Raw genomic sequence first — 135,535 nt, 5'->3', positions numbered from 1 at the left:
TTCAGGACAGAACAGAGCACTGAGGCAGGAGGGGAGTGGTGTCGGTGGAGCTGGGGATGCTGTCCAGACGGGAGGGAGAGGCCGTGTACATCAGATCTGCTGGGGCCAAGGAGGGGGGACAGACGAGATGGCTCCCGGGGGGCAGGCTGGAGAGGTGAAGCCGGAGGAAGGGTGAGGGAGATGTAATGTGCATGCAGAGCCTGCACTGCCCGCAGCCTCTCCTGTCCCTCAGGCCATGTCCTGTGCTGTCCAGGCTCGTCCCCGAGTGCATCTCTCTGACCTCTCAACTCTTACTGGCGTAGGTCACCCTGTTCTAGGCCAGATGCCTTGGGCAGAACTTCTGGGAACTTCCAACCTGAAGATCCGGCTCGCACTTGGGGGAATCAGTGAAGTCTGGGGAGGAGGGCCACACACTCAATGCGCCAGATCAGCAGCTGAGCAGTCAGCTATGGGAGGAAGCAGAGGAGGGCCTTACAACCCAGGGCCTTAAAATCGCAGCCACACGGGCTGGAACTAGGCCACGGAACAGAGATGGGTGCTGGCAAGCCAATGGGAGTGTGAAAGAACCAGCTGGAGACCTTGAGATGTTTTACAGGGCAATTACCAAAAATGAAAATTCAGTAAATGGCCACAATGAAGACGGGATGCACGGGCTGGACCAGCAAGACAGAATGCTCCTGGACTCGGCGAAGGGACTCCAGAACGGAAAAGGGTACAGGGGAAGCTGAGTCAGAGGATTCACTGGAGGCCCGGGAGTCACGGGAGACAGACAAAGCCACACGAAAAAGTTCAAAATGATCAAGGCGTCCTGGCTCTCAACGCATCCTTCACTCCATACCCTGCGGGCCTCTCCACCGGCCCTCGTCCGCTGGGACCCCAGCCTCATCCCCTTAGCCCCTGCCTTGCCTCCCCTCCCCTGTTATATCTCCCCATCGAGGCTGAGACCCATGGCAGCGTCAGGGTGTTTTCCCCGACACGGACCCTCCTTTACGCAGAAGAATCTGATGTTAGCTCCTAGGGCTATGCATTTTTCCCACTTTCTGTGCACCCTGAGAAAGAAGGTGCCTACGAAGAAGGGCTCCTGGTGGCTCACTGGGCTCAAATTGAAAACTAAACCAACAAACAACACCAGAGCCTCGGGGCCATTTCTACACGGCCTCTCCCGCACTGCACTTCAGGCAGCAGCCTGCCCTCAGCTCCCTGCCTGCGCCGGGCCACCTGCTGGCTGAGCATCCCTCGGCAGGGGCTCCTGGAGGCCTGTTTCAACCAATGGGACCATCCCATTGGCTGCGCAGCTGCATCCCCATCAGCTTCTTCATGAGCCAATCAGAGCAGCTCCATTCTGACCAATCAGGACACTGTCTTTTGGACCAAATGACAAAGATTTGGAGCCCTCATGGGCATGAGGAGCCACCAATCAGGAAGCAGGGACAGGGACCTGTGTCCATATAAGCCAGCTCCCCTCTGGCCCAGAGACAGAGCTTTTTTTTTTTTTTTTTTTTTTTTTTTTTTTTTTAGATTTTTAAAAAGTTGATTTTTAATCGATTGGGAATCAAACCAACAACCTTTCAGTGCACTAGATGCCACTCAACCAACTGAGCCACACTGGCCGGAGAGGGAACTTTTAATTTCCACCGAAGCTTGAGTTTCCCCCTGAAACACTGAAAATTTCTCGCCAGAGCAGAGTGGACAGGCACAGAACAGAGCACAGTGCAAAGCAGACCTGCGAGGAGCACAGCAAAGCTGTTTAGCCAGAGAGGGTCCTGGCCCCAAGGCTGCCTCAGGGCCATGCTGTTTTCATAGCCGTGCAAATCGAGCTGTCTTGCGCTGAATAAAGTCGCCTTCTTCATAGCACCCCACACTGGGGATTCTTAACACTGAATTGGCACCAAGGACCGTTGGTAGACAGCTCTAGTCACCCAGGGAGAACTGAAGGCCCAGAGCAGGGAAATGACCACTAAACGTGGGGCCTGGCCAGGCTGTCCACTGCACCCCGGCCCAGCGCAGCATCTCAGAGGGGCTTAAATAGGATTGGGGCAGGGTGCTAAGGAGATCACTACCACCCACCCAGGCCCAGACAAGCCTCTCTTTGTTCAAAAATAAATGAGCAAGCCGAGGGGAAAAGATTCCAGTCTGCAGTGACTGCAGCAGCGCCCACGGCATGGGCGAGAGCCCACATCTGACACGTGCCCACCTCCAAGGACAGGAGTCAGCTGTGGGGTCACCTGCAGTGTTCATAGTAGAACCTAAGAACACGTGACCATTGGGAGCACTAGTTGGGGAGGGGGGAGAAGTCCTATAAGGAGCACGTATTTATATTTTTATAAACATTTATTTGAACCCAAAAGAGGGTGCACCTGGAAGCAAGATCTCAACAGACTGAGGTAAGTGCTTCCATGTTATTTTTATAACGAGGTTTAAAAAAACCCCAAAACTTAATCTAAAACATCACCCAAAAGGAATCCACTCCTCCTGCAGCAGTGAGCAAGGTGAGCGAGGTCTGCCTGGCTTGGAAATGCTGGCTGCACCCCACTGTCCTGGGAGGTCACCTCCTCCCTTTGAAGCTCCTATGGGGCCATGACACCTACCTGCTGATGGGTGAGGATCCTATAAATTCACCCTCTCATTGTTTCAAATGGATTTTACCTTTTGAGCCCTCAGGGGTGGAACCCTCCTGACCTCTGCAGAACTGCCCACGGTTGCTCTTAAGACTGAGATCGTCCCTGTTCCAGTCCTACCTGCAAGATTTCTTCAGCTGAGCCTTCAGGCCAGGGAAGGAGGCAGACCCAAACTTCCGGGGGGGCCCCCCTCCCCCTCCCCACCCCAGCTGAGACATCCCACAGAGGAGCAGTCCTCGTTGTGACCCTCACTGACCACTCCCCACAGCCCAGGACCTTTGCATCATTTCTCACTTAACCCTCACACCCCTGGGCTTCTGTACCATGGAGTTTGTAGATGAGACAGAGGCCCAGAGAGCGATCAGGGGCCCCCTGACCGGCAGGACCAGGGTCCCAGTGATTCCTGCTCAGGTGAGTTCAGAGCCCTTCAGGCTCCCGGGAAGCTGCTCTAGACACCTCCTGGCCCCACTGGGGTGGACGCCCAGCACCCACCATGTCTCAGAGGACATGTGGGCTGGGGGCTGGTCCTTCGGGCTCAGGGCCGTGCTGAGTGGGGGGCTCCGTGGTGAAGCCAGAGCCTGCCTCCTGCCTGTCTTGGCCCTTCACGAGGAGTATCCCAGAGAGAAGGGCTCTCGAGGAGGGACAGCCCTGCCTCCTCCCTGGCATGCAGGCCCAGGACAAGGGACCTGGTCTGTGGCTGCTGGGGGGGTGGGGTGGGACGGGGCCTGCACTGTTCCCTGGGCCTGAAGGTGCCCTGAAATTCAGCCCTGTTAGTGTAACCAAGAATGTCTCCCCCACGTCCACATCAAGGCCTTTTCCCGAACAAAGACTGTCCTTTTACAAATCCCCTGAGCTTCCTAAACTGATGGGGCCCAAAGCCAGTCCTTGCAAGGCCACAGGGCCTCTGGGCTCCCTCCCTTGGTGCCACCCCCCCTCTCTCTGAGTCATGACTGGTCACCAGGCACCTTCTAAGAAACCAAATCCTTCCCTGCTGGTTCAAAATCTAGATCTCTGAGGCCACAGGGCCACCCCAGCCTCAAGGACCTACTTCTGAGCCGAAGCCAGGTGTCTTTTTTTTTCTTTCTCAATCCTTACCTGAGGGTATGCTTATTGATTTGAGAGAGAGGGGAAGGGGGAGAGAGAAAAGCACTGATGTGAGAAACTTCGATGGGTCGCCTCCCACACGAATCGGGCCTGGGGTTCAAACCCACCACCTTCGGGAGTGTGGGCCGAGGCTCAGCCACCCGAGCCACACCGGCCCCGCAGGCGAGTGGTCTTTTCAGTGTGAAAGTGCTGCCTCCGCTCACTCAAAGCCCGACGGTTTCTGCCTCGACCCCGTCGGAGCCCTCGGCTGCTGCACCCTCCGCGCCCCTGCCTGTCGCCAAGCTGCCTGCTGTCCATCCCCTGTACTTGCCGCACTCTCATCTCACCCCTTGGGGACGCAGTGGTCTAAAAATACATCCACAATTTAAAAAGAGTATATGTCTTTATTGATTCCAGAGAGAGAGGGAGAGAGAAACATCAATGATGAGAGAGACTCACTGATCGGCTGCGTTGATTTTTTTTTATGCTCCTCCCTGAGGACGTGGACCTTGGCCCCTTCCCCTGGCGCGTGGGCTGGACTTGGTGACACTTCTGACGGATGGAATGTGGTGGAAGGAGGAGCGCGACGCCCTAGGTGGCTCCTGGCGCACAGTGGGGATCCCCTGCCCGGGGAGGGACCAGCCGGGCCCTGGGGACACGGGCAGCTTCCCGGAGGCCTCCTGAGCCAGCTGCGGGGGAGCCTCCAGCTCGGTCACTTCACCCCTGGCCGGCAGGTCCCCTGCAGCTTCCCACGACCTTGAGCCAGAACCCCCGGGTCACCCCCACACTCCTAACCCCCAGAAACCGAGGATCGGTGTCATTCTAGGGCACTAAGTTTGGGGCCATTTGACCTGCAGCACGTAGCTCACGGGGCTATTCCAGGACCGACCAGCAGGGGCTCAGGGCTCGGAGCCGCCGCCCGGCCCCGCCGCCCGCCCCGGTCCTGGGCACGCTGGCCTCTGGCCCCCGCGCCGGGTGGTCAGGGCGGCTGCAGGGCGCCCCCTCGCCCGCTGTGCCCGCTGCTCCCGGAGCCCGCGCCCAGGCCCGGCGCCCGCCCTTCTGCCTCTGGAGCTGGGGGGAGGCCCGGGCGCCCCAAATGCCAGCGGATACACAGGCCAAAGCCAGGCTGCGGGGGGGGGGGGGCGGGGGACGGCGGTCCCCGTGGGTCCCCGTGGGTCCCCGTGGGCGGCACCGCCCCTCCGCCCCCCCGGGACCTGCAGGGGACACCGGCCTCCAGCCTCTGTGCCCCGAGAGCGCCGGTCCCGAAACACGCGGCTCTGGCCCGGGGGACACCGGGCGGGGGGGTGGGGCCGGGCACCGCGGGGCGCGACCCGGGCTGGGGGCTCCACGTCTGCAGGCGGGGACGGGGGGCGAGTGGGGGCCCAGCACCCGCCGGGTGGAGGCCGGGTCAGGGAGGAGAGGTGGGGTTCAGGGGGCCCCTCCGACAAGGACGTCAGGGGTCGTCCCTGGAAGAGACGGGAGCGGCGACCCGGGCAGGACGAGGGGTGACAGCGAGGCCGGGGAGCCCGCCCGCCCCGGGGACCGGCCCCTGGGCCCCGGAGGGTGCTCGGGCGCTGCCCGCTCAGGTCCGGCGTCGGACCCCGGGCCGGCTCGCTCCCCGGGACCCCAGGGCCCCGGGACCCGGGGACCCCAGCAGCGCGGGCGGCCGCCTCGGACCGCTCACGACCCGCCCTCCCCAGCCGGCCTCCCCTGGCCCCGCCCCCGGGCCCTGACCCCGCCCCCGGGCCGTGGCCCCGCCCCCTTCACCGCCCCCTAGCCCCTCAGGAGGGCCCGCCGCCGCGCGCCGGAAGAAGAGGCGCATTCTGGGAGGCGGCGCTGCATGCTGGGACCTGTGGTCCTCGCGCGACCCGGCCCGGGCGGCCTCTCCGGCCCCTTCAACCCCCACAGCCCGCTCAGCGCCCCGGCCCGACCCACACAGGCCCGAGCACCAGCCGCGCGCCGGCCTCGTCGGCGGCGAACCTCGGTCGGGACGGTTCCGGGCCCCTTCGACCCGGAAGGAGAAGTGCGGCCGGGGCGACGGCGCGGGGTCTCGGGAGCCACGCCCTCGGAGGCTGGGAATCCCGCGCAGGCTCCCTAACGCTCCAGGGCGGCGGGGCCTCGGTGTCACGTGACTCTAAGCGGCGCGCCCGGTTGGCTGCGGCCCGGGCACCCTGCGGTTACCGGGGCGACCGGACGGCGGCGCTCGGCGGCGGCGGCGCAGCGGCTCTGACGCGGCCGAGAGCCCGGCGGCTCTGCGGGGCGGTGGGCAGCCCGGGGCCGGCAGCCGACTCGGCCTCCCTCCGGGCCGCGCTCCCCGTCGGCCGCGCGGGGCGCCGGGCGCGCGCTGCACATGGGAGCCCGGGGCGCCCAGGATGCGGGCGCCGGCCAGGGAGCTCTTCCGGGACGCCGCCTTCCCCGCCGCCGACTCCTCGCTCTTCTCCAGCTTCTCCACGCCGCTCGCGCAGTTCCGCGAGGACATCACGTGGCGGCGGCCGCAGGTGAGCGGGCGGGGTCTCGGGGGTCTCCGCGCCGTGTTTCCCGCGGGGGCGCGAGCGCGGAGGCGGTGGCGCGGCGGCGCGGGGCCCGGGGGTGGGGCCGGGCCCGGGCGCGGTGGTCCGCAGGTGGCCGCCGCGTCCTCGGGAGGGGCTCCCGGGCCCCCCACCCGCGTGGGCGCCGCCTCGGGAGCTCCCTCGGGCTCCGTGGGGAAGGCGCTGAGGCGCGGGCAGGGGTGTCCCGGGCGCCGCCCCCGAGCCTGCTGCTCCCGGCGCCCCCCCGCGGCTCCGCGCGGCCCCCGTGCGCCCCCCGTGCCCCCGAGCCTGCTGCTCACGGCGGGCCCCTCGCGCGCCGGGGCCGGGCCGGGCGTCGCCGCCTCCAGAAGTGGTTCCCCGCCTGCTGGACGCGACTCGGGGCCTCCGGGGCGGCGCGGCCGGGGCCTGTTTGGCCGGGAGGAGGCCGGGAGGGCGGGGGAGCCTGGCGGGCCCACCCGCGGGACGCGGGTGGAGAGGGGTGGCCGTCGGCGCGGGAGGGCTAGAGGTCTCCGCGGAGGGGGACGGAGCCGGCTGAGTCCGAGGACACCCCCGGACGCCGGGCAGGTCCTGAGAAGCCCGAGGGCTGGTTCGCGCGGCCGCCGCTGGCGCCTTGGTGGGTCCCAGTGGCCGATGGGGAGTCGAGAGGGAAGATAAGGGGGGCCGAGCCTGAGCACCGGGTGGGTGGTGGTCCCTTGGAGGTACTGGGGGGAGGGGGTGGAGTCTGGTGGCTTTTCTCTCGCCTTTTAATTGGCGCTGTCGGTAGGCAGCTGGCTGTGAGTTGGGCGCCCAGGACCCAGGGAAGGGGGCTTGACCTGGGAATGGGGGCTGTGCTGGCGCTTACAGGCCAGGCCCGGGAGAGGGTCAGGAAGAGGAGGGTCGGGCCTGAGTCTGAGGGGCCCTCACGGTTCCGGGGGGTCAGCAGGTGCCCGACAGCTAGGCTCGGGAAGCAGCGGCAGCGAGGGGAGGGGACACCCAGGAGCACACGGGCTCTCAGGAGCTAGGAGGGCACCGCTGGGGTCAGGGTCCAGCGCTGTCCAGTGTGGGGAAAGATTTGAGAACGCGGAGGTGACATTGTAAAGGTGGTTTGGGGACGACCCCGGAGGGGCCTGGGGGGAGGAAGCAGGGGTGGCAGCTCTTTCCAGAGGTTGTCAGCGAGGGGAAACCGAGAGGGGAAGTAGTGCTGGGGAGCAGTGTCTCAGAGAGGATGGAGGGTCCCCGGGTGCCCTCCGCTGGCGATTCCGCCTGCATAGGTGCGAGAGGGAGGGGTCGCAGGAGGAATCCAGGCGGGGGCAGGAGAGGGCGCCCGGTGGGTGGCTTCTGATGAAGGGTGAGGCAAGCACGTTTTGAGAAGAGGGAGAATCAGAGGCGTAAGCTAGCCCGGGTGTGGGAAAGAGCCTCTTAGGGACATGCTGGGATTTCTAGCAGTACAGAGGACCCATTGGAGATTCCCCATTGAGTTCAAGGTGAAACCATTTGCCCTGGCCGAGTAGCTCAGTTGGTTCAAGAGTCGTCCCAGAACACCAAGGGGTTTGATGCCCGGTCAGGGCATGTACAAGAATCAACCAGTGAATGCATTAATAAATGGAACAACAAACTGATGTTTCTGCCCTTTACTGTTTCTTGCTAAAACTCAATAAATTTTAAAAAACAAAGTGAAACCATTTTCTAGATGAACATTTAGCTGTTTCAAGAAGGGAATGGTAGCATTCATCCAGAATTGGGGATTAAGGAAGGTGGACAGAGACAGGTACCCCATAATCCAAGCTGGGTGGGGTAATCTGAAGCAAGGAAGGGCTAACGGATCATGTCTGCAAGAAGCCAGCTGCCTCCCCTCCCATGTTAGGCAATGCAGAGGAGCAGAAAAGCTCCTCCCAGCCTGTCACCTAGATTTGTGTTCTCCATTTCAAAGACTGGCCACTAGGCATGATGTAACTCTAGACAATTTTCTTTATTTTAGGAAATTTGTGTCACACCCCGGCTGTTTCCAGATAACCCACAGGAAGGGCAGGTGAAGCAAGGGCTGCTGGGGGACTGCTGGTTCCTGTGTGCCTGCGCTGCCCTGCAGAAGAGCCAGCATCTCCTGCACCAGGTGTCTGTGACAGCGCAGTTTCTCTCTGCGCTCTTCCTGTCTGCTGGGCCCAGGAAGGAAATGAGAGGCCAGGCGCTGAACCCCTGTTCTGTGGGCTGTGCTGCACTGCTCAGCAACAGCAGTGGGAGTGAGAGGTCAGCTGTCAGGCCTCAGGGGCTCTGAGGCACAGCCACAGAGTCCCCCTCTCCCGCAGGGGTGCGTTCCTCCCTGCTCTGCCATCCCAGGATCCCGGTTCTCATGGAATCAGAGACACACATCTGAACTAAAAGGGCCAACCGGATAGGAAAGGGCTCGCCGAGGGCTCCTGTGCCCTGGTTTGGAGTGAGCGTCCCCACTAGTTACTTCCTTAACTGGATATGAATATACATTGGTAAAAAATGGTTAAAACTGTCTCTAATGCTTGGCAGACCCCACAGGCGTAGAAGGCCTGCTCACACTCCCTCCTGGAGCTGATGGCCTTGTGTTTGGCTCCTTGCTAAGTTTCACCAGTTAGCAACATTCATCAACAGTGGTGACCCAATCAGAGCTCCTCCAGGGGCCCCGGCCCATGCCAAGCGCAGCTCATCACTGGCTGTCACTCAGGCCTTGCTGGCTGTGACCCATTTTCACCAATGCGGACACTAGAACCATTGTCACTGTCTTCTAGCTAGTGAGTGGCAGAGCCAGCACCAAACGAGTCATCGAGGTACAAAGCCCCCAACGGCTCGGGTCAGAACACCAGACCCAGCAGTGAACACGAGTCCAGGTGTTGGCAGAGGGCCTGGGCTCCAGGTGCCTGCAGGAGGATCACTGTGCTTATGGCGCCCTGCCATCTGAAGCTCTGCTGAGAATTGGGTCTCGTGCTTGAGAAAGTCACATTTGTTTTGGATTCGTGTCGAGGGCTTAATCAGGGGCATGATGGTTGACATTGAGCTTTGGGAGACACTGGTTCCCTCACTGTGGCCTTAAAATGTTTTATTGAGAAGTCTGGATTTTCTGTCCAGTGGTTGGTTCCACGAGCACTGACCCTAGGCATGGAGTGAAGTCAGATCTTTTGCAGACCACGGGGTCTGTAGGGTGGCACAGCGTGGTCACTCTGGTCAGCACACTTGGAGGGCACTGCGTGATGCTTGTCTCATGGTCTCCTTTTGCCTTTCCCTGTGCATGGTAGGTCTTTCCTCCCGGACAGCCGAGCTGGCTTGATCAGACATACCGTGGCTCCTTCACCTGTCGAGTTTGGCAGTTTGGACGCTGGGTGGAGGTGACCATAGATGACCGTCTGCCTTGTCTTGCAGGGAGACTCTGCTTCTCCCGGTGCCAGAGAGAGGATGTGTTCTGGCTTCCGTTGCTGGAGAAGGTCTATGCCAAGTACGCAAGCTAGGGGCTGGTGGAGCTGGGCCCCGGTGGCTGGGCCACCACCACCTTCGGCTGCCCCCGGGATCATGTTTTCACCCTCCCTGGGCTGCAGCACCCTGTCATTTCCAGGTGCCTGGTTGCAGGTCCTGAGTGGGGCCGACTGCTCCAGAGACAAACTCTGAGGCTTGGCCTGTGGTACCTCCCTTTCCCTGCCCTCATTTCACAGTTGGGCATGAAGGGATACTGTGTTTTCTTCCTTTCTCTCTCCTCAACCCCAGCAAGAAAGATGTGGACAGGTCGCTCCTCCATAGGTTACTGGGGAGGAAGGAAGCTACCTAGGTATCAGCCTGTTTATCGGGGTCTGACTGAGACCAAGATCCTCGTGCAGAGTCTGAATTGAGCCCCTTCCCTCCTAGAATGCATTTACTGTCCTGCTGACAGCGAGCTGATAGGCCCATGTACCAGGAGGGGAGGGAGGCTGCTGCTGACGTAGTGTGAGTGCATCCCTCCCTCCGACGGCCACTGCCCAGCATGTGGGGTTGGAGTCCGTCAGACGGAGGAATGGGTGTCACAGCCTTGGCCTACACCGCCTCACACTTGCACTCACCCTGGCGGCCGGAGAGGTTCTGCACGTGGGCAGAGGTGGCTGGGCTTTGCTGGGATGCTGCATGTCAGCCCATGAAGGCACAATTGCATCTGGCAGCAGTGAGGATGAGTTGCAGAAAAAAGAAGGGATGTGGGGGTCAGAGGATGATTTGAGGTGTCATAGACCATGAGGACAGAAGAGAGGCAGGGTGCTGTGCCCTGTGCTGAAGGCTCACTCCCATGCCTTTCTCCCAGGGTCCATGGATCCTACGAGCATCTGTGGGCAGGGCAGGTGGCAGATGCCCTGGTGGACCTAACCGGCGGCCTAGCGGAAAGGTGGAACCTGAAGGACTTGGCAAGCAGCAGGGGCCAACAGGATGGGCCCGGCAGCCCAGAGCCCAGGACTTGTCGGCAGCTGCTTGCCCTCAAGGAGCGGTGTCTGATCAGCTGCTCGGTGTTCAGCCCCAGAGCAGGTGAGGCTGTGGTCACGCAGGGGGCCTGCACACAGCTTTGGGTCCTATAGGCATTCACTGGGCCCTGTCCAGACTGAGTGGAAGCTGGTGTCCGGCTGTGTGACCTTGTCCTGCTGCCCGCCCTTCTCCAGAGGGTGGGGTCTCTGTTCCCTTGACCAGGACTGTGGGGTCACCACAGTGCGGAGATGGCCTGGGAAGCACATGGTGATACCATCTCTGGCTCGGCTGGCAACCTGCAAACTCAGCACCCAGGTTTCCGGTGTAGTGATGCGCATGCTCGTTGAGGAAAGGTTGTTGAAAAACTCAGACGTAGCTGCTTTTGATTTTTAAGGCACTTTCTCAGTTTTTCATAAACCTGTACTTTTTGCATTTTGTGTTCTGTACCATCTTCTGTGTTGCATAAACTTGGTCAACTTCTTACTACACTAATGAGATGTGCTGTAGCTTCTTTCACCTTTCACTCAGTGTTAGGAGCTTATCTGATTTTACACTGTCGTAAATAAATAACAGTATTTTTATGCGTACAAGTTTGCCGTTTAGGGTTATTTCCACAGTGGAGTTTTTGATCAGAGATTACGAATGTTGAAATAAACAGACCCGTGTTGACAGTTACGCTGCCCTGGTGTGTGTGTGGGGGGGTTGGCACAGGCCTGGGACGGGCTCCTCCCCTGAGGGTGGGGTACACATGGGCTGCTGGAGGTCACCTAGCCCACTGAAGTGGCACGGGGCTGGGGATGGGGGCGGGACACCCAGCATGGCGGCACAGTGCCATCTGGGTAAAGCACATGAGATGGTCCAGGAGCGTCTTCTTTGCGCTGGGTCACCCTCCTCTCCAGGTAGTTGCCGTCTAGTTTGGCTCCTCCTCCTCCTCCTCCTCCTCCTCCTCCTCCGTCCTCTGTCCCTGGTCTCTGGGCAGTTGGAGTCATTTCTCCTCGGCCGCCAGTCCTCCCACTGCCCCTCCATCCCCTGCATCCCACTGGCCTTGCCATGCCATCTCCCCTGTCCCTGGGTTGCACACCGTTGATAACAGTGCTCATAGTAGCACTTTTGAGACAACCTTGCACTAGATGTCCTGCATGGCCCTGTGGTCCAGCCAGTGTCCCTCATTCATCCAGGTGGGAACCAGGGCCCAGAGAAAGGAATGAGCTGCCAGTTCTGGTCCAGCTGAGCCGGGGTCCAGAGCCTTGCTGGGGCTCTGCACTGGCCAAGGCCACTGCTGAGCTAACTGTCCACAGCAGTCAGGGAAGGAGCCCCTGATGGTCTGGCCCCTGGGGGCTGGACAACTCCTCAGGGGAGAAGACAGACCTGTGCATCTGCTGGGTTTGGTGATTCCTGCTGCTGACTGAGCTGCTCCTTGCCCAGGTGCCCGGGAGTTGGGGGAGTTTCACGCCTTCATCGTCTCGGACCTGTGCCAGCTCCAGGGTCAGGCTGGTCAGAGTATCCTGCTACTGCGCATTCAGAACCCCTGGGGCCGGCGGTGCTGGCAGGGGCCCTGGAGAGAGGGGTGAGTGTGGGTGGTGGCACTGCCATCGTAGGGAGGGGCGCCTGGTCCCCTATGCTGTGGCTCATGCTGTGGCTTGTGCCACGGTGGTTTGGGTGGTCAGGACAGGGCTCAGTTGGCTCCCAGCAAGGCTCCCTTGACCCAAGGCTGTGGCAGGGACAGGGCTCTCAGGGCTCCTGTTCCCCTCCAGGTCGCCTTGCGCCATTGCACGGTCAGTACTGTCACTCTGAGATGGGAGACCTTTGCTGACCTGAGCTTCTTTCCAGGGGCGAAGGGTGGAGCCAGGTGGACCCAGTGGATTCATCAGAGCTGCTGTCCCAGCTCCAGGAAGGGGAGTTCTGGGTGGAGGAGGAGGAGTTTCTCCGGGAGTTTGACGAGGTCACCATTGGCTACCCGGTCACCGAAGCTGGCCACCTGCAGAGCCTCTACTCAGGTAACCAGCACATTCCCCAGGCAGCCTTCAGGGGGTGCAGTGTGCCCCCCGAAGGAACTCAGCCTCCTATAGTCAGGCCTGAGCAGGGCCCTTGTCCCCTGCGGTGGCTCCCCGTGGGGGGAGCCTGACACGTGCTGTGCTCTTGCCCTAGAGAAGGTGCTGAGCCACACCCAGGAGCTGCCGGGGGCCTGGGTCCAGGGCCAGTCCGCAGGAGGCTGCCGGAATAACAGTGACTTTCCCAGCAACCCCAAGTTCTGGCTGCGGGTGTCGGAACCGAGTGAGGTATATGTCGCTGTCCTGCAGCGGCCCCGGATGCGCATGGTGGACTGGGCTGGCCGGGCCCGGCCACCGGTGGGGGACAACCGCACTGTGTGGAGCCCGGCGAGCGTCCCTGGCAAGGACTACCCAGCCGTGGGCCTGCATCTTTGGAAGGTAGCTCCATGGGGCCAACTTCCTGCTCAGCGGGGTGCAGGGTCCAGGATGGGAGATCCGTGGAGGTCTGAGTGCTGGTGCTGGCGCACATATGACAAGCCCCACAGGCCACACCTGGCTGTCCTGGGGTCATGTCCCTACTTTGGCTCCCACAGACCCAGCACTAATCTGAGTACAGGACTGAGTTTCCTGCCTGTGGGCCAGAGGAAACCAGAACCAAAGCCGGGGGTGGCGGGACTCTAGGTTGCCGGTGTTTGTGGAGGTCTGAGCCGAGCTGAGACTTCCTGTGGGACCTCGAGAGGTCACTTCACCCTCTGCTCCCTCAGTTTCTTCCCCATCTGGCACCCGATAGAGGCACCTGTCCTCTCCTGGGGACAGGAGCCTGGTGCAGGAACCTGCTGCCTGTTTGCTGCCCACTCACCTGATTTTTAGTCTTGTATGTCCTGCCTCGATCTGAGGGCTCATGACCGTGTTCCCTGTCCCCTTGTGGGCGAGGCTTATTTTTTTCCTCCTGCTAAGTAATTGCTGGCAGGCCTTTTGTTCAGCGACCTCAGGTTGACTTGGCCGTTGGGCACAGACCTTCCTCATCTGCGTGTTCTCCCTGCCCAGGGCCCTGCAGCTCACGTGGGGCAGGCTGAGTGCAAGCCCAGGGCCATGGGCAGTTTCAGTTCCCGGGAGGCTGGGTGCTGAGGAGATGCCGTGATGCCGGGAGTGGGCGTGGCAGGCTCTGTGAGTTCCCACGCAGGCCTCCTCTCCCCAGGTGGAGAAGCGGCGGGTCAGCCTGCCCAGGGTCCTATCTACACCCCCTGTGGCTGGCACCGCGTGCCATGCGTATGACCGTGAGGTCCATCTCCGCTGTGAGCTCACCCCTGGCTACTACCTGGCTGTGCCCAGCACCTTCCTAAAGGACATGCCAGGACAGTTTCTGCTCCGCGTCTTCTCCAGCGGACGAGTCTCCCTCAGGTGAGGGGCAGTGGGCTGGCTTAACGGGCAGGGTCTGGCCATTTCCTTGGGCGCTTGTGTGCTCCTGCTTGACCACTGTGAGCCAGACTGCGCCTCCAGCCACCCTCCTGTGCTCCTCTTTCCCGGCAGTGCCATCAAGACTGCAGCCCAGAGCCCCAACCCCAGGAACACCCTGCTTGCGGGGGAGTGGGAGACCGTGCAGCTGCGGGGCTCCTGGAGGATCGGCCAGACGGCCGGGGGCAGCAGGAATTTCGCCTCCTATCCCAGCAATCCCTGCTTCCCCCTCTTGGTGCCCGAGGGTGCAGGCCCCCGCTGTGTCCGGATCACTCTGCACCAGCACTGCCTGGATGGCGACTGCCACCCCATTGGCTTCCATGTCTTCCAGGCAAGCTCCATGTCCCTAGTCTGGAGGCTGAGCCAGGGTGGGATGGGCGTGATGTGGAGCCCTGGACTCTGGCATTTGGGCACATTGGCCAGTCACATACAAGACTCGTCTCTGGGTTTCATAAAGTCTAGTTCACTGGGGCCACAGGTGGCTCAGGCAGCCCCTTTCCCCTCTCCCTGGCTCAAAACAACTGTCCTGTGGTCAGTTTCCCCAGGACTGTGCCTTCTTCCCAGGAGGGCCAGTGGTGTCCCCGGGAGTGATCAGTCTATACCAGCAGCGCCTAGAGTTTGTAGCCCCGGTCCCCACACATGCCCCCAGCACAGGCTGCTTCTGGGGGCGAGGGTGCCTCTGGGAGCCACGGAGAGGTGGGTGATAAGAGGGCTTGTGGGAAAGAGCAGGAAAGTGGGCAGGGAGCCCACACTGGCCAAGACCGTCCTGGAACTGACAGCCACTCTGCTGCCCGAGTGTCGCTGCCAGGACTTTCAGGTCAGAAAGAAAACAGGCGGGTGGCAAGGAGCTCCCGGGTTCCCGAGGTCCTCTGGGCAGGCATCTCAGCCTGCGGGCTGCAGTGGGCCCAGCTGTGCGGATTGCTCCTGGACCCCAGACAGGTCTAGGGGTAGAGGCAGCTTCCAGGAACTCGGGCTGAGAGTATTGCCCCTGCCTTCTACCTAGAACAATGTGAGTCAAGGGGAGCCCCTCAGAAGGAAGTGCTGCCCTCCAAGTGTTGGGCAGGGGCCGGGGAGCAGACCCCACAGATGGTGAGGAGGGCGTGTGGAAGCCAGGGAAGGGCCAGTGAGTCATAAGTGCCACCCAGAATGCCATCCTTGGCTGGTTGGCTCTGTCTCCCACCATGAGACACCCTTAGCAGACCTGTAGCTGGAGGAAGGGGAGATGTCAGAGGTTGCAGGCCCGGATCCCATGGCCACTGGGGCTCCCCAGCCCACACACAGTTGAGCTCCTGGAGGCCCCACTTCTAGATGGGCGAGGTGAAGTGTCCAGTGTCCCAACATCTGTGGAGGGAAAGGGACCCACGTAGCCTGGAGTACAGATGATCTAGGGGGAGAGTAGGATTTTCTGATTGAGAAGGTTCTGTATACTTGGGGGGTGGACTGAGCTGCTGAGAACCCCCCTTCCCAAGAGCAGAGACACCAGGAGCTTCATAAAAAATGTTAGTGGCCATCAGATGACTCAGGGCCTGAGCAGGGGCTATTTGGGTGGTTCCTGGGTGTGGCCTGACACCTGACAGAGTCTCTTGGCTCAGCGGTGGGGCCTGGGTGAGTGGTGAGCCCAGCTTTGGGGGCTGCTACTGCTCCTCCTTGGAAGGGGTGTGTGTGTGGTGGGGGACCAGGCATGAAGCCCCAGGAGGTCCAAGCAGACTGCAGCTGGGGCTGCTCCAGTTCAGCATGCCCCCAGCTGGGGCTGCTTGGGGCCTGGGAAAGAGACTGAGGACAACGGGCAGTTCTACCCACCCCAAGGACAGGCCTCCCACTCAGTCTGTGCCTCTCCAGGTTCCAGTGGCCGGCGAGGCCCAGGGCGCGCCCTCCCTGCTGCTGCAGAAGCCCCTGCTGAGCTGCGTGCCTCACAGCTACACTCAGGAAGTGAGCCGTGTCTGCCACCTCTCTGCGGGGACCTATAGGATTGTGCCCTCCACCTACCTGCCAGACATGGAGGGGGCCTTCACGGTGACCATCGCCACCAGGATAGACAGGTGGGGCAGTGGGGGCCGTAGTCCTTAGTGCGTTAGTTCCCCCCTCACTGTGTTCTCCCGCCTGCCCCATGTGCCCCAGCTCTTAGCTGTCCTGACTGAGACCAAGGCTGCGGCAGTGCCTGGGACTCCTGTCAGCTGTGGCGGCGTAGATGGGCCTGAGCATGGGGAATCCCAGGGCTGACCCAGGTGATCTCCCACAGGCGCTCCATCCACAGCCAGGAAATGCTGGGGCAGCTCCTCCAGGAGGTACGTGGGGCCTGGGAGGGGTTGCCTGGGACCTGAGGCCTCCATTCCCCCAGCCCCTCCCGGCGGCCTCGCTGTGGACTTGGCTGTCCCCTGAGAGCAGCAGGCAGAGCCTCTGAGTCACAGCCCCTGGCAGTGCCGAGGAAGGAAGCTCCCCGTCTTCCCCACTGTCAGGGGCAGCGAGTGCCCACATCTCGCCATCTCCTGTCACAGGCCTCCTTCATGGCAGTGATGAGGACCTAACTGATGACCCCGTGTGTCAGCTCCGGGGACTGGGGTCCTTGTACTGTGGCCTCGTGCCACCAGCCTGTGCTGCGGCGGCCCATCCTGAGCTGGGTGCTACGTGTGCCTGTGGCTCCAGATGAAGATTCCTCGTCCTGGAGAGAGGCAGCCCCAGTCCGCAGGGAGGGCAAGAAAAGCCCATCGTCCTGGTCCCCGAGCTGCAACAACAGCTCTGCAGGACCCTCCACGTCTCCCCTGCGGGCTCCAGAGAGGCCTTGTAGCTGACAGGAGTGTCGGCACAGTCTGTGCAGCGTTTCTAGGATGTAACTGTGTGTGTGCCCTGCGCGGGAGCCGAACTGGCAGCCTTTTGGTGCACAGGTTGATGCTCAACCAACTGAGCCAAACTGGCCAGGGCTCTAGGATGTAACTTTATAAATAAACATGAGTGCTGAGCAGTTTACGGACGTCTTGTTTCAGGCAGGGGAGACACTGGGAGGGGACCATGGCCTCCGGGAGGTGGTTTCAGGAGGAGGGGGGTTGGGGAGGAAGATTGGGCACTTGGGGCAGGCCCAGGGCAGGTGCAGGAGGGAGTGGCAGGAAGCAGACTGCTGCCTGCCATCTCCCCACTTGGCAGCCTTGCCATTACCTACCAGCCAAGTGGTATTTGTAGGTATGCAAAGTGGAGGGCACCAGAGAACCAAGGCCTGGTGTCCTCTGCCCGGTGGTGCCATATGCAGTTGGTGCTGACACTGTCCTGGCTCCGGCCCTCTGGTTTGCCCTGAAGTCCTCAGTGGCCTGGAAGTTCCTGCTGGGTGTGGGCTGCTCCCAAGTCTTCCAGGGTCTGAGCAGGTCCCCCCCACCCATGGCTGATCTCCTCATGTCCCAGACATCTGGGCCTCGGTCTATATTCTCACACCTGTCACTGGTCTGGAGCCCAGTGTGGGGCAGCTGAGCTGAACCAGGGCTGCAGACCTCGGGGCCCAGCAGACTGGGAGGGCCTCACCCTACTGCCTGATGCAGTTGGGGCTTTATGACACCTGGAGTGAGCAGCCTGCCTGGCCAAGTCGAGTGCCAGCGCTGAACCCAGGGTTGTGTCCAGGGTCAGGCCCATCTGGGGTCCCCAGCAGCTCTGTGGACCTGCTGGTGGGGGACTGGGGGGGGTGAAGACGGCCTCCCTCGTGCACTGTAGCCTCGCAGATGCAGGGGGCAGGTGTGGGATGTGTGCAGGTAAGAACACCTTCCCCACCCTTCCCAGCAGACTTTGCCCGCTCCACCTGTCTGCGGTCCCTTTTCATTTTCACTTCCTGCTGCAGAGGCCCAGTGCCCGTGGCTTCTCCTTGGGAGCCGTGCCGGACCTAGTCCTGGTCCTGGGTTCTCTCTCGCATGTCCTCGCTCGCCCTCCCTCCCCCAGGCCTTGGTCAGCCTGGGGGTTGGCAGAGCTTTTGTGGTGAGTGCTGAGACCCCGGTGCCCTGTGAGCAGGTAGTCAGGGAGGGGCTGGCCAGCAGGGCTTCCTGGGCAGGAGGTGGGATGGAGCCGGTGCCAGCTGGACCGGCCCACCAGGCTGTGTCCAAGCTCTCGGACGCTCAGGGCTCTCTTCTCTCCACTTACAATCATTTCTTGCTTGGTATCCCTTGTCCACTTCATTTGGTTTTACTGGATTCCACCCCCACTGACAGCCTTAAACTGGTTTTGCTGCATTTTGAGATGAGTGAAGAGCTACGCAGCTCCTGGGGACACTGCAGACTTTGGACATGGCTGTGCTCCATCAGGGGAGGGGCTTCTCCGGTTCTGAGGATACTTTGGGGACAGACTGGGCCCCCTAGCCCCTGGAGTGTTCAGCTCTGAGGTCTGGGACCCCATCCCTCCCGAGGTAGCTCAGACAACGTGCCAGGACGTTCTGTCCATTCCTCTCTGGTTCCCTGCAGGTACAGGCTCCGTTTGCACAGATGGTGGGGTCTGGGTCTGGGCTGAGACAGCACAGCCCAGGGTCCCTTGGAGCACAGGCCCTGGAGGTTTCGTTGGGCACGTGGGCCATTTCCTGAACCACCCCCAGCACCCTGCTCCAGGGCCAGGACTCAAGCCCCGCCCATCCTCAGTTGCCTGGGACTCCTGGTGCCTTACAAGTTAACCAGGAGGTGGGGCTGCCTGGCAAGGAGTGAGCACTGGCTTGGGCGGGGCTGGGCTGGACTACTATGTCAGGGGCCAGTCCTAGTACCCTGTGGGCTCCTGGGGCCTGGGCAGGTGTCACGATGGGTATCTCTGTGTGGCACATGGGTGTGTCCCTGTGGTCCAGTTGACATGGGCTCATCCCTCATCCCCCAACCCCACTGAGAAAACCAACTAGCATCTACACATCTCTCTACCCCCCTGCTCCTCACTGTCCATTCTGAAGCCCCTCTGCGAGCATACAGTGGGTGCTGTGGGTGTGGCCAAGATGCCCAGTGCCCCTGCCCTTGGGGACACGTTAGAGGATGGTCTGCACACAGGTCTCCTAGGTAGTCCTGACAAGGAGGTGACCAATGATATGTGGGGTGCTCCTTGACCAGCTCAGGGTCAGCCAGGGGCAGGGCAGAGGTTGGCAGAGGAGCTGGGCAGCCTCAGGGAATGGAAAAAGCTCTCTGTGCCTGAAGGGTGGGATGTGGGGGCTCAGAGAGCATGGCAAGTGCTGAGGCTGGAGGGGTGGGTAAAGAAGGGGCCTTGAGGCCACCTAAGGAGCTTGGGTCTTTCCTCTTGGGCCGTGGGAGCCATTGCAGTTTTAAGCAGGATGTGATGTGAGTGTATTTGACATCTCCCTCTGGCTGAGGTCTTGGGGACGGGTTGGAAGTTGGGGACCAACCAGAAGGCTGTTGAAGACATCCAAGGGGCAGATGGTGGCCTCCTGACTAGGCAGGAGGTGGTGGGTGCCGAGGGAAGAGGCCAGTGTCGAGGTCCCTCCAGGAAGGAGACCCAGCAGAACAAGACGCTTGGGGCGTCATGAGTTTGCACAGATCAGTATGAGTCTCCATGAACGTGGTATACCTACCTCCCCACCGGCCACCTCCACAGAGGCCTCCTCCAGCCTCGCTCAGCAGAGCACGGTTCACTTTCACCTAAAGGACTGTTTTTCTATGCTTATACATGAATCGTATTTTTGGTTTCCTTTTAACAGTTGTTTGTCGCCAGTATATAGAAATACATTTTATTTATTTATTTTTGGTTAATCTTCGCCTGAGGATATTTTTTCATTGATTTTTAGAGAGGGTGGAAGGGAGGGAGAGGGAGGGAGGGAGGGAGGGAGGGAGGGAGGGAGGGAGGGAGGGAGGGAGGGAGGGAGGGAAACCACATTGCTTGGTTGCCTCCTGCCTGCACCCTGACCAGGGCCAGAGATCAAACCTGCAACCCAGGTATATGCCCTTGACCGGGAATCGAACCTGAGACCCTCCTTTGCTCGGGACAACACTCTAACCACTGAGCCACACCAGCCAGGGCTAGAAATACATTTTTTTGGTCTATTAATCTTGTCTCCTATAACCTTGCTAATTCACTTATTGGTTCATAGTTTTGGGGTAAATTCCTTTGGATTTTCTATATACACAGTTATGTCATGTGAAGATAGAAAGATTTATGTCTCTCTTTCCTACCTGGAAGCTTTTTTTCTCACCTCATCTCCTCTGGTTGGGATCCAGGGACATCGAATGGAGGTGGTGGGCACTGTCCTTGTCACTGAGCACATGGGAGCTCCCAGCCTCCCACTGAGTATGGTGCTTCCTGCGGGTTACCTGGGACACCCTCTGTCACCAAGGGCGTTGCCTCTTTCCTAGTTTGCTGAGTTCCCATTGTAAACGAATGTTGAATTTTGTCAAATGGTTTTATTGGCATCGATCGAGAGGATTATATAAATGTCCTTCTTTATTAATGTAGCTAATTCTATTGGTGGGTGTTCTGATGTTAAAACAAACCTTACGCTCCCGGGGAGCTGTGCAGGTGTCACGGGCCTTGGGAGGCTGGCGCTCTGCTTGGGGTCTGGCCAGGTGGTGCTGGCAGATCCGTGCTGGGGCAGATGAGCACGCGGGTGGCTGGGGACAGACGAGGCCGCTGTGGTCAGTGTCACAGGAGAGGTCTGAGGGTGTCTCCCCCACAGATTGTTATCGGCTCTGGTGCTTGCCCATGTGACAGGGAAATGGCTTTGCAGGCACTTCTAATTTGTCCTTGAGTCTGCTGCGGTCTTTCTGTATCTTTAACGAGCCCTTTCCATCTCCTTTTCTGTGAAGTGTCTGCATTTCTGTTGGCTGGCGTCTTGTCCAGTGTCCAGGACAAATATCAAAAGGCCAGCGGTCCTGGGGAGGGATGGGGGGGACATGAGAACACACAGCAGATGTTTCCCCTGGGATGTGGGAGACCTACTGCCTTGGCGTCTCTTGGGTGCTGGGTAAGCTCCCTCTTCTTGGGCCCCCCCCAGACAGACTGGCTCAAACCAGCCAAAGCTGGAGGTTGTTGCCCTTGGGGGAGGGCCCAGGGAACCCCTTGCAAAGGGAGACACCCTCTGGCTCCTGGAGGTTCACAGCTGACTTTCAGGCAGGGGTAGATGTGATCACAGCTGGGCTCTCTGCCTATCGCCTCCAGCCCCAGGGCCTCGCCAGGAGCAGGCTTGGTACCTCTTGTCGGCTGTGGGGAGCCCTGCAGGTTCCTGAGCAGAGGCTGGCCGCCTGGAAGGGGGCATAGGTGGGATGAGTAAGGGCACCTGCAGGCAGGGGCCAGGATCCAGGCAGGAAGGCAGCCTGTCCAGGAGCAGGGCCTGGTGTGGGGTGGCGGCCAGCCTCCCAGGCAGAGCAGCCTCAGGCAGGGAAAGGGGAAAGAGCCTGGGAGCGTAGAGGAGCACCCAGGGGGCAGGAAAGGGGCAAGGGCCGGGAGGAGCCAGGAGCCTGCAGCTGGAGCAGCCTCCAGGGAGGGATCCCAGGGGGCTCACGCAGCTGCGGAGCAGAGCTGGAGAGCAGTCCTGGGGAGCCAGCCCGGAGGAGGGAGCAGCCGCTGTCGGGGTGAGTGAGCCGACTGACCTTGAAGGGAGCCGGCCACGGACGCGCAGATTTCTTTGAATAAGCACTGTAAGTGTACTTTCTCCGCTTTATGACTTTCTTAGTGGGTTGTCTTCTCTCCAGCTTGCCTCACAGTAAGGATTCGGTACATAATGCCTGTGACGTACAGAATACTTTAACTGATGTCATGTTAGCCGTAGGGCTTCTGGTCCACAGGAAGCTACTAGTAGCTAAGTTTTGGGGGGAAACAAAGTTACACATGGATTTTCGACTGGGGAGGGGGGTGGCGCCTCTAACCCCCAAGTTGTTCAAGGGTCAGCTGTACAAAACACAAGTTGTATGAAGAAAACCAGATGGAGAGGGTGCCAGAAATGGGTGGGGAAGAGGTCAGGTGAGGGGAGGGGGGAGGCAGGGGGAGCCCATGGAGAGACCCCCCTTGGGCCTGGGTCTGGGGGATGTGCCTGGGGACAGGTGGAGGAGAGGGATGAGACCAGAGCCCCCCTCGGGCCTCTGGGCAGGGAGCACTGGTCCCAGGGTTGGGGGCCGGGCCGCGCTCCCCACTCTGGGCCTGGGCTCCACCTCTGTGAATGGGCAGGGGTGGGGTCGGAGAGCTCCCCGCATCTGTGCAGGGAGAGGTGCTGCCATGGGAAGCTGAGGAGGTGCAGTCCCTGCCTCGGGGTACAGGGGGCCCAGTGGGGGTCCACAGGAAGGGCTGTTGCCCATGCTGGGCTCAGGATGCAGAGGCCTGACAGGCAGGATGCCCAGGGCGGCCTGGAGGACTTGGGAGGGCATTTGAGTTCGGAGCAGGGTGGTCTGGGAAGGAGGCTTCTGGGGACGAAGCTTGAGGGGCGCCGGCTGGAGGGGGCAGAGGAGAAGCAGGCCGGCAAGAAGCTGGCCTGAGCAGCTATGTCCATGCGTGCTGGTGGTCACCTGTCAGCATGGCTGTGCGTGTGAGGGGTGCCGGTCAGTGAGCAAGCGGTCCTCCTGCTGGGTGGGGCCTTCAGAGATGCTGCTGGGACAGGGCTGGGACAGATGTCTCCACAGTGCTCCTGGCAGGGCTGTTCCAGGGCCAGTGCCCTACCAGTGAGCGTGCAGCTGTCGGGGTGTCGACACAGCAACTGGCTCCCACTTCCCCTCCTGGAAATTCCCCCAGGCAGCTCTGCGCTGGGGCGGAGGCAGTGGGGAGCCCGTCACCCCCACTCTGCTGTTTCAGCCTGCCCACTGCTTCCCCGCCTTAAGGATGGGTATAGTCAGGCAGCCTGAGGGGAGGGGGGACAGCTCAGCCCAGAACCAGAACTGAGGCCGACTGCAGGTCAGTGCCAACCTTGGGACCTCGGGTCTCAGAGCCGGGCCAGGGCAGTGATGGGGGGTCTTGGAGCTAGGCTATGGCTTTGATGGGGGGCTTCAGAGAGGGGAGGGGCCAGGGCTGTGATGAGGGGTCTCGGAGCCAGGCCAGGGCTGTGTTGGGAGCTTGGAACCTCAGGTAAGTGTCCTAATGGAGGAGCTCTGAGGGGGGCAATGGTCTGGAGAGGGGACCCTCCTCCATGAGTGTGGGCTGCCATTCAGAGGGACCCGGGATGTCTCCAGGGCCAAGACTCTTACCTCATTGAAGACTGAAATCTACCTTGTGGGTGTGATCAGCATTTAAAAAGCTCTGATAGAAAATATCTCGGTTCTGTGTTCCCAGTTCAGTGAGCTCTGTTTTGTGAAACCTTTTAAAAGAATGTTATTGGGGTAACATTTTTTGATAACATTATGTAAAGTTGAGGGGTACAGGATTGTAAGCCGACTTCTGTGTGCCTATCGTGTGCTCCCCGCCGGAGTCTGGTCTGTCACCGCACAGCTGACCCGCCCCCTCGGGACCACGTTCTGGTGTCCGAGTCTAGGAATCCGGTTTGTTTGTTTTGCTAGTTTGTTGCTTTTTTGTTTGTTTTGCTAGTTTGTTGCTTTTTTGTTTGTTTTGCTAGTTTGTTGCTTTTTTGTTTGTTTTGCTAGTTTGTTGCTTTTTTGTTTGTTTTGCTAGTTTGTTGCTTTTTTGTTTGTTTTGCTAGTTTGTTGCTTTTTTGTTTGTTTTGCTAGTTTGTTGCTTTTTTTGTTTGTTTTGCTAGTTTGTTGCTTTTGACTTTAAATCATGGCTCTGGTCCTTTTCTGTCTTATTTCACTTAGCGAGGTTCTCTCAGGGGCCGTCCCCATCGTCACGGTGCCGTTCTCACCCCTTCTGTGGCTGAGTCCTGCCCGCTGTACACGAGAACCTCTTCTTTGTCCACTCGTCTTGCAGGGGGCACTTAGGTTGTTCCCCTAGCTTGGCCCCCGTGAATAATGCTGCAATGGACATGGGGTTCAGAGATCTTTACGAGTAAGTGTTTTTCAGTAAACTCTCAGAAGGGGAATTGCCGGCCTGGCTCATGGTCCAAGGGACCGAGGGACCTGGACAGAAAGGACAAGCAGAACCCTTCAAAGAGCGAGGGGTTAGAGGGTGGTCCTAGTCTCAGTGTTTGAGGAGCCCCCACTCTAGATTTCCCCGGGGGCTGCCCCAGTGTGCAGTCCCGCCAGCAGGCACAGGGCTCGCTTTTCTCCGCACCCTTTGCCTAGTTCTGTGAAATGTTTGTTTCGCTCACACAGGCCAGTCCTAGGTCGGGTGTTTCCTACGTGGGGTCCCAGTTCCGGAGGCCTCCGGGGTGCTCAGGCACCACTGTCTGCCCTGATTCCACTCGGCGGGGGGTGTGGGGGGTGGCTGGGGCCAGTGGGGCAGGCAGGGGGGGTGAGGGAGGCTGTCACGTGCTCGGGCTTCCCCAGCGCACCCACAGGCTTCTCTGCAGGGGACTGCAGAGGCATCTCGGTGCAGATGGTGCACATCGCAGAGCAGCTTTTGGCTTCCTGTGTGGGAAGTGGACTGAGGAGGAAGCCAGCCTCCGCTCCCTTTCCCACGGCAGCCTCCCCCAGCAGGAAACGGCAGCTCAGGGCTCTGAGCACCCACCCGTCTCTGCAGTGGGGTCCCGCCACCCCAGTGGAGCCCCGCCACCCCAGGGCAACTGCAGCACAGTGTCTGCCGGAGGGGACGGTCCTGCATGGCTGGGCTGCAGCTGGGAAGCGGGTAGGCAGGAAGGGAGGGTCCCAGCAGCTCGTTCGGACTCTGGGAGAGGGGTGGTCCGCAGGGCCCGGCCAGCTCACGGCCCAAGGGACCGAGGGACCTGGACAGAAAGAATAAGCAGAAACCTTCCAAAGCCAGGAGCGAAGTCGCGGGGTATGTAGGGACGTTACATACGGGAAAAGCGGTCATGCAATTTTAATTGCTGGCAAATGTGCGGTTTTAAAATTCAAGAGAGATGGACGGCATGTGTGGTGGAATATTCTGTCCTGGCTGGAACCTGCTCCTGCCTCTAATGGTCGGTGTCTGGGGGCTCCCAGGGGGCCCAGCCTGAGCTAATGAGCCTAATGGCTCTGCGGATGCTGGGTTCTGGTTATTTCCTTCCTTCCTTGGGGGAGAAAGAGGGGAAAGAACCAGCTTAGCCTGGCCCTGGTCCCTCCCCTGGGTGCACTGAACCCCCACCCAAAGGGCAGGGAGCCCCCAGAGGGGTCACCAGCAGCCACAGCCCTGAGGTTGGCTTAGCTCAGGGTGAATCCAGAATCCGTCTCAGCCTCTGGAGCCATCACCAGAGGTCAGACCCCTGACCAAGTCCTCTGGCCCTGGGGGGCTGGCCCCGGCCCTCCTGAGCTTCGTGGTGGAGCATATTTAGGGGAGAGAGGCCAGCATAGACAGTGGAGGGGGGGCTGTGTGGGAGCTTCTGATGATGATGTCAGGGTGGAAGGCGCCCAGTGCCACCCTGAGGACCATCTGGGCCTGGAGGGGTGGAGCTCCCTTAGGGCTCTGACCACAGGGAAGTCCAGGGGCTCCCTACCCAAGATGGGACCTGGGAGGGGGCCTCAGGGAACAGGACTAGGTGGGTGGGCACTCTGAGGGAGGGAGGGTGGGACGAAGGGGGGACACCACAGTTATAGAGTTTTCTGGGGAGCTGTCCTGAGCCACAACCCCTGCTGTCCTGGAACTCGGCTGCCAGGAGTGGCCAGGTGAGGTACATGCTGACCACCCTGTGAGGTGCAGGTGTGGGTCAAATGTGGGTGCCTCCTGCAGCCAGGTCTGGAAAGCTGGCGGCAGGGGTGGGGGTGCAGAAGGCCGCCCAGCCTTTGTCCTGGGCCTGCCTTGGAGTTCCCTTTACAGGCTCCCTGTCCTGAGGGCTGAATCGGCAGGACTGGAGATGGACAGTGGGCTCCTCCTGCCTTCCTCTCTGCCTAGCAGCAGGCGGGGCCCAGGACAGGAGGGCTCTGGAGAGGGCGAGGGTCTGACTCCAGGCCCAGGCTGGCTCACAGGGTAGGGCTAGGCCTGCCCAGCCCCAAAGGCCTTGGTTTTCCCCACCCTTCCGGTGGGCAGGGGTCTGGCCTGAGAGCCCTCAGGGCTCCTATGGTTTCTGTGACTTCTTTGGGAAGGCCAGCTTTGGGCTCCTGGATGTGGGGTGGGGGCTCACCTCCTGTATCCCTGGCCAGAGGTGGGCGAGGCCTTGCCGCTCCCTGAGCCCCATGCCCCACCTGCCCTCCTCACCCCTGCCCCTCTCCTGCAGCCTCAGGACCATGAACAACACCACCTGCCTCTTCAGCCAGTCCCCCCTGGTCACGCACATCTGCCACGCCTACCTGGGCCTGCTGCTGGTGCTGGGCCTGCTGCTCAACGGCCTGGCGCTCTGGGTGTTCTGCTGCCGCCTGCGCCGGTGGACGGAGACCCACATCTACATGGTCAACCTGGCCGTGGCCGACCTCTGCCTGCTCTGCACCCTGCCCTTCATGCTCACCTCGCTGAACCAGGACAGCCCCACTGACACGGTGCTCTGCCAGCTTTCCCAGGGCATCTACCTGGCCAACAGGTACATGAGCATCAGCCTGGTCATGGCCATCGCCGTGGACCGCTATGTGGCCGTGAGGCACCCGCTGTGTGGCCGCGCGCTCCGCTCCCCGCTGCAGGCTGGGGCCGTGTGTGTGGTACTCTGGGTGCTGGTGGTCAGCTCCCTGGTGCTTCGCTGGGCCCTGAAGGATCAGGAGGGTGGCTTCTGCTTCCAGAACCCCTCCCGGCAGAACCCCCAGACTGTGGTCTTCTCCCTGCTGGGCTTCTACCTGCCACTGGCTGTGCTGGTCTTCTGCTCCCTGCAGGTGGTGACCGCCTTGGGCCAGAGGCCGGCTACCGACGCGGTCCAGGCGGAGGCCACCCGAAAGGCTGCCCGCATGGTCTGGGCAAACCTGGCCGTGTTCGTGGCCTGCTTCCTGCCCTTGCACGTGGTACTGACCTGGCGTCTGGCCACGGGCCTGAAAACCTGTGCCATCCAGGACGCCCTCTCTGTCACTAGCCGGGTCTCAGATGCCAACTGCTGCCTGGATGCCATCTGCTACTACTACATGACCAAGGAGTTCCAGGACGCATCCGCACTGGCCACGACCCCTACTGCCAAGGCCCATAGGAGCCAGGACACCCTGTGCGTGACTCTGGCCTAGGAGACGACACGGGTGTGGGGACCAGGTCCCCGCTCTCTGGGAGGTGCTCCTGCTGGGGGTAGGGGGCTGTGACCAGAAGTGAAGGGACCCAGGATGGGCCCTGAGCTCACCATGGGTGTGGACACTTTCCAAGAAGCCTGCTGGACAGGTATGACCCAGGTGCAGAGCCTTGGGAAGGTAACAACCCCACCCCTGGGATGAAGACAGACAGGGGCAAGGGCAAGAGGACTGAACGAGGCCATCCCCAGGGACCCTGGGATGGGGCCGAACACCTGCTGTGTCCAAGGCCTGGTGCCCCTGGGCACTGGGCAGGGAGGGCAGGTACCTGCTGGGTTCTGTGCCTCTCTGGGCAGGAGTAAAGCTGCCCCCAGGGCTGGCCCTGATGGGACTGTGTGTGCTGCCCAAGGTTGCCTGGGGGAGGCAGGAGGGCGGGGCATCTCTGGGTGAGTCTCTAGGGCCCTCTTATCTGGTTCCCATCCATCTCAAGTCCCCTGGGTGTATGCAGCCTGGTGTCCTCCTGCTGGTGCAGGCCAGGACCTCTGAGCCCCTTGTTGGGGCTGAACAGATGCGATGGGTGGGGGAGAGTAAGACCATGAGGAGGTGGCCGGGGTCTGTCGAGGGATACGCTCCCCCGCTTCATTCAGGAAAGCCTGGAGCCCTGCCTGGTGGAGGTGAGGGCTGGGTGCCCAGCTGGTGGGTTTGTGCTACGTCTGCACCTCCCTGGCCTCCAGACTCAAGCTGGAATGACCAGAGCTTTCCAGGGGCTGTTGTGGGTGCTGGTTTGAGGTGGGCCTGGGTTCCAAGTCCTGCTCTGTCCCCTCTCACCTGCCTGTCTTTGGGTACCAAACAACCCCCCTGCCCTGTTCTCTTGCTTTGTGATGGGAGGAGAATGGTGCCACGTCCTGGCACGGACAGCCTCATAGATGTGAGGCTGTTGCAGTCCCACAGGCCCCTGGCTCAGGGGATCCATGCTCACCCCATCCAGTGCTCCCCAAACTCCCCCCACCCCTCAGCCCAGCCAGTCTCCCCATGTGCCTGCACCTACCCTGGTCCTCCAGCCCCCCAAATCCTGCCTGCTGTCATCACAGCCCCGCCCTTCTGGGGGCAGTTTCCAGTCCCTGACTCCTACCAGCCCAACCCTGGAGGGTTTTGTTTTCCACGGAACTGAGGGGTCCACTGAATGACTCTTACCCTAGGGCCACATGCCACTGTGCTGAAGGCTATCGGGGCTGAGTATAGACTGTCCTCGGCCAGATTTGGGGATCAGGAGAACAGGCAGAATTGGGCCTGGGACTCAGCTCCAGTGCGCCCCCACCCTCCCACCCCAGCATTGTAGGACTAAGGAGAGAGGTGCCCAGAGGGCCGGTGCAGACCAGCACCAGAGAAGAGTGTTAGTCCGAAGGTTAACTCTGGCCAGGCGGCAGGAACCTCCTAGAACCTGTGTTAAGAAGGATTCAGAGGCTCCTCTGAGCTCCGAGGGGCAGCAGCTGTGACGTCGGCACAGGTGGGGGGGAGGAAATTAACGCAGCAGGAGGGGGGAAGCTCCCTTCCTGGGGCCTCCCCAGGGTCTCCGGGCGGGCGGGTCTCCTGAGCTGAAGCTACACCAGACCCGCCTCCACCGTGGATCGGAAACTCTGACTCTGACTCTGCTTCCAGCTCTGCTGGGTCCCCAGCTGCACCTCTTCCAGGACTGGGTTAAGGGCAATGGGACTTTGGAAACCAAGCCATATAATTCCACGAAAATAAAGCTTTCTACCAATCTCATCCCCCCGGGGGGGGCCTCCAGAAATGCTTATTCCAGCTGTCCCCCAAGAACCCCACTCCCACTAACAATGGAGAAATACCAACCATGCATTTCTCTGATAACACCAGCCCAGGGGAGGCCGCTGGGCTTCCACAGAATCCCTGAGGGGTGACAAGAAGAGGAACCGAGACAGAAGCACAGATGGTGAGCAGCCCGGGAACTGATACAGACTTGGGGTGTCCTACACTGGAGTTGGGCCTCTGGGCTGGGCCAGGCCAAGTGGGGAGCCTCTCACCAGGCCCCCCCACCCCCGGGCTTAAGGACAGCCTGGTACATTGGTCAGGACCAGGTTCATCACTAATTAGCAACCAATAGGCATCTCAGAGAAAAGCCGATTCATTGTGAGGCTGTATCAACAGGAGTATAGGGCCCAGAATGCGGGAGGACATAAGCTTATGCTCCCTCTGCTAGGATTACACCTGGGGTGTTTTATCTGTCTCAGGACACTTTTCAGCACTGGTCACAGTCACCCTGGAGAGGGTCTGGCAACGCAGACCGCTTGGGAGCAGCCAGAGGAAGTGTGGGCGGTCAGCTAAGAGTGAGGTGTCTACCAAGAAGTGGTGGCCATCTGTGATCCCCAAGGAGTGGACAGGTCTAGGTGGCTGCAGAGTATAAAATAGGCAGGAGGGACCCAGGGAACTGTCCAGAACGGAAACGCTTCTGGTCAGAGAGCTGGGTTTGATGTGGTTGACAATTTTCATACAGAGACCGAGGTGCTGCTGAGCAGCCCCATGTCACTATTTCTAACAGTCTGGGTCACCTGTCTGGCCAGTGCCCAGTGTCTGTGAGTCTTTCCTCGGAGGCAGTTGGCTTCAAGAAGGCTCGTCCTATCCCTGCTGGGGGTCAAGCCTGGCCACAGGTGGTGTGGGGAGGAGGCAGTCCGTGGAGAGGGGCTGCAGTGCCCTGTCGTAGGGCCCAGCTGCCTGTGTGCCTGGGGTCCCCACCGTCCACGTGCGCTCAGCAGGGTTCTTCCTAAGCACAGGAGACCAGGCCCCTGCTCGAAGGGTGTGCCAGGCCTGCCCCACCCAGCTGCACTGCAGGCGGAAAGTTCTAGCCTAAAATACTTGTCCCAGTTTTGCCTGTAGCTGGGCACCCGGGCTTCCTGCCCTGGTGACTTGTATCTGGCCCATTGCTCCTGCCCTGCTCCTGTCCGTCTGTCTGCCTGGATCACAGGGACCTGCCTCAGGGCTACCCTTCCCCCGAGGGCAGGAGCAGTAGAAGGCAGAGTCCAACTGTAGGAAATTGCTGCCCGTATCCCCAAAGTGACCATCCAGATGGCGACACAGCAGTCAGACCACAGTGACACCCACACACGGAGAGATGTGTCCGCTGCCCCATGTTGTGCAGAGTCTAGACGGCAGCCTGTCTCCTGGGAGCCTGGTGTCCTCCAGCCCCTGCCACCAGGACAGCACTGGCCATGAGGCAATGCCCCCTGGCACATGCCTCTTATGGAGGGGTGCCACTGCCAGGCTCTCAGAGCTCTGCCACCCACGGTGCCCACCGCAGCACCTGACACTCCACCTGGCTCCAGTCTGCAGACAGGCTGCTGCTCACAGCATCCCCTGGGCACCTGCCGGGCAGTGGGAGCTGGCAGCCTCACCCAGAAACTCATACGGAAGCTCCCTCTCCTCCCTCTGCTCTCCTCCAGGTGGTCCCCAGGCAGAGGGACCGAGTCCCTTGTCTCTGGCTCCTTTCCTCCTACAGGCGGCCTGGCCAGGTTCTCACTGTCACCCTCAGCCAGCCCCTAGGGCACCAGCCCCTCACTCAGGGCTTGGGTCCCCCAGGGCTGCCGTGTGGGCTGTGGCGAGGCGAGGCCACCCTCCGGTCAGCAGGAATGCCCCCGTGCATGGACAGGAGGGGGGGACGAGGAAGCCCCTTTGAGATGGAAGTTTGCACACGGTTTCCTGAGAGTTCTCTTCACAGCCCCACCTGAAGCGGGGAGTGAAGCCGGAGGGGCAGAGGGCGCTCTGGGCTGGGGGACCTGAGCTGACACCCCAGGCTGGCCCCTGGATACCTGGCCTCTGAGAGCCGCTTGCTGAAGGCAATTCTAGAGGGGCCTTGGGCCGTAGCCGCGGCAGGCAGTGTGCACTTCTGTCCTGAAGAGGGTCCCCAGGCAGCGCCCGCAGCGTCCATCGCACCCTCCCATCTTGACAGTGCAGGTGCTGGAGCCCTGAGCTGCAGCTGCGGGCCTGTCGCCCTCTCCACGGGCCTTCTGAGGCTCGAGGCCATGGCAACGGGGAACACTGGCCATGGGTCTCCGGGTTCTCCTGCTGTGACTGGCTCACTGCCAGCCCTAAATCAAGGGTCCTTCCTGTACGGGGCTCTCCAGTCAGTGCCAATCACAGGTGCCCAGGGGGAAGCAGGCCTGCGCTTGCAGCTGGATGCCAGTCTCCATCCGGCCCTGAGCTCCAAGCTGCTGCAGAGCCGTGGCCAGGAAGGAAGGGTGGGCAGGGTGTCACGCACCACAGTCAGGGGGACCAGGAGGGAGGTTCTGGGAAGTGCCGCCTACTTGCCAGAGGCCTCAGGGGTGTTACCCCACCCATTGGAGGAGAGAGTGAAGGTGGTGACCACAGCCCTGACCCAGCCGGAGCAGCCTCGCTGCGTGCAGAGTGGCCCCAGCTCATGTCCCCAAGGTCCTGGCTGTCTCAGATTGGTGAGTCCACCCCAAGTCAGGCCTCTCACTCTGAAGTTTATTTATTTATTTATTTAGTTAGTTAGTTAGTTAGTTAGTTAGTTAATCTTCACTCGAGGATGTTTTTTCCATTGATTTTTAGGGAGAGAGCAGGAGGGAGGGAGAGAGGGAGGGGGGAGAGAGAGAAGCATCAATGTGAGAGAGACACATCGATTGGCCGCCTTCCGCACGCACCCCAACAGGGGCCGGGGATCATACCGGCAACCCAGGTGCGTGCCCTTGACTGGGAATCGAACCCACAACCTTTCGGTGCGGGTGGCAGGGTTGATGCTCTAACCACTGAGAAACGCAGCCCAGAGCAGGCCTTTCGCTCTGAAAGGCCCATTCTACCCTCACCTTGCAGAGGCTCCCAGGAAGGAGCAGGGCGTCTGCTGGCCCCGTACCTCCTTGTTAGTCCCAGGCTGGGGCCAGGCCTCAGGAGGCGCCTGGTCCTGAGCTCCGAGACCACGCAGGTGTGGGACGGGGCCCTGAGCTCTTCAGGAAGGACCGTGGGCCGGCTCTGCCGCCCAGAGGAGCCTGGGGCCCCCGTGCTGGGGCCGTAGGAGGAGGGTGCTTGGACACGCCCATATGGCCCAGGGAGCAGGTTGCTGTGCAGGGACCCAGGTCAGCAAAGGTCCTAGGTTGAGCTGAAGCCTTTGGTCAAGAGGCCCAGAGACGAGCACCCCCCCCAGAGCCCCTTGCCTGGCAGGATGCCGCTGGGCAGGGCGGGGCAGGTGGCTGGTCCGCTGTCTGGAGGGTGGCTGGGTAGAGCCCCCTGGGTTAGGAGAGGGGGCACCCTGATCCAGGTTGTGTGGACTGGTACAGGAAGTGGGGGGAGAGGGAGAGAACCCGGCAGGGGGCAGGGGAGGTGGGAGAAGGGGAGAGAGGCGGCAGCTCTTTCCTCCCTGCCCGCAGGGAAGCTGGGCCTGGCTGGCGCACCCCACTTCTGAGCCTGCTGGAGCTCCCGCCCTCCTCCCGCCCTCCCCGGCTGCCGGCCATGGTGCCTGTGGCCGCTGGCCTCGGGAACCACTCCAATAGCTGCCGCACGGACCGGAGCGTCCTGTCGCAGACGGCGACCGTCGCCTCCATCGGCCTCATCCTGGCGCTGGGCCTGCTGCTCAACGGCCTGGCGCTCTGGGTGTTCTGCTGCCGCCTGCGCCGGTGGACGGAGACCCGCGTCTACCTGGTCAACCTGGTGGCGGCCGACGGCCTGCTGCTGCTGAGCCTGCCCGGCATCCTGCACACGCTGGGCCAGGCGGCCGGGGCCCCCGAGGGCGCCCTGTGCCGGGTGCTCCAGAGCTTCTACTACATCAACACCTACATGAGCGTGTGGCTCCTCGCCGCCATCGCCGCCGACCGCTACGCCGCCCTGCGCTTCCCCCTGCGGGCCCGGGCCTGGCGCGGCCCCCGCCAGGCCGCCCTCACCTGCGTGGCCCTCTGGCTGCTGGTGGTCGGGGCCGTGGCCCTGCCGGCCGCCTGGCTGCGCCCCGGGGAGAGCTTCTGCTTCGGGCGGGGCCGCACGCGGGGCCCCCGGGCCCTCGTCTTCTCGCTGCTCCTGTTCTTCCTCCCGCTGCTCATCCTGAGCTTCTGCTCCGCCCAGGTGCTGCGGCAGCTCCTCCGCGAGTGGGCCCTGGCCCAGCCGCCGGCCGCCGGCCGCATCCTCAAGGCCCTCTGCGTGGTGACGGCCAACCTGGCCACCTTCGTGCTCTGCTTCCTCCCGCTGCACGTGGCCCTGCTGGCCAAGCTGGTGGCCCAGTGGACGGGGGCGGCCTGCCCCACCGTCCAGAGGGTGGCCGCCTTCGTGCAGGTGGCCTCCCGCGTCGCCAATGCCAACTGCTGCCTGGACGCCCTCTTCTACTACTGTGTGGCCAGAGAGTTCCAGGAGGAGGTGGGGGCCGTCCTCGCCAGGCCCTGGCCTTTCTGGGGAAGGATGACCGGTGCTGCTACGTGTGACCACCCTGAGACTGGCGCCCAAGGGGAGGCCGCCAAGGGGAGCAGCCCGGGCGGGGGCCCCCACACTGCCCTGTAGCAGGAGGCCCATGGCAGCCCGGGGCCCCCCCAGAGCCGCTGTCTTCCTGCCGCCACGGCGTCTGCACGAAACTACCTCCCTGAGCCCAGCGTGACTCGGGTGTCGTCTCAGGACTATGGGTCCTGGGGTCGGCCTTTCCCTCTGCAAGTAGAATTTAACCCCGAAATTAAAGGACCGCCACCACCCAGAGCCCAGCTCTCTCCCTCGTCCAGCCCTTGAGCTCCGTGGTGCAGAGTGACCCCCAAATACAAATACCAGGCATCCTGGGGAGGGTGTTACAGAGAAACTAGACATTATTTCTTCGTCGCCTCCAGATCGTGATAAGACACCAAACTCCTGAGGTTCAGGGTCTCTCCACAAGCCTTCAACCTTTGCAACGTACCCCCAACAGGCCACCCCGTGTCTCCACATGGGTCCCATTTAGAGACACAGCCGCCAAAGGAGTTTAAACAAGTTCTTTTTTAAAAAAGGTTTAAGTTGGATTCCTGAAGAGGGTCAAAGAGATCTCCTTCCTTACCTTTGGGGGTGCTGCTCAGGCCCCCTCTCCTCCCCACCTCCCCTCCCCACCTCCACCTGCAGCGTCCCCTCCGCACAGCCCCTCTCAGTCCCTCCTTCGCAGGCTCAGGCCGGGTGTGACCCACCGGCTGAGAGGAAGCCCTGGGGACCCCACCTGCCCCCACGACCCCGTGGATCTCAGGGTGTGTCCACCCCACCTGGGCCAGAACTGAATTATAGGATCGGCACAAATACCTCCTCCGAGAAGCCCTGAGACCCCAACCTGGGGCTGGGGAAGCAGAGGTGGGTGCTCCCGACGGCCTCATGTGACCAGGCGACAGGAGGAAGGATCCGACCCAGACCCTGCCCCCTCAAGCTCCATTTCTCACCCTTCTCCTGGATCCCCTGCCCCACCCACCCCGTGACCCGACCCCGGTATCCGCGCAGCGGTCCCCCCTGCAGGGTAGTGCCTGGCCCTCCTCAGCCTCCCCAGCTACACAGGGAGGCTTGTTCAGGCAGAATGAGGGCAGACAGGCCTTGGGCAGGAGTCGTCCCTCACAAAGGTCCAGGGAGAGCCAGGGGCCTTGGGCTCAGGCTGTGGGCAAACTCGTGGGAGGAGTGTGGCTGAGCCTGCTGCGCCCTCTCCTTGCCTCAGCACCTGGTAGGGCACCTTCCCCTGGGGAGCACCTTCCAGGACTGGTCCCTTTGAGGGGTGGGTGCCAGAGGCCTGGGGCCGCCCAGCCTGGGGGCAATGCTGGGACACAACAGGGCGGCCAGGCCAGGCCAGGCCCACACGTGAGGAGGGGCTGCCACCCTCCTCAGGCGGCAAAGGCAGGGTCGCTGTCCTCGGTGCATCTTGCTCCCAGCCTGCGTCCAGCACAGGGCAGGGAAGGGCTGGCCAGACCTAGCCAGTGGGGGGGGAGCATCGGGGGAAGGGCCGGGCCAGGTCAAGGAGAGCTCTGCTTGCTCCACACCCCCTCGGCTCCAGGCCCCACCACCGTCTTTCCTCCTTTCTGGGGGGCTCGAAACATGGCATGTCCCCCTCCAGTGGTGTGCACTGTGGGCCAGGGTCCACTGATCCAGCCTTTTCTCTCACCAAAGAGGATTCTGGGTCATGAAAAAGCGGGGGGAGCCCGGCCTGGGGCGAGGGGCAGAGAAACCTCCCCCCACACACCTGCCTCTCCCCATGCACCTGCGTCCGGCTGCGATTAAAGTATTAGGAGCCCAGCCAGACGTGGCTCAGCAGTTGAGCACTGACCTGGGATCCAGGAGGCCAAGGTTCGATTCCCGGTTGGGGCACATGCCCAGGCTGGGGCTTGATCCCCAGCAGGGGACGTGCAGGAGGCAGCTGATCAATGACTCCCATTGATTCTCTCTCTCCTTCCCTTCCTCCCTCCCCCTCCCTCTAATAATCAATGGGGGGAAATCCTCAAGTGAGGATTAAAAACACAAACCACGACAGGTTGGGGGCCTTATAAACAACAGGCGTTTATTGTTCACAGTCCTGAGGCTGGAAGTCGGGCATCGGAGACCTGGCGTGGGAGGGAGGCCAGCGGGGCCGGGGTTCACTGCCTGCTCACCGTGACCTCAGGTGGAGGAAGGGATGAGGGGCCCTCTGGGTCCCTCTATAAGGGCACTAATCCCGTTTGGGAGAACTTGGGCTCCACAGCTGCCACCTGGGCCACGGCCGCTGCGTCGCTGGCCCCTGCCGGGAGCTCGGGGTGCTGGGCCGGCCCACACTGAGTCTGCTCACAAAACGGCCCTCCAGGGGCCCAGGGTCCTCGAGCTCCCTGAGTGCAGGTTCAGATGACTTGTTTGCCAGCCTATCTTCTCTCAGACCATCTGAGTGCTGGGGATCCACAGGCCCAGGGCCGGCCTCACATAGGTGGGGCTCCAGACATGACTACAGGTAGACACCCAATACCTATCCAGGCATTTAGAGCTGATGCCCCTGCCTTCAGGGTCTGGGGATCACAGGGGACCCGGGCGGCGAGAGAATGTCCTCTCCCTGGCCTGATCCCAGGAGCCAGAGCCACAGCACCCTTCACAGGGCCTGGCAGGACTCCTGGGGGTGACTCCTGGGCCAGGATGACGGGGGCTGAGGTGGGTGCTCCGCCAAGCACCCCTGTTCAATCACAGCATTTCTGGGCAGCTAGACAGACGGGAGCAGAGCAGGACGCTGAGCCAGGTACAGAAGGTCACCAGGGTGGAAAGCCCCAGGTGCCCAGCAAGGGGCCAACTGGAAAAACAAGAACCTCGCCCCAGGGTGACCTTTCCTCCCCAGTGTAGGGCTGGTCCTGTGGTTTAGACCCTCTGAGCGTTTCCTTCCTGAAAATAACATCTAGGCCTCAGTTGTATTTCGGCTCCAGGCCCAGAAAAGCAGCGGAAGCAGATAAGTGGCCCCGTGGCTGCCTCAGGACCAGCTGCACTGACTAATGGCCCCCTGCCCGGGCGCTGACCAATCAGTGGGGCCCACGACCCCGAAAAGCACCTGGAGAGCTGATCGATATTCTGCTGAAACCCTCCCGAGACCTCCCCCAAGATTCCCACCTGCAGGGGAGAGATAACTACGCCCCACACAAAGGGTCCAGGGCACCCCTCCCTCTGGGGAGCACACCTGCGCCGTCCCCCCTTCTTCCCTCTAAGGGACCCCACAAGACTTGCAACCAGGGGAGCAATGGGCGTTGGCGGCTCGTCCGGGGCCAACCCCCTGAACCTGTCCCCAAGTCCCCTTTCCTCTGGCTTCCCAGGGAGCCACCGCCGCCCGGCCGGGCTCTCCTGGGGCCTCTGTGCTGAGCCCGCCCTGGCTCCAGGGTCCCAGCTTTAATAACCGTCCTGCCCGAGGCTGCTCTGCCGCAGCCGACAAACTCTCGCTTTGCTGCACTTTGTCTCTTGACTGAGCTCTTCCTTCAAGACAAGAACCGAGGTCTCGTCATCTCGCCAGTAACAGGAGGACCCACCCTGCCCCCCACTTTCTGAGTGACCCAAAAAAACAGCCTCTGGACTTGCTGGAGCCCTGGTGGCCCAGGCACTGCAGGCCTTGGTCCCCCGTCTGTGACGCTCAGGCCAGTCCAAGGGGCCGAATGTTGCCCCGAATGGTCACTATTTCCCTGTCAAACGCCGCGGCGGCCCTGCCGCAGACACAGGAAGCGTTCCCCGGGCGCAGGGAGCCCCAGCAACGGCCTGAATCTCGAGGTGTTGGCTTGGGGGCCTGGAAATGAGGAAGTCCTGGCAGGATGGGGTAAGTCGCCGCGTCTGTGACATACGGTGGCTGTAGCTTCGTCCAGGCTGCGGCCAGAGATCCTCGGGGCCGCAACGAGGGCCGCGGTTACCAGCGGGGGGCTGGGCCACACCTCAGGAAAACGCTGGGCAGACAGCGGCTTCCGAAGGGCAGCACGCGGGCCTCGCTCTGCGATCTGGGTCTGCGGGAGGTGATTTAGGGCGTTTGCTCGGGATTGGGCACCGCGGGACGGCGGGGAAGGCGGGTGGGATGAAGCTGGCTCGCCTGTCGCTGGACAAGACTCCGCCATCCCCGTGGGCCGGTGGGCGACGCTAGGGCACAGCTTCCTTGTCTCGTCACAGACACGGAGACTTCTCCTCCGAGGCCGGCTTCCTGCGGGACCCCAATAGCTGGGGAACCCCGACAGTGGCACGGTGGCTTTAGAGTGCCCCTCCTGGCCGCGGGCACGTGGGAGCAGATGGGGACACATGCCGCGACGGCAGGGCAGGCTGGGTCACCCGCAGCGGGCAGTCCTCACAAGCAGAACGCCGTCCTTGCGGGTGGTCAGCCCGGGCAGTGGCCGGGGGCAGCCAGCGGGGCCAAGCGCGGGCTGTGCTCCTGCAAAACTTTATTTACAAGGGGCACAGGCGGGCTCTTGCCCGAGCGTCCAGGCCCTGCGGGCGCTGTGCTGACGCCGTGGCTGACCTTCCTCTTCTCGTGGGCTGGTCCCCTGAACTGCGGCATCGATAACAGTGCAGCACAAACTCTTACTTTAATCTTAAGCGTATTGGGGTAACATTGGTTAATAACATAAATGTCGGGTGCTCAAGATCACTTGACCTCGGTGCCCTCTATGGAGTGCTGCCCACCTGAAGTCCAGTCTCCTCTGTCGCGTGTATTTGACCCCGTAACCCTTGCTTGGCTGTATTGCGGGGTGCCCCTCGGGGCCAAGGGGAGGCTGAGTTCCCCAATCATCCAGGGTGCTCGGCCAGGGGATTTAAGGATGACCGTGGGCTGCATTGCGGTGACCGCACCCCGGGGCACAGACACAAAGTTCAGGTCCGGTTTCTGTCCCATGGGGCTGCTCCTGGGGCCTGAGGGCAGCGGGTCTCTGGGTCTCCTGTCTCCGGGCAAAGCCGACGACCTACCGTGGCGAGGAGCCCGCCCCAGGTTTGCTTTCCCGTGAGCTGGGTGGGTGGCCTGAGCTGGACGCAGCTCAGTGGGGTGATTTGTTTCATTTAGGGCCAAGTCCAAGTTTCTACGACAGAAGGTTGGGATGGAAGTAGGAGGGAAATTTGAGTGGCGAGGGCGACCCCGGGAAGGAATCCAACCTTTTGAAGTGCTTAAAGGAACAGCGGTTATGAGTTTGTCAGCAGGTCCCAGCTACAGTAACAGCAGAAAGTCGGGCTCCGGGGCCGGCCATCGGGGGGGAGCCACCTGCCGTGAGCAGGAAGCGGCTGACAGGACAAACGGGGCCTGTGGCCTCGGTGCTTTGTGGGTTTCGAACCCCACAACTATTAGTTACTCCATGTGGGAGGAGCTGGTGGACAAGCCTTTGAAATTTCCCGTGTCCTTGCTGGGGTCGACCAGGCAGGAAGGGCGTTCAGATTTGAAGGCCTGTGACTGGGACACGTCACGAGGCTCTGAGCAGTGAGGCCCCGCGAGCTCATGCGTGTCTTTGAAAAGGTTAGTCTGGCCTCATGGCTGCACAGCTAAGATGGGGGGCAGACATCCCAAAGCACCCTGGGGACTGCAGGGGGCACCCGTGCCTATCTCGGGGCACAAGGCTGCCCTTGGTGCAGGTATTGAACCTGACAAGAGGAGGGAGCAGGTGCCGAGGGAGACCTGGGATGAGAGTGCTGGGGGGCCGGGGAGGGCGAGAAGAGGTGCCCGGCTGCCCTCTCCTGGTCTCCGAGGCCTGGCTGTGCCCTTGGTGGGACTGGGAGTGTCCCCACGTCCCCTGCGTCCCCACTTCAGGCTCCCTGAGTGCCTTCTTGTTCCTCAGACCACTGACCCTGTCTACACCGTGTTCGTCTGGCAACCGGCTGCCCCCAGGGAGGTGACGGGGGGGGGGGGCTCAGCAGCACCTCCAGCTCACAGCCACTGCAGTTCCTCCAGGAGGACCTGCCTGCCGGAGGGCAGCCTGCCGGGCGGAAACCAGCAGGTGCGTCCAGAATTCCAGGTGAAAAAAGACAAAGCCTGAACCCCCAAACCCCACACATCGTGGGCAGGGGGTGCCTCCCTGGTCCCTGACCCCGCTGGCACGGCAGACGCCTCGCGGGCCCAGATGTGAAGACACGGCCTTGGGTTCGGGAGCTGGTCTCTGGTATCTCTGGGGGTGGAAGACGCAGGGCAGCACCCGCTCAGCTTCTGGTTGTGTGGCCACAGGCACAGCAGCCACTCACGGCCAACCCCTGGAGGGGTCCGGTCCCAGGCTGTACACTCAGCCGGCCCCCAAGTCAGAGCCCCGCTCGGCTGGCTGTGGCTCCAGCTGACCATCTCAGTGACCCACATGGATGGTACTGGGCAGTGTAAGATGCTGGACGCTGGGCCGCACCCTCCACACAGAAGAGCCTCCTGGGCCCGCCGGCGGGTGCTCAGCTCTCAGGTGGACGACCGCTGGCCTCCTTCACGGATTATTCAGGGTTGTTAGGGGGCTGCTGTCCACCTGGTGGTGTGTCCTTTGCCCTGGTGTTGATACTGACAGTGCTGAGGACTGAAGGATAGCTGGATGCCCACGACCGGGTTCAAGTCCCACGAAGCCTGTGGCTGGGGAGAGGGGCTGAGCCGAGGGGACCCACAGGCCTGGGGTCAAGCGGTGCAGGCCAGGCCTCCAGGCGCCATGTCTCAGGCCCTGCCCGCCGAGTTCTAAACTGCCCACAGTCATCAGTTCCAACTGTCCCTGCGTGTGGCCAGGCAGGGGGAGGGATGACAGTTTGACCTCTGAGGTTCTTTCCAAATGCAAGACCAGACCTGCGAGCGGGGGAGGACAGTCAGGGGTCCTGGACCGTCTTGGGCGGGCCCAGCTGAGGAGTGGCCATTTGACTTGGGAGCTCTGTTCAGGGCCACCTGGGGCACTTTTCCAAGCTGAGGTTAGGGGTCTATCCCAGCAGGCACCCCCAGAACTGAACCTGCCCACGCCAGGCACAAGGCCCCGTCTCATCTGACTGAGCCCCTCAAGTGTGCTCTGGGAAACCCTGTTCTGAGAGGTGTCCCTCAGGGTCAGAGGGGGGCTGGGGAAGAGGGGTGCCATGGGGAAACACATTTGGGAGAGGACAGCTCTGTGGCAGGATAGTAGAAGGTAGGAAAATCCCTAAGCAAGAGGAAATGGGGAAACTGAGACCAGAAAATTAAACAAGGCCAAACAGTTTGGGCAGCTTGCAGCCAGCTTGTGAATCACGAGAACTTACATTCCCCGGCCCAGGACACCTGAGAGCAAATGGTTTCCACCTGCCTCCCCAACCAGAGAGCACACGGCTTACGTCACCCTGGCCTGGGAGAGAGAAAACCAAGGCCGGGTTAGCGCTCTTTGTGCCAGATAAACTGAGGACAGGTGAGGCTGGGGAACAAATGACACAAACCCCACTAAAGCCGGACAGACCCAAGATACAAGTAAAACAGTAAAACAGACCAAAGAATGTCCCAGAACTCTCCATACACTCATTTTGATGCATCAACATATTAAAAATGCACCTGGAAGACTGATGACTATTCTATTGAAACCTCCCCTAAATGTCTCGATTGCAGAGGGAAAAATAGGATTAAAACCCTCAGGACAAAGACTCAGTGCCGCTCACTGCAGAGCACACCCAGGCCCCTCCCGGGCATGAACGTTTTACTTCTAAGAGTTCCCATGAGACTTGCAGCCAAGGGAGCAGTGAGCAGCTGCAGCTCGACCCGGGCTCACCCCCTGGTCCTGTCTCCAAGGCCCCCTTTTTCTCTGATTCCCAGTGACAAGGGTGAAAATCTGATGGAAACTGGGCCGTGGACGGGAGTCCACGGGAAGTGAAGGGCTTGCTTCCCTGGGACCTGACTGGATTATGGGGACACTGTGTGGGGACCAAGTCCCCCTCCTGACACCGTAGAACAGAGGCCTATGCGCCCGCCCTTGGGCAGCACTGATTGGATGTGCTGAGTGGGGCCCAATGCGGTGGCCGGGGCCCGTGGAGGTTGTGAATTTGAAAGTCTAGAGCATCCGCTGGACAAAACGGGTTAGCACATTAATGAACGTTTGTGAGACTCCGGCGTCAGGGTGGACAAATCCGGTCCCTGTACTTGGCGCTGTGTGGAGCAGACAGAGGGCCTCGGGGCAAAAGCCTGGGAGCAGCACCCAGTGGTGGCCACTGGGAACTGCACCTGAAAATTTCCATTTGAGCTGCTAGCGGGCTGTTGACTGGGACCCTCCCAGGACCAAAGGACACAAAGTACCCACGACTCCCCTGTGATGCCAGAGAAGATGGGAAGTTTACATGTTTATACACCAGCAGGGGAACGCAAGCAGGTACTTCTGTCCCCGAGCAGGGCACCTCTGTCCCCCAGCACTGACTTTGGAACCCCTGAGGAGCCACAGGATTCTGCTGCCAGGTGGACGGCATCCTGCAAGCAGCTCCTCATTGACCAGGTGCTGCCTGGTTTGTGGACAGCAGCCCAGGTGCTGATCTCCCAGCACCTGAATGAGCTTCTGATCCTGTGGCAGTGCTGGGAGCTAGAGGGCACCTTGGCTGGACCGGGCCTGGAATGCTCCACTGGGCGCTGGACGCCCACTTCACCCCCACCCGGCTTTGCCCCTGCCTCTCCCTCGGGGAGGCAGCAATGGATGTGACTGCCAACCAGCCACAGCCTGGTGTCCATTTGGGCTTCCAGCTGCAGCCAGGCCCAGGCCCCATGGGCACCGGCCGCGCCCCAGCCACCCCTGCTGTAGTTCAGGGGCGCCCCACCTGCACTGAGGCAGGAGAAGGGCTTGGTCCGCCACCTGAGGGATTGGAGCCCGAATGCACTGTGGGGCCCAGTACAAAATGTGAAGCAGCCCTTACACCAGGCAGGAAAATAGACACTAAATCAGAAAGCTTTTTCCTGGAAACACCTCATTGCTGACCAACCAGAACAGGGTCATAATGGTGCATGAGTAACAGTGTAACTCACGCAGCTGGTGTGACATACATGGAATGCAACAATGTAACACTTTGTTAATGAGCGACCTTGATTGACCCTGCGATGTTCCTGGCTCCCTTTGCTGCAGATTAATGAGGTCATCAAAATCAGCTACCTCATTTTCACTAATCTAATCTAAAGCAACACCAGCCACTCTTGGCAAATGCAAGATTGCAAATCATTTCAACAATTATTAATTTTGAGAAGGCTGTTTGTGTGTTGGGACCATGTCGGATCCCTCCAGAGTGTTGGAGGCTATGAAATTATTTTGAAAAGTAACTTTTAGTACATTTAGAGCTGATGATTCTCATAGAGCAATAAAACATTTAAATCTTTGTACAAATCCGTTTTCTGTAAGTTTAAATTTAATTTCAAGTGCAAATCTCTACAGTGTCATTTTAATGTTCCCTCTGACATTTCTTGTAACTTGTGGGGATCATATAAGAATCTGATTCATGATTTACATGTACTTGAAAACCCTTGTTTGCACATTTTATCATTGTATCTTCAGTTACTTGGAAAAAACAATTTTTGCTTTTATTACTTTGTTAATCCTTACCCCAGGATATTTTATTCCATTGATTTTTTTTTTTTTTTTTTTTTAGGGAGCGTGGAAGGGAGGGGGAGAGACACAGAGAGAGAAACATCAATGTGAGAGAGACAACTTATCAATTGGATGCCTCCCACACACCGTAACTGGGGCCAGGGCTCAAACCTGCAACCCAGGTACGTGCCCTTGACCAGGGCCCTTCAGGCTGAAGGCCAACACTCCAGCCGCTGAGCAACACCAGCTGGGGCTGGAGGAAACAATTTTTAACTTGTCTTCCATGTGAGTAACTGGTTCATCAGAGCTTTATGTTCTTTAGAGCATTATGTTCTTTCCTGTAGAATGCAGAGTCTCTTAAGTTTAATTTTGTTTCCAATCTTAATGGATGTTGCTCTACAATGTCGAAGTCTTCAAAAATAGACTCTACCTCCTCGAATCAGTCTAACAATTGGCTGGTGGATGGGCTGAGTTGCAATGTCCCAGTGTCTGTCTTTCTTGTGCTAATTTGCTGATAGAGCTCAGCGCCTGAGCATCGGCAGCTTCTGTCCTGGAAACAGCGCAGAGACCAGGGGGACTTCGAATGGGGACAGACATGCCAGCCGCCTCCCACCTCGGCCCTGGTGCTGCCCGTGAGGAGCCCCCTTTCTTCCAGGGGCCACAGCTTCTGCTCTGGGTGCTGCTGGTGCAGTGACCCCCCCCCCGGTCTGTCCCATCCCACACAGACCCTCCTTCGAGGGGAGCCGGTGGCCCCTACCCCATCCCCACCCCAGGCCCTCACTGCTCTTTCTGGAATACTCTGCCCGCCCCCGCCAGGCCCTCTGGGAGACGCCAGGCTGGCTCTCAGGCCCCAATGCCGGGTGTCCCCTGCTCCCTCCTTCCCGGAGGCCACTCCAAGGAGGGGAGGAGGCTGGAGCTCAGAGCACCCGCACTGCCAAGGCCGGGTGGGGAGCCATGGGGAGTGGGGTGGGGGTTCTTTTTTCTCTCCTGGACCTCTACCTGGCTCCCAGGGAAAGGCTGACCAGCACCTGTCCTTGGTCCTGCCTCCTGTCCTTCTCAGTTCAAGACAGGGTGGGGCCTCGGGCTGCGTGGGCTCCAGGACCTCCAGCTGAGGGACCTTTGTTCTCTTGGGGTGAAAGATCCCAGGTCTTCTCTGGCCTCTTGGGGGGAACGGGCTGAGGCTCCTCCAGCTTGGGGGGCAGGGGGGCAGGGGGCCTGGGGTCTGCCCTGAAGGCCCTGGGATTGGCAAGGGTCACCTAGATTTGAGGACCTGTGGGTCAGCTGCCCCGAGGGTCAGGCTGCTGGCGGATGGGGATTTGGGGGCCCTGTGTCTGGCCTGCTCCCCTGCAGCCTTGGGCTCCAGCCACCATCCATAAGATCTCAGCAGGTTTCAGGGTGTCGGCCACTCAGACCTCCCCAGACAGAGGGTGCTGGAGTGTTCAGGGCGGCCAGGAGCCCTCTGTGGGACACCCTGCCTTGGGGTCTCCTCAGGACCAGGTTGCCTCCCTGCCTTTCCTCCTTGGTTGTACCTTTGATTCTGACTAAAGAAGAGTCAGGACGGAGCTCGTGGGATGAGGAGGGACTTGGACCAGCCCCCACCTCCTTCAGGGGCCTCTGCCAGGACAAGAGACAGGCAGGGCCGGGGACAGTTTATTGACGAATGGTTTCTGGGGAGCAAGTGGGGTGGGCTTGGCGCCCCCTCAGCCCAGGGAGGTCCCAGGGTCCAGCCAGGGACCTGGCCCTCACCCAGAGCTCACAGGGAGCCCAGCGGCTGCCGCCCCACCCGCCTGCGCCCAGGCTCCTGGCCTCTGCTCCCCTCGGTGGGCGTCTGGGTGTCTTCGGGTCCTGGGGCTGGCTTCCCCTTGGGGGTCCGATACTTGTTCTTCTGACTGTACAGCAGGTTCCTCTGGAAAAGGCGGGGAAGGTGCCCACAGTGCAGGAGGACGGCCAGCACTGTCCCTGCAGGAGACCAGCGTCAGACCAGGGGCCTGGGCTCCTTGCAACCCAGGACGCCTGGACACCCACACTCTGGACCCTACCCAGGACAGGGGCCTGCAGGCCTGGGCTGGGAGGGGCCTGACAGCCGCCTGGGAACCTGACCGGCCTCCTCCCCTCCCCGCAGGACCTCACGGTCAGGAAGCAGCCCCTGAATGGACTCGCCATCAGAGAGCTGGACCCCGCTGGCCCGCCACCAGGATGCTTGTGTGGCCCAGTCCCCCAACCACGAGCCACGCCCAGGGACAGCCTTGCCCCTGCCCTACCTGTCAGAGGGCCCAGCCAGTACACCTGGGCGTACTCCAGCAAGGTGTGCCCCGAGCAGTGGAAGGTGACCGCGGCGGCCAGGGCGGGGTTGAAGAAGGCAGATGTGAGGGGCCCAGCTGTGGAGGAAGCACAGACGGGCCTCATGTGGCTCCACCTGGACCAGAGCCACCCTCTGAAACCCCCACCCTGAGTCCTACGATGCCCCCGGCCTAGGCGGGCTCTTGGCACACAGGCCAGCAGCTCAGTCCACCCTTCCTCCTGTCCTGACGGGGGCACTGCAGGAAGGCCACTCAGCCAAGGCCAAAGCTTTCGTGGTCAGCGAGCAGCCCCGACGAGTCTCTCCAGGGATGTCCAACACCCGTCCTGACCTCTCAACCCTGGGATGGACTCATCTCCCCCAGCCCCTTTCTCCAAACATCCCAGCTTGAGGGAGGGTGTCTTTGAGAAGGAGAGAGACAGAGACAGAGAGATAGAGAGACAGGGAGATAGAGACAGACAGACAGACAGAAACAGAGACAAGAGACAGCGAGATCTTGGAGAGGGGTGAAGTAGCACTGACACAGAGGGGAGATTGGGATGAGTAGTCAGAGCCCGGCCAGCATCGCTGAGCCCCAGGCCAGGCTGACCACCCCCAGCGACCAGGGGCCTCCCAGGGCAGGTCTGGGCCTTGTGGACACAGAGCCCGAAGCTGGCTCCTCGGGCAGTGGTGCTGGCTCTGCAGGAGGCACCCCGGTGGGTCCTGTGCAGATGGTAGGAGCTCCTGGGTGACACCCTGGGGTGGGAGTCCAGGCACTCTGGCTGCAGAGCCCTGTCCTTGGCAAACTCTCTGCTGAGCCGTGCCTCAATTTCCCCACCTGTGTCTGGGCTCCAGTGGCAGCTTCCGGCACTTGGTGGCCCAGGTCCCCCAGGGTCAGTGACACGGAAGGTGAGCCCTCCCTGGAGTCTCCCTGAATGGAGACCTCGGGGAGCTTGGCCTCAGCCCCCCCATGCTGCCTCCCTGCACCTGGATCCCGACCAGCCTCCAGCTGACTGATCGCAGCCACGGTCATAGATGCCCTTCCCAGGGGCCAGGCATGTGCCAGGTTCAAGTCCACGCCAGCACAGCGGGCATGCGGCCACTTCCTGGGAGGCCCTGCCATCCTACTCTGACCCCGACCCCGTCCCCAGTGCCCAGGGCAGAGGGAGTGAGCAACTCAGCACGATGCCTCCCAGGGAGCAAATTCCACAGACGGACAGTGGGGCCCCAGCATGGCGCCCCTGAGTCCTGGCCCAGCTCTGTCCCCAACCTGGGGACAGCTGGAACCTGAGGTCAGTGGTCAGCGGCCCTCTGCTTCTCCACGAAGGTGGGGAAGGTGCCCCTGTCACGTTGGGGGCAGGCCCACGTAGGGGACCCCAGGACAGGTGACCTCGTTCCATGGGCTGAATACAGAGTGGGGCGCTGGTGTGGCCAAAACTGGAGGCTCAGGGCAGCCCCCACAGGCACTGAGGGTCCCCATGAGAATTTGGTCAGTGGGCCTGCCTGGGTGGGGGGAGTGACCCCAAAGAGGGGGTAGGGCACCTGCTGCCACCTCAGGAGGCTCTTAGTGCCAGGGGGGGAAAGGGGACTTGGGTGAGGGAGAAACGGCAGGACCTGGCACCCTGGGAAGGGGTGCAGGGACCCAGGGGCTTGCAGGCAGGAAGCTGGGCCAGGCCCTGGAGAAACTGCGCCTTCTGCCCACCTGCCCCAGCTGGGACCTCCTGGGATGAAGACCAGGAGCTCAGAGCGTGGAGAGGCCCAGTGAGGAAGGAGGGCCTGACGGCCTGGGGTCCCCCCGCCACACTGTGTCCAGCCCAGCTGGTCACCATACCCTCACCGGCTTCCCAGGAAATGGCCTCCCCAGTGTCTGTGGCCCACAGGCCCCTTGGCTGGCAGCCCCTCTCCGGGTGCCCACGGGTGTGGGCCGTGTGGCAGCCACGGAGGCCGAGGTTCTGAGGTGAGACACCCAGGTCTCACCTGTGTAGGCCATGAGGGTGACCAGCAGGGCCACCGCCGGCACCCTGTACATGGGAGGGCTGTTCCTCAGGCGGAGCAGGGTCAGGTGGAAGGCGAAGGCGCAGGTGCCCTCCACCAGGGCGCCGTGGGGCACGGTCGTGCGCAGGGCCGAGCTGCAGTGCTGGGCCATGAGGTTCTGCAGGACGTGCAGGTCGCTGAGCTCCCAGGCCCAGTACAGTCGGGTCAGGGCGCAGGCAGCCTGGACTCCCAGCCCCTGAGCCGCCAGCTTCAGCAGCATGCTGGGCAGGGAGACTTCGGCCAGGAGGAGCTCCTGCAGGGACACGGCGGGGTTGGCCGAGGCCCCGTCGAAGGTGGCCCCGTGTGCCAGGAACAGCAGGAACAGCAGAGTCAGCAGCAGGTCGGGCCCGAAGCCCCCGGCCCAGGGGCCCAGCTCTGCCAGCATCCGCAGCTCCAGGCAGCAGGCCCCCAGCTGGGCCGCGCCCGCCACCTCCTTGGCGAAGCTGAGGTAGGCGCCCGCCGGGAGCAGGGCCTTGGCCGCCCTCCTGGCAGCCTGGCAGAGGGCGATGGTAGCTAGGAAGAAGGAAAGAGACACATTCAGACCAGCCATCGGCCCGGGGGCTCCACGAGCAGGAGCCGGACTGAGCAGGGGGCCTGAGCTGACGTGTCAGGGGCTGACCCACCCCGGTCCCCAAGGGCGGGGGAGCCATGGAAGCGTCCACCTGGGCTGGCCCCCCTGGGAACGCCACACCTGCACCCTCACCTCCATCCCACCTGCTTCCGGCCCAGGATCTGAGCCAGGAACGCCCACAGGGGACCGCCCTTCAGCCAGGCGTCCTCCCCAGGGCGTGAGGCACACGGGACGCTCTCCCCGCTCGCCAACCCAGCCCTGCAGCCGGGCCACAGCTCTCAAAGCCTCCTTCAAGGCCATGACTCACACCAGGCTCCCGGCTGCACAGCCTGGCAGCTCCCAGCACCTGGCTGGGTCCCCACTCGAGAGGGCCCTGGCTCTCCCTGCGCTCTGGGTCACACTCCACCAGTTCCCTCCGTGAAGGCAGCCATCTGTGGGGCCGGGTCACCCCACAAGGAAGCCATGGGGGCCCCCTAGGGCTGCTCTGGGCGCCCCGAGAAGCTGAACCAGCAGATAGGCCCGCCTGGCCCTATGCGGTAAGCACAGGTAGACACATAGAAATGCTTTTCTAAGGCAGCAAAGTGGCAGCTGGGAGCTCAGGGGCTTCATTCAGACCCCAGAATGTGATGACCTGGGAGGAGAGGCCCCGTCCCTTGGCGAGTGGGGATTACCTGTGAACGCCTCCCGCACCCCACTATGTGCAAAATGGACCCCTCCCTGAGGACATATCACTGGGCTATGGCCGTCCAGTCCAGAGGGACCAGGGAGTCCAGACACTACCATCAAAATGGGTTTGAATCTCCTTTCCCCGCGTCCAGCTGAGCATGACGTCGCCTGGGCGTGTGCGTCAGGCCTGGCTGCACCCCAGCAGGCCCCACGTGACGCCCCAGATCTGGAGCCGGCTCCCCTGGGTGCTGAGGCGACGTATCCACGGCAAGGTGCCCAGCGCGGCCCGGCCTTCCTCCCACGGAATCCGTTCCCGGGGCTCAAGGGCTCCGTGTCCTGCTCACGACCCCCCCACCCCACTCCTCGTTTTTATTTTTCTGACCCGGCGTCGGTGCCTCCCACTCTCCCTGTGCACAGAAGGGAGACTGAGACCCAGGCAGGGGGACCTGCCTCTGTTTTTTGTCTTTTATGGGTCAGATTTCTCACCTATGAAATCTTTGTCTACCTCAAGGCCACTCAGCTTTCCTCCCAGAGGTTTAAAACCTTTGAATTTACACTTATATCTCTGCTGTAGTGTGAGCTGATTTTGAGTAGGACCCGAGGTTTATTTTTCCATAGAGATGTTCTGACACCATTTTTCAAAGACTGTCCTTTCTCCATTGAATTGTTTTTTGTTCTTTTAGTATGTCTTTGACTTCAGAGAGAGGAGGGGAGAGGGAGAGAGAGATGGAAACATCAGTGATGAGAGTCATTGATTGGCTGCCTCCTGCACGACCCGCCCTGGGGATCGAGCCCACAACCCGGGCCTGTGCCCTGACCGGGAATCAAACCGTGATCTCCTGGATGCTAGGTCGGTGCTCAACCTGAGCCACGCTGGCCGGGCGAATTGCTTTTTAAAAAACATTAATTTCAAAAATTATCAAGAAGCCATGTTGACTTATTTTTCCGTCAACGTAGAGTTGCGTGAATTTTAAACCATGGATCGAGTTGTCACCACTGTCACCAGGGTACAAAACACGTCCATCACCCAGACTCTCGCACATTCCCCAGCCCTGACCCTGATATGTTCTCCGTCGCTACTCCCGAGATCGTCTAGAAGCGGGTCCTAGTTCTCTCTGCTCAGTGAAACGCCGTTGCGATCACCCCAGTTTCTGCACCCACACTCATCCCTTGTTACCACTGAGCCGTTTTCCATGGATGGATGGATGGGCCAGACTGTCTGACCGCCTGCCGGTACTGAGGGAGGCAGGCGGGTGCTCCCGCGATAAACACCCTCCTGCACCCCGCCCCCCGAGGCTCCCCCTCCATGCCCCGCCGCAGGGGAGGTAGGCACTGTCTCCAGGCAGTGCCAGACCCGTGGCCTCCGTGACTACGTTCGGCGCCACCAGCGGACCCGACACGCAAATAACACACAGGAGAGGCCCGCAGGCCAGGGCTGCGTAAGGAGCCACGTTTATTTCGTAACTGGACAGAGTCGTGAGTGCACACACAGTACGGGGCCTAGAGCCTAACACTCGGGTTCAGGACACCAGGGAGCTACAGTGGTTAGGTCGGGACGGTGGTTACGGTGCAGGGCCGGGGTGCCACACAACCACGTATGTACAAGCCAAAGGGGACCTCGGGGACAGGCAGCTAGGAAGCAGGGGCCCGGGAAGGAGCCACAGGCTGACGTCCGGAGGACCAGCATGGCAACCGGCTCCCGCCTCCCCGAGTGCTCTGCCACGGGGTGCGGAGGGACCACCTCACACAGCCGCCGGGGTGCCTGCGCGTGTGTGTGCGCGCGCGGGGGGGGCGAGTGAGACATTGCCATCTTATGAGCGATTTTTTCCGAGTGGAGGTCTTGTAACTTACGAACATCTCAACACACCCTGGGCATCCGCAGGGTCATCGGAGCCCAGAGCCCGTCAGCTGGAGCCCAGCATCCCCTCCCTGGGCCTCTCCCTAGAGCCACAGGAAGCTCGCCCTCCCCTGGGGGACAGAGAGCCCGCTCCGGACGAGGGTGGCCATCTCTCAGGCAAAACGAGGCTGCAACCTGAGGGGCCTCAAGCATTCAAAAAAAACCACCAGAGAGGTGGCTCTCTGGATCTCTCCCCCCCACTCAGCAGGACAGCAGCCATCCAGACCTGACTTTACTCTCTGCACCCACAGTGTGAGGACCCTCAGGGGACCCCGGGTCAGCCTCGCCAGTCACAGATGTGGAAACCAAGTCCCAGTTTGTTAGACAGCTCGTCCCAGCTAACACAGCAACGTGGGCATTTGGGGCAGGGTGGGTATGGAGACCAGGCTTCCCGGCCCCACGTGGGTTTCCTCTCCAGCCCCTCTGGGTGTCTGCACTCAGACCCAGGACTCTCGCCGCAGCAGGAAGGGTCACCAGGTCCACACCTGGCTCCTCATGGCAAAGATGACCCCAAGCCAGAATGGAACAGCCCCTGGGAGTCTCCATGGCCGTGGAGGCTCCTCAATTTGGGGTGATTCTCAGAAACCCTCGAGTGGGCTCCTTCCCTCAGCCCTGCCTAGGACACAGGTGCTCTGCAGGTTGGCTGGCCTCAGGCACCTGTGCCACATCCTCAGGCTGGCTGACCTGAGTGGGCCATGGCTGGGCTCTCGGAACCTGACTCATCTCAGAACAACTCGCTCCCCCTGCGTCTCCTCCCTGCCCACAGGCATCATAAATGCTAGAACCAGGGCTTGTCCCAGGTGGCTGTCTCCTCTCCTCCGTGTCCCAGTCAGGCACCTGCAGGGACACCTGTGCAGGTGAGCACAGACCTGCTTCTGGACAGTGTTTGAGCTCAGTCTAGGATGGGACCCTCACCTGGGATCTGCAAGGACAGTGCTCTGAGTCCTGGGCTCCCAGACGTGGTCCTGGGCCCTGATCTTACTGCTGGGCTTCCCCTCAGGGTGCCATCCAGGCCCCAGGAGGAGGGCAGCTGGGCTTGTGTGGTTGGCTGGCACACACAGCTGCCCCAGGGGCCCCCCTCCTGCACCCCTCACCTGAGGCGAATTTTATGGGGCCTGAACAACTTTCCCAAAGGAAAACCTCAACTGGAACCTTGTCACTCAGACGGGAGCCAACACCACACGTAACCAGAGGAAGATGCTGGGGCTTCTGGCCTCAGAGCCTGGAAGATGCTGGGGCTTCTGGCCTCAGAGCCTGGAACCGTGACAGTGTCCACGTGTTGTGTCAGCGCCACATGGGGACACTGCTGAATAAAGGGGAGTCTCAGAATCACTGGCTTCAGGGTGAGCTGGGGTCGTCTGAGCCAAGTGGGAGTCAGGGGTCAGTGAGTGGCGCCCGGCAGGGGCTGGCAAGGGCAGTTGGAGGTGCCAGAGAAAGCCGCCGACCAGCAAGGCTGGGAGTGAACCTGGGGCTGAATGAAACCGCTCTGGGTGGGCCATGGGCCTGGGCCTCTAACAGTTTTGCAGTTTTCCCTTAAGCTAAAAAGAGGCCTAATGTGCCTCGGGTGTGGGAACAGGTCCCAGAAGACCTTCAGGCTGGGAGTTTCTCTGATGGGTTTAGGGCCTGGGCCAGACTCTTGGCCTGGGCTGACTCCTGTCCTGTCCTGGGAGACCCTCGGGCACAGGCTCTGCAGAGGGGGACCAGGCGGATATTGTAACGAGGCCAGAACATGACAGTGGTGGCACCTCTGATGCAGAACGGGGGGCCTGGATGGCGGATGACCCCAACGTCGGCCGCCCTCATCCGACCTCATGGCATGTTCTCACTGGCACCCACGGGAACTCTCTCCTCTTGGGGCAAAGAGGGACAGTCTCAGACTCTCGTCCCCAGAGCTCACCCATTTCTCACAGCAGCTAGAGAGCCTGCTCCACAAGCCCCTCAATGCCTAGATCATCTTGGACAACCTCTAACCCCGTCACCCTGGTCAACCTCTAACCCCGTCACCCTGGACAACCTCTAACCCCAGCCACCTGAGCCCTGTGGCCTGGACACGTGACACAAGCGTGGGATCTGGTCCCTTCTCCCCGGCCCCGCCAGGACAGCCCCCTACAGCCCAGCCCCACCCACCTCCTTTATCTCCCACACGCTCCTGGAGCTGTGCTGGCACCACCCGGAGTCCCATCTCAGGTGGCTGCTGTGCAGGGGAGATGTGGGCTTTACCTCCTGCTAGAGGGACACAGGCCACCTCTGCGCTGCTTGGACTTCAGGCATCAGGTCCCCCTCAACACGGGCACACACCCCAGGACGAGGGCCTGCCCTACACGAAGCCGGGGAGAGGCCTTGGGCCTGGGCAGGCGCTCCGGGGGTGCCGACCTCCCTGTGGTCTTCCGAGGTGGCTGCCCCACCCTGTCTGTCCCTAAGAGGCTTGGGAGGTGCTTATGGGTACAAGCGGGAACAGGGTCCATCTGAATCCTACAGGTTGTTAGAAATAAATACTTATAAATAGAACAGTCTTATTGTTAACTTCGGAGCGGGTTGTTTCCAGGTTGCTAACTACTGTATATTAATTATGAGTCTGTCTATGCTTAAAAAAATACTAGAACGTCAGCGATGCCCCTGCCTGGCGCCCTCGGGTCTCTCGGCTTCTCCCAGTGCTTCCCCCCAGGAATGACGACAGTGCGGCCTCCCCTGGGAGCAGGACTTTCATGAGGCGCAGGTCCCCGGCCACGGCGGGCTCGCTGGCCCGGGCAGCGTCCCCAGGAGCAGGGGCGCGCTGGCCGTCAGGTGGGAAGGGCTGGGTGGTGCAGACAGACAGATGGTGAGAGGGGCCAGGCCGGGCCTGCTGGCTGGAGGGAGGGTGGCGTCTTCCGCTCAGACCCTCATCTGGGCAGACCGCCGTCTGGAGAGCTTGGACCTGCGGGAGGGTGGAGGAGAGGCAGGGGTCAGGGTGGGCGGCGGGCGGCTGGGGCTGCCGCAGGGAAGCCACAGCCGCTCAGCGGCTCCAGCCCGTTTCCTGTCACTGTGACTCCTTGTAGGTCATGGACGGGGGTCGGGGGGGCTGGCTGTTCCCGACACAAAGGTGTTTTCCCTACAGGAGGGTCCGCCCAGGAGCACATGAGGTTTGCAAATCTCAGGATTTGCCCGGCTGGTGTGGCTCAGCAGTTGAGCATCGGCCTATGATCCAGGGGGTCAGGGTTCAATCCCAGGTCAGGGCACGCGCCTGGGTTGGGGGCTCCATCCCCAGCAGGGAGCTTGTGGGAGGCAGCCCATCAATGACTATCATTGTTTCTCTCTCTCCCTCTCCCTTCCTCTCTCTGAAATCAATCAATAAATAAAATTTTTAAAAAACAGTCTCAGGACTTTTTTTTTTCAGTCTCAGGTTTTTATCTACTTCCTGAGCAGCAACGACCAACGCGAGCATCAGCGGCCTCAAGGACGCGCCCGCCCCCCAGCCTGTACCCGCCCTCGCCCGGCGGCGCTGGGAGCCCCATGCCGTCCGAGGTGGCCCGAGGTGGCCCGAGGTGGCCCTACCGTATGGTCCCCGCCAGGAGGGGGTTGAAGGCGTACAGCCAGTCGTGCATGTCCTTGTCGCTACTGGCCTGCAGCAGGATGCCACGGTGCTCCGTGCACACGGCGAACGTGTGGGGCGTCTGCAGGGCAGCGAAAGGGCACCGTGAGAGGACACCAGGCCTCCCTGGGGTCGGCACTCGCCGGGCACCGCTCCCCTGGGGCGAGGGCACGGGCCGGGACGAGGGAGCAGGAGGGGAGGCCCATGGGCAGCGGGGCTGAAGGGCTGCGTGAACTCCCTGCAGCTGCACGGTCCCTCCTGGCCTGACAGGCTCTGTCCCCTTCTGGAAGGTTCTGCAGTCAGAACACCCATCTGTTCTCACGCCCCGGGGCCACCTTGACACTGCTCTGTGTCCCCACCTCCTGGGCCAAGGCTCCTTCCCCTGGGACCCTGGCACAGCCGTGGTCCAGATGTGTCCCCTGGGCCCCACTAATCCTGGCAGCCTCTCCCCTCAAGCCTGAGCCCTTGAGTAGTGGGTGGAGGTCCCACCCTCACCCCAGGGAAGCAAAACTACGTAGTAGCCAGTGTAGTGGCCGCAAGAAGGAGTCAGGGCCCCCGGGACACACATCCAGGGCTGTGCTTGCTCAGAGGGGTGGGGCAAAGCCAGGGGACAGGGGTCTGGACCCCTGGGCACAGCACTGCTGGTCCTGCATGGCTCGGCCCCACCCATCCTGGGTGTCCCCAGGAGGAGGGGACTGGGGTGTTGGCCCTTAAACGGGAGAAGGTGAATGCCTGTCCCACCCATCGCCACTGGTCGTCACCAGGACCAGGAGCCCCATGAGTGGTAGAGACCCTGGGACAGGAGAGACAGAGGGACGGACAGTGAGGCTGCCCCTGGCTCCGGCCCTCCTGGCCCTGCCTGGGACTCACTGCGCCCCGGCCAGCCCAGGGCCCGCCCGGCCCCCTCTGTGGCCGCACCTTGAGCATGGCCTGCTGGTCCTCGCTGTACTCCACCTGGGCGGTGGACAGGTTGAGCACAAACCTCTCCACGGAGTCCTTGTCGTTGTTGTACATGTAGGCATAGGGCCGCCGCACCACCACGTAGCGCTTGGCCCAGCCGGCCGTGTGCGGCTCCAGGAAGTGCAGGTAGCCCTTCTTGGACACTATGGGGCTGCAGGGACAGGACGCCTGCTCGCTCATGCCCTCCTGGCAGCCCCAACTCCAGGGCCCAGCGTCCACCATGAGCCAGGCCCCTGCCATGCTGCCGTGGCTCGGAGCAGAAAGTAAGCCGCCGAGAGGCACTCAGGGGCCCGCAGGACCCCAACCCGGGGGGCCGGAGACCAGAACCGCCAGCCCATCTCTGAGCCTCAGTCCCCAGCCGTGAAATGGAAAAACTTAGAAAAGCTGAACCTGCCCTGGCCCGTGACACTGTGTCCCCAGACCACGCCCATCAAAGGGGGCGGGGGGGGGGGGGTTGTGTGCTTTCAGGGCCGAGAGGACCACCAGACGTTTGCATGGTGCCAAGCTGGTCATCTGCAGACACATTACAACTGTCTTTGTGCAGAGCTGCGTCCAGGCCTGGGCCCTGGCTCTGACCCCCCCCCAGCCCTTTGCCCTAGGCCAGGGGACAAGGCTGGCTGTGACCTGCTCACCTGACCCGGACCTCCTGGACATCGGGAACCAGCAGGCGCTGGGGCTCCTTGTCCGTCTCCGTGGCCTGAGCAGGGGAGGGGGTCTTCTTGGAGTCGGCCTCGGGCAGGGGCTCGGGCTCTGGGCTGGCCGGCCGGGAGTTGGGCTGCAGGCTCCTGGGACAGAGAGGAGTGAGCCTCTGCGTCCCTCTGCAAGGCCCTTCTCGGGGCCTGGAACCACCCCCAGGCTCCCGGACGGAGCATCATGCCCGCAGAGCTGCGTGGGCACTTCTAGCCGTCTGCCTGCTGCACCCACAGTCTGGCCCACCCGCCTGATTCCAGGGTTTTGCTGGACAGGGTGGGGAGGGGTCAGCTGCCAGGGACTCAACACCTGTGCCCCATGGTGCCTTCTGCCCCTCTCCCGTCACCCCCTAAAGGCGGCTGCAGCCACTCGTCCTTTCCAGAGTTGAGCTGAAGTTGGCACTACGCTCTCAGAGACCGTCTGTGTAGAGGGAGCTGCTGGCCAATGGTACCCGTCAGGCCGTGACTGGACCTGGTGGCCCAGGCGGCCAGTCTCAGGCTGAGGGCCAGAGGCCTCCATGACAGTTTTTCTTTTTAAGAAGAAAATTTGGAAACGCCGAGGGACTTAAGATAGATGATCAGACATAAGCGGTGTTAGCAGTGTGTGGGGGGGTCTCTGCCCAGCGCAGCTCCAATGCCACGCGTTTTGTCTGCGGCAGTGAGCTTGGCAGTTCTCTCAGCTACGAGCCGTGTCTGTTCTCCCCGAGTATTCTGTGAGCCCTGCCCCGCGTCTGTCAGCTGGCAGAGCCAGCAGCTGCTCGGGAGCCTGGAGCTCACTCACCTCAGGTCGGCTGCTCCGTAGCGCCCTTCAACCAGAGAGGGGCAGGTGGAGGAGGGCGTGAGCGTGGCCGTCCCCAGAGGGGACAGGGACGCGTCCCGCAGCAGCGTGACAGACATCTCGGAGAGCTGTGGAGAACAGAGAGTCCTTTGCAGGGGACACAAGGAGGGGGCAATCTCTGGGCCCTTGTGGCGGGGGGACCATGCAGTGGCTGATTCCCGCACCTTTGCTGGCATTTTAACTACCATGCAGGGCACCCCTACGCCAACAGCAGGCACCATCTTTCCAGTATCCCCCACCCCCTCCCAGCCCCACCGGGGACTCATGGCCATGGGGCTCCAAAGAGCACCGAGGACCCCGCTGGGTGGGGCTGGGGAAGATGTGGCCGAGCCCAGGCTTTAGGACATGCAGCCCGAGGGCGGCCGTGGGGAGACGCCAACAAAGAGGGCAGAAGCCAGCCCAGTGGGTGCGGGGAAGGGAGCGGGGCCCAGAGGGCAGGAGCCCCGCGGGACGCCGGGTGGGGCTCGGGCCTGGTCGTGCCTACCTTGCTCTCACTGGCGCTGATGCAGACGTGGCTGTGTGTGTATTCTCTGTTGAACGTGTGCGTGAGTAGCCGTAAACACTGCGGGCACAGTGAACACCCAGTCAGGGGCCTCCCGTGACCCGGCTTGGCCTACGGCTCAGCTACCAGCAACACAGCGACTGGCCGAGGGGCCTGACCCTGCAGGTCAAGGTGGGCAGCACCTCCAGGCCTCCAAGGAGATGGGGGGAGCTGGGGAAGCCTCCCCGGGGCACAGGGCCTGGGCAAAGGCCTTCTTGGTGGGCCCCCTGCCGCAGAAAGGGCTGGGATGGGGGTGGTGAGCTCCGTGTCAACATAGGCATTCAAGAGAGGACATGCCACGGCGGGGGGGGAGGTGGTAAAAGGCTCCCAAAATCCAGTGTGGGGGCAGTGGGCAAGGGGACTCTATCGATCCCCCTTTCTCCGAGCTCCCGGCCCTGACGGGAGCCCACATGGACAAGGCCAGGCCAGCGGAGCCCTGCAGGGCTTGGCGATGGCCATGCTGTCCGCCGCCCACCTGCCCGCCTGCCCTACCTTGACGGCCAGCTCCCGCTGTCTCTCGCTGGGAATGTCAAGGGGCGATGGTCGGCCATCAGCCGAGAGTGGGGAGGAGGCACTGGACAAGCTGTGGGACTCAGAGTCCTCGCTGGAGGCCGGGGACAGAGTCTCGGGGATGGGCCGCTGGGTGGTCTCCAGCTTTTCCCGAAGGAGCAGGTAGTGCCTGGTCTTCTCGACCTGCACACAAGAGCCAGGGCGCGGCCTCACCCGCTGTCCTTGCCTCGCCCGCTGCGCACAAGGGCAAGGGAAGGGCCGGTGGCCCCGCTGAGCACCAGGCCCCCGGGTCAGACCCCGGGAGAGTGGACGGACCTGGGGCCACTCTGCTGGCGGGATCAGCCCCCCCGAGTCCTGTGGCCAGCACGCAATGTGAGTGCCCGGGCTCTGTCCTGGGTGGCCTGGCCCCCGAGGCCCTGGCACAGACCCACCTCCTGCAGGAGGCTCAGCTTCTCCAGCTCCCACTGGTGGTCCAGGATGAGGCTGTCGCTACGGGGCCTCCAGCCCGCCAGGTTCTCCTCGCCCCGCACGTAGGCCACAGACGTGTCCAGCACCCGCCGGCGCCTCCGCTGCATCCCTGCGAAGGGGCGCCGTCCAACCGCATCCCTCCCCGGGCGCAGGGACGGGGCCCGAGGGCAGCTCCCCTTCCCCTGACCCCGCTGCCCGCCCCGGGCCCGCCCCCAGGCTGCAGAGCCAGGCTGGGCTCCCCCCGGCGGCCATCCAGCACCGTGTCCTGCGGGGGTCGCGGCTGTGACCATCTGCCTGCCCCCCATTGCTAGGCCCTCCCCTCGAGTCCTCTAGCCCCAGGACCACCCTGGGGAGGCACATGCGGAAAGGGAGCCCCCGAATGGCCGCTTAGCCGAGGTCACCTGGAGTGACCCTCGACGGAGTGCCCCCGCTCGCCGCCAGCCCCGGGGCGCGGGGAGGATGCCTACCTGGGCTGCCCGCGTCGGCCACGTGGCACAGGCTGAGCTCGTACACGCCCGTCACGCGGTTGCTGCGGGAGCAGAGCAGGGCACGCGGTCGCCGGCCCAGCACCGCCTGGGACCCACTGCCCCCCCCAAGCCACGCTGGGCACCCGCCCTGCCGCCAGGTGGCCTCGCAGGCGCAGCTGGGTGCCAGGCCCCATGATGTAGCCCTAGACTGTTCCCATCCCAGACCCCCCGTCCCCGGGACCACCGGTTCCACCAAGGGCACCCCACCCGCCCTCTCAGGGACCTCTCAGACGACAGGCCGGTCACGGCCAGCCCGGGCCACGGAGTCCTGACCCTCACACGCCCTCCTCCCAGCTGTGCCCAGAGTGGCCTGGACACCGGGGTCCGTGACACAGGGCGTGTGGGGAGCCTCACTGCCTCGATATTGTCCCCCCAGAGTGCAAGGAGTGGTGGGGGCGTGAGAGGCGTGGCTGGTCCTGGTGTCTGACGTCTGACCCTCAGGTGCTGCCAGCCTTGGTCCCAAGTCCCCTCCCTGGCCCCTGCCCCATTTATCCAGCCCCTCCACTGTGCGTGGGAGAGCAGCCCTGATGACCCAGAGTCCCGTGTCCCCCTTGCAGTGGGGTGCAGTGTGGCTCCCCAACGTGCCATTGGTGTGAGCGAGAAGGGCCAGGAGGGGACAAGCCCGGCCCTCACCCAGACCAGTCTGTGCCCAGCACTCCCCGAGCAGAGCCAGGGCCAATCCTCAGGTGACAGGGTGCCCTGTGCACCCCGCAGCTCACCTCTCAGAGGCCCGCAGGCTCCCGCTGCCGAACAGGTTTCGGATGGAACGGGAGGCAGGCAGCTTGGTGTCACGGGAGTAGAAAACCATGCAGAAGTCCTTGGTGACAACGGCCGGCTGGGCACAGTTCTCCATCTGCAGGGGCAGGGGAGCAGGGCTCAAGCACAAGGACACCCCGTTAACCTCCTAGGGGCAAGAGCCACCACACTGACCATCCTCAGCTGCCTCGCCATAAAAGAGGTGGCACGTGGCGCAGAACATTTGTGAGACTGCACCACGTGGTACGTCTAACGCGCCACAGACCACGTCACGGTGGTGGACGTGGCACGCTACGGGGCCGCTCTGCTTTCCTGAAGCTCAGCCGTAGCTCTGACAAAGCTGATGCACGCTGGGGCCTTGTCTGGGCAGAGCCCCCAGTACAGGGGGAGTGATTAGGCTCTGAGGGGAGGTGATACCCTCTCCTCCGCTGCTGACCCCAAACCTCCAGACCCCTGGCTCCTGTGCCCACTAGAAACACCCACGCTCCCCTCTGCTCCTGGGCTTCAGACCCGGAGGCGGGGAGGAGGCTTCTGCTTTGTTCTGCCTGGAACACAGATGTGATGGCTGGGGGCGCGGCAGCCACCTCGCAGCACCAAGAACAAGCCCACACAGCGAAGGCGGCGGGTGGGCTGAGGGCTGCCATTCGAGGTGCCCGGATGTCACGAGGACTTGGGGAGACAGCGGGGTCGTCTGGGCCTGTCCAGGGCATGCTCGCCCTCCTCGCCCCGGACAGGCGCTCGGGCCCAGGGACAGGTGACTTCGGTGGTGCGCCCCGGGCTCGAGAGTCTTGCCTCGATGTAAGCGGAGAGGGTCATGTAGATCTTCTCGCGATACGGGGTGACACGGTTCAGCAGGAGGGAGTTGTGCATGGAGCTGTCCCACGCGGCCTCGAACTGGTAGAAGGTCCTGGGAGGGGGCAGAGAGGAGGTGAGACAGCGACGTGCTGGCCACGTGGGGCTGGGATGGGGACATGCAGACGGACAGACAGAGACACGTGGGTGACCCGCAGGGAGTGTCACTGGGGTCACAGGTCTGGAGGCCAGGGGGCAGTGTCCAGGAAAGACAGACCCCTCCTTACTCAGGACCGGGAGGGTGGGCTCCAGATGCCACCGGTAGGGTGAGCCCAGCTTCACCTCCACTGTGGACCGACAGTGGCACTCGGTAGCCCGCAGCCCTCCCGCTGAGAGGCAGGGAGGGCGGAAAGGGCAGAAGGGAGGGGGGCCTCCAGGATGCGGACAGAGTGAGAGCCTTGGTCTGAGTAAGGAGGTGCCAAGGTCTCTCCTTGGACCCTAAGGAACCTGCCCAGGTTTGCAAAACCCTCCAGGGACCATTTCGGGAGAGGAAGGGCCCTCGGGGAGGATGCTGGGAGCGGAAACCGGGTGGCAGATTGCAGACAGCCCCACTCCCCCTGCGGCAGGCTTTCCACTCGGCAGAGCAGGCCGGGCTCTCTCTCTCCTCTCTGCCCCCGTCGCCCACCCGGGAAGGTATTGAGCAGAGCAGGAGCCAGGGGCCAGCGAACCCCTCCCCGGGGTGGGGCAGCCTGAGCCACGGCAGCAGAGTGCCTGCTCTTTCGCCTGCACATTGGGGGCAAGGATGTGCCTCAGTCCCCACTGTGGCCACCCCGTGGGCCCTGGGCAGCACTGCGCAGCCCCCAGCCTCGCCCGGTTTCCATTCCAGCATCTTCACAGAGACACAGCTGAGAAACACGTCAACACAGCATCCAGGCCGCAGCACAGGCCCCGCACGGCCGGGCCCAGGAGCGCAGAGGGTGCCCAGGGAGCCAGGCCGCCTAGGGGGCTGCCTTTCTCTCCATGGCAGAGCCCAGGGGCTCGGGAGAAGCAGTGGGACGGCGCAGGGCCGCTGTCACGGGGGCAGAGATCAAGAGGAAGGGACGTGAGGGCAGCGAGTGACAGGCGGGCAGCGAGAACGGGAGACGTCGGAGAAAGGAACTGAAAAGCAGAGGAGGGCAGACCAAGCGAGCGCGGAGGAGAGACGTGAGCTGTACCTAGTGTCATTTCCGAATGAAACGCTAAAGACGAGGCAGGCGGGACACACACGTACACACACAGAAGAGATTCAACGTCAGAACAAGCACCATCCCCCGCCGCACGAGCTAGCCGACACGGGGCGCCACGCCACGCCACGCCACGCCCACCCAGTGTCTGCAGGGAGAGCCTGGGTCTGTCCCCAGCAGGACCAGGTGGGCACCCCTGGAGCTGTGACCAAGACCTAGAGAGGCACTGTCCATCCTGGGGGCCCCAAACGCCCAGGCTCTGTGGGGCCTCAGACCACCCAGCTCCAATGCCACGTCATAGCCACATCACAGCCACGTCATAGCCACGTGCCCTTGGCCTGTGGGCAGACCTGTCTTCCTGCCTCACAGACATGCCCTGGGAGTTACAGGAGCTGTTACTGAGCACACTGACCCAGGGCCTGGAGCACACACTTGCATCACCTCGATTATTACTAGTCCCCCCAGGAGGTCCTGAGACACACTGGGTAAGGTCCAGCACGAGGGCCCCACCCCGGGGACCAGGATGGGTGGACTGTGCTGGAACCTGGGCCTGGGCTGTGAGAAGCAGGTCCACCTGCACATGAGGCCCCTCGGAGAGGCTCCCAGTGAGAGGCCCTCAGTCAGGATAGAATGCAATTTTGTCCTGATTGGACACTAGTGACCTAGACTGTCTCTAAAACCTGACTCTGGTGGGTCTCACAGGTGGCGTGGGGTAGGGTGGTGGGAGGGGCCTCCTGGGCCTTTTACTGTCCCATCACCCAGGTGCCAAGGAGGCAACCGGACCATGGTCCGACCTGGCACTGCCATGGCGCTGCCCCCAGCCCCATGCCGCCTCCTGCAGACCCAACCTCGGCCTGCAGCCAGCGGGGGCTCCATGGAACACGGGTGCCCGACCCTGGAGCCTGGGCAGGTAGGGTTCTGGAGACCAGTATTGAGCCACAGACTCTGAGGCCTCTGCAGGGCAGTGATTCTCACTCAGACCCAAAGTGAGAGTCATCGACAGCGGTGGGTATGCGCAGGGTGGGGTGGGTGGCAGAGTGGCGGCCACGCGGGACGCCCAGGATGGCAGGGCATAGAGTGGGAACCATGACGGGAGCCCCTGGGTCACTCGGCAGGAACAAAGACCCAGAAAGACAGAGAGGATGTGGCTGGGAGGTAAGGATGCTACACCAGGACCCTCACTCATGAGCAGCGCAGGGGCCTCTCAGGACCTCTCTTGGGCATCAGGTCACCCCAGGAGGGAGCCCCATCCCACAGAGCACCCCTCGCTCTGCCCCACATGACATTCAGCTGATCCCTCAGATAACCACTGTCAGGAGAAATAAGGGACCAGACATGGGGCCCCTGGGCCTGTGGCATCAGCACCATGCGGGAACTTGTTAGAAATGCAGACTCCCGGGCCCCATCTAGACCCACGGGGACCCTCTCCCACCCACCAGGCTCGGGGTCTGAGGCACGGTCTCAACAAGATCCCACATCTGGGCCCTTCCTAGGGAGGCCGGAGCAGCCCCGCGGAACCAGACCAGGCCACTGGTTTGGGGAACTCTGACATTGAACAGGTGCATGTGCATGCGTGTGTGTGTGTGTGTGTGCGCGCGCCCCCAGGGACACACCGCAGGGACCACTCACAGTAACCATCTGTCCTGACCCATCACAGCCAGGATGTGACAAGGACACAGCTTCAGACGGTACTGCCCCCCCCCCCCCCCCAGGACACAGCCTCCACCCCCTGTGCAGCTCACAGACCCAAGCGTTCGAACTGGAAACCTTCCTGCTACCCACAGGGGGCCCCTGGGGCCACCACTTGGAGCTCTGACCCCATCCACAGGGGCCCAGAAGGTGTCGGCCTTGACCCTCCGCCCAGAACAGACTCAAATCTCGTGGACAGTCTGGACTAGGGACTGAGGCATCCACCCCAGGGGCCTCGGTTGGGTCTGGCAGGGAACCGAGGTCCCAGCCCAGAACCTGTGCCTCCAGGGGTTTGGGCCAGGGATCCCACAAGCGAGTCCGGTGACTAACTGGGCCCTTCTCAGGGTTACCGTTCACCTACTTCATAAAGGGCGTGTGGAGACCACCGCCAAGCGAGGGCTTGCACCCAGGGGTGGCAGGGGCAGAGGCGGAGTCTGGCGGGTGGCTCCTGTCTGTCCCTCCCTCCTTCCCTCTGCTCTCTGTCACCTGCCAGGGAGCCTGGCCGGCCAGCCAGCCTGCATGCGGGGCACCGGCTGCCCTCCGGCGGGGTGAGGTCGGGTGGGCACGGGGTGGGCAAGGCTCAGGGCGGGAGTAGCGGGAACCAGCCAGTGTCTACAGGAGGGCAGCCAACTACCAAAGCAGCCAAACCAAGAGAGGGGCAGAGGGACTCAGCCAGGGGAGAGAGGAAGCGATTAAAGAGAAAATCAAACGGGCGTCCCAAGGAAATTAAAGATGAAGAAACAGGAGGGAGAGGTCAGCAAGTGCAGAAGGAGTCCGGAGAGAGGAAACTAAACCTGGGGGGCGGGGGGGGGAGGCGGAAAGAAAACCGAGGGCACAAATGATACCTAGGCATGTCCGAATCAAGAAACTGCCTGCAAAACACAAACAGTCACAGGTTAGTGAGGCTCCGGGGCCGTGGGGGCGGCAGGGGGAGCGAGGGGGCTGCAGAGAGAGAAGCCACCAGGCACAGGACCACTCTGAGCCGGGGCGTCTGCGAAGCGTGGGCCTCGAGCAGGGAGGCCAGGCTGCAGCAAAGCGTTGGGTGGCCTGAGGCCTGAGGACCTCGCAGAGCAGCCAGGTCCATCCCTGGGCTCTGAGAACCTCAGCGGGGGTCCTGGAAGAGGGAAGGCCTGAGGGAGGGGCCGGCTGGCTTGGCCAGTCAAGCCTCAGCATGGTGCTTGCCTGAGGCCACCGCTGAGGAGGGTCCCCAAGGCTTTTCCAGGCCAGGGTGGGAGTGGGGGCCATCCTGAGGCTGCACCAGCAAGGGCCAAAGCCAAGCGGGGGGGGGGGGGGGGCGGCAGAGCAGCAATGGTCTACGCCTTCCTCTGTCCTGGGACCAGAACCCTGACCTCAGGCTTGGTGCTGATGGACCCCAGAGCTGCCCTGGGGGTGCCTCACTCTAATGGTTCCCAGGGTGCAGGACCAAAGCCCACTGGCGATGAGTCCGGGGCCTCCAGGGACAGGAAGAACTTATTTAGCCAAAGCCCTGCTAGCCCGAGGTCCAGTCAGGAGCTGCAGCCTCCTAAGCTACCCTGGGTTTTAGGTCCCCCAGGGTGCCCCCAGCAGCTGGAAGAGCCACAAACAGCCCTCAGTGCAGGATGGGAGGCCTGGCAGGCACCCCCTCTGCCCCTATCCTTTGCCCCCCGCTCCCTTCCTGCCTGAAGAATCTCGGAGTTGCCAGAGGTCGGGGGAACCTGAGGTTCCCCCAGGTCCAAAGCCATCACTCAGCCTGGCCCAAAGACCCCTCCCCAGGGGCATGTGCCCTCCTGTGGGGGTCCCGGTTCCCACGGGCCAGGCACAGCGGCTCACGTCCCCGAAGGTGGCTGGAGTGGGTGGGCACCAAGCCTTCGCCACCAGGCCCCCAGTGCATCCTCACGGCAACAGGCAGCCTCACCTTCCAACATCCCAGATGTACCCCCAGCCTGCCTGTCACGGTGCCACCTCCACATGAGAGCACCTTCCCCCACTCTCCCCCGACCCCTTCCTCCTGGGGACACAAGTGCAGGGTGAGCTCCTCCTAGAAGGTTCCAGGGCAGGGCTAGAACCAGAGTTTTGTCTGCTCCTGTTGGGGTCTCTGCTCCCTAGCCCCCAAGTTGCCTAAGGAATGGTCCTTACGGCCCAAAGGTCAGAAAAATAGGAGGCGATTCCCGCAGGACCCTCTGTCCTCGTAGACACTGGCTCCCTAGACTGTGGGTACCCACCCCGGTGTGAGCACACGCAGCTCTCACAGCCATCCCTCCTGCGTATAGCCACAGGGACCCATGGGGACACCTGCAGCTCGAGCTCTGACAGTCAGGTAGGTGGAGCCCTCAGGAGCAGCCGGCCGGGGACTGGAGCACCCGGCTCACTGCCCAGCAGCCCTGTAAGGCAGCCCCCCAGACATGGCCAAGTCGCCGACGTCCCCCGGGGTACTCCCAGCAACATCACTGGTGAGCTCCCAGCCTCCAGTTGGCTCTCCCTCCCATGCTGGCTGGTTTGTCCCCGGGGCCTCGAATGCCCAGTCCATTGCCCCACATGCTGGGACTGCCCAGGCTGCGAGTTCTTGACCATAACTTGGGAGCTTGGGCAGGAATAGCCCGGTGACAAGGAGTGACCAGTGGACACACCTCCACTCCAGGTGCTGGGTCACCAACCCAGTGCGCCTCTGACCTGCCTCCAGGACCCCTGGCCAGTGTTCCCCTACCAGAGGCCACACAGCTGCCCTCAGCAGCTGGTCGGAGAAATACGGGACGCTTATCTGCCCACCATCCATGCGGCCCACACACCCACCCACCCACAAAACTTCCCAGACAGGACCCAGCTCATCCCCACAACTGCCCCAAAGCCCCTGCCAGGCGACGAAATGAATAAAAATGCTCATACATGCACCAGGGGCCTTGGAGGCCACCAGCCTCCCTCCCTGCTCCCGCTCCCTCAGGCATCAGAAAGGGGGCCTAGAAGCTTCCAGCCGGACACCTCAGCCTGTGTGGCTGGACCTGACACATCCAGGCCGGCCAAGGGCACCCACCACAGGCTACATCCCGACCCCTGGGTCCTGAGCCAAATGGACCCCTCCCCAGGGACTCAGGAGCAGAGCCTGCCACTCAAAGGACTCACCGGTCATCCTGGGCCGGGCGGATGTACCCAGATGAGAGGATGTTGAGAGATAAGATGTTGGGGTCGATCAGGGACTCGTCGGTCTCTGGAGTGTTTCGGATGCGACCTATAGGAAAGGGGACAGGCCCATATCACCTCCAGAAGCTGGGTCCCTGCTCACCTGGGCTGGGGCTTCTGGACTGAGGCCTGCAGGGACCTGCTCCCCGTGGGCCACCAGGGCATCTGGTGGACGGTGATCCCACGACAGACAGGGAAGCCTGTGCAGGGTCTGCAGCCGGCCAGCCGCCGTGGGTCAGGGCACGTCCCACCATCTTTCCTCCCGCAGTCTAAGTTCTGAGCTTCTTCCAGCCCCAGCCCCCAAGGCAGACGCAGACCCCACCGGCCTCACTCACCCACCACCAGCTCGCGCACTTCCTTCCAGCGGATGTGGCTGCCCGTCTCATGCAGCAGCGTCACGGTTATCCGTCTCTGGATACCCTGCCGGGCGCCAGGAGAGAGGACAGGGTCAGGGAGCCTGGGGGCCGTGCAGGGCAGGGGGCAGGGCAGGGGGCAGGGCAGGGGGCACGAGGCGGGCTGGGCAGGGAGGCCTCGCACCTGGTGCAGCAGGAAGGTCCCCAGGCACGGCATGCCGCCACGGTGGTCCACCACCGCAGGGATGTAACTGGAGAGAGAGGGGCGTGTGAGGCCGGGCCTGCCCCCCCCCCCCCCCCCCGCCCGCCCGCAGCACAGTCATGGGCCCGGGAGCGGAAGGAGGGAGAACAGGAAAGTCAGTTACTCTGCCCAGCCGGTGTGGCTCAGTGGTTGAGCGTCAACCTATGAACCAGGAGGACACAGTTCGATTCCCAGTCAGGGCCCATGCCCGGGTTTCAGGCTCCATCCCCAGGAGGGGGTGTGCTGGAGGCAGCCGATCAGTGACTCTCATCATCGATGTTTCTCTCTCTCTCTCCCTCTCCCTTCCTCTCTCTCTAAAAATCAATAAAAATATATTTAAAAAAAAAGCCAGCGAGCCTGGCCGGGCGTGGCTCAGCGGTTGAGCATCAACCTGGGATCCAGGCGATCGGGGTTCAATTCCCGGTCAGGGCACATGCCCAGGTTGTGGGCTCAATCAATGACTCTCTCATCATTGATGTTTCTCTCTCTCACCCTCTCCTTTCCTGTCTCTAAAATCAATAAAGATATATTAAAAAAAACAAAAAAACACAAAAGCCAGCGACTCCTGCTGGTGAAGATGGGGTGGCTCCGTCCATGGAGACCAGTCAGTGAGGCCAGGAGCCCACCATGTACCACCTCAGCCAGGCCCAGGGCCCTCTTGCTCCCACTGCACCCCTGGGAACCCCAGCTGCCCCCGGTGGGGACACACTGGGCACAGACACGCTGGGCACAGACACGCTGGCGCAGACACGCTGGGCGCAGACACTCTGGCCGCAGACACACTGGGCGCAGACACGCTGGGCGCAGACACGCTGGGCACACACACGCTGGGCGCAGACACGCTGGGCGCAGACACGCTGGGCGCAGACACTCTGGCCGCAGACACGCTGGGCGCAGACACGCTGGGCGCAGACACGCTGGGCACACACACGCTGGCCGCAGACACGCTGGCCGCAGACACGCTGGGCGCAGACACGCTGGCCGCAGACACGCTGGGCGCAGACACGCTGGGCGCAGACACGCTGGCTACAGACACACTGGGCGCAGACACGCTGGGCGCAGGACGCACTCGCCATCGGCCTCCAGCTCGCAGATCTCGAAGTGGACCAGCAGGTCGTACTTGCAGTGGCGCGGCCCGGGGCAGGACCGGGTCAGCGTGCTGAGCTTGGTGGCGGGCACTGGGGGTGACAGGAGAGGCGCATGCTGAGGGGAGACCAACTCGCCGTGTGCTGGGGGTCGCTCAAGGAGGGTGCCAAGGTGGGGGATGCCTCAAAGGCAGCGAGGGCCCCTCGTTCCAAGAAAAACCACCAGCGCCCCCCATACCCCAGGATGTGCCCACATTGGGCACAGTCAGGCCTCAGCAGCCACTCACTGGCTTCCGCATGCCCAGGGAGGAGCATATGGCCACACGCACCTGGACACGTGGCCACACACCCCAGTCCTTGAAGAAAGGGAGGTGGCCCTGGATGCCACAGAACTAGCAGGCAGCAGGAGCCACGCTTGCTCAGAGGCCCACCACCTACTGGGGCCCCCCCGCTCGACCACACTTTGGCCATAGCCCGTGGCACCTGACCAAGCACCTCGTTCCAGCACAGACATTTCCCACCCCTCGGGTGCCACTGGCCCCCTGCTCGTTCTAGCTCCTACTCGTGTCATGAACAGGCTCAGGTGGCCCAACCACACTGGCACCCTCGGGGCAGACTCCCAGAGCCGGGCCTACCTGGCTTGGACAGAGGCATGACCCGTGGGAAATGGCGCCGGGAGGGTCTCAGGGGGCTGCGGAGAGAGAGGTGCTCATGTGAGGCGACCCAGCAGGTTGACGTCCGTAGGGGCCTGAGCCGGACCAGGGAGTCCCATCTGCCTCACTCCCTTTCCCAGGCCCCCAGACCCCACGGGACCACAAGAACTGGGGCAGAGACCTGAGCACGTCCTTGCAGAGGGGCGGGAACGGGTGCTGCTGGTAGTGGCCGAAGACCTCGAACACGATGGGCTGGCTCTTGATGTACTCGATGAAGGACTTGGTCACCTCCACTGCGATCTGGTGGGCAAGGTGGGCTGGTGATCAGAGGGGAGCAGGGGGCCTCCATGGAGAACCAGGCGCTCCAGGCCCAGCTGGAAGGCCCCACGGGCCTGAGCTCTGCCTGCAACGGGGACAACACTCCCCCCCACGGTCCCTCCAGCCCTGCCTCTCCTCCATCACTGCCCAACAGACACCACCAGTGGGTGGCCTTGGGCCTCTCTCCCCAGGACAGAGGGAGCTGGGCCACAGGGGGGTTGCCCTTTCAGAACGCAAAGCTCAACTAGGTGACCAAGGCCAGGGCGCCTCAGGTCTGGTCTGACCCTTCCGGGGCCTTTGCCCACTCATCAAGAGGAACAGATTGAGCTTTGTCCCCCTGGACCCCACTCCCAGTTCATAAGTTGAAGCCATAACCCCCAGCACCTGTATTTAGGGACGGGGTCATCGAATAGAGTGAGAGCACTAGTGTTGCCCTGACCCCACAGGCCCCGTGTTCTTACAGAAAGGGGAACTGGAACCCGGAGACGGGCAGGGGGAAGACCCCACGAGGACGCGGGGGAAGACAGCCGTGTACACGCCTCGGGGACAGGACGGGAACAGGTGCTCCCACTGGACCTCAGGACAACCCTGCTCACACCTTGACCTGGGCTCCTCTCTTCCAGACCTGGGAGGCGGTAACGTTTAGGGCAGCCCAGGAGTTGAGCCAGCCAGTGTGCACGCTTCAGATCTGCCTCCTACCCAGCTGGGGAACTGAGGAGCACTCCGTCACCCAAGGGTCAGGACGGGACAGTCTCAGGGCCACTGGGCCGCAGGCCTCTGTGACTGCGCAGGCTGCAGGCCCACCACCCGGGCGGCTCAGGGTCAAACTTGCCAGCCTGGTCCTCAAGTCTTCGCCACCTGGCAGCTTTCATTATGGCCACATGGAGCACCCCTCACATGCCTGGTTACCCCTGCTCCCCTACCCCTAGAGCCCCCTGCCCTCTGGCAACCTGGCTTGGAGGCTCCCCTGCCTGGACCTCTCCCAACCTCTTCAGATTGTGCCCAGCACCCAAGGCCCTGCCTCCACCTCTTCCCGCACCACCGGTCTGCTTCGCAGGCGCCCCAGCCTCAGCACGGACCTGGCCACCCAGACCTTTTTCCTTCGGGGAGCTCTATGGATTCTTATTGCCCCCACCTCCAGGCTCAAAGCCACCAAGGGCCTAGTGCCCAGCAACAGCCCACAGTCTGCCTGGTGCCGGAGGCCCTGTGAACTCATGCCCGACCGCATCCAGCACACGCTGGCACCCAGGAGAAGGAACTGTGGAGAGACTGGATGGAGCTGTTTCAGGGAGGCCACCCAGAGCCGGGAGGGCCCCATGGCGGGGGGAGGAGGCCTCTGAGGACGTACATTCTGGACGTGGTAGAAGCCGAGCGGGGGGCCCCTCCCCGTGTTCTTCAGGGGCTCCGTGGAGAAGGCCTCGTCGTGGCGATGGATGAAGCTGCAGAGCAAGAGGAGAGGCTTGGTGGGGTGACGGGGACAGGGCCCAGGCCTTGCTTAGAGCCTGCCCACCCGCCCAGCAGTCCACCCGGGCTGGGCTCACTTGAACTGGCAGAAGATGTCGGCGTACTCCGCAGAGATGCTGGACGCCTGCAGGACGGTCACGCGGAAGGTGAAGGTGCTGCCCAGCCTCAGGTGGTCCAGCATGGCATCCAGGGGCCCGTCCGGGGCGACTTTCTCAGGGCTGTCCAGGAGGAGGCCTTCCGGAGGCAGCGCTGCTGGGGGCCAAGGGTACAGCCACATGGCCCAGGACCCAGGTCAGGCTCAGAGCCCATGCAGCCTCCCTCGGGGACCCGGCACAAGGAGGGGGCCTGGTCCTAACCCCCCTGGGCTGGACTAGAAGGTGGAGGCACCTCCAGGCTACAGTGAAGCGAGGGCCATGTCTGAGAGCCCCCAGCCCCAGGCAGCCACGGTGACCTACCTGAGCAGGTGTTGTTGTTGACCTCGTCGGCCGAGGGCCCTGCGTCTGCACCCTGGCCCTGGCCTTCCACAATACGCAGCTCCTCCTGGGAGGTCCCGGAGCGAGACATCCCCACCACGGGGCAGGACTCAGACTGGAACTGTGTGGGGTGGGGGACCAGAGTCGGAGGGGGCGGGCTCGGGTGGGGCCCCACAGCCTGTCAAAGGCCCAGGGGTTGGAGAACTGTGCTATCTGGAGCCGGGTGGGAACTTCATGGACCTGCCCCTAGGTGCCCACCTCCCCAGGCTTCAGTTTCCCTCCCTGGCCTATGCTGACCTATGCGGGGGAAGGTCTCAGTTCTGCCCCATCCAGCCCCTCCCTCAGCCCCTCCTCCCCGTGGGCAGGATGCAGGTAACGGCTCTGCTTGGCTCTCAGGGTCCTGGCCAGGTTCCCTGTGCCAGGTGCCCAAACAGCCTCCTGGTTCCCCCTCTGCCCTGTGCTCTCTACCTTTGGCCCTCCTGTGTGTCCCCAACACTGACAAGCCCCTCTGAGAGAGGGACTGCGGGGGGGGGGGGGGGGGCAGCCACATAGTGCTGGGCTCGAGGCACCGGACACTGAGGCTCAGCACAGGTGGGGGTGGGACCGGAAAGAGCCTGAGGGAAGAGCCACTTGCCCGGCACCTTTTCGAAATGCTGGTCATCAAAGGAGATTCTGGCGGTTCCTGACTGGCGGACGCCCGAGCCATAATCAGGGGCCTCTTCATCAGCTGGAATGGGAACCGAGCAGATGGTCAGGGCCCTGCTGGTCCCCAGGTGGTGTGGCAGAGCCAGGCTGAGCCACTGGGTGAGGGGAGGGCGCGGGAACCAGACGGCGCTCTGACCCACCCGATCCCCAGCACAGCAGGGACCGTTCTGGCAGGCTGACCACCAGCCAGTGCTGCCCCAGGGCCCAGGGGTGGTCACATCCTCGACACAGCTAGTCCAGGGCTTAGGGACAGCAAGTGGTGAGCTAGGAGATAGTCTCTGTGGCCACCTGGGGCTGCCTGATGGGAGGGAGCTCCGTAAGCCAGAGTGGGCTCAGACAGCCCTGGGCTCAGCCTGCACAGCCCCAGAGGACCCTGGTCACCCTGGGAGAGTCCGGGAGGCCAGAGCCAGAAGCTGAGCTGGGGGCATCTCCTCGAGTTCCCACCTGGGGACCAGCAGCTGGCCGCCAATCCAGAAAGGGGCAGAGAAACAGAGCAGGCAGAGGGCCCTGGTGAGGCTGGCTGCATGCTGACCGCTGTGTGATGCCCGAGGAGGCCTCTCTGCCCAGGGCCTCTCCCTGTGCAGGAGAGAGCCAGGCCCGTGGCCCCGCACATACCTGAGATGGCCTGGACTGCCACGCGGAGGAAGCCTTTCACCTCCCCCTTCTCGCTGACGATGGCCACGCGGTGCACCAGGGGCACGGGGTACAGCAGGTTGCTCAGGTACACGAAGGCCCTAGGGGAGGGGCTGCAGTCAGGGCTGGCCCGGTGCGCTCGGCGACTGGCGGCGACAGCAAGGCCGAGCTCACCACGTGACACTGCGGACACGACACTGCGAAGCGGAGCGCAGGGAGGCCGGGCGGGCAGGGGGCGGGCACAGGCCGGGTGCTCAGAGGACGCGGGAGGCGGCGGAGGGTGGGCGTGCTCTGGGGCGGAGGCCGTGGTCAGTGGGCGGCGCAGGGCGCAGGGCGGCCACAACTGCTAACCCTCGAGAAAGCAGCTGAGGGGGTCAGCCTGCTTCAAGGAGGAGGACCTGGGACCCTGCCTTGCTGAGCTACGGTAACTGGTACCAGACAGTCCCCCAACACCCGCCCCACTTCCCAGGGACCCGACACTTGGGGGCTCAGATGCTGAAATAGGCCCCACGATTCCTCTGAGCTGCTTCCAGGGACACAGTGTGGGGAGCTCCGTGGTGTCAGTCCCAGGCCAGCATCCAGGGAGGCTGGCTAAACGGACGCCCCAGACCCCCAGCACAGCCTGCCATCCCCTGCCAGCTACCCACAGAACAGAGTTCTCGCTCCCCGTGGCAGTGCCCAGCTGGTGCCAGACCAGGTCAGCCGGAGGCTGCATCACCCAGCAGCTGCCACAGTCCCTGAGCTGGTCAACAAGCAAGGGTCACTCGGGCAGCCAGGAGGACAGCTGGGACCCTGGGGGGTGGGCAGGCTGACGTGGAGCAAACCTTCCCACTGTTCAGGGGCACCCTGGCTCAGGAAGGGCCCACCTGCATAAGCCCCTGGGGTCAGCGCCCCTCTGCACACTCCAGCAGACCCTGCCTCCACCCTGCCCTCTCCTGCAGTGGGATCACAGGCAGCTCCTGCTCTAGCCGAGGTGCAAACATCAGTAACCCTGAGCTCCGCTTCCTGAGGAGGGACAGGATTTGGACACAGGAGGGAGGGAGGGAGATGCACAAGGGGGGTGGTGAGGGAAGCCCAGGGCCTCATTGGATAAGATGGGCAGACAAAGGTTAGAGCAGGAGCAGGGTGCAGGTTTGGGGGGGGCGACAGGGGAAGGAAGGGCAGGGTCTGCTGGCCAGGTGGGCCCTGGGGCCCAGGTGGATGGCCAAGGAGCAGGGCGAAGTGGGGAGGAGCTGGGAGGGGAGGAGGGGGTGTCACCCCTGTCACCCTGCCTCTCACTGAGCTTGCTGGATTGAGGTCAGACACCACCGAGCTGAGCCACTGGCCTCGCCCCACACTGTGATCCAGGACACCCCTCTGGACCTGCTGTGACTGCAACACAGAACGGGCCATACCTGGTGGCCTGACTCCAGGTTCTAGCACCCCCTTAGGTGGGGCTGCTTCATCCTGACCTCCACACCCTTGCTGGCCCTGCCCCAGCAGGTAAAAAACCTGAGCACTATCCACTCTTATTTTTCAAACTCGTCATTTCTACCTCGAAAGCCTCTCTGAAGTCCTCTGGCAGATCCATTACCACTGGCCACACTTCTGCCTCCTCCATGGTCCCCACAGTACCCAAAGAGACTTGGGGTGCAGATCAGACCCCACCCTCAATGACATACAGTCTCCTTGCTTCACCCACAGCCCAGCTACTCAGCCCCCATTCCAGCCACATGGGCCCTCAGTCCATCCCTGGCCCTGGTCACAAGGAGAAACTGAGGCCCAGAGTGGCAGTCCCTTGCCATTGTCACACAGGGCACCTAGCAGGCGTAGGCCGCAGTGGGCAGGCTGGTGGGCCACTCCCAGCACCTGCCTGGAGATGGGGACAGTGGTGGCCTTCCCCCTGGCACCTGGGCTCCTGGCCAAGGGCCTTTGCTTGAAAATGGGGGTAAGGAGGGCTGCCAGGAAATGGGCAAAGCCATGAGGCCCTGAAGGGGAAGTGGAGAAAGCCCAGGACAGGCTATGGAGACAGGTGTAGATCTTACTTCACCATCCTCGGCTGGGCCCCCATTTATAGTCCCACCACATTAGACAGAGCCAAGAGGACCAAGAAGGACAGCCCCAAGCTGCAGGGCCCCAGAGTCAGCACCCAACTCTCCAGCCCCACCCTCCCACACAGGGCAGTGCCCACTGCAAAGAGGTCCTAAGGAGGCCCCCAAGAGCCCCAGGCACATGTGGAGGGGGCCACAGCCTGCCAACCCTCACCTTCACTCTATAGGGAGCCCACAGAGGACCCTCAGGGAAGGCGAAGGGGTCCTTAATCAGTACAGCCTCCAGGAAAGAGGTTAAGGGCTGTCCAGGGCCTCCCAGCCAGCAGGGGGAGCCGGGATCAAGGCCACCTCAAAGCTCCTGGGCTGGCCCTCATGTCTCCAAGGCTCGGATTACCCCTTGGCAGCCTGAGCCCACCAGGGGTCGGCACTGGGACATCTTCCCACACCCAGGTGGCAGATGCTCCCCATCTCCTGGGTGCTAAGATGCCCACTCTTCACACTGCAGCACTGAAGCTAGGGCAGCACTGACCAGAGGCACCTCTCAGCAGCTGGCTGCAACTTTCTTTCTTAGGCATGCACAAAATATGGGTGGGACCCTCGACGGCTCTTTCCTCCTAATCCCAGTCCACTTGGCGGTGCTGACAGGCACAGCTAGCCAGAAGGGACCCCTGGGTCCCAGGAGCCACTGCACCCACCTTGAGGGACTACAAGCTAGGGCCGAAAGACCCCACCCCGTACAGAGCCACCCCGACCAACAGCACCGGACATGAGGGGATGGGGCGTTTGGTGCAGACACAACCTAACATTAATTAGCATCAGCCACCATAGGGATCAGAACAGTCCAGCCCTGTTGAGGGTGCCCTACCCAGACACATGACGTGGCTCTCGGCCTCCCTGGCAAAGACTCGGGCTGAGTGGCCCGGTACACAGAGTACACCCGGCTGAGGGTTTTGCCTCACCAGCCCAGGTGGCAGCCTGGCCACAGAGCAGGTCGGCATTTGCCCACCCAGAGTCCTGGACATTTCCCTTGGGCATCACCTCTGCTCCTTTACCATGTCCCCCCTTCCCTGGGACCCTCCATCCGGGGCCCTCAGCTCCCCTGCCCCCCCCCCAACTCCTGGAAGTGGTGGTCAGGGCAAAAAGGATTATAGGGGGAAAGCATTTCCTCTGCCCACCCCCTAATTCACCCAGCCAGTAGGAGAGGACTGCCAGTGGGAGGCAGTCCCTGGGGGGCAGGCCCTGGGCCTGGGTAAGAAGCCTTGGGTCCGGGCGTTGGAGGCCCAGGCTGGGGGGCCTTGTCCACAGAGGTGAGCGCACCTTGAAGCAGGCTGAGACCCGCCCAGAGAAAGGAGGTGGCGGAGATGCAGAGCCAGAGCCGTGGGCGGGAGGAAGGAGGCAGTGCTACCACGAGATTGGTGAGGTGCAAGGACACATGCTGGGCCAGGAAAGCCTTTCCAAAGGGAGACGAGTGTGGGCGCCCCAATTTTGCTTAAGCTTTGGAGAGCCAGCAGCTGCCGGAAGGATCAGAGGAAACCAAAGCCGGGTCCTTCTCAAGGCCGCGGCCTGCATGGCTGCTGAGCAGGAGAAGCCAATTCTTGCCAAACAAAAAGGTCAGGACCGAACCAAAAGAAGCCCTCGGCAGATGGCCCGCAGGAGGGCCGGCCTCGCGGGGTGACTGCTCTGCTTTGTTTCCTGACATCTCAGCTCCACGGGGGGAAGTGTCGGAAGGACCCAGCTCTTTCTGGCTGAGACTGCAAGAACCCACACCCATTTCTCCCAGTGTCCTCGCTCCCCTGTGCCCTGTCCCCACGCCTACCTGTCACCTGAGTGACTCCTGGGCCCGGCAGGCCAGAGGGCCTGGCCCTAGTGGCAGGGGCTTTCTGAGAGGCCCCAGTTTCCTCTCGGGCTCCGAAGACAGATGCCCAGGCCCGGGCGTCTCAGAGGGAGAGCGCCACACGCTTTTGTCCAGCAGGCCAGCATGTCACTCATGGGACCCTAATTGGAATAAATCCCGGGCATGTGCCCATGGCAACGGTCTTTTGCCGGAGGACTCCCAGAGTGAACCCTACTGAGGCCGCCGTAGCCCATAGTTTTCAGTACTGATGCTCAAAATAAAAAACCCCAAACCTCATCGGCCTAGCCCAAGGAAACAATCTCAGAATCGGCTGCCGTTAAAACTATCTCACACCTTTTCATATCGTAAACGTGTAAATTCAGCTGTTTTATGAACTGCAACTCTTTCCCCCCCAGTCCATGATGTTAAACAGACGTGACTGGCAGCCGTGTTTGCCCCGTCTGCCTGCGGGCCTTCGGCTCCACTTCCTGACCTTGGCCTCTCTTATCCACCCAGGACAGGAACAGACTCCTCTGCAAAGGGCACCTCCTGTGAGGGTGCAGGGCCATGGGCATGTCTCTAGCCGTGACGACCTGGGCGGTCAGAGGACAAACAGTCCTCACCTTTAGACAGAGACGGGCTCAAAGAGAGGCAGAGTCCTCAGGGCCCCACAGCTTCACAGGGAGGTCCTTCCCTGCCCTACAGGACCACCTCCTCCAGGAAGGCCTCCTCCATACTGTGCTCCTTTTCCCCAGTGGCCCCATCTCTTCAGCAAAACAGTGGAGGTAGGGGCGCTGCCTGACCCGGTGGTGGGTCTGATTCCCAGGACCGCGGGACCTTGAGGGCGGCTGCTCCCTGTTTTCCAGGTGTTCCCCTGCGGGGCCCTGCACGAGGACTGTTTCTGGGGTCCAGCGGCTACCGTCGGGGTTCTAGGGCCTCTCTGCCGTGGGGTCCGGCCTGCCCGGAGCTGGCGACCGGCCCCGCTCCGGACGGCAGGATCCCTGGCGCTGCCTCAGGCCCCTCCTCGGAGGCCAGCCCTCAGCTTGCCCCGGCCTGGGGCCGCGCCCTGGCGCGGTCAGACCGTGCCCGCAGCAGTGCTCCTGCGCAAAAGAGCTGGTTCCTTCCAGCATGCCGTCCTCGACCTCACCAACCTTCCTACTACACTGAACAGGGGGGGCCGGTCGTAAAACGGGTCCCGGCCGCTGCACAGCGCGTGCTCCAGAAAGACGTCGTCCTCCAGGTCCTCCTCCTCCCCCAGGCTCTGCTCCTCGGCGGGCTCGCCGGCGTCAGAGGCATCGGAGTCGGGGCTTGAGGAGGCGGGGGAGGGGGTGAGAGCAGCCATGCGCGGGCTCATGCACGTGTTGAGAAGAGGGGAGCTGCTGCAGCCAGAGACGACTGGACTGAGGTTAGTAGGACAAGACAGAGAGAGGTTAACACCAGCCGGGGCGGGCGTCCAGGCCAGCCCAAACCAGGCGCGCAGACCACCAAGAGCCCGGCCTCGAGAGACGGGAACCGAACGTGCGCCCTGTCCCAGGCTCAGAAGGCTGCGTGTGTGGTCGGCGGGAGGCTCCGGACGGTTCCCGAGGCCCCGGTGGTGTGATCCTGCCTGGCCTGGCCTGGCCTGGCCTGGCCTGGCCTGGCTGAGGGTGTGTGAAGACCTCGTGCGCTTGGTCAGGTGGCGGCCTCTGAACACCGGGTCCTGCCCCGTGGGGTGCAGGGGCTGGGCGCACACCCCAGACCGGGAGGCCAGGGAAAGGAGGCCCGGGACCGAGGCTCTGGGGTCACGCGGCCTTGCGTCCCCACTCGCACCCCACGGCCACCAGGCGGCCGGGAACGTCGGGCTAAGCCTCATGCGTTCACACGCGCGGACCCGGGCGACGCGGTGGCCATGCCCCACGGTGGGCGTGGTGGGCGTTACAGGAACCCGCCCTGGTCCCTTAAATGACGGCCGGAGGTTAGACCAGGAGGGACCAGGGCAGACAAGTCAGGACGGAGCAGGCACCTCGCGGCTCCTCCTCGGGGGGCCCGGGCCCGTCGGGGTCCTGCCTTCGGAGGGGCCGGCTGCCGCCCCGCCTCTCCTCTCTCATTCTCAATCCCACACACACTGTCTCTCTCGCTCCCTGTCTCTCGCTCGCTCTCAGCCCAGGGAGGGAGGCGCCCACCTGCCCACCAGCCGGAACCAGGGGAACCGGTCGTAGAAGGGGTCTCCGCCAGTCACCACGTTGTCACAGTCCTCGATGACACTGGAGGGCACCTCGGCCGCCCGGTCATACATCTCCCGCATCAGGTCCAGGCGCTGCCTGCAGGGGGCAGAGGTCAGTGTGGCCTCCGCCGGGACAGCGGGCGGCCGAGGCTCAAGCTGGTTTCCTGACAGACCCTTCCCAGTTCTTAAAATCGGTCGCCAGTGAGCAAAGGGCTTCCGGTTAAACATACGAGGTCACCACTGACTCCTCCCAACTCTGGCCAGGTGACCGCAAAGCAGGTTAGGCAGGCGGGAGGGCTGGGAAACAGGGCGGGGGGCTGGGGAACCCCGAGTGGAGCCGGCATGGGGAGCTCGGACGCTCCAGAAACGAGGGCAAATTGGCGACAGGTATTTTAAATATGATTGCCCCAGGAAACCCACAAGTTGAGGAAGAAAGAAAACGCCATCATTTCCCCTCGGGGCTCAGGGATAAACACAAACGACAGAAGGGTGGATGCTGGCCCAAGGGTCAGGCGGCAGCCCCGGGAGGTGAGGGGGCCCCAAGCAGGCGTTCGCATGTGTGTGTGCCGTGTATCTGTATTAATTATATTTTTCATTCTCTATATTTTATGATGGTTTAACATCTTTGGGGGGGGGCTTGCTGGCTGGGGGGACACCCTGCTCAACGCTAGCCTGTTCTCGGACAGTAAACACCTTCAGGGGGAGTTTCACACACACGCCAGCCACCCCTTCAGCCGACACACATCCAGCCAGTGCCCCTGCCATCCACCAGGCCAGGGCCAGCTACCAGGCGATGAGGGGCAGCCCTGTCCTAGCCTTCCACCTGCCATGGCCGAGGCCTCTCCCTCGCTCCTGCCTCCCTCCCGCCCTGTGCTCCCTCTGGCCCCGCACACAGGCCTTCTTCTCACTTGTAGGGACTGTGAGTGGCATTAAGCTTTCCCTCAGTGGCACTGACCTGTGGTGTCTCACTTGGTCACCTCTATAAATTAAGGACCGGGCACACGTCACAGTGGGCGTGTGGGGACCGAGAAGGACCTGTAGCAGCTCCGGCGGCCCCCGGCTCCACCTTCCCTGGCAGCCCTCTCCCCGCGTCTCAGGCCCATCCTGTGCCCACCTCCCCGCAGCTCCCACCAGCCTCCTCCGCAGAGACCTACTAAACGTTCCCACGGCATCAGCGGTGGGAGAACACGGGCTCTGCATAAGGCTGGGTCCTAGTCGCTGTTTGCTTCCGATTTTTAAAACAGATGAAGGTAGGAGAAAAGCTGCCCTGCACGCCGAGGGGCCAGCCCCGCCTCCCTTCCGGGGGACCCCGCCCCAGCCCCACCCCCGCGGCCGCCCGCCACACCTGAGCTTCTCCAGAGTCCAGTAGTGGGTGGCACCGTTCTTCTGGTCCTGCACCTCCACAGCCACGATGGTGCGGGGAAAGGGGCGCGTCTCTCGGTCCTTGGCGGCCTCCGGGGGCAGCAGGTCAGGCGGCAGTGGGGAGTAGAGTGTGTCCGTGAGCAGGACAAACTGGAACTGCACCTGTGACAGGTACAAGGTGGCCCCCGTCAGCCCCCGGTGGGAGGGAGCCAGGGCCCCGGGTGGGCTTCCTCCCCACCTCCTGAGATCAGGATGCATGTGGGGATCTTCCCCCATCCCGCCCCCCGGAGGAGCTCCACCTGCTCACCGGCCTGCCCACCGAGCAAGGACCGAGTCACCTCGGTCAGTTCCCAGCCCCCTCCCGCCGCCCACCCTTCCTGGGGCCCAGGCCGGGCAGAGCCAGGCCACCGAGGAGCCCGGTGTTGAGTACAGCTGTAAGCGGGATGGGGGAGCCCCACCCTGGGACAGCCGCGGGCCCACCTTCTTTTTGAGCTCCACGCTGATGGCGTTGGCCTCCTTCAGGAAGATGGCGTTGCCCCAGAGCTGGTCCCGCAGCGACGTGAACTGGTACCACCTCCACTTCCGGAAGGCCCACAGTGCCAGCTCGCTCTCCCTCTCCGTCCACGGGACTGCGGAGAGAGGCCACAGGGTTACCGGGGCCACGCCACGTGGCCATCGAGGCCACGCCATGACATCCCCTTCTGGGCCCGGCCCGGGGGCTCTGTGTCTGGGTCCCCAATTTCAGACTAAGTGTTCTGGGTGCTCGGAAAGAAGAAACTAGCAGAAAGGCCCGACACCAGCCAGGTAACGTGGAAGGCTCCATGGGCCCCACGGAGGCCAGTGTGTGAGGTCCTCTGTTGGGGACTGAGAGGGCAGCTGCAAAATGACAGGGGGATGGCCATGCAGGGGAGCGGGGGGTGGGGACCGCCCTGCACACCCTCCCCAGCTCTGTCCACCAGGAAGGGCCGTCCATGCCCCCAGGCTCAGCCTCTCCTCCCAGTGACTCCTCCACCCAGAGCCCTGCCCCCTGGAGCTCAAAGGGTCCTCTTGGGTAGATGAGTCCAGACAAGGGGAAACCAAGGTCACACTGGCACAAAGCTGCTGACCCACAGACCAGAGGCCAAGCTGGACGTAAACCCCATGGCCACCTTTGGGCCCCACCGCAGCATCAGGGCAGCCGGTGGGCCACCTACGCATATGACCAGAGAGGGAGTCCCAAGGTGAGGAGCAGCGTGGCCTTGTCCTGGGGGAGCACCGGCCTCCTGCTTGAGTGGACGTAGGACACCTGCACCATCCTCCCCATGGTCCAGGCCTCAGCCTCAAAGACCGCACGTGGGCACACGCGTGTGCATGCCTTCCTGCTGAGGCTCAGTCTCCTCAAATCCTGCCTCCCAGGGACGAGCCTCTCCCCAAGGGACAGGTAGGACCCCGGGGCAAAGATGCCGACCAGCTGGCCCAGGGAACGGCCTGGGGGCTGCATCTTCTTGGAGACCCCGCCCTGGCCTGCGGCCCAGCCCCGGCCACCACCAGGCTGGGAGCCTTCACCTTCATCTTCCAGGTCCTCCTCCTCGGTCACCTCTGGGAAGTACCGAGACTCCATCTGCTTCTGCAGGGCCTCCAGCTTGCTCTCGTAGTCCTAGCACAGAAGAGGGGCTGTGGCTCCGTCTGCGCCCCTCGCACTGTGCGCCCCAGGCTTGCCCAGTGCACCCGGACACATCCTGCCACAGGGATGGCTCGGGGCGGCTGAGAACAGGGCCGTTTACAAAGCAGGGACCCGGCTCACCCCACCCAGGTGTGGCATGGGGCCCGAGGGGCATGGGGGTAGGGGGTGTGGGGCTGGGGGCCGGGGGGCCGCCCTCACCAGCCTTTGCTGCTCCAGCAGGTAGGTGGCCTCCTCCCGCTCCCGGCGGTACTGGTCCTCGAGCTCCTGGAGCCTGCAAGAGCCAGGTGGGTGAGCGGGTCAGCGGGTGAGCGGATGGGGGTCGGTGAGCGGGTGAGCAGGTGGGGGGTGAGCGGGTGGAGGGTGGTGTGGGGCAGCGGGGCCCTGCGGGGAGGCCCCCCCACCTCTGCTCCATCTCCTGCTTCATGTCGATGCCCTGTTTCTCCAGCAGCTCGCGCTGGGCGAAGGCCCAGTCCACGGGCTCCGAGGGCGTCTCGGCGCAGGGCGTGCGTTCCCGCTCCTGCCGCGCCTGCTCTGGGTGGTTGAACCGGAAGACGTGGCTCTTTCCCATGATGATGCGGTTTCCTGGGGGACAGAGGCCAAGCCGGACTTGGGACCTGCACCCTCGGGTGGCCTCCGGGAAAGGGGGAGCAGGACCTCCCTCCAACTGGGCTCCCAGCATCGCCACCCAGGAACCACCCCCCGGGGTCCTCAGATCCCTGGAACAACTCCCCTCGCCCAGGTGGGACCTGAACAGGCTCCTCACTTGCCCCAAATCCACCCCAAGGCCGCTCCCCTACGCAGCCAGGCTGTTTGCAATGTGCCGTCCTGAGGCTTCTCTCACGTCCCCATCTTTCCCACGGTGCTACCCCCATGCCAGCCTCTCCTCCCAGCCCGGAGCCCTGAGCCAGTGGAATGAATGCCCACAGCCCCGCAGAGGGTGGACACGAGCCTTCTGCCCGACTGTACCTGACCGAAGGATGCTGGGTTCTGTGACTTTCTTGCCATTGACGTAGGTGTCTGCCCCCTCACAGGGCTCCAGGGTCACCACGGCTACAGGACAGACGGGGGCAAACAGGAGGACTGTCAGTGGGTGCCACACCCTCCATCTACCCGCAGGGCTCTGCCCACCTGGGCGCCCACCTGCAGCCCCCACCACCTCTCTCCTCCATGCTTAGCAGCAAAGCCTGACTGTTGGTGGCACCTTGTTTGGGCCTCAGAGAAGCCGGAGGTCACACCCAATTAATAGTCAAGGAGAGTGGCACCCAAGAGGGAGGCACAGATGGAAAACAGGAGAATCATGTCCCCAGGAGTCCCCGAGCCCTTCTGGGCCCTGTGCCCACCTACTCAGGGGAAGGCGGGCTTTGGGAATAGACTTCTGAGAGAGGCAATGTCCCCAGTATTGTCTAAGGCCACCCCCCGAGGTGTCCACAGCGGGTCTCAGCCCTGGTGTGCGGCCCACAGGCCAGTTGGACACCTGCCCCAAGCTGGGAGGCCTCAGGGGCTCTGACAACACTTTGACCCAGCAGGGGCACCCCCAGCATCACGCCAAAGAGAGGCCATGTGGACCAGGCTGGGAACAGGCGGAAACGCGAAGATGGGCAGCGGGGAGGTGTGGTCCATGAATAGTTTTCCACCCTCCACGTGGCTCACCCCTCCTGGCTACCGTCCTCCTGCCCGGGGACACCCCCCAAACGCCTGGCACGGAGAGGGAGCCCACGGCCCCCTTTCTGGTGGAGGGGCCCCTGGACTGACTAGGGAGCTGGGAGGTGAGAGGCTGGCCTGAGCTGGCCCAGCAAGGCCCACGGAGGCCCAGGCCCAGCAGCGCCAGGTGGGGTGGAGGGGAGCAATACCTTCACCGCCCCCCCTGGAGTCGCTCCGGAAGACACAGTGCTCCTCCTTGATGAAGTGCCCGCTCAGGACGATGTCCTGCCGCCTCTCCCCGTCCTCCCGGCCCACTCTGCGGGGGGGGGGGGGGCACAGTCAGGGACGACCAGACCAGGGTGCCCAGGATGCCACCCGCTGGTTCCCTCCCCACTTTCTTTGCAGCCTCCCGGGACGTCTAGCTGGGCTCTTACGGGAAACACCAAAGATGCACGTGAGTGGGGATGCAGGGAATACCCGCAAATGCAGCCGGTCCTGGGAGAGCCACACAGCCCAGAGTAGCCAGAAGCACCACCTCCAGGAAGCATGGATGCACCCTCACCCCCGCTGCCGCCCCATCTGTGAGCGTAGGCCACCTGTGAGCCTGCCACACCTGGGGAGCCTGCCACGCCTGGGGAGCCTGCCACACCTGGGGAGCCTGCCACACCTGGGGAGCCCGCCACACCCCCACCACACGTATGAGCCCACCCCACCTGGTGAGCCCGTCCTTGATATAGTAGAGGAGACACTCAGACATCAGCGGGTCCTCATTCAGGTTGACAAGATGTGGTGTCTGGGAAGAGAGGAGGGTCACCTGTTTTGTGGGGAGCAGGAGCCCAGCACTGGCAGCCTGCCTGACCTCTCTCCCCGGCCCCAGACCACCACCAGCACTGGGCCTGGCCTTGTGGGGGACACAGTGTCCTTCCAGAGTGGCAGGGCCTGGAAAGCCACTGCCACTGCCTCCAGGAAGGCCTCCTGTCTTGGAGCTCAGCTCCTAAGAGCTCTAAGGATCTGGCAACCCTTGGGGTGGGGAGGTCTGGGTCCTAGATCACCAGAGACTTTTTCCCAAATGCTCCATCTGAGCTACCAAGTGGAGGGGGAGCTCTGCTCTGTTCGTTGGAGGGCCCCCAGCTGACAGACTCCCAAGACCCTGCCAGGGACCAGGTCTGGTGAGCATGCCAGACCTGGGTGGTGAAGAGGGGTCCCTGCTGGGACTGCTGGACCCCAGTCTGGCTGAGCTCTGAGAGGGCAGCTGACTCCCAACTTCGTGTCTGGCCCCTCCCTGCCTGTGGGAGGCACAGGCTCCAGGTGGGGTCCAGCACACGTGGTTCAGGTGTCCAGCCTCAGTGTGGTTCCCAGTGTCACCCTGACCTTGACGAGCCCCCCAGTCCACTTCCTAAGGCCACAGGGATGCCCTGCCATGGGGAGGTGGGGCTGGGTCTCCCACACAGGGAGGGCCTGTCCCCTCGGTGCCTCCAAGAGGAGGTGAGACCCCTCGAAGCGCTGCAGGTGGCCCAGCCCCGTTTCAGCCGGGGCCTCACAGACCCGGGACCTGCTCCTACCTTTTTGGGAGAGAACACACCCAGGGTGCCGCCGTCCTCCCTCATGGCGACGCCCATCTCGGCCAGCAGGGCTTCCCTGGGGAGAGTCGTGGGGGTCAGCTCAAGCCCCAAGAGGCCACAGGACCTGCCTCACCCCCAGCTGACCAAAGGACTGACCCGGAGCCAGTGGGGCTCTGGCCACACAGCCCAAGACAGAGCCAGGCAGAGACCCACCTGGTCAGTGAGTGAGTTAAAGTGTCTGCTTGGGGGGACTGATCACCTGATTGGGGCTCGGGTCAGGTCAGAGGGACCACAGTGACAGGAGGTGGGGTCGCTGGGTGAGAGGACGGGTCTGTGGGAGCCCAGGGCTGGAGCGTGGAGCTGTGCCAGCTCCGTGTCCCCTCCCACCACCCACCTCTCCATCCGGATGGCTTCGGTCCGACGAAGCTTCTCCTCCCAGGTCTCATTGAGCTCAGCTATGATCTTCTCTGTCTCCTGAGGGGCAGCACAGAGCAGAGGGAGATCAGGGGCCGGGCAGAGGGGAGATGAGCCAGTCTGCAGGGCACTGAGACCCCAATGCCCCAGCCCACCCTGGAAGCTCGTACTGAAGGATCCGGGGCCGAGGGAGGGGCAGTGTGAGCTCAGACTGCAGGCTCTCCTGTGGATGCACCCAGGGAACAGGGAAAAAGCGAAGCAGCCCAGAGGGAGAGACACCACTGGCTCTGACGCACAGACGCCACACCCCAGGTGGGCCCTGCACCCCAGGTGGGCCTTATGCTCCCGGGCCCCCTGCCCCACCCTGCCGACCCCAGCTTTGAGTCCAGCCTCTGTGCTTTTGAACCTTAAACCCTTCAGCCTCCAAGGTCTGGGCCCAACCTGTACCCCAGGAAAACAGGACAGAAAACCTAAAACCAGCCTGGCTCATTGCTGGGTGTCAGGGAGTGACTGTGGGCCCAAGGGGACCGGAGGACAAATGTTCAAGAGCGCCCAGGAGAGGGTGCAGGGCCCCTAGGACACCTGCCACCCTTGTCAGCAAGTAGGTGCCCCCGGGTGCTGGGTGGAGAGCAGTGGCAGGTGGAGGGGGCACAACCTGCAGGGCTCATTGTACCTCCAACCAGCCCCACTTCCTGGGGGCGCCCCTGGAGGCCAGGCCCCACGCCCCGGCTCCGAGCTCAGTTTCCCAGGGCCTGGGGCCCTGTCCAGCCCTGCCCTCACCTTCAGCCTTTCAATGGCCTCCTCGCTGCCTGGGGCAAACATGAGGCGCTCGTGCAGGCTGGACACGGAGGCCGCGCGGCTGGACAGGGCCGAGAGCGAGGAGGAGGGGCTCATGCCCACCAGGGCGTTGGTCACTGTGGAAAGATTGTCAGGGGCTTGACTCGGCTCCACCCAGCCACAGGTACGGCTATAGTTGTCCAGGTCGGACAAGTCTATGGGAGGGGGATGGGCAGGGGGCAGACAGGAGGGAGAGAAGAGAGACATGAGTTTGGGAGGCAGCAAGAGTTGGGCTAAGGGACGGCAGAAAGCAGCAACCACCCATGAGGCACAGCCGCCAGGAGCCCGGCAGTGCATGCAAGGCCACCTGCCACCCCACACGATGGCCCGGCCCCACCCGCAGGCAGGCCCACCGCCCGCAGCAGCACGGCATCACCGGGACCCTGGCACCCCCCGCTCCACTCTCCTGCCCTGGGAGGGCCTCTCTGCCTTCCCTGCACCTGTACCCCAAACCTGCACCCCCAGGCTGCCTTGCAGCCTCTGCACCTGAGCTGCACGAGCTTCGCGGCGCCTCCTGTCCTCCCTGTATTTCTGGCCCTGTCCACCCCCCTTCACCATCACCACCCAAGGACCTGATTCACCCTCTCTGCTGTGGGCACCCACCCCCTGTGCCACCCCTCCCCTGGCCCACAATGCATCGCTGAGCTGCAGGGTCAGGCTGCGCTGTGCACCCAGGGAGCACCCTGTAGGAGAGGAGAACTGTGGGACCCTTCAGGACGCCCCTACTCTCGCCCCCGAGAGGCTGCTCTGAGTGTGGGGTCTCCTAGGACTGGGCACCCAGGGAGCCCCAGCCGCCCCAGGGCCTCCAAAGGCCCAGGGTTGGGGCCGTGACGCCCCCTAGGATGGGAGATGCCGTGCCCCTCCTGGCGGAAGCAGACTCGGAGCGGAGCAGAGGCAAACGGGACAGCACTAGGCACAGGGGAAGCCGAGGGCTCCTCCACCCTTGGGGCTGGGGAGGCCCTGAGCTATGCCGCTTGATCTGTGGAGCTCGGCCCAAGGCCAGCAGGGGTCACAGGTAGGGAAGATCTGGCCAAAGTCAGACTCCTCACATTTCCAGGGGGAAGGGGACTTGGGGTGTGTAGGGCCAGAAGGAGGCCAGGGCCAGGAGCCAGGGACAGACCCAGCCCTCCAACATTGACACTTGGGGCTCCCCAGGCCTCTGGGGGCACGTGGGGGTCAGAGAGCCTGAGCCCAGCCTCATTCAGCCTGGGGAGGCCTTGGCTGCCCCTTGCCTCCCAGGGGCCTCAGTTTCCCATATAGGCAGGGACTGAGACCCCAAATCTACCAGGAGGGCGCCTGTGAGAGGGCTGTCATCCCAGCCCCTAAAGAGGGGGTGGGCTCGCCCTTCCCTGCGGATCCTGGGCCTCGCCCCCCCGCTAAGCTGCCCTACACCCTGTGGGCAGGCAGAAGCAGCAGGAATGCAGGGAGCAGCGAGGGGATACACACATTTGGGTCCTCCAGGCACAGTGTTGGCTAAGGGCGAGGGGAGGCGTGGGGAGGGAGGAGAGACAGAAACAGAAGAACAGGTTTGTCTCCGGAGGGTCCAGGCTCGCCCCCTCGCAGGCCGGTGGCAGGCAGGTGGCCGTGGTCTTCAGGGGGGACACAGGGACCCCAGCACCGGTGGCATGCCCACGTGGCTTCTGGGGAAACCGTCTCTGGCCTGCTTGGGCCAGCAGCAAACCCAGACCATGCAGCCCATCCAGGCCGAGGCCAGAACCTGGGCCTCCCACCCAGGTTGCTCTGCCCAGGAGCACGGCAAGGGCTGGGATTGGGTCGGGGTGGCCGAGGCGGCAGCCTGACCTGCCCCCGCCGGGGGGTGGTCCCAGAAGGGAAGCCAGACTGGCCCAGAGGTCCCTGGGGACCTGCAGATACTCACTGTCAGTGATGTCCCCAAGACCCTGGGCGTACAGCAGGTCCCGCAGCCGGGTCACCTCGTCCTTCAGCTCACGGATTAGCTTGTTGTTGGGGTCCTCGTTTATGACGGCGTTACAGCGGATCTGCTTGGCCCGGTCCGCGTACCTGGGTGGCAGAGGGAGCTGTGGGTTGTGCCCATGCCCGCAGGGCCAAAGGTTGGGGGGGGTCTCAGCAAGTGGGGCCCGGGGCTTTGGCAGAGCAAGGATTCACCCCACTGGGAGTCACTGAGGCCCTTTGCCAGAGACTGACATGTGGGGTCACCCTGCCGGCTCGCCCACTTGGGGGAACCTGGGCGCCAGGAGGAGACGGGATGGGGTGACATCTTCTCCCCTCAGAGAGGCCTGGGCACCTGAACCAAGGTCTCAGGGTGGAGGGAGCCAGTGGGGGATGAGAATGTCCACATGTTTGCGTGTTCGAGTCCGCACGCACAGCAAACACACAACACATGGGTACAGATGGGAGCATGTCCCTATGTGGGACCCACGTCCTTTTGTTCTCTACTACTGGGGGTGCTCAGTCCAAAGTGGTCGCAGATGCTGACCCATCTGCCAGGTAGCCTCCTGCAAGGCGGGGCCCAGGCTGCTACCCAGGGACACCCGCCTGCAGCCAGAGGGACCTTTAAGACACATCTTCACTCTCTGCCAATGAAAGACCCTGGGTGGCTCTCATGGCCCACGGGGGTGCAAGCTGCCGAGCCCACAAGCACAGCACTCCCAGTCTCGTGCCACGGGAACCCTGGGCTGCTCACAACCCCAAAGTGCACCCCAAAGAGTGACGGGAATGGAATGGGGCCCATGAAGACCCAGGCACCCCCAACAGCGATTGAGCCTCAAGGAGTCACAGGTGAGGTGGCCTCCCAGAGGCTTCCCTCCCACTGGTGTTTCAGACTCAGGCAGGGAGGGGCCACTCCCACCGAGCCAGGTGGGGGCACAGGGCCCGCCTCCCTTGAGAACACACCTCAGGGTGCTCAGGGTCTCGTCATAGTTGATGTCTGCAGGGCTCAGGGCAGCCACCATCGCTGTCCTTGAGTTTCCACCTGTGGGAAGACCAGGCCATACAGAAGGCGGTCAGCCCACTGACATGGTCTCCCTGCTCCATCCCATCCTACACGTACAGCTGGGGAGGCTGAGGCCCAGGGAGGTAAACTGAGTGATGGGCCAAATGGGTGAGCACAGAGGGCTCTAGGACAGAGCCTCGGCCATGCAGCTGGGAAAGGCCGGGGACCCCCAGGTGTCTATGTTCATCAGGCCAGCCTGAGACTCAGTTTACCTCCCTGGGTAGCAGCTTCCCCAGCTGTAAACATAGCTGGGGAGGCCCCCCGAGGTGACATTTGGGTGGGAGGCATTTTCATCTCCATCTCCCTATCACTGCTGGTTCAGACTCAAGCAGAGGAGAAGGGGTGATTTATGGCAGCCCCCCAAACCCAGCAAGCAAGCAGGGCTCCCCAGAATCACAGAACCCCAGGTTCCTGTTACAGATGGGGAAACTGAGGCCCCGAGAGGAGTGGGCACTTGGTCTGGGTGCCACAGGCCTGAACCAGGAGCACTGACATGGGGCGGGGGTTCTGTGGCCCTGTGGACCGTCCTGGGTCCCCACACTTGCTGTCAGTAACCTTTTCCTGGCCACTGTCCCAGGCCCTCTGGAAGGACCCCCAGGTCCACCCCAGGTTCACATCAGTCTTGGCCCAGACAGGCAGCAGGCTCCTGGTGATCGGGCACCCCCTCCAGCCAGGAGGGTAGGGCAGTGGCCCAGGGTGGGAGTTAGGCCCTCGGGGTGGGGCAAACCCCCAGTCCTCACCCAGGTTCTCCCTGAGGAGCCAGGTCAGCACAGAGTCTCTGTAGGGAATGAAATCTGTCTTCTTCTTTCTCTTGTTCTGCGGGGGAGGAACACACGAGTCAACCCCGAGCTCACGGAGGCAGACGGGCAAGCTCAGGGCCATCCCCAAAGCCAGGGCTGCCATGGAGGGCGGGGTCCAGCTCTCAAGGCTTCTCCCCCCTGAACCCAGGGCACCACTCCAGGCACCCTCACCCAGGGAGCCACCCCGGGCACCCCACCCAGGGCTGGAATCGGTGCCTTCCTTGTACATCCCCCAGGTCCCTCCGTTGGCATCCCCGCCACGTCTGGGTCACACGGCCGGACCCGAGCCCAGGGGTGCTGAGATCAGCCAGTGTACAGCCCTCCTTGCTGTCAGAGGACCCATCACCCCTCCTCAAACACCCGCAGTCGCTCTGCTGACTACAAGGAAAGGCCCCACTGATAAATGTGGCCTTTGGGCCTCCGCCAGCACCCGCAGCTGAGCTCTGCCTTCCACACACCATTCACCTTCCACCTCCCCCGTCCAACTTCCCGCCACCCATCAGAAACCAGCTCGCAGTCCCTGCTTTAATACCTGTCCCCGCCTCCCCATGAACGAAGCTGCCTCCACATTGCCTGCTCCAGGGATGCTTTATTCTTCTATTAGAGACCAATCCACTCAAAACATGGACTCTGGCCCAGACAACGGCTGCCAGAACCACTTCTGTGGACCCGCTCTGCCTGACTCAGTGACTCCACTAGTCAAGAATATTCAGTGACTTTCCAACGTTGGCTCCTTTAAGTGCATAGCTGCTCAGAAGTATTTGTGGAGACCTGCGGTGGCCAGCAGGCACGACCCCTGCCCCTAGGCTACATTAGACGTTGTGAGCCTGGGGGTCACGGTCTAGACCACATTAGACACTGTGAGCCTAAGGGTCAAGGTCTAGACCTCATTAGATGCTGTGAGCCTGGGGGTCACGGTCTACACCACATTAGATGCTGTGAGCCTGGGGGTCATGGTGTAGACCACACTAGACACTGTGAGCCTGGGGGTCACGGTCTAGACCACGTTAGACACTGTGAGTCCTGATGAAAACCCTCCCACTGCCTCCCATTCAGCCAGTCAACCAGCTTCTAGCAGGGGGCTGGGGACCTCAGACCAGCCCCCACCCCTGGCTCCAGCCCCGCCCCGCAGGTCTCAGCCTTGCGCTCCTGTGGCTCTCCTGGCAGGGCTGACGAAAGGCTATCTCAGTCTCTGTCACAGCCCGTTTTTCCCCTTTACAAGATTTATCCCCATTTTTAACTACACAGGGTGGGCAAAGGTAGGTTCACAGCTGTCTGTCTGGAGAAAGGCACAGAGGTGGCTATTATTACACCTTCACTGTTTCACGCACTGACAGCTGCAAACTTACCTGCTTTCCACTTCTCTGTTTCGTGTCTCTTGCCTACCTCCCCACCCTCTGTGCTGCGGCCCAGCCTGGGTTGTGCCCCTAGCTCAGGCCTAGCTCGGACTCGGCACAATGTGCTCGCTGGCTCAGTGCACAAATGAGGGGTGAGTTTTACCGCCGAGACCTCCACAAGGGGAGCCGGAGCTAAGGGCAGCCCTTGCTTCCAGCCCCTGGCCCCGCAAGGACTGAAGATGCCCCCCACCCCTGGAACTGAAGCAAGTGGCTCACCTTGTTGGGCCCAGAGTCCTGCAAGAGAAAAGACAGAAAGGGCCTGAGGACCTGGGGCGAAGCTGGGGCCCTGGGGTGAGCGGGGACGGAGGACAGGCTGGCCCAGGGGGCAAAGGAGCAGGAAGGTCTGAGCACGTGCCAGACGGGCATCCATCACTCACCACCCGGCCATCGCTGGCCACCCTGAGCTGGGCTCGAGTCAGGTCGCTGCCACCCATCAGCTCTTCCCACCACCACCAATTTCAGGGGTGGGCAGGGCCTCCTGAGACGTGTCCCTGCCTGGCTGAAGGCCTGGGCGTCTTGGGGAGTGGACACCACCACCTGTCCCCTGGGGCCCACCTCCCAGGGTCACAGGCTCCCTCCTGGAGGATGACCTGGGCGGGGCTCCCTGAGGGCAGCACTGACCACAGCCCTGCCCTCCTGGAGGGACACCAGCCAGCGAGCTCACTATAGCTCGTGGTGACTCTCCGAGGGGCCCGGTGAGGAACACGGCTCGTTCCCATTTTACAGGTGGGGAAACTGAGGTTTCAGGAAGGGACGGGACCACTGCTCCATCTGTAGCCTAGTGACACCCTCCCCACTGCACCTCGGCTTTCCCTCGAACCCCAAGTGCCTCACCAGAGACAAGGCCCAGAAAAGACAGGACAGGCTCCCGGCATCCCCCAGGAAGGCAGGATGGGGACGCACCTCCGTGGCCTGTCCCCTCAGTCTAGTCCTAGAACCCGAAGCCAGCTCACCATTTCCGCCAGGGCGGAGATGACCTTCCCCAGCGTGGTCAAGGACTTGTTGATGTTGGCTCCCTCCTGTTTGCCAAAAAGATGGGTCGGGCCTTAGGAAGCCTGGGAGCCTCTTGCCCCGGCGTGATCCCTGGGGCCTGAGCGTGGTGCTGAGGCCGCCCAGCCTGGGGTGTGGGAGCCTCCGGCCGGAAGCCGGTCAGAGGCCCACCTGGCCAGGGGGCGTGCAGTGTGCCCAGCAATCTCCTCGGCTTCCTCGATGTCTTAGTAACACCTCACACCTGCCCCACCTGGTACAACTCCCAGAGCCCCTTCCCATCCACGAGGCAACAGTGGGGACGAAAGGGGAACTCGGGAAAATAACACCCCTCCCTCCTGACACCCAAGGCTGCTTAACCAGAAGGTGTCCCCCCCTGGATGATGGCAGCCAGTTCACAGCCCCTCCCACGGCAGCCTCGCAGCCTGTGTTCTGGTGGGAAAATGCTGGGGGGCCCACGGAGGGCCCAGCTTTCCTGCCAAGCTGTCTTCCCGCTGGACTTTTCCCATCTCCTCACCTGTGCCCCCCACACCCAGGCTTGCCCTTGGGGGAGGCCCCAGTACCTCCCTCAAGCCCCAAGAGGAGCCTCCTGTCTGGCCCACTCTGGAATAAGCCCAGATAAACACCTGGACTCGCCTGTGAGTTGGGGTGCAGGGGGCCCGCTGCTCCCCATGGCACAGCGGCTGGGCCCTACCTTCAGTCGTGTCCCCTTCGCGCCCGTGGAGTCGGCCCGCTCGCTCCCTGCCAGGTCCACCAGGCTGATTTTGCTCACCTGAAATGGCAAAGTGTCAACTGCAGACGATGCTGTGAGGCCACTGTGGGTGCCCTGCCTCCTCTGGGCACCTCCTGAAGGGCCCACCCGAGGAGCCTCGGCCAAGCCCCACCCTGGGATCCAGAGGTCAGCGACCCCACGTTCCCTCTGTTCATAGCCCTTGGACACTGTGCCTGAGTTTTGAGGCCATCTCCCCTGAGAGGCTGCAGGTAGCCCAACCCCAGCCGTGCTGGTCTCTGTACACTGTTTGCGCACGGACTCCCCACACCGCCCGGGAGGTGTGTCCATCGCTATTACCCATGTCCACAGACGGGGCTTCACCCGTGCTGGGGTTTGAACCTGGTTCCAGTGCCCCAGCCACTGCTCAGCTGCCTTGTGCCCTGGGCAGAGGCCCCAGTCCACACTCCATTGCCCTGGGGGCAGGTGGCCACGGGCATCCTAAGGAGGCCAGGGGCGCCCCGAGCCAAGGCTGCTGCGGGCAACTCGCCCAGATGTCAGCAGGCTCAACATCACTAGGACCCTCTCGGTGCCCTGAGCCTGCCCGGACAGGGGGGACAGCAGGGAACCTGCAACCAGACGACCCAGTCCCTGCCCTCCCAGGCCCCACTGGGTCTAAGCTGCTGGTGGATGTGAGCAGGCCTAGTGCCCACCCTGTGCCCCTTCCCAGGGCCCACAGACTGCGGGTCAGGATGGCGGCCCGGGAAGAGCCCCCCTGCCTGGGTCCACAGAGAATGGATGCCCCGGCGCGTGGGAAAGGCATCCAGGACTGCGGGCGGCGGGACGGGGCGGGGCCCACTCAGCATAGCCACTCCTTTGTGCTTGCAAACCCTGCTGCCCACGGTCATCTCTGTGACAGCCGCTCACTCAAGCTATGACCTTGGCCTTTGCTGCTGCCTCCATGGGTCGCCTGGCATCCTGGGCCTGTGGGGGCCATGCTTCGGCCCCCACAGGCCAAGCCCCTTCCCAGCCCCTTGTCTCCACCAAAACTGCCCAGCAGGAGGGCCCACGGCCCATCCACGTCAAGTCCCCTCCACACCCAGGTAGCGCCAAACACCCACATGAGGTGGCCTCGCAGGCCTAGCCAACCTCTCACCGAGGCCCATGCCGGGCTGGGGGTGGTCAGTGCCTGGTGCCCGGTGTCAGGACCCTGCCGGTGCCCCACAGGCCAGAATGGGGCTTGGCCTCCTGACCAGCCACCCCACCCCCTGCCCGATGTCACCCACCCACCAAGGCCACGCTCACTTTCTCTGTGGTGATGTCGGTCTCCGCATCGTGGCGCTTCTGGGTGAAGATGATGTTGAAGACGGCGTGGGAGCGGCTGCTGGTCTCGTTCATGTTCGTGGCCGCCACGGTCCTGGGGGGGGGCGAGAAGCCACGTGTGGTTACCCACCATCCTGTGGCTGGACACGCGGGTTGCCCACAAGGCCCACACATCCACGGGGAGAACAAGGGAGGACCGGGCCTCCTCAGAGAGACTCGCAGCCGTGGGCATGGCGGGGGTTGGAGGTCAGGGGGTTTGGAGATCAGGGGGTGGGCGAGTCACCCCGCACACACCTGGCCTTGTTCCCTGAGTCCATGAGGTCCTGGATGTCATTGTAGGAGGTGACAGCCAGCTTGGAGAGGTCTTCCACATAGGGCCCCAGCAGCGGGTGCTCCCGCACACGCAGGTTGCCCTTGTTTTTGGGGTTCAGGAGGTCACGGACACGCTCACAGTAGATCTCCATGTAGCTGACCTGCGGGGTGGACACGCATGTGGGGGCTGTCGTCAGAAATCCCAAATATAGGAGGTGTGGGGACAGTCGTTGGAAACCCCTGAGATGGGGCTGCAGGGGGTGTCGTCAGGGACTCCTGAGGAGGGGGGTACTGGGAGATGCGAGAGTCACCACCCAGGAGCCCCGATGCTGGGCGGGGGCGCCCTACCTCCACGGAGTAGGACATGTTGTCATTGGTCGTGTCGTTGATGCGGGAGAACAGGTCCTCGCAAAGCTGTGAGGACAGAGGATGCAAAGTCAGAGGATGGAGGCCCCGGCTCTCAAGGTCGCCTGCGCCCAAGCTGGACGCTGCTCTCCTGACCCCTCCTACACCCTCACAGTTCCTCTTAAAGGCACTGAGAAGGCCTGCAGCCCAGTGAGCTGCTTTCATCTGCTTAACTCAGGGGCCCCTCACTGATAGCTGGCCCTTCTCAAGTGTCATCTGCTCACATCGGCTGGCTCCTCCCGTCCGCTCTGTATGGGGTGGGGGGCCTGCCACGCTACAGACCACCCTGTGTTCTCTGCGGCCCTGACCAGGTCAAGCACTGACCAGCTCAGACCCAAAGGCCCACCGGGGGCTGGGCAGGGGTGGGTCCCAGCGGTATCTGAGGCGTCCGCGTCTCAGCCTTCAGTTCATCTCTCCCTGCCCAGGCCAGCGGTTCTCACGGCCCCCAGGGGCGGGTCCCCTCCACCAGCAGGTCTCCGGCCCCCTGGGCCTCCCGCCTGCTGCCCCGAGGGTCCTGCCCTCTCCTGGCCCCCTGGGCCTCTCGCCTGCTGCCCCGGGGGTCCCGCCCTCTCCGGCCCCACCCCCCTTGCCTGCGGGATGATGCCCTGCTGGTCCTTCTCCTGCTTGCCCATCATGGTGTAGGACTTGCCAGCCCCGGTCTGGCCGTAGGCAAAGATGCAGACGTTGTAGCCCTCGAAGGCGTGTTGCAGCATCTCCTCGCCAATGTCCTGGTACACCTGCTTCTGCGACGCGTAGTTGATGTCCTCGGGCTGTGGGACAAGAGGGGCTGGGGCTGCAGGTGGCGGACATGCCCAGGGCTCAGCCCACCGCAGTCCCCGAGGGCGACATCAGGTTCTGGCTCCGGGGAGCAGCAGCCAGCATGTGGGGGGGCCACACCGCGGGGGGCTGAGCGGCATCCGCACAGCTGTGGCCGTGTCCCCTGGACCCCCCTCCCCTGGACCGCCAGCCCGGCTTACCGAGGTGTGGGACCAGTAGGAGTAGTCGAAGCTGAAGCTTTTGGGCGTCTCCTTAGGCTGTTTGGGGTTGACGATGGCTGGGGGAGGGGACGGATGCGGTGATTAGCGCTGTGTCTGAGCCCTGTGCTCAGCATGCAGGCCGTCCCCTCCCGTCGGTGTCCCCGCAGTTCCTTCCAGGTTTGCTCCACTGAGCTCTCAGGACTGTCCCTGCCCAGGTCCCTCCCCCCCTCCTCACTGAGCTGTACCCTGGCCTGGCTGGGGCCCAAGCTCCTGAGTCACGGAACATCAGTTCGTCAAACTAGGGCTGAAGCCTTGAACTCAGGATGAAGCCACCACCCGCGGCCAGCACCTGCCGAGTGTCCCAGGAGACCCCTCACCCCAGTCCAAGGCCCCAGGCCTGCCAGTGCCCAGCCCCCAGCGTTCCCCAGGCTCTGACCCCAGCAGGCAGGGGGTCCCCAGCGGCAGCAGGAACCTCAGCCCCAATCCCGTCCGGCCACCCTGCCCACTGCCCACTGTCTGAATCCAAAATGTCCATGTTGACAGAGGACCTTTAGGCCCTCTGAGGCCCCGCCTGGCTGGAGGCAGGTCCCTCCCTGGGATTTCACACCTACTAGGAACTCGGACCAGTGCTGGTTGGCGAGGGCTCCGGGCACACCTGGGAGGGCGCACCCCTCCACATCGCCCACCTGAGGGGGCCGCCCCTCACTCCCTGCCCTATGTTCGGGGATGGAGCCTGTGGTCGTTCACCTCCCAGTTGGTCTTCCTCAGGCGCATGGGCTGGGGCCTTGCCTTCCTGGGCACAGCACAGCTTTCAGGACCCCACACCCCCGCCCCCACCAGGTGACCTGCCACCAGCACCAAGAGACCCAGACCCTCAAAATTCACACGTGGAGACAACCCCAGGACCTCAGCACGTGACCTTATCTGGAGATGGGTCCTGGCAGATGTAGCTAAGATGCGGTCACATGGGAGTCAGATGGCCCTAATCCAACATGACCGTGTCCTTATAAAAGGGGACATTTGACACAGACACGCAGGGAGCAGGCCATACAAAGACGGGACAGGGATGCGGCGACGTGTCTACAAGCCGGGGGTCATCAGGGACTGGAGCCACCGCCTGGAGCTGGGGAGGCAGGGAGCCGATTCTCCCCCACGGCCTCGGAGGGCACCCACCTGCCCACAACTGAGCTCGCACTTCCAGCCTCCAGACCCGATGCCTAGGACCCCGTGCGGTACTTTGTACAACAGCCCTGGAGAGCTGACAGCCCCACTGGCCTTGCCAGGCTCCTGCAGCTGCCCCAGGCCCCGTGGCTTCCCGGGCAGGCCCCTCGGCCCTCTGCTCTGGCTGAACGTCCTGCTCACAGCACCGGTGTCCAGTGAAGCCCCGTCCCCAGGGTTGACCCGGCTTTGGGCTCCAGACCGCAGGCTTGAGGACTCCTGGGAGATGGCCCGGTGCCCTTGGGAAGCCACGAGGCGGAGCAGGACACTGACCATCACATCCCTGCCCTCGGAGCTGAGAGGGGGTCACGCCCATCCTGCTGCCAGGAGCCAGGCCCGGCAGAAACTAAGCTCCCAGGCCTCTCAACTCCTGCTGGGACCCGGGGACTCGGCCACCACAACCCCGCACAGACAATGCCAGCGCCATAGAAACAACTATCACCCGCCCCCCTGACACAGGCTGCCTGGGCTGGGCCTCCACCGGGTCCCCCGGCTCGCCCCACAATGCCTGCCCCCGTGACCTCACCTTCCTGCATGTGGGCCAAGCTCCCAGGACAGTGCCCTTGGCTGCCCTGCTGCCCAGGACCCCACCGGCCTCTCACATCACATGTCCCAAAACACTTCCATACTGAAAAGGCCGCAGCAGGGTGGCCACCTGCTCGGCCACAGCCACGCTCCCTCCTGAGCTCTTCCGTGTCCAATGTCACTCTATTCAGGGCCCAGAACACTCTAGAACAACGACGGCACGTGGGGGCCGACTTCCCAGGCGGTTAGGCACCGAGACAGCACAGGGTCGCTGGGTGACCAAGGCAGCTCCCGGTGTCCGAGTGGGCAAAGGGCTCCTGCTCTGGGTCCGGGTGCCACTCAGACCGTGAGCTCTGCCCACGCGTCTGCCCCCGAGCCGAAACTCACTACAAATGGGTGTCACAACAGGAGGAGCCGGGGGTCTGGAGGCATCCTCTCCCCCCTCCAGCAGCTGCCAGCAGCCCGACCCTGTGCGCCAGGGGCCCCAGGGCATGTCTGCCTCTCTGACCTTCCCGAGTCTGCCTCCCTCTTCCTGCCTCCTACTCATCACACTGACTCCAGGCCCCGCTCCCCGAAGGCTCTGGGGTGACTATTAGAAACACAGCAAAAGAGCAGACAAAGGAAAGCAATTTATGAAGCCAGGGCAGCTAAAATAAGACAGGGAGTCAGTAACCGTGGGTGGAATAGTGTCCCCTAAAATTCATGTCCCCTGAACCTCAGAATGTGGCCTTATCTGGAAACAGGTCTTTGCAGGTGTGATTAGCTGTGAAGATGAGGCCACACTAGAGGAGGGAGGGAGCTAAGCCCACGGACCAGTGTCCCCACAAGGAGGCCACGTGAAAACGGGGACACGTCGGCCCTGCCAGCACCTCGATTTCAGGCTCCAGCCTTCGGAACTGCGAGAGAACGCGTTTCTGTCATTTTATACCACCCAGTTTGTGGTCACCTGTTCCTGCAGCCCCAGGAAACCTACACACCATGCGGACATGGAGGGAGCGGGGCCAGGGCAAGGCTGTGTCTGGCCGGGAGGCAGGACCCAGGGCCCAAGTACCCACAGCGGCCGCTGGCAATCCCGCCGCGGCCGCCACGACCCCGCCGCGGCGGATACTCACTGGTGGTGCTTCCCGACATCTGGATGATGCACTTGGAGTCGCGGCTCATCTCTCGGGAGTTGAAGGGGCGGACGCGCACCGCCACCTTCACCGAGGCCCCGGCCATCTCTGCAGCCTTCGTGGGTCACTCCGGGAGGTGGCAAGAGACCCAGCGAGCACGGGAGACACCTTAGGGAAAAGGGAGCCACGAGTTGGAGATGATCTCCAAAAAGGCAGGACGGGCGCTTCAGGTTGGAGATCGAACCCTCCGCCCCCGGATCCTTACTGACACCTGCCCCAGGGTCCAGTCCACAGGGACAGGCACTGGAGGGACAGCTTCGGGGGAGAAACAGCATGAATTTCAGAAAAGAATTTAGCTAAGGGGATGGTTGGAGCCCAGGAAGCCAGAGCCTAACAAGAAACGACCACTTTGCGGGACCCAGAAAGACACCAGGGTCCCCCGCAGGCCAGCTGGGCAACACCCAAAACGCGAGTTTGTGGGAAGTTGCCGGAAGGAGCTTAGGCCCTGTTATGGGCTGAATTATGTCCCCTCCAAGTTCACATGGGGAAGCCCCAACCCCCAGGACCTCAGAACGCGACCTCATTTGGAATTAGGGTCCTTGCAGACGTAACTAGTTAAAATAAGGCCCAGCTCGTCCAGCCGGCATGGCTCGGCGGTTGAGCATCGACGTGTGAACCAGGAGGTCAGGGCTCGATGCCCGGGCTGGCGGGGGGGGGGGGGGGGCGTGCAGGAGGCAGCCGATCAGTGTTTCTCTCTCATCACTGATGCTTCTCTCTCTCCCTCTCCCTTCCTCTCTCTGAAATCATTAAAAATATATTTTTTTTAAAAATAAAATGAAATGAGCTCACACTAGAGTCGGGTGGGCCCCTAGCCCAACGTGATCGGTGTCCTCATAATAAGGGGCATCTGGACACAGACACGTGTAGGGAGACTGCCCTGCGAAGACAGAGGCGGAGACGGGACGATGCGTCCACACGCCCAGGAACATCAGAGACGGACAGTGGCCACCAGGAGCTGGAGAGGCCCAGGGCCCACCTCCCTCCAGCCTCTGGAGGAACCGGCTCTGCCTACACCTGGACGTCCAGCCTCCAGACCGTGAGGCGATGGGTTCTGTTGCCTAAGGCACCCTGCCGGCGGCACTTCGTTGCAGCAACCCTAGCAGACTAATGGAGACCCTCAGGCCCCCATCCCGCCCCCGCTGAACATCCAGGACCCTGCCCCCTCCGCCTCCCCGCGCCAGGCAGATGCCACAGGCTGCTCTGGGGACAGCGAGGCTCTGTCCTGCCGGGGGAGGGGGTCTGAGGGCCGCTGAGGGTGGGTGTGAGCACACAGGTGAACTGCACCCACAGGTCCAGCCATGAGGCCCCAGCCTCCCCCGCGCAGGGGGGAGACCGGCTGGGGCCTCGCCCTCCAGCAAGAGACACAGAGACTACGACAAACAGGAAAGGGTCACACAGAAAGAGTCAACGCAGGGAAGGGAAGGAAATATTTTTTTAACCTTGTTTTTTAAGAAAGGCACCACACCACGGACGAGTGAAGGATGCTGGGAGTGAGCCGCTGCAGTGCGGCGGAGGCTGCCGGGCCTGCTCCGCGACACGGCCCCAGGGAGGGTGAGGGTGACCTTCACGGCTATGAAGGTCACGCCGAGGAAGCAGCTGCCCCTCAGGACACAGGCCCGGGTGGGCTCTGCTCTGCGCCAGGTCGGCGCCAGCTCGAGAGGGCTGCACCTGGACTGACCTGTCCACACATCGGAGGTGAGTGGACAAAACAGAGTCCACAGCAAGATTCAACGGGACAGGAGGGGAGGCAGGCGGGGGCCTCCCTGCCGGAGTGTCCCAGGCCGAGGAGGTGGGGACTCGGGGAGCAGCAAGACCTGGGCTTGGTGAGGGGGTCCCACAGGACACCCCATTCTTCCCCCTGCAGGGGCACGGCCTGGCCTACAGGTAGGACGGTGCCTGGCTGAGGTGCCCAAAGGGAACCCTGGGCAAAGGGGCAGGCCGAGGCGGGCAGGCGCTCCTGTTGGCGGCAGCGCTCATCCTGTCCTGCACCGGCTGACCCCAGCCCCTGGCTCCAGCCGGCCTTGAATTCCAGGGAGGGAGCAGTGAGCCTCGTCCAGCACAGTGGACTGTGGCCAGCTCCCCATGTGCCCAGATCTGGGATGGGGTACAGAGAGGGAAAGCACCCGGGGGCTCTGGGGAGGCCGGGGAGGGGAAGCGCAGCCCAGAGGCACCTCCGGCTTCAGGACAGGGCCACGAAGGGACTGTCACTCTGGCAGCGGTGCAGCCACAGGCGTGAGGGGCTGTCCGACGACGCCGGGGCACAGCCTCAAACCCCCGCCTGCTGGGACGGCGGCGATTCACAGGAATCGCAAAGGTACGGAAACCTGTTCACCAAGGAAACCTTTCACCAAAGCTGCCCCGGCCCCACCCCCTGGCTGAGGCTCAGCCTGGAAGGGGACCTTCTGCCTCACTCTCCTTGCCTGCAATCACCACCCTCAGGAGAATCTGGCCCAAAGGCCCCCTTCCAGCAGCATCCCAGCCTCCTGTCCGTGAGGATGGGGTGGGGACCGCTCGTCCCCAGAGGGACCCCAGGATCAAGAGCAGCTGGATAAAAATTTTAAATCTGCTCCGAGGAATGAATGAGCTACGGGAGCCACGCAGACTAGCGGGCCAGGCTCCGGAGACGGGCCGCCAGGGCGGGAGGCGACATCAACGTCCGCCACACTTCCCCTCGGAGCCTGTTTGCATTCTGGTCGCCAAGCGAGAGGCTGGGAATCCGGAGTCTTCCCAGGCAGACAGCCGTTGCTGAGGGACGGGGGAACCCGCAGAGCCTCTGGTCAAGAGAAACAAACTAGAGGGGCCAAGGTCCCAGGAGGAAGAAGCAGAGCGGAGCCAAGCAGATGGCCAGTCCTCCCCTTAAGACAGGTGCAAACTGGGAAGGGACGAGGGGTGGAAATCTAAATACCGAAGCAGAAGCCTCTGACAACCAAAGAGGAGGCTCCCACGGTCCCAGGTGCTACGGAGAAAAGCTCAGAGCCCCGAACCCACTGGAGGAGGGGCCCCAGCGATCGCCCCAGGCCAGATTCGAAAGGCCTGGGAGGCACAGGACCTAAAGGCAGGGCAGAGCCACAGGTGAGATGAGCTTTACCTGACTCAGCATCTTTGACTGGATTAGAGACAACCCTCCGCCCCACCTGCCCAGAAGAAAGGAGGTGAGCCACCTGGAGCCTCTCTGGTGTTCGAATAGGTAATGTCTGACCTCACAGCAAGTTATTAGGCGTGAAAAGTGACAGGGCCACACCTGAATGGGTGAGCATCGCCCCAGGCGCCAAGAGGTCCCTGGTTCGATGACCGATCAGGGCACATGCCCGGGTTGCAGGAGGGAGCCGACGGATGTTCTGCTCTCACATCGCTGTTTCTCTGCCTCTAGAAATATAACGACCGTTTATCGTCTAAAACTGCTGAAGCCTCTCAAGCCACAGATTCAAGAAGCCGTGCAAACACAAAGCAGGATAAATACAAAGAAAACCACATCATACCAAGACCGCTGATCCCGCCGCCCAGCGGGAAGGGCCCACTGCCCCCGTGCACCGGGGGGTCGCCCGTTTGAGTCCCAGCCAGGCCACCTGCCCAGGCTGTGGGCCCCCAGCTTCTCTCTCTCTCCCTCTCTCTTCCTCTTTCTCCAAAATCAATAAAAACATTTTTTTAAAAAAAAGACTGCTGATACCAAAGATAAAGAGAAAAGTCCTAAATGCAGCCAGAAAAGAAAAGAAAAAAAAAAGACACACAACCTTTAAAGGAACAAACGTGAGACTGACAATCGACTTCTCAACAGATGTGATGGGGCCAAAAACGAGGTTCCTGGGTCCGGGCGACATTATCGTGAAAGGTAGAAAAGTAAAACTCTCTATGAGGAGGTGGAGGGCACCTGTCTCAATTGCTAGATTAGTCATTTCAAAAGCAGGAAAAGAATGGATAAGTTATTAGCAAGACAAATAAAAATTTCAAATATTTTTCTTAATCCTACAGAAGGCAGTTGAGGTGGAAACGCCAGAGGAAGGGAAAGAGCGCAAGGAAAACCCACATCCGAGCTGTCAGAACAAATCTAAAAAATTATATTCTGCTGATGATAAGGGACACCTTTAAATAAAAAAGACACAGAGAAATAGAAAATTTAAAAAAATAAAAATGTCTGGTCCGCTTGTTCTATCAGGTACCGAGCTGGGAAAAGATGTATCGTACACGTTCCTTTAAAGCGCACATAGAACATTTACTAAAATTAGCCACAGGCTGGTCATCGAGCAAACTCGAACACATTTCCATTTAAAATTAAAATCTTAAGACATACAGGGGTCGGCAAAAGGTTTCCAGTTGTTTGTATGGGAAACACTATGATAATTAATAAATAATAATGCCACAGGGATAACCTGTTCCCTGTGCTCACAACTGTAAACCTACTTTTTGCCCCCCCCCCCCGTATGTTCTCTGACCTCGAAATTAAGCTACACACGATACAAAAACAACCAGAAATCCCCCAATTGCCTGAACACTAAGCGATACAATTCTAAATAACCCTCGGGTCAAAGAAAAAAATCCCACAGGAAGCAGAATTATTTTTAAAGTAATTACCAAATGGTTCAGGTAAATAAATTAATTAAAAGCCTCATTTTGGGGGACACACACTGTCTGTGTGAAGTCCATAGACAGTTTGTTGCTCCGGCAAACGATGGACGGGACCCGGCCCCATTTGAAATCACCCGGGCAGGCGGGAGGGAAAGCGGGGTCAGAATGACCGAGAGAACCCCGAGGATGTAAAAAGAGGAAGGAAGGGCCGCAGGGAAGGCCGCAAGCCCCCCTGGGAGGCAGTGCGGGCATTTCTTTAACGTTTTTATTGATTTTAGAGACAGAGGAGGGGGGAGACAGAGAAACATCTGCAACCTGGGTATGTGGCCTGACCGGGGATCGGACGGGTGACCTGCAGGTGGACAGGACAACGCTCCACCCACCGAGCCACCCGGCCAGGGCACCAGAAACGCGGGCAGTTTCGCCCGCTGGGTGGGGGTGGGAGGCGTGGCCTCGATCACGTGCGAGTCAGGACTGGATGCAAATCACCACAGAAAGTGGATCCTCGGAAGCGACAGCCCCAGTGGAATGGGAGGCGGGGGAAAGCCGCCTGCGGTCAAAGGGACACGGGGGAGTTGACCTGAACGACTCAGCTCCACAAGCGAAAAAGCCGGTGTTCCTGAGGATGTGAGGCCCCAGACCTGTCCTCGCGCGAGTCCGGGTTCCGCACTGGCCACACCTGCGCGATCAGCAAACCCAACCGAGAAGCCAGCGCAGAGCCGGTCTCAGGTGTTTGCCCCCCGGCGCCTCGCGAAGCAAATCGAATCCTCCTTGGAAACGGCTTCCTCCCCTCAGGTCCCCAGTGTCCCCGCAGATGGTCGGTCAAACATGAGCTCACAGTCGAACGTTACCAGACACCAGAGAAGCAATTCACCTTGAGCAAGCGTTGCGGCTGGCACGGCCCAGTGGTTAGAGCGTCAGCCCGCGCCCCGAAGGGCCTCGGGTTCGAGGCAACCCCTTGATGTGTCTCTCTCACGTTGGTGTCTCCGTCTCTCTCTCCTTCCCCCTCCCTCCTTCCCCCTCTCTCTCAAAATCAGTGGAACGAGTGTCCTCGCGTGAGGATTAACAGCACAAAAAGAGTCCAGGGGGACAGGAGGAAAGGGAAAGGGAACCGGAATGAGATCGTCAGGGGCTCGGACATAGAGTGAGTCTGCGTAAAACGTTCACAGAAATAAGCCCCAACAGCCATGCACGACCTTTAGAAATAAAATGTAATCATTTGAATTTGAAACTTAGCACACATGTTAATCAGCTAATTAAATGGAGCTGAACAGAGAATTAATGAACTGGAATATATGTCAGAAAAAATTACCCAGAACTCGGGTCCCGGGGAGAGAAAATGATGAATCCTTAACACGGAGGCTGGGACTCAGGCCGCAAGGCGGACTCACCGGTTCACCCCGGCAGGAACCCGACGCGCCGCTCGGGCTGACGGGTCAGACGTGCAGCTGTAAGGCTGTGGAAGGTCCAACAGCACAGCGATCACGGACCAGCACGTGCTCTTGTCCTCGAAAATCAGAGAAACATCCTTTTCTGACGCATACGGGCCATTTACAATATTTTACCACGTCATGGGCCACAAGGCGACTCCTGATGGGTTTCAAAGTCTGAATCAAATGGATCATGTAATTTGAACACAATTCAATTAACAATCAGTCAAAGATCATTAAAGCCCCTATGTTTAGAAATTTTTAAATAAACTTCTAATTAACAAATATACAAAAGGAGAAATCAGGCTGGAGATACAGGTGAGCTTAGCGGTAACTGACATTGAGAATAGGATGGGCCACAGCCCCGGGCGCCGTGGTGGGGTCGCCAGGACCACAGTGAACCTCCCACGGCCAACAGCGAGCACCCGGGATGAGCACACGAAACAGCCGTTTCCAGACACCGTACAACAGGCCGCGCAGGCCTGTGGTCCTGAGAGAAGGGAAACATGCCAAGTGAGCCCTACAACCCCTCAAACCTCTCAGCAGCTTTTTAAAAAATATTATGTTTTTATTGATTTCAGAAAGAGGGAAGGAAAGGGAGAGACAGAAACATCAATGATGAGAGAGAAACATCCATCGGCTGCCTCCTGCCAACGCCCCCGACTGGGGATCGAGCCCAAAACCCAGGCATGTGCCCTGACGGGGAATCGAACCGAGACCTCAAGGTCCATAGGTTGATGCTCAACCACTGAGCCACGCTGGCCGGGCTCAGCAGCTTCATGGGTTGGGGGGATGGAGGTCTGAGTCCGGGCAGGCCGAGGCAGCTGGGAGCGGTGGGTCGGAGATCTGGAAGGAGTTGCTCAGTAACGGAGCTCCAGAAATGTGCGTAGGGAGACCCTTGGGTCTGTGGAGTACTAGTCCAAGCCCACATGGTCCAGGCAAAGGCCACCGAGTCACCCCGGAGCTCACACACAGTGCGGAGACATTTGCGGCTCTACCAGCCCAAACAGGGTTTTCCTGATCCCTCCATTCCTATGTGGACAAAAAGTGGCCACATACTAAACCTGACAAGCTCAGGGGAGGCCTGCATGGTGGCCTTTCAAACTCAGAGGCCTAAAGTAACCACAAAGGATGGTCTGAAATTAAAACTTTTTTAACTAAAAGCAGTTCATGGAGGGTAGTCATGTCCTAGGCCAGCATCTTCCCTGACAAAGGTCAGTCTTTACCTTCACTGAGCCTGTCTATTGTCTTTTGCATCTATGGTCACATATCTTTAGGATGTCAAAGGAATTCTCTTTTTCCAGACCCCTCAAAGCACAGGCACGGCTCTGCCCCTCATTGGTATTGAGTTAACTGCGGACTGTTAACTATCCTACACTCACCTCTGTAAAAGAAGCACTGGGGGGAGGAAGGGAGGGAGGGCGGACGGGAGGGAGGGAGGGAGGGAGGAGGGAGGGAGGGCTCCCCCCAACAGCGCCGGGGCAGGAGGGGTGAGGAAAACCCTTCGGGGTCCCTTTGGGGGAAACTGCTGTCTGCTGAGCAGATGGTCACAGGCTGGGGAAGGAGGTGCAGGCTGCAAAGGGCACCTTGGGTGCAGAGTGTCCTAGAACATCACCCCCCCCACCCTCACAGGGGCAGAGGCTGCCAGTGCCCCAGGCAAACAGCAGAAGTTCCTCTCCATAGAAACGGGAGGAAACCTCTGGCAAGAGGGAAGCCTTCAGCGCGCTGCAGGCACCCCACGATCAGGTATCGGGGGACTGCTGGGCAGCCACGCCCACCCCTCCACCTAGAGCAAGGCCTGCCGGTGCACACCCCACTCAGCTCCCGCAGGAGCCCCACTCAGATCAGGGGAAACCAGCCTGACGACCTCCCTCCCGTGAACGGACCAGTGAGGCCTCCACATGCACGAGCGGAGCACAGAGCTTCAAGGTGAAGGACTGAACCAACCAGCAGAAAACAAGCCCGAGGGAAAGAGAAACCGAGCAACAGAAGCAAAAGCAAGCAACTATCCCCAGACCTCTGTTACTGTATTCAGAATGTTTCAGGAAGACGCTACACTTTCTTTTTTTAATGTATCTTTTATTGACTTCAGAGAGAGGGGGAGAGACAGAACCACCACTGATGAGAGAGTTGTGGCTCAGCTGCCTCCTGCTCGCCCCCTGCTGGGATGGAGCCCACAACCCCGGCATGTGCCCTGACTGGGACTCGAACCCTGACCTCCTGGTTCATAGGTCGATGCTCAACCGCTGAGCCACGCCGGCCGGGGGAGAAGACACTGCACTTTCAAAACACGAAGATCAAGGCAAGGGAGGTGGAGCTCTCAGACACGAAGTGTGAATGCTGAACACAAAATTCCAAGAAGGAACTCGGAAGTGAGGCCAAAAGTTGTCCAGAACATGGGACAGCAACAAGGAGACAGAATACATGAGGGGAAAGACAAGACCACAGACGACCAAGGCAGAGATTCGGGGAAGAGAGCCGAGAAGACAAGCAGGGAGGAGCAGGCGGCGGGTGGAAGGAGAGCTCCGGTCCTCGGTAAACGCAGACCCACCCACGCGATGGCAGGAGCCCCACAGAGAGAAGGGGTCCCAAGGGATTCCAGAGAGGAAATGTGAGTTGCTGACAAAGATTTCCCAGAAGCAACGGGATGCAACCATTGATGACAAGGCCTTTCGCGTTCTCTGGGAAATGATTTATCAGAAACAAGGGCCTGCTGCCCGAGAAACCATCCGCCCACCCAGCGTAGGGCAAGCGGAGATGCTCTCCCTCAGCCAAGGACTCAGCTCCCATTCTAGGGAGTCACACAGGATGTACTCCAGCAAAACAAGACAGGAAACCAAGAAAGAAGCAGCTCTGGGGGCCGAGACACAGGCTCCAACTCGGGGATGGAGATGGCCCCCAGGGGTGGGGTGTCAGGGAGAGAGTGTGACTGAGAGCTGGGGAGAGATGGAGACATTAGAAATGCACTCAATATAAGAAAAAGCTCAGATTTAGGTAGAGAAAACACCAAGAATGTCCCGCCTGAGTGTGAAGCCAGAGCGAAGGGGATGGATGCGGCCCTAAGATTCCTCCTCTGGTCTGGGCCTGGCCCATTGCACCCTGCAGCTGCTGCCTCCCAGGCACCAGGGACCATGGCCATCCTGTGGCCCTGGCCCCAAAGGCAGGTGGAGAATGAAACTGAGCAGCTGAGTGACCCCCTTGCCTCGGCCCCATGACGGCCCCACAGAAACCTGGGCCCAGTGCCCCATGGTCTTGGGCATTAACAGACCAGCCCTGCCCCTTGCCACCCTGGCCTGAGCTGATGACAGATGGAGAAAGAAGATGAGAGCCATGGGTGGGACCAGGACACCTGACACCCCTCTCGGGTACTCCTGGGTGTCACACCTCCCTCTGAGGGAGGGCCACAGGCTGGGCTCAAGGGAGTGGAGCCTGCAGGAGCAGTTGGGGCAATTCCACCATAGCTGAGAGCTACATTTCAGGAGACCCAGAGGAAGGGAGGCAGCTGCCTCAGGAACCCGAAGGCCGAGTGGGAGACACACAGAGGGTCCACCCCTGACAGGGTGGCAGCTGCTCGCCCTGGGCCCTCAGGAAATGGGCCACTTGGGTTAAAGCTACCAGCTCAACCTGGAAACAGCATTTACTGAGCGCCGGCTGTGTGGGTGGGTAGAGCACTATGCTGGCCGGTGGGGGTGGGGGTGGGGGTGGGGGAGAGGAGTGGGGTAGGGCTGTGGGAAGGCAGAGAGCGGGACAGAGAGCTCTGGAAGTCACGGGAAACTGGGGAGAGTCCCAGTCCTCCCTGACAAGGCACACCCTTCTCAGGAGCCCCAGTCTCCAAGTCTGTAAGACAGAACACCACCCGCCTCATGGGGTCCCTGGGCATCAGACGAGGGGCTCACATGACATGTACAATGCAGTCGGCACCCAGTAAACGCCCACGCTCTTCCTCCCCACCCCCAACCTATAGGGAGATGGGGTGACACCCCAGGGGTGCTCACAGAGGGCTTCGAGGTGGTGGCAGCCTTTGAAGGGATCCAAGAACCTCACATGGACATAGCCGGCTGCAAACCCTGTGTGTGTGTGTGTGTGTGTGTGTGTGTGTGTGTGAGCCTGGGGGGGTGAGTGTGTGTGTAGTGAGGCGAGTGTGCAAATGTTGGGGGGGAGTTGGGGGGAGTAAGAACAGGGAACCTGGCGGGGTCCAGGCTTGCCCTCCTTCTATTTGCCCTCCTTAGGCACCCGCCCAGGGGCTAAAATCTGAGCAGGGGCAGGAGGGGGCACTTCCCCAATCCAGGGATTAGGAGATTAAACCCAGGGTGAGGCAGTTTAGAGACGGGGGAGCCAGCCACCCAGGCAGAGTGTCTGGACCTGGGTGGCACTCAGGCCACAGGGGGTTCAGCTTCAGCTTCAAAGGCCAAGCCTGGAGCTGGGGAGAAATCAGGTGTGGGTAGTGTTGGGGGGGGGCTGAGGCCCCCACAAAGGGCTGGGAGGGACAGGAAGGGTCAGGAGGCTCTGCCTCAGCTGACAGCTGACCTTGACTGTGCCCTCCACCCTTCCACAGACCCCACTGCAATGACCCTTCACTGGGTCATGGGGCTGGGGGCTCTGGGGGAGCCTGGGGTCAGCCAGCACCCCTCAGCTCGCAGCCTGGATCAGGAGTTAAACACGACCTGGTCACTGTCAGGAGTCAAACAGCAAACCTGCTAGTTCAGGTGGGGCACAGGCGCCATCAGGACCCCTGCCCCAGCCCTGGGCACGGCTGTGTGCGGAGGGTGGGGGGATACCAGGCAGGCAGAGGAGGGCAGCTAAGAGAACAGAAACAGAACCGAGGACTTCACTGGCCCACCAGCCTGGCTGTGCCCTTGGACACGCCAGGCCGACAGGTTTGGGGCAGGGTATGGTCCAGTCCCAACAGAGTTAGTTCTGAGGTGCTCCCGGGCATGGGCGGGAGAGGGGCAGTAAAGATGACAGGCACAGTCCCCTGTGGCCCCTGGGGTGGTGAACCCTGTCCTGGGCCTAAGGACACTCAATGGGCTGGGCAGGAGGACAGCCACATGCTCATCCCGGGGGTCACTAGCTGCCGAGTGACCCCTGACCAGCAGCCACTCTCCATCTCAGGCCCTCCCAGCTCTCAGAAGTGCACGGTCAGCCGATCCTAAAGGCCAGGGCATGGTCCGGTGCTGGCAGCCTCTCCACATCACCCCCTGCCCCCATCCCGTGGGACCAGGTCCCCATCAAAAGGTTCCCACCCTGCCAGACCCAGCTGGCCCTCCGGGGCTGGCCATGGAGCTGAGTGACCGAGGAAGGCTCTCCCTTCGCCCCAGGCTCCCACCTCCACCCACCCGTGTCCCTCCCACAACCCCACCGGCCCTCCACAGGGCCCACGGGACGACTCCCTGCTCTGCTTCTGAAGGACACAGCCCAGGGTCAGCGGCGGTGACACCGGGGAGGGCTGAAGGGCCGGTGGGTCTGGGAACCGCCTCAGCCCCCCCAGGGGAGCCTGGACTCTGGGCAGCAGCAGGTCTCCGCCCGGCTGTAGCTGGTGAGGCGGCGCCCCGGGGGCAGTCGGGGGACCCCCGGGCTGGGGCCGGGGCCTGTGCCTGGGGGCCCTCCCTGGGCGCCTCGGGGCTGGGCCTGACTCCACGCCTGACCCCAGCCTCGCTGCCCTGCGCCCGCACCCCGCGGGGGACACGCGCCCCGTCTTCAGATGCTCGCCCTGCACTGCGGGCGCTGCGCCCACTGCGCCCCGCTGCGCCCCGCTGCGCCCCACGCTTGCGCCAGGCCTGGCCCCCTCCTCCCGCAGCCACACCTGCAAAATGGCCGCCGCAGGTGCACCCCAGCCCCCCACGCCGGACCCCAGTTTCCTCTCGGGCCGCAGCTGCCTCCTCGGACCCGAGGCGGGTGGCCCGGCGGCGCCGCGGAGCCCCGGGCGGGCGGAGGGGGGCGGCGGTGACTCCGGGACGGGCGCTCCGAGCCTGCGCCCCCGGGGCCAGGGCGGGCCGCACCCCCTCTCCGCAGCCCCAGCTCGGCCCTCAGCCCCCAGAGCCGGCCGCGCGGGGGGGGTCCGCGCGCCCGGGGATCCGCGGGTCCAGCGCCGTGGGCGCGCCTCGGGTCCGCGCCGTGGCGTCGCGCCCGCGCCTCGCAGGCCCATGACTTGCATTCCCTCGCGGCCCCCGCCCACCCCGCGCCCGCCCCCGCCCCCGCCCCCGCCCGGGCCCGGGGAGAGCTGGAGCGAGGGGTCCGCCCGCGGGGTCAGCTCCCGACACCCGAGCCGCCGCCCGCAGCCCCCGCCCCGCCCGCGGGGCCGCACCTGTCACCGGGCTCAGGCGGCCCCTCCCAGGCCGCCCGTCCTCTGGGGGGAGCCAGGGTCCCCGGGGAGAGCGCGGGGAGGGTGCCGGGCAGCCCCGCGGTGCGCACGACCCGGGCCCGGCCCTCCCGCCGCAGCCCCCGCGCCGCGCCCTCGCGCGTTCCGCTCTCGGCTCCGGCATCCGCCCTCCCCCACCCCGGGGACCCGGGCAGCAGCCCGCACCCCGCACCCGCGCCCCGGAGCCCTCCCCGCGCCCCTCCCCGCTCCCCCGTCCGCGCCGGCTCCTCTCCATCCCTCCCGCCCCCGCCGGTCCTGCTCGGCGCGCGCCGCGTGCCGCTCCGGGCCCGTCTCCAGGGGAGGGGAGGGGAGGGCGGGGGAGGGCCGGGGGGGAGGGGGGAAGGGGGGGCCTAGAGATGCCCCGGCGGCGCCCCCCCGGCGACCCCCGCCCAGCCCAGCCCAGGGTCCGGCCGCAGCGGGCCGCAGCGAAGGGCCTTTCCAGAGGCCGGGCCGGGCTGCGGGTGGGGGGCGGCGGCCGCTGAATTGCCCCCCGTTCCCCGGGGGAGGGGGGCCGGCGGAAGGGAAGGGGCCGCGCGGCGCCGGCGGTTCAGGCCGCGACCAGGACGCCGGAGCCGGTGCGAGCGCCCCGCGGGGCGCAGTCGGGCTCGTGCGGGATGCGGGCCGCAGGTGCGGGATGCGGGGCGCGGCGCAGGAGCCCCGGGCGGCGGCCTTACCTCGCGGCGTCACTGCCGACGGCCTGGCATGGCGCGGGCAGGGCGCGGGCAGGGTCCCGAGCGCGGAGCTGCTGCTGCTCCGGGGCCGCGCCGGGCGCTGTGACGGCCGCACCGCGTGACGGGCTGCGCGCCCCCCGCCCGCCCCGCCCCGCGCCCCTCCCGCCGCCCTGGTTGGCTGCGCGCGGCGCCGGGCCCCGCCGCCAGCTGGCTCGTCGCGCGGGGAGAGGGACCGGCGTCGCGGCCGCCGCGGGGATGGAGCTGGATGGAGCCGAAGGGGCTGGGTCCGGCCGTGACGTCACCGCTGACACCGAGGCGCCGGGTGGAGGGCGGGGGCCGACCCCCGAGCTTGGGCGCGGAGCCCAGTTCCTGGCAGGGCCCCCGCGCGCCGCGCGCCCTCGCAGGGACCGGGGACAGGGGACCGGGCGGCGCCCAGCCCCGGGGCCCCTACCCCCTGAATTTGCCCGCGGGCTCCGAGCCGGGCGCTCTCGACTCCGACCCTTTTCACGTGAAAACACGAAATCTCTCTGCCGGCCCCACCCGCGAGGCCAACACAAGCGCGTGGTTGCGAAGGAACAAAGCTCGGGTGGGTCTTACACCAGGGCGCGGCGGGAGGGGCGCGGGGGCACCGCTCGGGTGTAACAGGTGAGCGGGCGGGAGCGTCGCGGACAGTCCTGCAGGACCTCGCGACCCGGGGCCGGCGCCCCGCCGCGCTCTGCGCCCCCGGGCCTGGGGACACCCCCCCAGCCTCCTGACCAGCCCCCCGCTGTCCTCACACCCTGTCTTCCCAGCCTCACTCTGGGGACCAAGTCACAGGCTGCTCGGGGCCCACACTGGCCACCCCCGGCCGTGGTCCATCCCCTGCGTCTCTCTGGCCTCCGGGGACCGACGCGCATCCCTGCGCCCGCCGCCGGCGCGGGCGACTCGGGCAAAGCCTGGGGCGGGCTCACCCACCGGAACTGCGGCGGGGCGGTGACGTCACGCCGCCTGGACACCCGCCGGCCCCGCGGTCAGCGTCCTCCGGGCGGCGCGGGCAGGTGCGGGGGCAGCGCTGAGGCCTGTGCGCGTGACGCGCGGACCCTCGGGCGGCCCCGCGGGCGGGGCGCGGGCGGCACCTCGTCTGCAGCATCCGCGGGGCGCGCCTGGAGGGAGCCAGGACGCAGGCACAGACCCGGGGCTGCTCGGGAGCCCCCCGCCCTCCACCCCCAGACAGCGCCCCCTTTCACTAGTCCCTGGAACCACCTTGCGCAGCAGAGAAATTATTTTTCCTCCAAACTTTTGGCGGAAACAACCTATCTGGGCCCCCGGGGTGGGGCGGGGGGTCTGTATCGTTTCCTTTTTTATCGCACTTGCGGGTCGGTCAAGTTCTCCATTTGAACCAAAAGTGTTTTAGGGTCCCCAGGAATTAACCTCCTTCGCCGAGGCGTTAGAACCACCGCACTTACTCTCACATGCCCGGCTTCGGGGCTTCTCTCTCCTCTCTCATCCTGCATTTTGCTTACTTGCGTTTTTCTTTTTTAATATTTTAAAACATTGTCAAAGGACCAGCTTTTAGTTTTGTTAATATTCCCACCGCTCCTTTCATCTCATTTATTTCCATTATTTCCTTCTTTCCAGGTTCTTTGGATTTGGTCTTTGCTCTCAGGTGAGCGAGGTCCTAGCCCATTTGTTTTGAAGCCCAGCTTTCTGATAGATCTACTTAAAGCTACGCGCGTCCTTCGGCATCAGGACCTTGGCCGCCTGTCACAAATTTGGACATACCACCGCGGTGCTTTCATTACCATTCACATCCAAACATTTCTTAATGTCCCTGATAATCTCTTTTTAAACCCATGGGTTATTTAACAATGCTATTTACTCTCCAATAAAATGTCTTTTATTATAATCTTTTGTTACCAATTTCTAAGTTGATTGCATTATTGTTTGAGGACGGAGCCTGTGTCCAGTCAGGATCCTGGCAGAAAGCAGATGGCAGCTCCAGCTGGGTAACTTGAGCCTTGCTTGATAGGGGGACTACTTAGGAAGGTGTGGGGAGGAGGCAGGGAAACCACAGGCTGGGCGTGGGGAAGAAGAGAGCCCGGCCCCCGGCAGGAGCAGAGGCCTAGGATGCAGGCAGCCTGGGGGTGTGTGCAACAAACCCCTAGGCCTCACTCTCCCTCCTTCCGGGTGGGGTAGTGCTCCCTCCTGATGAACCCAGCTGGAGGGCAGGGGCACCCACTCACCAGGTCCACTTAGGGCTGCCTCTTAGAGCCTGGGGCAAAGGGGTTTAGAAGCACAAACCGAGCACAGCAGCTCCATCTGCATGGAATTTCACCCCAGGAATTTATCCAGGCTTGTTTAGGGCCAAACACCTGGTCTGTGTCCGTAAATATTCTGCATCTCTGATGGATATAGAGTTTTGTATGTATTTAATAGTCCAGGATTGGGAGATTCTGCTAATTTTTGTCTGCTTGAGCTATTATATTATTTTTTTCCAATGTTTTTATTGATTTTAGAGAGAGAGGAAGGGAGAGGCGGAGAGAGAGAAGCGTCAGTGTGAGAAACATTGATCAGCTGCCTCCTACTGGGGATCAAGCTCCTAACACGAGCATGTGCCCTGACGGGGAACTGAACCAGTGAGCCTCCGGTGCACAGACACCGCTCAACAAACTGAGCCACACTGGCCAGGGCTAAATTGTTATTTTTAAATTAAAATCTCCAGTTACAGTGTTGAAATATCTAGTTCTCCCTGCAATTCTGAGAGATGACACAGGGTGTTCACTGAAGCGCATTCTTAGGTGTCAGAAGGACTCTGAGGGGTGTGGCCCTTTCATCAGCATGCTTCTAGTAGCCTTCTCTGTTGCTGAGTTTTTTCTGTTTTTATTTTTTTGCCTCAAATGTGAATGTCATATATTAAGATGTCAACTCAGTTTCCTCTGGTTCATTGCTTATCTGGCATGTCTTTCTCCAACTCTTATGTCCTAAACTTTGTATCTTTTTATAAGTGTATCTCTTTTAGGCAACCCATTGTTGACATTTTTTAATCTAATCTATTGGTTCCTTTTAATTGGAATTTAAGTTACTTACATTTATCGTAATAACTGTTATATCAATAATCAGTTATGCCATCTTATTTAAAATTTCCATTCGCTGTATAACTTTTCCTATTTCTTTTTCACTGAGTGTGGTGAGTTTTCTTCTACTGGTTTACCTTTATTGTTCCTATTCTGTGGCCACTGCCCTGGATTAAAACCCCATTTCTTTGTTAACCCTGTGTGCCCCTGCAGCTAATATGCACATATATTGTCCAGAATTGTACAATATCAACAGCTAAAGGTATTCCTGGGGATGCTTTTATTATACCTTCAATTTGGCTGGATGTAAAATTCTAGGTGCAAAGTTTGTTTCCTTCGATACTTTGTGGTCTCCTTGAGGGGTCGTCAGGAATGACCTCACTGGTGCTGGCCAGGAAATTCCGTGCTGACTGTTAAATGCCTGGCAGAGGCTGACAATGCAGTTAGGCTAGGTGTGCAGTCGGCTTGGTGACATGGACTCTGCACAAGTGACTCCATTAGGGGCCTGTTACCTCTCTGCCGACAGGTTCTGATTCCCTGTCTCCTGAGATGCACGTCAGCTCTCCTTTCAGCTCACCCCGACTCCCCTGGTTTGAAAACGTCCACTTGGGTCCCACTTCAGATGTATCCCATGAGCTTGTTCATGTGCAAGTCAAGAGCTTCCCTCCTGTCTGGACCCCAAACAGCTTCTGGAAAGAAAACTAGTCAGTGTGATGTGTTCAGAACCTAGTCAAGGGGTCTCCTCACTTCCAGCTGGGGCTACTGCCCCTCTTTCCACCCCCAGACAGATCTTCAGAAAACTATCCAACTTATGTTTCAGAAATGTCCACAGCACCACCAACTCCTTCACCTCCTTCCAGTGTGGGGAGGCCACACTGAGACCGGGGCAGGAAGGGGAGTAAAGGAGAAGCCACCCAGGGCTTGCAATTTAAATACATTAAAATGAGTCTACAAAGGGGCTTGGCCAAAGACTGCTGCAGGGTCTTGGTAGATGCCTCCAGTCCGCGGTCAGCCAGGACCAGAGTCCAGCTTCTGTCTCAGCCGTGTGACTCTGGGCAAGTTCATCAGCTCCTGTGCCTGTCCCCTTTTCTGTGGACCAGATGGGGACAGTGCGCATCTCATGCAGCGGTGGGGAGGGTTCCCGCGGGAAGTGCCCACACGGTGACTGGGTGCACAGCAAGCCCTGCACTGTGATAGCTGTGATGGGGACACGGCAAAAGGGTCCCATTATGAGGAGGGCCCTGCACGCCACCTCCGTTTTACTTGGGAGGATCAGCAGTTGCCATTACAAATAAGAAACATTAGAAAGTAAAAATATTGGCAAGGAAGAAACAAAATTATTATTCTTTACAGGTGAAGCGATGGTGTACCCAGGAAACTTCTGGGATCCGTGAAAAGCTGTGGGAAAGGGTAAGCTAAGGGGAAGGGGAGAAAAGTCGTTATCACCGAGAAGGCAACAGTTTCCATAAAAACAAACAATAACAGTTCAACTCTGTAATGGGTGAGTCCGATCTCAGTAGCCCCGAGAAAGGGAAAATGCCCAGAATCACAGAAATCCGTCTGCGGAGCGGGGCTGCCGCCTCGGGGCGTCGGGCCAATGGCCCTGGGGCGTGGAGGAAGCGGTCCAGCCGCAGCCCCGCCCGCAGCCTGCGGCCTGGGCCCCCCAGGCCCCGCCAGGCCCGGCTCCTCTGCTGGAGCCCGCGGCGAGCGCAGGGACCTCGGCATCTGGACCATCGGCTGGCCCCGCCCACCAGAGGCCACGCCCCGGGGCCCCCGCCCGGTTGCCGTAGCAACCCCCTAGTTGCCAAGTTCCGAGCCCCTTGTCGCCTGGCAACGCCGCTGCCATAGCAACGGCGGGGCGTGTCCATCCCGGCCCGCAGAGGCGGGGCCTCAGGCTGGGGCCGGAGGGGCCCTTGGGGTCCAGCGCCGGGACGTGGGGCTAAGCCGCGGGGGCTCCGTGAGCTCGAGCCGCATCCCCGTGGGGCTCCGGAGCCACCGCTGGGCGGCCCTCAGGGACCCAAAGCTGCAGTTTCCACATGGGGAAACTGAGGCCAAGATGGGAGAGCGAAGGGAAGGACCAGCCAGGGTCTTTTTCTTCTCAGCTTTGCTCAGCCGGCTAAACAGGCCCAGGCCCAAGAGTGACCTGCGCCGGACAGTTTCCCTGATCCGGACTCTGGATCCTGCACCCACAGAGTCCCCCCTCCAGCTAAAGAGAACACTTTCTCTTTAGCTCCTGTGGCCTTTCCTTAAAACTGAGAATTCCCATCCTCCCAAGCCCTATTGGGATGCCTCCGCCATGCAGCCTTCCTGCCTTCACCACCGTGTGCAACGTTCCGGTCATCTGAGCTCTCATTTGTTCCATCCTCTGAGTCTCAGGTCCTGTTTAAAGTGGGGACGATGCCCTCCTTGGGGTTTGGGGAAGGACTGAACAAATGAGCCAGCAGGCAGTGTGTGAATTGCCTGAGAATCAGGCTGTCTGGCTGCAGTCCAGGGCAGGAGGGTGTGGCACAGACTCTGACTGGTAGGCCAGCAGGTGTGCAGAGCATTTAGGAACCTCGGCAATGGTGTGGACAGGTTTCCTGCACGACACGGGGCTGCCGAGATGGAGTGGAGGCCAGACACCAGACACCGGTGGAAGGAGGAAGGAGGCCCAGCACTGGCCCGGCACATGCAGTGGGGCTGGGGTCCAGGAACTGGCCAGAGACTCAAGTCCGAGGGCTGGGGCTCTCCACCAGGCTGACCTGAGGGCAGCTGGAGTTCGGGCAGGCCTGGCCAGGGCTGAGCTAACTGGAGACCTCAGTGGGACGGGCCACACTGGAACACAGAGGGGTGGCCAGGCTGCCAGCGTCCGGCCCAGACTGTGGACACCAGCTCCTGATTTCACACCAGAACAGGGGCCTCCCCAGCTTTTGCAGCCTGACGCAGAATTTGTGAAGTGCTTACTTCGGACGGAGCTTGGTCCACTCGCACCCTCTTGCACAGGGAGGCGCAGCGGCCACCCCTGTTTTACAAATGAAGAGACCAAGGCTGAGAGAGTCAAAAAGGCCCCTGAGGGTGAGAAGTTACCTGAGGTCAGTCCAGGCCAGGCCCCTGGCTGAACGCTCTTTCCATGACTCCAGTAGCTTCTCAGGGGCCAGTGCAGCAGGGCAGGGACCAGGCAGACCTTGGGGACAGTGGGAAGCAGGTTCTGGTGGCTGGCCCACCCAGGCCTTGATTAAAGGAGGCTCGTCCCCTGTGGAGTGGGAGGGCTGGGGACCCTGCCTCTCCACCATTCCTCGTCTCACCTCACTGCAGTCCCATGAGAGGTAGGACCGAGTCACACCATTTCATGAAGGAGTGACATAGCTGCAGGAGTGAGGCATCACTGGGTCCCGACTCAGAGGCCCGGGGCCAGGACAGAGAGGAGCTGGGACTCCCCCACCCAGTGAGGAGTGGAGATTGGCAGGGTCCCCGGTGAATGGGCCCTGGGATTCTGCTCTGGGGGCCCACAGGGACCTGCGCTCTGCTGGGCTCGGGCGGTGCCCTGGGCGGCCGGCTGCTGACTCAGTGTCTGGCCAGCAGCAGCTGGCAGCCGGGTGCTGGGCTGTGGCCAGAGCCCATTGTGGGGACCCACGTCCGCAGAGCAGCTGCTGCCAGAGGCTCCCTTTGTGACCCAGACCTGAAGGAGATGCTGACTATAAAAGTCAACGAAGTCCCCGACACACGCGCCTCCGCTTTCCCCCTCACGGCCCCTCCACAGTTCCTCTCCTCTGGGCATCTTCAAAGCTCTGAGCTGTGTCAGGGGTCCTGGGGGGTGGGGGTGGGAAAAGCTGTCCCTCTCTGTGGCCCACTGAGAACAGGACACCCAGTGCTCACCTGAGCTGGGTGGAGGTGGAGGAAGCGGGCTCGGGGCTCCTCGGGCATGGACCTGTGGGGAGCCTGTGAACATTGTCTACCAGTCTGTGGTTTGCCTGCTTGTTTTCTTGGCGACGTTTTTTGATGGGCAGACGTGTTTTATTCTGACGAAGTCCAAGCTTTCATTTTTTTCTCTTGTGGTTGTTGCTTTCTTGAGCCCCGAGAAATCTGCGTCTACGCAGAGAGATGCCTGCGTTTCTTTTCACCACTGTGTTGTGTTCGCTTCTGCCTTCGGGTCTGTGACCCGGCTGCAGCTGACGCCAGGTGTGGGGTGTTGCGGAGGAGGCCTCCTGCCCCTGCCTGGCCGCACCTGCAGCCCTGACGAAAACTGCTGGGCGTAGCTCTTGGGCCTAGTCGTAGACATTCTGTTCTGTTGCACTGGCCATAGGTGTGGTTCTTGTGTTTGTTTTTGTTAACCCTAACCTGAGGATATTTCTTCCATTCATTTTTAGAGAGAGGTGGGGGGGGGGAGAGAGGCATCGATGTGAGAGAGACACATGCATGGCTGCCTCTCGCACGCACCCCGACTGGGACAGGAGATCAAACCTGCAACCCAGATAGGTGCCCTTGACCGGGAATCGAACCTGAGACCCTTCGGTGCTCATCCGACACTCTAACCACACTGTCTTGATTATTGTGGCTATCAGTACATTTTATTTTATTATTTTTTTTAAAGTAGAATCTGAACCAAATGTAGAAAAATGTTAACATTCGTTAAATCTGATGGTGGGTCCATGGATTTTGAAACCTTTCAAAATATTTTAAAACATGTCACTGAAGACAGATTCCAATGACAGCAGCAACCGAAATTTCAAGTACCTAGAAATAAATTTAACACTAAATAGATAAGTTCTTTATTTTTAAAAACTATAACTTCAGTTTACTGAAGACATAGAATTAATCCCGATAACTGAGAGGAGCAACGCTTTTCTGAAACGTAAGGCTGCATATTGTATATTTAATGCAATTTCCGTAAAAATTGTGAGTACTTTTAGGAATTAAGTTTATTCTCAAGTTGATCTTGGCAGAACAAATAAGAGTGGATAGCTGAAAAAATAAAGCAAGTAAAGGGAAGTAACTAAGGGAGGTTGACCTATCTTACGGCAAATCAGCACTCACCTGGAACAGTTAAACCAGCCCAGTACCGGCAAATGACTAAGGAAACAAAACAGGCATAAATTACTTTAGCTGGTGATCAAGGCGGCCTTTCAAACCAGTAGGAAAAGCCCATTTCCTGAACCACGTTTGTTGAGTAAAGGATCTATTGGGGCAGGAATTCCAATTGGACCAAAACATCTACGGTAAGAAATAAAACTTCTGGTTATTTTTGTCCTACAAAAAACATCTACTTCTCACCTCCAGGGGCTGCAGAAGACCTTTCCAGAGCATAAGGAATCCAGAGGCCGTAAAGGACGGCCTGGCAGACGTGGCCGCCCCCCAGCCTGGAACCTGAACACGACAGAACTGGCCGGAGAGAGAGAGTTAAATGACAAACGAGTCCCTAGGACAAGGCGTTGGGGACACCCCCGGAGGCTGTGCGCGGGCTCCCCCGGCACTGACGCACCTCCAGATGTCAGTGCGTATTCGTGCGTGTGCGTGTGCGTGCGTGTGTGCGTTTCCATCCATCCTTTGGGACGACTTTTTACTGTTGTTGTTAATCTTCACCTGGGGATATTTTTTCCACTGATTTTTAGAAAGAGTCGGAGGCAGAGGAAGGGGGGAGAGGGAGAGAGAGGGGGAAACGTCGGTGTGGGAGAGTCACATTGATTGGTTGCCTCCCACAGTTGGTGGGGCCAGGAATTGGGCCTGCCACCCAGGTACTTGCCCTTGACAGGGAGTGGAACCCGAGACCCTCCGCTGCGCCGGCCGGCCATCTAACTGATGAGCTACACCACCCAGGACGAGAGGCGATTTCTCTTGGAACATACGTAGCCGTGTCCTGTGGCTCCTGTAACAACTTACCACCAACGTGGTGGCTTAAAACCACACACATTTATTCTCTGGCAGTTTTGGAGGCCACAGCCCAGCAGTTCCACTGGAACAAAGTCCACAAGGCTCTGCTGCCACCATCATGTCATCTTTTGTCCGAGCCTCGCAGGGCGACGGAGTCAGGTGGCCCTGGAGGCGCCTGGCCTGGGCCGTGGGCACCACCTGGGGAAACCGAGTTCGCAACAGCTTCAGTTTCTATCCCGCTGGAGTGCGGACAAGTTCCCTTCTCCTTTTGTAACTTCCCTGTATCAGGCTCGGTGGCTGTGGCCGTCCGCTGCACAGACATCCCGTAACTAATCCGACCGACATTCTCTACCTGCCCTACGTCTGTCTGTCGCCTACAGGAGCCCCTCCCACGTGAGGCCCTGCGGTGAGACCGACAGGTGCACGCAGGACATTTGTCCTCAGGCCATTCGCCTCCGCGCGTGTGGATGTTGCTTTCTTCCTGGCTGTGTTTCCCCCCAAATCTGTGTTTCTCTCTGCGTGAGGATGCGCTTGGTATTTTCACAAGGACTCGATCATTCGGACTCCTTTGTACAGGTGGAACCTCGAGTGAATCCCTCAAGGGTCTTCAGTTCTGCCTTGTTCCCAGAAAATGTAGCTCGCGGAGGGCTTCACTCCCACGCAGAGGTCAGGAGATGACTTTGCAGAAACAAAACTGGCAGCAAAAGTGGCTGAAATTAAATCTTTTCTTAGATCTTGGCAGAGAGAGGCTGACCTTGGAGGAAGGAGCTTGGGATCAATGCCTTTCTCGTTTGTTTTCCCAGAGGGTGTGTGAGGAGCCAGGAGGCCAGTCCAGACCCGGATGATGGTGCCCTGGGCAAAGCTTTCACCACGGGGAACGAGTGTGGGGCTCAAGGTCCCGCTGGCTGACACACCGAGCGTCGCTTTCTGAAGTGAATTCAGGCCCCCTCATGATGTGGCCGTGAAGACAGGTGAAATGATGCAGGCATGTGGCAGGGCTCCCAGACAAAGGCCGAGCAGAGGCAGGGTGCACCCCGGAATCTGGAGATCGAGGCTCAGCCTGAGCGGCCCTGGTGGGAAGAGTGAGCTCCCCAAGCCTGGTCAGTGTAGGGTGAGCCACATTCCAGGAACAAGAGGCAGAACCAGGAATGCATCTGGAAATGGCAGGAAAGGATAGCGGGGTGCCCCTGAAGTAGTAAGGCTTCCAAGTAAGCCCAGACCCCAGGCCCTGTCCCCTGGGTGGTGCGGAGGGGAGGGAGGAGCGCCCTTGCCTGGGCCAGGCTCCCTGTTCTGGAGAACCAGGGCCCTGGCCAGCAGGAGAGGAGCTGCAGGCTGCCCACCTCCCAGGAAGGTCCCCCCTGGGGCCGAGGGCATGGGGCCCGACTCACCACTGATGCCCGTCTGCATGTGACACCCAGCGTCCCGGTGACCAGAGTCCAAGTGCCACTCCCAGCCCCACCTGGCCTCCTGAGCTGGAATATGGTTTTCAACAAACTCCCTTGACATGTGTCTCCACTAAAGCGCCATCAGCCATTGAAAGTGATGTCCGCCCTGGCCAGTGGCCCAGCTGGAGCATCGCCCTGGTCACCAAAGGGCTGTGGATTTGATTCCCGGTCAGGGCACCTACCTGCATTTTCAGGTTCAATCCCCAGTCAGGGCATGTTCTGGAGGCAACCCACTGACGTTTCTCTCTCTCTCCCTCTCTCTCAAATCAACGGAAAAACATATTCTTGAGTGAGGATTTTAAAAATTTGTTTTTTAAAAGAGAGAGACTTTCACCCAGCCACACGTGACACCCAGGCCTCGTATGAATCCCAACTAACAAGCCACCTTTGGAAAGACACTTTCTAGATCATCGGACACTTGTCTCTGGACAGGCTGTTAGATGATACTGAGGAATCGTTTCTGGTTTTGCCGGGTGTGATAATGGCATCAAGGCTGTGAGAGAAAATGTCGTCCTGGAAGAGCTGGGTAAAATGACAAAGTCTGGGATTTGCTTTGAAACTCGGGCAGAATTAGGCAAGTGAGAGTGAGGGGTGGCACCTGAGCAAAGAAACGAGGGTGACAGGAGTGGGTGCTGCAGGGCCGGCAGGGAGCGGGTGCACGGCTCTCCGGGCTCCACGGCGCGTCCGCCTGGAGAAGGTCCCTTGTGACTCACATTGAAGACATTTTAAAACTGTGGTTGTCCCTGCCCCGCCGTCACCGCCTCTGTGTGTCCCGCAGCCTCCGGCCACCAGAGGTCACTGTCGAGTTGCTCACCCCAGAGCACAGCAGGCTCCCTGAAGTCCCAGGTGCGGGTAGGTGGGCATCCAGCCACCTTCTGGGCGTCCTGCACCCACCCGGACCGTCTGCAGTTTGCACTCCAACCCTCACTCTGGGTGGGACCGTGAGCAGGAGGTGTGGTCCTCTCCAGACCTCCCTGTAGCCCTCCCACGCCCCCTCCCGGCCCACCCCCTCCGGGCCCACCTCCTCCCCGCCCCCGGGGGCAACCAGCCTGTCACCCTTGCCTTCAGGAAGAAGCAGAAACCTGCATTTAAGGGAAGTCAGGCAGCTCCCAGTGGGGCCTCTATCTGGCCACTGAGTGCTGTTGTGCCCCAGGGGGCCAGCGTGGGGCCCCCTCACCTTCTCTGTCCAGGGTGGGGCCCAAACACAGGCCTTTGGAGTCAGGTGACCTGGGACCTCAGGCCCACCCCCTTGGAGCCTTCCTGGCCTTGGGAGCCTGGCCTCCTGGGGCTCCTGCTGACTCCCGCCTGCAGGGAATGCAGCTTCTCAAGCCCCCCAGTCCTGTGAGCCAGAACCTGGGAATCCTGATGCCCACGTTTGAGACGCTGCCCTCCAGGTAACAGAGGTCGCCGGGAGGCAGCGCCTCCCTTTCCTGGCTGGCACTCAGCTTTCCTGGGTGGGACCTGTCCCTGCTGTCGGTGGTGAAGTCCAAGGTCCTGTGGGGTTCTCGGGATGAGCCCCAACCGGCCTTCTGCCCTCCTGCCTGTGCCCGGCTCCCCAGGCCTGGCCCACTCTGTGTCCCCCACCCCCACCCCAGTTAACCTCCCTCCGTCAGGTCCAGGCTCAGGAAGCCTTTCCGCCTGACCGTTCCCGCCCTGGGTGCCCTGAACTGCCTGTCCTCCGAGGCCGTGGGGCGGGCGTGGGGGCGACACTGCCTCTCCGGGGCCAGCAGGCACAGCAGCAAGCCTGTGTTTTCTTACCGTCTTACTCAAAACCATCTGTTCTCACAAGGTTGGCCACAGATGATGGGGAATAAACAAAAGCATGGATCCGTGAAGCAGGGGGACTCCCAGGACTCAGACTGGGACTGCAGGCTCCAGACCAGTCCCTCCCCACCTGGGACATGGGGGCTGTCTCTGAAAAGGTGGGCACACGGGCCTCGGAGGGCCTCCTCCAGCCCAGGACGGCACGGCAGGCTGGCTTCAACACAGCATCCTGCCCAGCCGGGCATGCCTCGGAGGCTGAGCATCGACCTAGGGTCCAGGAGATGGAGGTTCAATTCCCAGTCAGGGCACATGCCCAGGCTGTGAGCTCGATGCCCAGTTGGGGCCATGCAGGAGGCAGCTGATCAACGACTCTCATCATGGATGTTTCTCTCTCTCTCCCTTTCCCTTCCTCTCTGAAATCAATAAAGATATATATTTTTTAAAAACACAGTGTCTGTGGCGATACCTAGCAGCATCGGGCAGCTGGCAGAGGGACCAGAAAATGGTGCCGCCAGCAGAGGAGGCCACAGTCCACCCGGAGCACCCAGGTCACGTGGCACAACACCACGCGGTGCAGCAGGTCACGGACCCATGGGCTAAAGCAACTGTTGGCACGTTTCACGTGAGTTATGGAAAACCGCAAGTTAGATTTTTTTTTTTTAAAGAAAGCAAACTCCGTAGCACAGTGTGGAGGCAGCAGCCCCTGCCTGGGGAGCTTGCACCCCTGGGTCCACAGGGAGTGAGGCCTGGGGCACCTGCCTGCGGGGAGGGGAGGCAGAGTGGACACCAGGTCCTGGTCTGGGCTTCACGCCCCTCCCAGACACCCCTCCCGGGCTGCTGGCCCAGGGCCCTGAAGGCAGGGTGGGTGGGCTGGCTGATCCTCACCAAACTATGAGGCGCTCCTCCCAGGGTGGGTGCTGCCTCTGGCTTTGGTGTTGAGGCTGGAACTACCTGACGCACCTGGCCAGGTGGCCCTTATCTGCAGGACTCGGGAGACAGAGGTCTGGTACCTGCCCTGCTGTTCACTGTCTTCAGTGGCTCCACGGCTCCCAATCGGCTCCCAGGCTGAGGAAACGCCTCTCTCAATTGCAACAGCTCCCCTCCAGGTCACATGAGCACAGGACGCCTGTTTGTGAACAAAACACACACACCGACACGCAGTCAGCAGTGTGACACATGTGGCGTGTGGCATGTGGCGTGTGGCATGTGGCATGTGGCATGTGGCCGTGGTAGGAGGATGTTGAACTTACCCCAGGAGATCAGGGGGCTTTGACTAGAAATAAATGGTGCAGATTTAGTCAAGGGTCTTAAGTCAAGTTTGCGAACTGGAAACACGAGGAGGCAACACCCAGAGTGTTCCGAGGAGAAGGCGCGTCTGAGAATCTGACAGTGCAAAGCACACGCTCGAGTACAATCGGTCCTGCATTGTAGCCCCCGGATTAGTCCATGGTGGTAACTGCCACATGTCCGGGGGTCTGGACACTGGAACACCATCATTGGAAAGTCATTCAGGTGGTTAAGTGAAAGTGTGATATATGTCCAGGCCTTGACACAGGACGAGCGGACGTGCACCGAGGTCCTGATGCAGAGGAAACCCCTGTTTGCTAAAAGATCAGGAATGACTGTCAGTGCGTGTGCACATGCGTGTGCATGTGCCTGGCCCATGGCTTGTTTTGTGAATAAAGTTTTATTGCACATGCCGCACCACAGTGGCTGCTCTGCCACCTGGTTGAGCATTTGCTGTCCAGGCCGTAAAATCTGCCAAGCCTGAAATATTTGCTCTCTAGCCCTTTAAGAACAATTCTGAGGCCCCCTGAGCCCAGCAAGAACACTGGGCTGGGCGTCCACCCCAGAGACCAGAGAGGAGTCCACAGGAGGGGCCGGTGGGTGGAGGATGCAAGGCTCTCTTTCCACTGACTGGTCTCCGGAGGCTCCTCCTCCTGCCGAAGGGTCAATGCCCCAGCTGTCAGGCCTGGACAGAGGATAAGCACTGACAGGGGTCAGGTAACCGCCACTGGCGGGCAGCGGGCGAGGGGGAGCCATCCGCAGGCCTCTCCCCTGACACCGCAGGTGCACCCTGCGCTTCCCAGCGCGGGGCAAGGCGGGACATGCTCCGCACTCTGACCTCAGCCGGTGCATCCCTGGGGCCCCAGGTGGCAGGCTGGGTGCGCACCATGGCCTCGCACCAGCTGGTGGTGAGCCCCCCGGAGGCCCTGCTCAAGCCCCTGCTGGTGCCCAACCGGCTCCTGCTGGGGCCGGGCCCTTCCAACCTGGCTCCACGCGTCCTCGAGGCTGGGGGACTGCAGATGATCAGCCACATGCATAAGGAGATGTACCAGGTGGGCCAGGGAGTGCTCAGTCCTCAGCTGCCTCCTCACGGGGGAGGCCGGAGGGCCTGGGCCTGGGTCTCACCTGCACACCGCTGCCCCCCGCCCCCCCAGATAATGGACGAGATCAAGCAGGGCATCCAGTACGTGTTCCAGACCAGGAACCGCCTCACGCTGGCCATCAGCGGCTCAGGGCACTCTGGCCTGGAGGCCGCCCTCTTCAACATCCTGGAACCTGGGGACTCCTTTCTGGTCGGGGTCAACGGCATGTGGGGGCAGCGGGCAGCTGAAATCGGGGAACGCATCGGTAAGGGATGGAGCAGAGGGATGGGGCACCTCCGGCAGGATCCTTTCCCATCCTCCCACCTCCGGCAGGACACCTGACAGCCCCCTCACCCCAGGTACCAACCTTGGCCCCTGCCCACCCCCCTCTGTGGCCTCCACCTTCTGGCCAGTCTGGGTGTCAGGATGCCCAAGGGCCCCATGCCCCTGGTCTCCCAGAGTTTGGGGGCAGCTGTCTGTGGAGCACATGGGGGCACTGCAGGGAATCCTCTGGTCTCAGCCCCCACAGCTCACTGGGGCCCCCGGCGTAACCTCTGCTCTGCCATAGAACAGGGTTGCAGAGGCTGAAATCCCCCCTCAGAAATCTCAGAAACAGCCGTGGCCGGGTGGCTCAGTCAGCCCGGGCACCGGAGGGTTGCAAGCTCGATTCTCAGGCAAGGGCACATAGCTCGTAGCTCGGTTGGGGGTTCACTTCCCACCCCCAGTTGGGGCGTATGCAGCAGGCAACCAATCGATTGCCTTTCACATTGATGTTTCTCTCTCCCCCTCCCTCCCTCCCTTCAGTTCCCTCTGAAAAGTAATGGAAAAAACTATCCTCAGGTGAGGATTGATAAAACAAAACAAAAAATCTCAGATTCAAACTCTTCCTGGAGCCACCGAGCACTGAGGGGACAGGGTTTCACTTTCAGAGAGAAATGTCTAGAGAAGCAAAGCTCGAGAGCAGGACGAGCCCTGGGTTTAATGATTGATTGTGCGCTTACAGATCGTCCTGCAAGGTCAGCTCCACACGTGGCTGCACTCCGTCCAGCTAATGGACAAATTCTGACAGCTCAAGGGGGGTCCCGGCCCCTCCCCCGGTCCCCTGTGGTCCTCACACTGGCTGAGCAGAGCCAGGACCTCAGTGCCCACAATCCAGGGGCTCTGACTGCCTGCTGCTGGGCCCGGGCAGGCCCCGACCCTGCCCCCCATACCCCGGCCTCAGGCTCTCCCCTGAGGCTCGGATGGTCCTGGGGCTGCCTCATCGCCAACGTATGGCTCTGGGGCTCACTGTGCTCGGGTTGCAAGGGTCTGAGAGAGGAGCTGGGCGAGGGCCTGTTCCTTCCTTCCTATGCTGGGAAGGCACCATCGCTCGGCTGCGCACAAATAAATGCCTGTTAATTTCCCGTGTGAGGAGTGCCGGGGATGCCCAGCCTGGCTGGGCTCCGGGAAGGCGGCCTGAGGAAGGGACAGGGGAGCTGAGCCAGACGTGCTCTCATCCTGAGCACCCCGAAGCCTCAGCTGACGAGCAGATTCGCTGAGCACACCCCACTTTCCTCTCCAGCAGAGCGGCTGGGCCGGGGCTGGGGCTGGGGTGGCAGGTCCCTGCCCTCATGTGGCCTGCTCAGCAGGCCGCTGCCCCCAACAGTGGCTCCTGCCCTGTATTCTGGGGCAGGGGTGGCTCACTGCTCCCTGCTCCTGCCCCCAGGAGCCCGCACACACCCGATGATCAAGGACCCCGGAGGCTACTACACGATGCAGGAGGTGGAGAAGGTATGACCCCGGGGAAGCCAGGAGCCTGGCCAGCTGGGTGGGCTCAGGGTTGGGAGGCTGGGGCCGTGGCTTCCAGCGCCAGGTGACCCATCCCAGGAAGAGCATTCTGATCCCTGGGAGCAGGTGGGAAGCCTGATAGGGAGGGTTCTGCCTGGCAGGGCAACTGAGCCAGGGGTCCAGTCCTGTGGGCAGGGCCAGAGTGGCTGGAGGTAAGAGCTGGGGAGCAGGACATGCCCTGACACTCCGGGTTCCAGCCCCTCCCTGATGGGGGGTCAGTCCCAACCAGACCCTCGGGACTCAGCTGACCCCACAAAAGTCCCAATGGACGGGGCTAGAGGCCGAAGCTACTCTCCCCGAGCCTCTGGGAGGAAGACCCTCTCCCTGGCATGAGCCCTCCTCCCAGAGCCCAGATGCCCGGCCCCACATCAGCACAGACCAGGAGGGTTACACCAACTGTAGGAGGGAGGGGTACTGGAGGGGGGTCCTACCCTCACCAGGAAAAGTCCTTCTGGGGGCACTGGCTGGCCCAGGGGAGCCCCTCCTCCCACTGGCTTTGTCTGCACCTGTCACCTCTGTGCCCCTCAGGCCCTCGCCCAGCACAAGCCGGTGCTGCTGTTCCTGACCCAGGGGGAGTCCTCCAGCGGGGTGCTGCAGCCCCTTGATGGCTACGGGGAGCTCTGCCACAGGTGAGCCTGCCCCTCAGGTGAGCCTGCCCCTCGGGTGAGCTTGTTTCAAGGCGGCAGTGCCGGGGACACAGCCAAGCACAGCTCACCCTGGGCTGGGTGGGTGGGGATGCTGGCAGGTCCCTCCAGCCTGGCCGTAGGGGCGAGGCTGAGTCCCCATCTTTCCCTGCCCCCGCTCAGCCTCTGCCATGGGGTGCAGGGTGCAAGCACCTCTCAGGGTCCTCCTTGGTCTTTGCTGAGTCTGGGCGGGCTCTTCCCCTCTGAAAGCAGGATGAGGTTCCCCAGGGCAGGTGCCCCCACGGTGCCCACTGTCCTCCAGTCCCGCGGCTGAGAAGGGCTTGATGCTGACCCAGCTGTCCAGGTCCCAGGACCTGCAGGGCCCTGCCCCACCTGGCCTGAGATCCCAGAGCCCTGAGGCAGCCTCTGCCCTCCCCTCCCCTCCCCTGGCCTCTCCCACACCTTCATGGGGGGCAGGGGGCCACAGGGCCTTGGAGGAGTCAGATGGTCCCCCCCTGTGACGAGCAGGCCTGCTCTGCAGAGTTGGAAGTTTGAGGCTCCATGGGGGCCGAGGGGCCGCCAGGCACAGCAGCCCTGACAGCCTGGCCCTGGGAGACCTGGCACAGCCGAACTCACAGACGTGCCCTGGGCCATGACTCCCCGGGGGAGCTTTCCTCCGAGACCAGCATGGGACGCTCGCTTTGCCCTTTCCTTAAGAAAACACGGAGGTGGGGGAGAGGCAAAACTTTTGGCTCGGGCCGTCTCTGGATTCTGTCCTTCCTGGGCTCTGAGCTCACAGCCAGCAGGCTATTGGCAGAGGGAGGCCCAGGCTCGTGCTGTGCGGCCCCTCTGCACACCCTCAGAACCTCTGGCCACCCCAAGGCCACAGGCCACTTGGGCTGGCCTCACGCACCCCTGTGTGTGGGGATCCCGGGGCTGGCGGGTGGGAGCTGAAGCCCCTCCTGCTTCACTGTGCTGCCCTCCCCCAGGTACCAGTGCCTGCTCCTGGTGGACTGTGTGGCATCCCTGGGCGGGGCCCCCATCCACATGGACAGGCAAGGTAAGGTGTGTCCCGACACCCTAGCCAGCCGGGCTCCATGGGTGGTCAGGCACCTACGTGGGGCAGACGGGCTCTTCTCCAGGTTAGCACGTGGGGGGGCACTCGGAGCCCCTGCAGGGGGCGGGGGTGGGAGGACAGGGGTGTGCGATGTCTCTGGTCCCAGCTGGGCCTCAGTTTCCCCACCTGCCTTAGCCCCTCACCAGCATGTCACATACAGTGAGCACCATCCCTGGGGTCACCTTGCAGGTCAGCTGGAGAAGTCCTATGGGTCAGTGGAAGGGGCTTTATGGGTCAACACTCACACCGTTGCTCTGAGAGGAAGGGGGCTGGGAGGGGCCCAGGGACACAGTGCGGATGGGCAGGGCTGTCCCCAAGATGCCACCCTGCGCCTCCCAGCTGGCTGCATCCCGCGTGGAGAAAGAAGCCGAGCTAAGAGGCTCCAGCCTGAGACCCCAGAGTGCAGACTCCGCAGATGGCAGGGCGAGACGCGAGCCTGGGCACCCTCCCTGCTCCCACCCTCCCCGCACAGCCCAGCGAGACCCGCACGGAGCCTGGGTCCTCCAGTTTTCACTGGTTACTTGCACACGCCCCACTGCACCCTCTCCTCTCGAGTGGGCTTTGCGGTTTTTTCCAGGTTTAGCCTTTTAGGAATAAGCTTTGAGAGCATTCTTGTCCAGGCCTGTGGGTGCACCCTGAGGCCATTCCTTGCCTCCTCCCCACCCCCCCCCAGTCTAGGAAGCGTAAGGTGGGCACAATTTGCTTGGCCTATTGTCCTCGGAGCCCTGGGGCCCTCTGCTGCCACCCAGAGTGACAGAACCTCCTCAGGCAACAGTGTTGTGGGTTATCGTGACCAGCCAGGGGGCTAGTACTCAGGATGGGAGTACTAGCTCCCTGCTCTGCCCCACTGCACTCACATACTCTGGCACCAGGCTGTGACCCTCCCCACACCCAGCGGACACTCACTGGGTGTCCCACAATTCACTCCACCTACCTTGGTGACAGCACCAGACCCCACAGGGCAGGGCCTGGTCCTGCAAGAAGGTCCCTCTCACTTCAGAGCCAGTAGCATGATGGGTCCCCAGGTCACCCCAACACTGCTGGACTTGCGGGGTCCTGGGCTTCAAGGGCATTCCACCCCAGAAGGACTCCATCCCGGATGGGGCTCGGCCCCGTGAACACATGCCTTCCTCCCCATAGGCATAGACATCTTGTACTCGGGCTCCCAGAAGGTCCTGAATGCCCCTCCGGGCACCGCACTCATCTCCTTCAGTGACAAGGCCAAGTGAGTGGCCCCTGGGCCCCCACCCTGGGCTGGATGTGCAGTGAGGCTAGATGGCCCCCAGGAGGGGGGGAAGAGCAAGGGAGGGAAGCCTTGAGACATGCTCAGAGATCCCCTTAGAGTGCTGGACACCTGCCCTAAACAGGTGCCACCCTGGACAGGGAGTGGGTGGCTGGGCATGGTCAGGGCCATGGGTATGGAGCAGTAGCCTGGCCTTGCTGGCCTTCAAAAGACCCTCCTCCAAGAGCCTGGGCTTGTGTGTGGGATGTAGGGCCCTGGCATTCCTGGAGTTCTCCGGGCTCAGGCCAAGGATGGGCCTAGGGCCAGCCCCCAACTTCCACCAGCTCCATGCAGCATCTAGGAGCTGATGCTGCAGGTGCTCCATGGGGTGGGCACAGCCAACTTCACCTGGCTGCTGCCCCAACATCCCGCACATCCCGTGTCCTGACTCTAAGCCAGGCCAGGGTGGGCTGGGGAAGGGGATGGGAGATGGGCCCCAGCAGGCTGTCACCAGGCTCATGTTCATGCCGTTTCCCAGAACAGAGACTATCTGGGGGAGGTCAGGAATTCTGCGTGGATAGGGAGTCTGAGATGACCCTGGGAGGATTGAGGAGGCAGCTGGGTCTGAGTCCAGAGCTTGGGAGAGGCCCAGTCTGTGAGGCCAATTTGGAGGCCCCCAGCCTCGGGAGTGGGGTTGCCTAGAGGCCCCTCAATTACACCCAGCTTCACGGATTATACCTCAAGTGTGCCGTGGCCTCCAGGAGGGGTGAGGCCCCAGCTTCAGTTTCCCCTTCGTTGTTTTGATGGATGTGTTTGGACTCACCAACGATGCAGCAGACCCTCCAGTCCTTAAGTGGTCACCTCTCACTGACCTGGGGACTGAGGCCAGACAAATCCACATGACGGGCCAGGGAAGGAAGGCCAGGCCTGGGCCCCACGAGGCAAGCAAGGTCCCCACGTGCAGGATCACACCTGAGAGGCAGAGGTGCAGGCCAAGCCCAAGGGCCAGCAAGGCCGGGCTGCCCGAGGGGCCTACAACCCACCTGGGCCTGTCCTGGGTCCCTACCTCTGAGGAACAGGAGGGGTTGGGGAGATGGCCACACAGGTGTCCAGCTGGACAGGTGGGCACTCAGGCTGGTTCTCTCCCCCTCTCCCCGCAGAAATAAGATCTACAGTCGGAAGACGAAGCCCTACTCCTTTTACCTGGACATGCAGTGGCTGGCCAACTTCTGGGGCTGCGACGACAAGCCCAGGAAGTGAGGGCTGGCAGGATGGGGGACCTCTCCCTACCCCCAGCCCCTCATCATTGGGTTCCAAGTCCCCCATCAGTGCCCCTACCTGTGTTCCCCAACTTCTCCCTGGCCTGGGGGGGGGGCTTGGGGCCCCCCTCCCTTTCCTGGAGCCTTGTCCCCCCAGAAGTCCCAGTGTGGCAGCAGGCACTTTGGACCTGGCCATGTCTCCCCATTTCTATGCCTCAGTTTACCCATATCTCAAAAGAAGGGGGTGAACAAGGGGCTCTCTGTGAGGTGGCTTTGGCCATAACTCAAGGCCCTTATGTCCCATATGGGGACAGGGACACCTGGAATTGTGCTTATGCAGCAGGCTCAGTAGGTGCAGTGTGGACGCCTCAGGGCCACTGGGGCCAGGGAGGCCTGGTGGGAGGTGGGAGCCAGCACGGGGCCTCTGTGCTTGTCAGCATCGGCTGAGGTGTGGCCGATGACCCTCAGCCCCGCTCCTGTGGACCTAGTTGCCCTCCAGCTGAGTTCCTGATTCCCACACTGGGAAGGGAGCTGGTCCCGTTGTCACAGAGCCCGACCCAACTGGGGCTGCCTGGCCCCAGCCTGGTGACACGGGACCAAACCCCCTCCTGCCTTCCAGATACCACCACACGACCCCTGTCATCAGCCTGTTCAGCCTGAGAGAGAGCCTGGCGCTCATTGCTGAAGAGGTGAGGGGTGGGCCGAGGGTGGTGGGGACAGAGCAGGGGCAGGCAGGTGCCGAGTGACGCAGTCCAGAAAGGCCCGGCCAGCAGGAGGGATCTGAGGAGAGACGCGATGCGTGCAGAGGGGAGAGGGTGGAGGAGCTCGGAGTGAGGCCAGAAGCCGGGTGTGTGAGTATAAAATGACCCAAGTTCAGCAGCCACGGCCAGCGCCCAGGATGGGGTCGGGAGCCGGGCAGGGACAGTACTGGGACCGCTGTCCACACAGGCTCGGCTGGCTTTGCAGAGCACAGGACAAGACACAGTGCCACAGCACAACCCCCCTTCCCTGTCCTGAACGCCCCCGCTCCCCCCAGGGCCATCACCAGCCCCCTGTCCAGGGAGAGACCAGGGCTGCGGGCAGCCTCCCCTGCAGGCTCAGGGCCTGCTTTCCCTCCTGTGTCTGCCCCAGGGCTGAGCTGGAGTCGCCAGGCTGGGCCCTGTGCTCACAGGGGGTGGCTTTGAAGGTGGGCGGCAGTGTGAGCTGTGTAGGGCAGGGAGAGGGGGCCCACATGGAACTCAGGTTGTGTGGTCAGTGTCCTGGGAAGATAGGAGGCAGTGTGTGGCCCAGACACCCCCTGCCCTCCCCTGGCCAGCTCCCCACCTGAACAAAGTGCTCTCCACTCACCTCCCCAGGGCTCCAGTGCTGGCTGGGCCCCACCGCCTCACCCGAGGTAGCCCTGGGGCAGAGCCGTAGCCACAAACCTGGGGACTCAAGGAGGCTCTTGGGGGCTCAAGTTCCAGGGCAGGGGAAGGGCCCTCCCAGACTGAAGCAGCCCCCTTGTGGGTGGCAGTCTGAACCCTCCTCCCCACCCACCCTGCCCACGGGTGCCCCTGCCCACAGGTACCCTCTCCCTGAGCAGGGCCTGGAGAACACTTGGCGACGGCACCGGGAGGTCACCTCGTACCTGCAAGGGCGCCTGCAGGGGCTGGGCCTGCAGCTCTTTGTGAAGGATCCCGTAAGGAGGGCAGGGTGCAGGGGAGGAAGGTTCTGCCCCGGGGGGGCTGTGGGGAAGGGGACAGCTCCTGCCCAGCCCCCCCAGATGGACACAGGTTCCTGTGGTTCTGGGGAGGGAGGACAGTGGCCATCACTGTCAAGGTCCTGGCTTCCTGGCCTGATTCTTAGGACATTTAGTTTGGTGCCCCAAAGCCCCTCCACCTGAAGTAGCTATGGGTGATCCCAGGGCCAGGAGACGCCCATCAGCCTCCAGAGCCAGTCAAGGGCTTGGCGGGGGGGTGGGGGGGGGGTCAGCTGAATGAGCCAGGCACCCCAAGGTCACTAGGAAACTGAAGCCCCTGAGAGAACAGCTGTATGGAGGCACCTGGGGTGGAGTGGCACCTGCGACCCCCCAACTCCCCCTAGTCCTGGCCCCTCTGAAGCCCAAGCCCAGGGCGGGTGGGGCTGGCCCGAGCTGTCAGGGTGGCACTGAGCCCGGCCTGTCCTGCAGGCGCTCCGGCTGCCCACTGTCACCACGGTGGCCGTGCCTGCTGGCTACGACTGGAGAGACATCATCAAGTACATCATGGACCACTTCTCCATCGAGATCTCGGGCGGCCTCGGGCCCTCCTTGGGGAAGGTGAGGGGAGACGGCCATACCTTCCCCAGAAACTGCATTCACCCTCACTTGGGGTATGACCGTGCCTGTTTCCAGGCTGAGGTCGCTGGCATCCAGGGGCCCAGGACAGCTGGGGTGTCCGCAGGGAACCCCTTTTTCTGGTCCCAAGGGCTTGTGCTGGGGGGATCTGGGCCCTCCTCCCTCCCCTCTGTGTGGCAGATCAGGCAGGAGGCCCCGTGCCCAGGTCCAGCTGTGCCCACTGAGAGGGTGGTTCTGAGCTGCCTTGACTGACCGCCGCCCCAATACCCTTCTTCAGCTCTGTGGGCTCTGCCTGGGCCTGGGGGCTCCCTGTGTGACTGGAGGAAGCTTTCTGCTTCCCTGGGTACCCCTGGGTGGGGTCCTCTTGTTGGGAAGCCCACCTGACTCTGCCCAGACCTCAGACAGGGCCAGGTGGGGTCCTGGACGGAGGCCGACGTCTCACCAGCCCTGTCCCCCAGGTGCTGCGGATCGGCCTCCTGGGCTGCAACGCCACCAGGGAGAATGTGGACCGAGTGATCGAGGCCCTGGAGGAGGCCCTGAAGCACTGCCCCCGGAACAAGCTATGACCTAGCCACCTGGTCACCTGGCCACACCCACCTGGAGGGACTGGGGGGTGGGGCACAGAGTCTGCAAGATGGATGGGTCACTGCCCCAGCCCCAGGTGGCCCTTCTCCTTCCCAGTAGAACCTCCTGGAAATGGCCCTTTGGGCTCCAGATCCACAGTTCCTCCCAAATGAGCTGCAGTCCCCAGGTCACTGGTCTGGGAGTCATCAATAAAGAACAAGATGTCATCTGTCCTCACTGTGAAGGGCGGGGCTGGGGAAGGGTCTGCCCCATGACTGCACTTTTGTTGGGGGGCTCACAGAGCAGATCATCGGCTGGAGTCCCCCTGGAGCTGGAAGACGGGTGTGCAGGGGTCCTAGACTCACACTTGCAAACACATTGTCACACACTGCCTCCCGGGGAACCTGCAGCTACCGGGTGGCCCATGACCTGAGTCACGTGGGCAAGGGTGGAACATGCCCAGAGCACGCAGCCGGGGCCTGAGCCTGGATACCAGCCCGCAGGCCAGTGCAGGCATCGAGTCTGGGGAGGTCTCCGCCCAGCGACCACCAGGCCCTCCAACGTGCAGTGAGGGTGGCCAGGAGCCTCGGCCTCCTCCCCTCCTTGGCGTGGCTCCCTC

General features: G+C 61.9%; 6 protein-coding genes across 8 annotated transcripts; 4 read left to right on the top strand and 2 right to left on the bottom strand.

The window, feature by feature from the left end:
- Positions 1-6,041: 6,041 nt before the first annotated feature.
- On the top strand, positions 6,042-17,053 carry CAPN10 (calpain 10). 3 transcript variants are annotated; one of them, XM_087819468.1, is made up of 12 exons: positions 6,042-6,199; positions 8,187-8,318; positions 9,469-9,665; positions 10,494-10,711; positions 12,074-12,215; positions 12,479-12,645; positions 12,797-13,077; positions 13,838-14,040; positions 14,170-14,425; positions 15,934-16,133; positions 16,334-16,379; positions 16,590-17,053. In XM_087819468.1, the coding sequence occupies exons 1-12, from the start codon at positions 6,074-6,076 to the stop codon at positions 16,617-16,619; spliced, it is 1,998 nt and encodes a 665-aa protein (XP_087675594.1). In that variant the 5' UTR covers positions 6,042-6,073; the 3' UTR covers positions 16,620-17,053. The 3 variants fall into 3 exon arrangements, with proteins under 3 accessions (XP_087675594.1, XP_087675593.1, XP_087675595.1); XM_087819467.1 differs by having other exon boundaries at positions 16,334-17,053; XM_087819469.1 differs by lacking the exons at positions 6,042-6,199; positions 8,187-8,318 and having other exon boundaries at positions 9,585-9,665; positions 10,070-10,711; positions 16,334-17,053.
- A 9,184-nt stretch (positions 17,054-26,237) lies between these two features.
- On the top strand, positions 26,238-27,718 carry LOC107530009 (G protein-coupled receptor 35). Its single transcript, XM_016203604.2, has one exon. The coding sequence runs from the start codon at positions 26,238-26,240 to the stop codon at positions 27,147-27,149; it is 912 nt and encodes a 303-aa protein (XP_016059090.1). The 3' UTR covers positions 27,150-27,718.
- Positions 27,719-32,621: 4,903 nt separating this feature from the next.
- LOC148092530 (G protein-coupled receptor 35-like) lies at positions 32,622-33,653 on the top strand. The gene has a single exon (XM_087819957.1). The coding sequence runs from the start codon at positions 32,622-32,624 to the stop codon at positions 33,651-33,653; it is 1,032 nt and encodes a 343-aa protein (XP_087676083.1).
- Positions 33,654-44,816: 11,163 nt separating this feature from the next.
- On the bottom strand, positions 44,817-47,925 carry LOC107530010 (putative aquaporin-12B). The gene is made up of 3 exons (XM_016203605.2): positions 47,319-47,925; positions 45,325-45,441; positions 44,817-45,022 (listed from the first exon to the last, which is right to left on the bottom strand). Exons 1-3 carry the CDS (start codon positions 47,923-47,925, stop codon positions 44,817-44,819), a joined length of 930 nt encoding a protein of 309 aa, XP_016059091.2.
- A 3,814-nt stretch (positions 47,926-51,739) lies between these two features.
- On the bottom strand, positions 51,740-111,600 carry KIF1A (kinesin family member 1A). The gene is made up of 51 exons (XM_087819465.1): positions 111,516-111,600; positions 98,431-98,598; positions 95,576-95,652; positions 95,189-95,368; positions 94,542-94,607; positions 94,176-94,354; positions 93,864-93,975; positions 92,544-92,621; positions 91,816-91,881; positions 91,079-91,096; positions 89,406-89,481; positions 88,566-88,644; positions 87,571-87,713; positions 85,638-85,771; positions 84,838-84,917; positions 84,444-84,519; positions 83,595-83,674; positions 83,091-83,197; positions 82,207-82,290; positions 81,642-81,822; positions 81,439-81,511; positions 81,123-81,213; positions 80,058-80,206; positions 79,561-79,739; positions 78,175-78,312; positions 77,164-77,412; positions 72,131-72,249; positions 71,452-71,537; positions 70,793-70,931; positions 70,415-70,589; positions 70,222-70,312; positions 68,737-68,855; positions 68,538-68,593; positions 67,887-67,995; positions 66,761-66,827; positions 66,559-66,643; positions 66,167-66,272; positions 65,624-65,749; positions 63,916-63,942; positions 61,373-61,396; positions 60,159-60,273; positions 59,330-59,463; positions 58,551-58,612; positions 58,047-58,192; positions 57,598-57,798; positions 57,049-57,126; positions 56,508-56,632; positions 55,670-55,822; positions 54,996-55,188; positions 54,041-54,159; positions 51,740-53,423 (listed from the first exon to the last, which is right to left on the bottom strand). The coding sequence occupies exons 2-51, from the start codon at positions 98,534-98,536 to the stop codon at positions 53,381-53,383; spliced, it is 5,499 nt and encodes a 1,832-aa protein (XP_087675591.1). The 5' UTR covers positions 98,537-98,598; positions 111,516-111,600; the 3' UTR covers positions 51,740-53,380.
- Positions 111,601-125,729: 14,129 nt separating this feature from the next.
- Positions 125,730-134,989, top strand: AGXT (alanine--glyoxylate aminotransferase). The gene is made up of 11 exons (XM_016203619.2): positions 125,730-125,960; positions 126,063-126,255; positions 127,696-127,760; positions 128,346-128,446; positions 129,430-129,500; positions 130,698-130,782; positions 131,940-132,035; positions 132,658-132,727; positions 133,621-133,716; positions 134,206-134,334; positions 134,811-134,989. Exons 1-11 carry the CDS (start codon positions 125,730-125,732, stop codon positions 134,916-134,918), a joined length of 1,245 nt encoding a protein of 414 aa, XP_016059105.2. The 3' UTR covers positions 134,919-134,989.
- The last annotated feature ends 546 nt before the right edge of the window (positions 134,990-135,535 follow it).

This window comes from Miniopterus natalensis, chromosome 8 (genome assembly GCF_054644295.1).
Source record: "Miniopterus natalensis isolate mMinNat1 chromosome 8, mMinNat1.hap1, whole genome shotgun sequence".
Taxonomy (NCBI): domain Eukaryota; kingdom Metazoa; phylum Chordata; class Mammalia; order Chiroptera; family Miniopteridae; genus Miniopterus; species Miniopterus natalensis.
This window is presented reverse-complemented; position numbering and strand designations above follow the sequence as displayed.

What these genes read in the sequence shown, in the direction of transcription:
- CAPN10 (XM_087819467.1), top strand. Translation starts at nt 6,074, where the DNA reads ATGCGGGCGCCGGCCAGGGAGCTCTTCCGGGACGCCGCCTTCCCCGCC. An exon ending in GGTGTTCAGCCCCAGAGCAG is followed by an intron (nt 10,712 to 12,073) that starts GTGAGGCTGTGG and finishes CTCCTTGCCCAG; the next exon opens with GTGCCCGGGAGTTGGGGGAG. An exon ending in CCTGCAGAGCCTCTACTCAG is followed by an intron (nt 12,646 to 12,796) that starts GTAACCAGCACA and finishes CTCTTGCCCTAG; the next exon opens with AGAAGGTGCTGAGCCACACC.
- LOC107530009 (XM_016203604.2), top strand. Translation starts at nt 26,238, where the DNA reads ATGAACAACACCACCTGCCTCTTCAGCCAGTCCCCCCTGGTCACGCAC.
- LOC148092530 (XM_087819957.1), top strand. Translation starts at nt 32,622, where the DNA reads ATGGTGCCTGTGGCCGCTGGCCTCGGGAACCACTCCAATAGCTGCCGC.
- LOC107530010 (XM_016203605.2), bottom strand. Translation starts at nt 47,925, where the DNA reads ATGGCTGGTCTGAATGTGTCTCTTTCCTTCTTCCTAGCTACCATCGCC. An exon ending in CACCCTCATGGCCTACACAG is followed by an intron (nt 45,442 to 47,318) that starts GTGAGACCTGGG and finishes CTTCCTCCACAG; the next exon opens with CTGGGCCCCTCACATCTGCC. An exon ending in CTGGCTGGGCCCTCTGACAG is followed by an intron (nt 45,023 to 45,324) that starts GTAGGGCAGGGG and finishes GGTCTCCTGCAG; the next exon opens with GGACAGTGCTGGCCGTCCTC.
- KIF1A (XM_087819465.1), bottom strand. Translation starts at nt 98,536, where the DNA reads ATGGCCGGGGCCTCGGTGAAGGTGGCGGTGCGCGTCCGCCCCTTCAAC. An exon ending in AGCTGAGCCTCCTGCAGGAG is followed by an intron (nt 57,799 to 58,046) that starts GTGGGTCTGTGC and finishes TCTTGTGTGCAG; the next exon opens with GTCGAGAAGACCAGGCACTA. An exon ending in GTCCAGGAGGTCCGGGTCAG is followed by an intron (nt 55,189 to 55,669) that starts GTGAGCAGGTCA and finishes CTGTCCCTGCAG; the next exon opens with CCCCATAGTGTCCAAGAAGG.
- AGXT (XM_016203619.2), top strand. Translation starts at nt 125,730, where the DNA reads ATGCTCCGCACTCTGACCTCAGCCGGTGCATCCCTGGGGCCCCAGGTG. An exon ending in CGATGCAGGAGGTGGAGAAG is followed by an intron (nt 127,761 to 128,345) that starts GTATGACCCCGG and finishes TGTGCCCCTCAG; the next exon opens with GCCCTCGCCCAGCACAAGCC. An exon ending in TCCTTCAGTGACAAGGCCAA is followed by an intron (nt 130,783 to 131,939) that starts GTGAGTGGCCCC and finishes CTCTCCCCGCAG; the next exon opens with AAATAAGATCTACAGTCGGA.